The sequence below is a fragment of the Lucilia sericata genome, unplaced genomic scaffold (assembly GCF_015586225.1).
Source record: "Lucilia sericata isolate MDLA Ls3-8-SP2 unplaced genomic scaffold, ASM1558622v1 Contig000371F_arrow, whole genome shotgun sequence".
In the NCBI taxonomy this organism is placed as follows: domain Eukaryota; kingdom Metazoa; phylum Arthropoda; class Insecta; order Diptera; family Calliphoridae; genus Lucilia; species Lucilia sericata.
This window is the reverse complement of record NW_023994390.1, coordinates 142,501-255,000: the sequence shown is the minus strand read 5'-3', so window position 1 is coordinate 255,000 and position 112,500 is coordinate 142,501. Positions and strand designations below refer to the sequence as shown.

The 112,500-nt window shown below is 31.7% G+C and overlaps 5 protein-coding genes and 2 pseudogenes across 6 annotated transcripts in view; 1 reads left to right on the top strand and 6 right to left on the bottom strand.

Moving 5' to 3' along the window:
* Nucleotides 1-20,151: 20,151 nt before the first annotated feature.
* Nucleotides 20,152-32,356, top strand: LOC119604227 (cardioacceleratory peptide receptor). The gene is given in 5 exon segments (XM_037956711.1): nucleotides 20,152-20,273; nucleotides 26,827-27,024; nucleotides 30,066-30,085; nucleotides 30,087-30,613; nucleotides 30,716-32,356. Coding segments are annotated over 5 exon segments (1,044 nt in total). The 5' UTR covers nucleotides 20,152-20,209; the 3' UTR covers nucleotides 30,951-32,356.
* A 13,826-nt stretch (nucleotides 32,357-46,182) lies between these two features.
* Nucleotides 46,183-51,552, bottom strand: LOC119604221. Its single transcript, XM_037956705.1, has 2 exons — nucleotides 50,056-51,552; nucleotides 46,183-47,442 (listed from the first exon to the last, which is right to left on the bottom strand). Exons 1-2 carry the CDS (start codon nucleotides 51,353-51,355, stop codon nucleotides 46,295-46,297), a joined length of 2,448 nt encoding a protein of 815 aa, XP_037812633.1. The 5' UTR covers nucleotides 51,356-51,552; the 3' UTR covers nucleotides 46,183-46,294.
* LOC119604226 lies at nucleotides 51,132-85,158 on the bottom strand (annotated as a pseudogene).
* LOC119604222 (sodium-coupled monocarboxylate transporter 1-like) lies at nucleotides 61,055-89,591 on the bottom strand. 2 transcript variants are annotated; one of them, XM_037956706.1, is made up of 11 exons: nucleotides 89,454-89,591; nucleotides 85,105-85,917; nucleotides 77,518-77,678; nucleotides 64,108-64,173; nucleotides 63,081-63,132; nucleotides 62,922-62,989; nucleotides 62,699-62,853; nucleotides 62,390-62,639; nucleotides 61,955-62,335; nucleotides 61,740-61,900; nucleotides 61,113-61,670 (listed from the first exon to the last, which is right to left on the bottom strand). In XM_037956706.1, exons 4-11 carry the CDS (start codon nucleotides 64,162-64,164, stop codon nucleotides 61,364-61,366), a joined length of 1,431 nt encoding a protein of 476 aa, XP_037812634.1. In that variant the 5' UTR covers nucleotides 64,165-64,173; nucleotides 77,518-77,678; nucleotides 85,105-85,917; nucleotides 89,454-89,591; the 3' UTR covers nucleotides 61,113-61,363. The 2 variants fall into 2 exon arrangements, with proteins under 2 accessions (XP_037812635.1, XP_037812634.1); XM_037956707.1 differs by lacking the exons at nucleotides 85,105-85,917; nucleotides 89,454-89,591 and having other exon boundaries at nucleotides 61,055-61,670; nucleotides 77,518-77,586.
* On the bottom strand, nucleotides 64,354-70,710 carry LOC119604225 (sodium-coupled monocarboxylate transporter 2-like). The gene is made up of 13 exons (XM_037956709.1): nucleotides 70,654-70,710; nucleotides 68,959-69,113; nucleotides 68,639-68,888; nucleotides 68,189-68,572; nucleotides 67,933-68,120; nucleotides 67,657-67,873; nucleotides 66,110-66,175; nucleotides 65,923-66,042; nucleotides 65,707-65,861; nucleotides 65,402-65,651; nucleotides 64,970-65,344; nucleotides 64,742-64,911; nucleotides 64,354-64,683 (listed from the first exon to the last, which is right to left on the bottom strand). The coding sequence occupies exons 1-13, from the start codon at nucleotides 70,708-70,710 to the stop codon at nucleotides 64,392-64,394; spliced, it is 2,679 nt and encodes an 892-aa protein (XP_037812637.1). The 3' UTR covers nucleotides 64,354-64,391.
* A 15,801-nt stretch (nucleotides 89,592-105,392) lies between the features above and the next one.
* Nucleotides 105,393-106,814, bottom strand: LOC119604229 (annotated as a pseudogene).
* Nucleotides 106,815-109,756: 2,942 nt separating this feature from the next.
* Nucleotides 109,757-112,500, bottom strand: part of LOC119604224 (L-ascorbate oxidase) — a 4,482-nt gene continuing 1,738 nt past the window's right edge. Inside the window, exons 2-3 of the mRNA XM_037956708.1 lie at nucleotides 111,968-112,500; nucleotides 109,757-110,122 (exon numbers count right to left, since the gene is read on the bottom strand). The exon at nucleotides 111,968-112,500 is cut by the window's right edge and continues 1,124 nt beyond it. Of these exons, the coding sequence (XP_037812636.1) occupies nucleotides 109,880-110,122; nucleotides 111,968-112,500 (776 nt within the window). The 3' untranslated portion in view covers nucleotides 109,757-109,879. The remainder of the gene's footprint in view (nucleotides 110,123-111,967) is intronic.

Genomic DNA, 112,500 nt, shown 5'->3' with positions numbered 1-112,500 from the left:
TTAGTTAGTTAGTTAGTTAGTTAGTTAGTTAGTTAGTTAGTTAGTTAGTAGTAGTTAGTTAGTTAGTTAGTTAGTTAGTTAGTTAGTTAGTTAGTTAGTTAGTTAGTAGTTAGTTAGTTAGTTAGTCTAAATTTTGTTTTTGGTTTGTTTCTTTGTTTGTTCGCTTGATACCAACATTTCTACAAACCCATAATACCTTCGTAACTATAGTAGCGCACAATGGCATAAAACGCGAACACAATTGCTGTATCTAACTCTTAATACCCATATAATACAATAATTTAAATTCAAAAAAGAATTTGATCTTGTATTATGAAATAGATAATTTACATAACAAATAGGATTTGTTATAATGAACTTTGTTCTTTATTGATTTTTTGGTGTTATACTTTGGGGATTTGTAGGAAACGGAAATTAAAATGGTCTATGCTATATACTTAAATTTAATGTTGTTTACCAAATAAAAATGTTTTCCTTTTTTAGATTATAAATATTTGTACAATCTGATGAATTATTATTAAATTTTTCTTAGTAAAGTGAATACCAAGTGGACATATGTAATTGACAAGAATGACAAATTATGCCTTTGAAATGAAAAAAAAAAATATGTTCATGGGGCGTATACTTATTGGGCCTTTAAATAAATATCAAGTATACGCATGATGCTTAGTTGTCAATAATTGTCGTTAACTATTTTAGACATGGTAACGAAATTTCATAAATTGAAATTTTGATGTTGAACTCTTCGTTGAGATGTTTTTTTAATATTACATTGAAACGGTTTTGTCACAGTTATCATGTCTCTATTAAAAGTAGCATTTAATCTGCATTTGTTCACTTCATGTTTAAGCAACAAACTTCAAAAAGTACGTACAGATTATTGTGACATATGGTCGAAAGAAAGCTGAGGTGGGCAAATATGAAAAGAACCTCATGATAAAAACGTTTTTCCACTTATAATTTTATTACAAACACGATTAGCTAAGCATTTTAAATAAAAAATAAACACTAAATTATTGCAGCACGTAACACGCTAACAAAGACATGTCACACACAACATTTAACACTTAATCTTATGCGCTAAGGGCCTTTTATTGATCATTTCCGGTTGTTAAACCAAAACACATATGCATCTGTGTTTGAATATTTCGTCAAAAATGTATATTTTCTTCAACTACTTTATTTGTTGATTATGTGTGCTAAAAAAAACTACTATTTTTCTCTACCATTTCTCTCTCTTTCTAAACCCGTTTAAAATTACATATTCTACTCAGCACACACACACTCACTTTAACTATTATTAAAGTTGGAAATGATGGCGATGATGTTGTTTTTATTGGTATTTAAAATAATAACTATAACTGCACTATACACTATGTGTAAATGTGTGTGTATTTAGTATATTTTTAAAATGTGGCAATTACATTTGTGAATGTGTGAGTATTATGTCTCAACTCATGTGTATATTTCCACAATTCTAAACATGATTTTTTGTCGCATCTAGTTTTTTCTCTAACACTATATTTTTCATATAGTTTCGTAGTTTTGCTAAAAATTTTTGTCATACTTATATTTAGATTATTCTGCAATGAATACGAAAGCTGTTTGGTTTTTTTTTTCCTTGATCTTCATGGGTGCACAGTAAAAAAGGTCGTCATTTTATTTTTCAAACGTGACCTAAAAATTAAAAAAAAAAAATAACAAAAATACATTTTAAATTATTTCTTAATGTTGTGTGATTCATGACTTTTAAATGAGTGTTGAGTAATGACTTTTTATGTAAGATTTATTTTCTAAAAAATAAATAAAAAATCAAACACATTTATAAACACAAGAGCATTAAAATTACGTGATTTTTATAATATATTATTGAGGCTGGTCAATATAGGAAGAAATATAAATAGCAATATTATGCTAAGATGATCTTAAATTTAGAAGGTCAAGTTTTTAAAAACCCTATATCTGAAATGTTGTTATTGTCGAATTTTTAAAGCAAAATTTAATTTGGAAATATTTCAATCGTGATCTAATAAATTCGTCCCAAAACTGAACTAGAACTGAACTAGAACTGAACTAGAACTGAACTAGAACTGAACTAGAACTGAACTAGAACTGAACTAGAACTGAACTAGAACTGAACTAGAACTGAACTAGAACTGAACTAGAACTGAACTAGAACTGAACTAGAACTGAACTAGAACTGAACTAGAACTGAACTAGAACTGAACTAGAACTGAACTAGAACTGAACTAGAACTGAACTAGAACTGAACTAGAACTGAACTAGAACTGAACTAGAACTGAACTAGAACTGAACTAGAACTGAACTGAACTAGAAAGAACTAGAACTGAACTAGAACTGAACTAGAACTGAACTAGAACTGAACTAGAACTGAACTAGAACTGAACTAGAACTGAACTAGAACTGAACTAGAACTGAACTAGAACTGAACTAGAACTGAACTAGAACTGAACTAGAACTGAACTAGAACTGAACTAGAACTGAACTAGAACTGAACTAGAACTGAACTAGAAACTGAACTAGAACTGAACTAGAACTGAACTAGAACTGAACTAGAACTGAACTAGAACTGAACTAGAACTGAACTAGAACTGAACTAGAACTGAACTAGAACTGAACTAGAACTGAACTAGAACTGAACTAGAACTGAACTAGAACTGAACTAGAACTGAACTAGAACTGAACTAGAAAACTAGAACTGAACTAGAACTGAACTAGAACTGAACTAGAACTGAACTAGAACTGAACTAGAACTGAACTAGAACTGAACTAGAACTGAACTAGAACTGAACTAGAACTGAACTGAACTAGAACTGAACTAGAACTGAACTAGAACTGGAACTAGAACTGAACTAGAACTGAACTAGAACTGAACTAGAACTGAACTAGAACTGAAACTAGAACTGAAACTAGAACTGAACTAGACTGAACTAGAACTGAACTAGAACTGAACTAGAACTGAACTAGAACTGAACTAGAACTGAACTAGAACTGAACTAGAACTGCTGAACTAAAGAACTGAACTAGAACTGAACTAGAACTGAACTAGAAACTGAACTAGAACTGAACTAGAACTGAACTAGAACTGAACTAGAACTGAACTAGAACTGAACTAGAACTGAACTAGAACTGAACTAGAACTGAACTAGAACTGAACTAGAACTGAACTAGAACTGAACTAGAACTGAACTAGAACTGAACTAGAACTGAACTAGAACTGAACTAGAACTGAACTAGAACTGAACTAGAACTGAACTAGAACTGAACTAGAACTGAACTAGAACTGAACTAGAACTGAACTACTAGAACTGAACTAGAACTGAACTAGAACTGAACTAGAACTGAACTAGAACTGAACTAGAACTCAATTAGAACTGAACTTGAACTGAATTAGAACTGAATTAGAACTGAACTAGAACTGAACTAGAACTGAACTAGAACTGAACTAAAACTGAACTAAAACTGAACTAGAACTGAACTAGAACTGAACTAGAACTGAACTAGAACTGAACTAGAACTGAACTAGAAATGAACTAGAACTAAACTGGAACTGAACTAGAACTGAACTAGAACTGAACTAGAACTGAACTAGAACTCAATTAGAACTGAACTTGAACTGAATTAGAACTGAATTAGAACTGAACTAGAACTGAACTAGAACTGAACTAAAACTGAACTAAAACTGAACTAGAACTGAACTAGAACTGAACTAGAACTGAACTAGAACTGAACTAGAACTGAACTAGAACTGAATTAGAACTGGTCTAGAACTGAACTAGAATTGAACTAGAACTTAACTGGAACTGAACTGGAACTGAACTTGAACTAGAACTGAGATAGATCTAAATTACAACTGAACTAGAACTCCAATTGTATCCCTGACGTGCAATTGAAAAATTCTGAAATATAATTAGAAATTATATTGCTGGAAATGGTGTAGAACTTAACTTGAAATAGAAAAGAAATAAAATTAATAAAATTAAACTCGCCAAAGTAAATTTTATTTTTCAAGGGCCAGGCTAATAAATGAGTGATTTTTTTATTAAATAACAACATAAAGACCCTTGGAATTCCACACACTTCAGGGACTATGGTTTAATTGTGGTTGAAGTAATTTTAGATTTGTGTTGCTACATTAAACTGCCAATAAGTCTAAAATAAAACAAAAAACGTGTCCATTATAAATAATTCCCTCGGGAGTAGTAGTCTAAGGGGTAAATTAGTAAGTTTAACAATAAAGCAATAAAAAACTTTTATAAAAACAAATTTCTAACGCAAACAAAAAAACAAGATGCAATAAAAAATCTTGTAAAATTGTTAAGTTAGGTTAGGTTTTTACTTAAGTAAAAGTTACTTAACAAGTCATAAAACATTAATAGTTGGAAAATTAATTATTTTAAAGCCTTTTCATAGCAGTAAGAAAATATAATTCTATACTATTCATATAACATTTATGTAATTCAATATGACTTTCAAAATCATATAATATTATTGACTCCTGTTGCTTTGCCATATGATTATACATCAAACATTTTATGGAAATAAAAATAAATCGTGGAAAATCATTTTTGTCTTCGAGGCATTAAATAACAAATTATACAACAATTTTGATATTAACTGCAAAAAAAAAAAAAAAGAAATAAATAAGAAAATAAAATAAAAGTACATATTTATGTGATAAAATCAAGGCAAAAAAATAAACTCACATCAATAACAAATCAAATCAAAAGTAAAGTATTTATATATTGACTTGATAATTCTCAGAAAATGTGTGAAATTTTAAGCTTTAAAGTGTTTTGTTATATCAACGACAAAAATGTATATTGATTTTGTCATTTCGTTTGTAATAAAACAAGATATTGGTAGAAAAATAATCAGGATTGTTATAAAATTCTAACGTGATCTTGCTATATTCGTTTATCTATCCAATGCAACCAATATTTACATATTTATATTTTTGTTATAACTTTTGATAACAAAAAGCAATCCCTATTTTATTTTTCATATATCAATACAAACACCCAATATCAACTTAAAAATAATCCAAAGTTTTTACTAGATTTATGACAAAATAATAGAAAGTTTATACTAAACTATGGGAAAAAACTTTAACAACATATACATACATAAGTAAATTCCTTATAATGGTGAAAAAATCACACGCACGCACATGCAGACACAAGATAAATATTTAAACAGCTTTAAATTCAAATAATAGTTTCAAAATTTTTCTTTGTTTATTTTTCCCTCCAGAGGGTGTATGTAAATAAATATTTTTACATACACCCCCTAACTAAATACACACGTACTACTACTTGAAAAAGTATGAATTATTTTCATAATTCAAATAATTTAAATAACACCAAAACAAAAAAACAAACATCAAACAACAGCTGTCAAGTTGTTGGGTTTTGGGGGGGTTTATAAACGAACTACAACAAAAGTTTAAAATAATATGTTTCAAAAAAGTTATAAATCAGTAATAAAAAAAATAAATCAGGGAAAACACGGTAATACTGAAAAACAACAAATTGTTTTAGAATTAAAATTTATTTTTTCCATGTATTTTTTGTTTTACAATTTTAACAAAATTTTTTGTTACAACACAAAATGGAAAAAATAAAATGAATTAAACTTAAATCGGAAACATAAAGAGTGTGAAGGAAAAAACTTTTTTTCTTTTTTGAAATATTTAATAACTCAAGGACATTTTTAAATTTAAAGAAATTTTAGTCCAATTGCTAGATAGATAGATAGATAGATAGATAGATAGATAGATAGATAGATAGATAGATAGATAGATAGATAGATAGATAGATAGCTAGATAGATAGATAGATAGATAGATAGATAGATAGATAGATAGATAGATAGATAGATAGATAGATAGATAGATAGATAGATAGATAGATAGATAGATAGATAGATAGATAGATAGATAGATAGATAGATAGATAGATAGATAGATAGATAGATAGATAGATAGATAGATAGATAGATAGATAGATAGATAGATAGATAGATAGATAGATAGATAGATAGATAGATAGATAGATAGATAGATAGATAGATAGATAGATAGATAGATAGATAGATAGATAGATAGATAGATAGATAGATAGATAGATAGATAGATAGATAGATAGATAGATAGATAGATAGATAGATAGATAGATAGATAGATAGATAGATAGATAGATAGATAGATAGATAGATAGATAGATAGATAGATAGATAGATAGATAGATAGATAGATAGATAGATAGGATAGATAGATAGATAGATAGATAGATAGATAGATAGATAGATAGATAGATAGATAGATAGATAGATAGATAGATAGATAGATAGATAGATAGATAGATAGATAGATAGATAGATAGATAGATAGATAGATAGATAGATAGATAGATAGATAGATAGATAGATAGATAGATAGATAGATAGATAGATAGATAGATAGATAGATAGATAGATAGATAGATAGATAGATAGATAGATAGATAGATAGATAGATAGATAGATAGATAGATAGATAGATAGATAGATAGATAGATAGATAGATAGATAGATAGATAGATAGATAGATAGATAGATAGATAGATAGATAGATAGATAGATAGATAGATAGATAGATAGATAGATAGATAGATAGATAGATAGATAGATAGATAGATAGATAGATAGATAGATAGATAGATAGATAGATAGATAGATACACACAGAAAACAGATCAGTTGAAAATCGGTTTCAGCTATTAAAAATTAATAAGGTATATATGAATTAACTTTCTGTAACAAGAACTTAAATACCATAATTGGAATCGACTTGAGGTTCATTCTATTGAAAAATTTTTTTATGTTATCAATCTGTTTCTGTAGAAACTTTTTCAAATTGATTCGGTTATTATAGCAAACTTTAATTCATTTATTTTTAATTAAATTGCCAACTATTAGTGGCGGTTACTTCAAAATTCGGTTTTTATGATAAATTATCGAATTCGATGTTCTCAATCGATATATCAATTCCCATTTAAAACAGAAAATTGTGTAATGTCAAAACATTAAAAAAATTAAAATTTTACCAGTGAAACAAAAGCTTAAGAATCTTAAATATTATTCAAGGAATAAGGTAAGTCTTATATCTTACGTATTCAACGTCCGCAGCATTTATATGTATACACATGCATGTGGGCACATGTATGCATGTACATTGTACATATATGTACATACGTTCACATGTACACACATAAATATTATATTTCCTAATTTTTTCTTTTTCATGAAGAATACAACACAATTGATACCACCATCGATATCAGACATCACCCAATGTCGTCCATTCTGGCCAAAGTACAAAATCGAAATCCAGAAAAATACTGATCTGTGGTTATTCATGAATTGTCTTCAATGAAACGGAAATGTACGACTACATGTATGTATATCCCAATTTATTCCGTCATGTTGGAGCCCATTACGAAGGAGCATATCACATCTTAAAATCCTAATGGCGTTTAAGTAGATATTATTATACATATGTATGTATTGGTTTCTGTTAATTTTTCTTTTAGAATTTTATTTTCAATAAAAATAATAAAAAAAAAACGTCAAATTATATTGAAAATCATTCACAATAGTAGTATATATTTATTTGAATACAGTAACGCTAACCATATTTCTTCGTTTATTCCAAGCGAATTTTAGGATAGTTGTTAGAACCGACTAAATTCGATTGGAAACAAATTCGGTTGCGACAATGAATCTGTTTTCTCTGTGTAGATAGATAGATAGAACATATGATTAATAAATAGATAATAAGTTGCACAGTTAGTTTGCCACTAAACAGTCTAAACAGTTTACATTTGCTCCTTCAGAAATGTTAGAATAAATGTTCTCTAAACTTGGTACCTTCGCATTACTATTTCCAAATGTTTCTCCTTCGCACAGGATACCCGTTATATGCTTCCGTTCTATTAAAGCAAACATTTTTAAACACAACTTTGATTATTATCTTTTGACCCTTTTTAGACAATAAAAAAAAAACATCCTTTCTATATGCCCCCAATGAAAAACTCTGCACTTTACTACTTTTAGCTTTTAACCCACTATTTTAGTGACTAATATAATAATGCTGACGATGATGATGGTGATGATTATAAATGGTTTTATTACGTTTAATTTTTAGTTTCATTTACAATTTTCTTCCTCCATTACTTGCGATTTTTATTTACCATTTACTTTAGTATTTAACAATGCTTCTTTCGTCACTTTAGAAAATGTGTATGAAATTATAAATACAAAAAAAAATTAAATAAAATTGAAATATGTGAAGGCTAAAGTGGAAAACTGAAAACGTGCTTGCAATACAATTTCAAACATTTTATAATACTTATTTCCATTAAATATTTTCTTATTTGTTTTTTGTATTAGAAACGTTTTTTTTGATGCATACATACGTACATATGAATGTATGAATGTATTAGATTGTGACAGTGGGTTGGGTAGAGAGAGTTTTGGGTTGATGTTTGTAGCACCCAAAATTATGATTTTCGCAACTGCCTTAATGTTTACTAATTGTTCTAAAACCAATAAATTTTCAAAATTTTGTCATTAAAAAATCGATTTTTTATGAAAAAAGTTAATAACTGACCTTAAAATATTAAATAGCTAAATTGATAATAACTTAAATTAACTTCTCCCCAACAATCCATAACTATTTTTTTATTAACTAATATATGTGTATAAACACGTGTATTGTTTCCAAAAACAAAATTGCTGTCCTGTTATTTTCTTTAATAACAAAATATATCTCGCACTAAAATTTTTGTTTCATTACCATTATTATGATACTATCAATAGATAGAAATCAGTAACAATAACAAATACAAAAATTAAAAGAATATTCATCATTATATCGTTTTTCGTATAATAGACGTAAAACTGACTATTTAGCACACACATACATACATCCACCCACCCAGCAGTCTTTAAGGATAGGGGTAACATAGCTCATTTAGTAATCAGAGGTATCGCTAAATAATATTACAAATTAACAGTTTGAAACAACCATCCTAAACTGCAGGGCTCCTAAAAAAGACTCTCGTTTATACACAGAGCCAGGCCGACTCACGCACAAAATGCACGCACAGACAAAATTTTTATTTATATTTTATATTCTATTGTTGTTGGTGTTGCTTTCGCCCAGTTAGAAACACTAACTACTCATCTGATGGCAAATAATTTCATACTTCTTTCTTTCATACTTTGTATGTTTGCTCTTACCGAGTTTTCCAATTTCTTTTACACACACACACACGTGTGTAGTGTAAATACGTGAAAACTTTTATATTGCATACTTTGGGGCATAAATAAAGCACTTAACGAGTAAAACTCTCTAGAGGCGGATTATAATTTTTTGCGCATTTATCATTTTTGTTATTTTAATATTTTGTCTTAGAATACGTTTCTTTGCTTTTCTTCCAGCCAAATAAAATTGCTTCAAAAATCAGCGGCAATTGTAGCAAAGAGTGTGAAAGGGAAAAAAATTCCATTAAATTACTAATGTTAGTAGTATTAAGACGACAACAATGTTTTGTTATATACGAGTATTTAAATAAATATGTAGAAATGTGTATTAGATGCAGGTTGTTCGGAAATCTAGTGATCACCATATTAGTACAATTATTACACTTTACAGGGGCCCTTTGGGAAAATTAATATTTTACATAAAAAAAGTGTTGTCCGCAAATATTTATATAGAAAAAAACTGTTATCTTTTGATAGATAAAAACTGTTATACACAATTTTTTCTATAAACAAAGTTTTTTATACAAAAAGCTTTTATATACAAATTGTCTGTAGAAAAAACTATTATACACAGATTTTCTATAGAAAAAAATCTGTTATACATAAATTGTTATACAGTTTTATTCTAAACAGTTACACAGTTTTATTCTGAAGAAAATTTATTTATTATTTTTCTATAAACCAAACTTTTTATACCCAATTTTATTATAGAAAAAACTGTTATACAAAACTCTTTGTATAGAAAAAACTGTTATACAAATTTTTTCCATAAATAAATGTTATATACAAAGTTTTCTATACAAAAAAAATGTTATACACAAATTTTCTGTGGAATAAAATCTATACAAAATTGTTTCTATAGAAAAAAACTGTTATACATATGTACATTTTCTTCAGAATAAAACTGTTATATTATTATTTTTCTATAAATAAAACCCAAATTTTTTCATAGAAAAACTGTTATATATAATTTTCTCTATAGAAAAACTTTTGTACACATTTTTTTTTTATAGAAAACACAATTATACACAAAACTGTTATACACAAATTTCTCTATAGCAAGAACTTGTATACACTAAATTCTGTATAAAAAACAGTTATAAAATAATTTTACTATAAATTTTGTTCCATAAAAACTGTTATACAAACATGTTTCTATAGAAAAAAAAAACTATGATACACAAATAATTCTATAGAATAAATATCATTCCCAAATTTTTCTGTTTAAACATTGTTATACTCAATTGTTTTTTAAGAAAAACTGTTATACACAAAGTTTTCCTATAGAAAAAATTGTTATACACAAAGTTTTTCTATAGAAAAATTATATTTTTGTTTAAAAATTGTTATACACAAATTTTTCTATAACGATAACTGTTATACACAATTTTTTCTATAAAGAAAAACTGTTATAATAAATTTTATCTTTTAAAAATTGTTATGCAATAATTTGTCTATAGAAAAAACTGTTATACATAAATTTTTCTATAGAGAAAAACTGTTATGCAAAAAAATTTTCTATAGAAAAATCAAATTTTGTATATAAATTGTTATACTAAAATTTGTCTATAGCGAAAACTGTTATACACTAATTTTTTTATATAAATTTCTTCTACAAAAAACTGTTATACAAAAATGTTACTATAGAAAATCTGTTATACACAAATTTTTGACACAATAAAACTGTTATACTAAAATTTTTTCTATAGAAAATACTATTCTACTCATTTTTTCGATAAAAATAATATTTTTTGTAAAAAGAAAAATCAGATTTTTCTATAAAAATTTGTATACATAAATTTTTCTTTAGAGAAAAACTGTTATACACAAAATTTTTCTATAAAAATTGTTATACAAAGAAAAAACTGTTATATAATAATTTTTTATAGAAAAAACTGTTATATATAAATTTTCTATGAATAAAAACTGTTATACACGAAATTTTTCTATAGAATTATCATATTTTTTTATAAAAATTGTTATACATAAATTTTTTCTATAGAGAAAAACTGTTATACACAAAATTTTTCTATAGAAAAGTCAGATTTTTCTATAAAAATTATTGTACATAAATTTTTCTATAGCGAAAACTGTTATACACAAATTTTGCTGTAGAAAAAAACTATTATAATAATTTTTTTTCTAGAAAAAACTAGAAATATATTTTTCTATAGAAAATCTTTTATACACAAATTTTCGCCATAATTAAACTGTTATACCCAAACTTTTTCTGTAGATACCACTGTTATACTCACTTTTCTATAAAAATAAAATTTTTTGTAAAAAGAAAAATCTGATTTTTATACATAAATTTTTCTTTAGAGAAAAACTGTTATACACAAATTTTTCTTTAGATAAAAACTGTTATAATAATTTTTTTTTCTAGCAAAACTGTTATAAACATATCTATATAAAATCTGTTATACACACATTTTTGACATAACAAAACTGTTATACCCAAGTGTTTTCTATAAAAAAAAACTGCTATACACACTTCTTCTATAAAAAGAATATTTTTTGTAAAAAATTTAATTTAAAACATTTCTATATAGAACAGTTATACACAAAAGTTGTAATAGAGAAAAAACTGTTATATAAAATTGTTCCTATAAAAATCGACTATAACTGTTTAACAAAATTCTTTCTGTAGAAAAAAATTCTTTCAATAGACTTGTTCAAAAACTAAATAGACATTAGACAAGTCCATAGACTAGTCCTATCTAGTCAAGAGATTTGTCAATATAATAGTCAATAAATTTGTCAATAGACTAGGCATAAACTACTCAATAGAAAAGTATAGACTAATCTATTGACTAGTCAATAAGCTATAGATTAGTCAAGGAACTGGTCTTTATAGGATAGTCAAAAGAATATTCAATTGACTAATCAATAGACAAGTCCATAGATTAGTTCATAAGCTAGTTAAAAACTAGTTAATAGAATATTCAATATACTAGTCATTGGAAATGTTCATAGACTTGTCAATATATCGGTCTACAGTCTATTGGTAAGTCCATGGACTAATCAATAGACGAATTCTTAAACTAGCCAAATGGATATTATATAGACTAGTCAATGAACATGTTCACCGACTTGTTAATATATACATAGGTCTATAGTGTATTGACAAGTCTATAGACTAGTTCTTAAACTGATCAATCCATAGACAGACTTGTCAATATACTAAGTTCTAAACAAGTCGAAATCCGTCTGTTATACTGACATTTTTGTTAATATTTTTCTATAAGTAGTCCCCCTATTGTCTCATATACCCCTTTGAAAACTGCTGGAATGTGTGTTCATAGCTTTTTTCCCTGTCACACTGTCTGTTCGCTAAGTAGACTTCTGTTACGGTTAAAACAAATATTTTTTTTTATATTATTGGGTTTATGTTTGAGCTTTTTAAGCAGGAGTTAAAATAATAAATGGTTTTGTTTATAGGTAATTTTTTGCAATATTTGTTTAAAATATGAATTTTTAAGACGTCTGACTGTCTGGCATATTTTTTTGGTGTTAAAAAGGTTAAAAAAAAGCTCAAACCTAAATTAAACCAATTCAATATTGTTTTTTAAAAATATGTTTCTAAGGACGCTGTCATACGTATGAATGTAAATAAAACAAACATCTGGTGTAAAAATCGTTCATACAAAATGACTTATGTGCATTTCTTAAATTAATTAATTAATTAAATTAAATTTAGAGACAACTTCAGAATACTAAAAAAAAAGTATTAAAAATGAGACAATAAACTATTTTTCTCAAAATGTCACATAAGTCCTTTTTGCTTGTAACACAACAATATCTTAAAGCTGCTTAAAACTTTTGTGAGTTTTAAAGTTAACATTCTTTTTAATAACAAATAAAATATTGTTTAATTTCCTAAAAAAAAAAGTACAAAGTCAGCGCTTGTGGTCCCTTTATAAACAATACCGAACAAAAAAAAACAACTTAACCCTTTTTCCCTACATAACACAGACCATAAATGTAACCACTTTCATTGCTGGAAAATATATAATTACCTTCAAGATGGTCATTTTCCTTTTCTTGTGAACTGTCATTTTAACATTTATTTTGTCAGAAAGAAAAAAAAGGAAATTATTTTCATTAACATTTAATTGGAAATTTGTAAAAAGGAAATGAAAATAAAGAAAAACAAAATTCAATTTAATGTTAAGGCACAGAAATGTCAGTCTGTTTTTTGTAAATAAACAAACTAAAAAAAATGTTCGTCACAAATTACCCCGCTGACTTTTTTATTGATGCTAAAGTTAATAAACCATATTTAGTAAATTTAATTTATTTAAAAAAATCTATAAATTAATATTTGAATTTGAAATAAAAGCCATCTAAATGCCAGATCTAAATTGCTGTTATAAAAATTTTATAGAAATTCTCAAAAAAAATATTTTTACTTAAAACCAAAAAAGCCAAAAATCCCACACAATTAATTATGTAAATAATAATTAAAAATATGTGCACTTAATTAAAAAAAAAGCATTTAAAAATACAAATATTTGTTTTTTTTTTTCTTAAAATTTTCTTCAACACTTTTTATAGCTGTTTTGCACAGCTCAGTTGTTTAAGATTTTCCATTGCCTAAGGCCTCAGTCTGTATGATAAAAGCATGTTTATTTTAAAACCACATATTTAATTTATTTTTAAATATTAATTATAACTCAGACAAAGTGTTAATTGCAAATAATGTTTTTTTTTAATAATTTTGTTAAAATTTATGTGCAAAAATATTCATATGAAAAACAACATAAGCCAATGTTGGCATTCATGACTACTACTTGTCAAGAGACTAGTCTATTGACTACTGACAAGTATATTGACTATATAGTCTATGAACTAGTCTAATCTGTTTATTAAATATTCTATTAACTAGCTTGTTAACTAGTCTATTGGCCAGACCATTGACTATTCTATTTACTATTCGCTATTCTATTGACAAGTATACAGACTGTTGAATAGTCTACTGTTTAGTCTATTAACTGTTCTATTGACTAATCTATTGGCTTATCTATTGACTACTCTATTGACTTGTCTATAGCCTAGTCTATCGACTATTCTATTGGGTAGTCTATTCACTATTCTATTGACTAGTCTATTATTTACTCTATTGAGTTGTCTGTTGACTAGTCTATAGACTATTATATTGACTACTTTATTGACTAGTCTACCGACTACTCTAACCAGTATATTCAATAGTCTATTCACTAGCCTCTTAGCTAGTCTATTAACCAGTATACTGACCAGTCTATTAGCTAGTCCATTGACAACTCTATTGACTAGTATGATGGGCAGTGATTATTCTATTGACTAGTTCATTGACTACTCCATTGACTAGTCTATTGGCTATTCTAGTGGCTATTCTATTGACTAATCTATTTGTTATCTATGGACTATTCTATTGACTATTCTGTTTACTAGTCTATGGACTATTCTATTGACGAGTCTATTGGCTATTCTATTGACTAGTATATGAAGTATTCTATTATCTAGTCTAGTGACTGTTCTTTTGACTAATATGTTTGCTATCTATGGACTATTCTATTGACTATTCTGTTGACTAGTCTATGGACTATTGACTAGTAAATGAACTATTCTATAATCTAGTCTAGTGACTATTCTCTTGATCTATTTGCTATCTATGGACTATTCTATTAACTAGTCTATTGACTAATGTATTGACTATTTCATGGACTGCTCTGTTGACTATTCTATTGACTTGACTTTGGCTATTCTATTGAATAGTCTATGGACTATACTATTGACTAGCTCATTAACTGCTCTATTGACTATTCTATTGACCAGTCTATGGACTATTCTATTGACTAGTCTATTGACTTATCTGCGGACTATTGTATTGGTTATTCTATGGACTATTATATTGACTAGTCTATGGATTATTCTGAATATTCCATTGACTAGTCTATGGACTATCAATTGAATGCTCTATTAACTGCTCTATTATATTGACTATTTAATGATTAGTCTATTGACTAGCCAATTGACTGCTCTATTGACTATTTTATTGACTATGCTATAGACTATTCTATTGACTATGCTATAGACTATTCTATTGACTAGTCTATTGGCTATTTTATTGACTATGTTATAGACTATTCTATTGACTAGTCTATGGACTATTCTGTTCTAGTCTAGTGACTATTCTTTTGACTATTTTTTGGACTAATATATTTGCAATATATGGACTATTCTATTGGCTATTCTATTGACTAGTATATGAACTATTCTATTATCTAGTCTAATTACTATTCTTTTGACTAATCTTTTTGCTATCTATAGACTATTCTATTGACTAATCTATTAACTAGTACATGGACTGTTCTATTGACTATTCTGTTGACTTGTCTATTGGCTATTCTATTAACTTGTCTATTGGCTATTATATTGAATAGTCTAGGGACTATACTATTGACTAGTTTGTTAACTGCTCTATTGACGATTCTATGACTAGTCTATGGACGATTCTATTGACTAGTCCATTGACTGCTTTATTGACTATTGTATTGATTATTATGCTGACTATTCCAGTTTTAACTATCTTTTATATTGTAAATTAAGTTTTTTTACAAAAGTTTACTATCTGCTCTTTAACTGTAACTTTAATTTTATACCTTCCAAATGATTTCGTTTTTTCTACGAAATCAATTAATATAATAAAATCTTTAGACTCCACAATATTTCTTAAACGCGCTGGAAAAAATCCACTTTCTGCAGACATTTTTTCCAGCTGTTTTTTAATAAAAATTATAAAAAAAAACTTTTCATTTTCATAAAAATATTTCACATTATTAATAAATCGCCAAAAAGAAATATCAACATTTACAATATTAAAAAATGCGAAAATGTCACAAACTTAAACTTAACAAAATAAGCAAAAAAATACAACTTTAAAAAGAAAAATTTTATAAATAAAATTGCAATCTCTTGACAATGTCAGAAAAAAAAAGAAACAATAAAACAAATAAACTTTTACGCACGACTACTTATAACAAGACAACAGCAAAAAAGAAACTATTTATTCCGTTTCAATTTCCTTCCGCTTCCGTTGTTTGGACATTTTATCATTCTCCCGCCATTTTCTCTTTTGCTGCTTTCAATCTTGAGAGAAAATTGAGACACGCTGTTTAAGTAATTTGCTAATGTTATTTATTTAATTTTTTCTTCTTGCATTCTTTTTATTCTTGTTTTTCTTTGTTGCATTTATTAGAAGTTTTTGTGTCTGCTTGTGTGCAAAAAAAGATGATGAAAGAAAAAAAAAACTAAATTAGTTATAAAGCAACTATGTTTACAAGGGTGATAATATAAATTTTGTCTTAATTACAAAAATCTGTGGTTCATCTCATGCCAATATAGATTTTGGTAAAAAAAAAACTATGACAGAAAGAAATCTGGGCCACATTAAACTAGACATACAGTCTGGTGTATATTGTTGGAAAAAAGTTGTTTGTAATATACCCTACAGTACTACATTATAATGGTATTAATACTTGTAACAACAATTTTTATAGAAATATAATAAATAGCTTAGGTGTAATGCTATATAATCCGTCTTAAGAGCTCTCCATAACTGATCTAAGGTCACATAGGCCCACTGTATATATATCTTTAGGAAACAACCTATTAAAGTACGTAGCTTCCATCTTAGATCCTCATACTGGACCCCTCGATGTAAAGTATCAAAAGTTTGGACATGCCAAATTTAAGTTTCTTACTTGCTTTTTTTTCATTTTCAAAAACACTTGACAAATATTTACCAGCTTATAAATATGCAACAAGAATTGATACAAGTCTTTAGTAAAATAATGGAAATGTTTTTTATTGTTAAAATTTTACATTCAAGTACAATTTCTAGGAATTAAATCCTTGTCATGTGACAGCTTGGTATCTATGACATGGCACAGTAGGGGTTTTGATTTTTAAAGAAACATTCAAATATTTTATAACGTAAAAATAAATACAAAAGAAAATTTTTCTCCGTATTCGTTATCAGAGATGGATAATTTGGTAATAGACTAGCTTATAGGCTATTTAATAGTCTAGTCCATAGACAAATCCTTTAACTATTTGAAAGACTAGTCTATAAAGGAATCCATTGCTTAGTTTATTGACCAGTCTATAGACTAGTATATTGATTAGTCGTTGTACTAGTTCATAGAAGGAGTGTCTATAAGCTATTCAATAGACTAGTCCACAGACCACACAATAAACTAGTTCAACGACCAGTGAATAGATAAGTATCAGTCTGTAGACTTGTCCATATAAAGTAGTCTATTGGCTACTACTCCATAGAACAGTCAGTAGACAACTCAAAAAAAAACTAACAGACTACTCCATAGGCTACAACAAACACTTATCTATACACTAAACAATAACCTAGTCATTAGGCTTGTAAATAGACTAATTAATACACTGGTCAATGGACTAGTCCATAGACCGGTTAATAGACTATAAAATATGCTAATCCAATGACTATTCCGTAGACAAGTCCTAAAACTATTCCATAGACTAGTCAATTGCTAAGTATATGGACGAACCTGTAGATTAATCCACAAACTACTTTATAGACTAGCCAATGGAGAAGTTCTCAGACTAGTCAATAGACTAATTCATATATGTACTAGTTAGGTCAGGAATAGAGAAGTCCGTAGACAAGTCCTTTAACTATTCCATAAACGAGTCTGTTGTTAAGTCTATGGACTAGTCTATAGACTAATCCAGAAACTAATTCATAGACTAATCCAGAAACTAATTCACAGACTAGACAATACACCAGTCAGTAGAGAAATGAATGGTCTATTTCAGAGACAAGACAATAGTTCAATAGACTAGTGCTAGTCATATGCATAGTCCATAGACTAGTAAATAGTCTAGTCCATAGACTAGTTCATAAGCTAGTCCATAGACTAGTACATAGGCTAGTCCATAGACTAGTTCATAGGCTACTCTATTGACTAGTTCATAGGCTAGTCCATAAGCTAGTCCATAGGATAGACCATAGGCTAGTACGTAGACTAGTCCATAGGCTAGTCCATAGACTAGTTCATAGACCAGTCCGTTGACTAGTCCATAGACTAGTTCATAGACTAGTCCACAGAATAGTCCATAAGCTAGACTAGACTATAGACTGGTCCATAGACTAGTGCATAGACTAGTCCACAGACTAGATCATGGACTAGTCTATAGACTAGTCCATAAATTAGTCCATAGATTAGTTCATAGATTAGTCCATAGACTTGTACATAGGCTAGTCCATAGACTAGTTCATAGACGAGTCCACAGAATATTCCATAGGCTAGTTTATAGACTATTCCATAGACTAGTTTACTGAATAGTCCATAAGCTAGTCCATACGCTAGTCCATATGTATCCACAGACTACTCCATAGAATAGTCCATAAACTATACCATAGAATATTCCACAGAATAGCCGATAAGCTAGACTAGACTATAGACTGGTTCAGAGAATAGTTCATAGACTAGTCCATAGACTAGATCATAGACCTAGAGCCTATAGACTGGTCCATAAATTAGTCCATAGATTATTCCATAGACTAGTCCATAGGCTAGTCCATTGACTTGTACATAGGCTAGTCCATAGACTAGTTCATAGGCTAGTTCATAGATTAGTCCACAGAATAGTCCATAGGCTAGACCATTGACTAGTCCATAGACTAGTTCACTGAATAGTCCATAAGCTCGTCCGTAAGCTAGTCCATACGCTAGTCCATATGTTAGTTCATAGACTACTCGTAGACTACTCCATAGACTAGTACATAAACTAGTCCATAGGCTATACCATAGGCCAGGCCATAGACTTCTCCATACACTATCCCACAGACTACTTCATAGGTTACTCAATATAAACTATTGTAATTAATTGACTATTCCATAGACCCATTAATGGACCAGTCAAAAGATAAGTTTATAAACTAGTGCATATAAAGGCGAAATTCTATTCAACAATTTTCCTTTTTGAAAAATTTTGAACCCTATGTTTCGTGTAATATGCCACACAAATATAATTAAATAGTTCGTACACTTACTTTTGGCATTCGTTGTAAGTTCATCAAAATCACTGTTTCTAATTGGATTTTGTAGTTAAGTTAATGAACAAAAACGTAATTACTTAATACCAAGCGAATGTGAATGTATTGTTCAACACCTTAACGTATAAGGGGAATAAAGAAGAAGAATGTAAGACAAAAGGGAAATAATTTAAGCTTAATTAAATTTGGCAAAATGGGAGAAAAAAAAATTAAGAAATGTATTAAGATCAACACTTTAAATCAGACGGAATCATTCAGATTTTTTCGTTTGGACTTAATGAAGACAGACAGACAAGCAAATAAACTGTAAACAGGTGGACAGACAGACATAGGAAGACGTCGTGATTGTCTTAGAATCTAAAAACAGCTTGGAAATATTTCGTCTATTAAAAAAAATTTTATAAAAATTTTTTACACTACTTTTGAAAATCGATCACACTTAAAAGATCATGTGTTCGAAAATTTCTTTGTTGTAATTTTCTTTTGACATTCACTAAACTGTTAATTTACATAAGAAGAATAATAGAATATTTTATCTGTAATTTCCATATATTTATTTACATTATTATTCGATTACCTATAGAAACCAAAACCTGACACTTTCTCTTTAACATATTTGCTCAATTGAATAATAATATGAAATATTTTCTATGTTATTTATTTTTACACAAATTACGATAATAACGTGATTTTATGATACGATATTTATTTCAACTTCTTTTCTATTTATTTGCAGACGGAACAATTTGCTGTTTTGGATTCTATTCACAATAATTGTTTTGGGCAATTCAGCGGTATTGTTTGTAATGTTTTTGAATAAAAATCGAAAATCACGAATGAATTATTTTATTAAACAATTGGCATTGGCAGGTACGTGTTAATATTTATACATATAAATTTCACACATACTTAGATATTTATTTTGATTTCATTATATTTACATATGAAAATCAATACATACAAAAAAATAAATCTATGCTGAACTTGGTATAAAACTTTAAATGAATGGAAAATATATTTTTGGTTAAATTTCTTTTTGCTAAAAACAACTGTAAATTGTGCATTTAATTTGTAACAAATTAAATTAGGTATGAAAAATATTTTTAAAATGTCTATTTCTGTACTTTACAATATCATATCATATTGTTTTGCCTTTCTGTGTCTTTTGACCTTATAAAATAGTATTTTCTAGAGTTTCAAAATAAATTAAATTTAAATTTGTTTTATTTTTATCTTAAGAGGACTTCCCTATCCAACCTACAAGCCAAAGTAAAAAAAATCTGGAATTTTAACAAACAAATATAAATATATAAACAGCCATTCAGTTTGAGTCTTTACATACTATTTTGTCTGTGCATGTGTTTTTTATTATTTCATACTCTACACCAGGCATGAAAAACTCAGTGCTTAGTACTTTTTCCAGTACTTTTTGATATCGAAAAATATCGCGGCACCCCCACGACATTTTCGGTACTTTTTTTAACTTTTAAACTTTTGATAAGTAGTCTAGTCTATAGATTAGTATATCTAGTCTAGTCTAGTCTACAGTGCAGTCTATAGTCTATTCTATAGCGTAGTCTATAGTCTAGTCTATAGTCTAGTTTATAGTCTAGTCTATAGTCTAGTCTATAGTCTAGTCTATAGTCTAGTCTATAGTGTAGTCTATAGTCTAGCATATAATATAGTCCATAGTTTCGTCCATAGTCTAGTCTATAGTCTAGTCTAGTCCATAGTCTAGCCTATAGTCTAGTCTATAGTCTAGTCCATAGTCTCGTCCATAGTCTAGTCTGTAGTCTAGTCTATAGTCTAGTCTATAGTCTAGTCTATAGTCTAGTCTATAGTCTAGTCTATAGTCTAGTCTATAGTCTAGTCTATAGTCTAGTCTATAGTCTAGTCTATAGTCTAGTCTATAGTCTAGTCTATAGTCTAGTCTATAGTCTAGTCTATAGTCTAGTCTATAGTCTAGTCTATAGTCTAGTCTATAGTCTAGTCTATAGTCTAGTCTATAGTCTAGTCTATAGTCTAGTCTATAGTCTAGTCTATAGTCTAGTCTATAGTCTAGTCTATAGTCTAGTCTATAGTCTAGTCTATAGTCTAGTCTATAGTCTAGTCTATAGTCTAGTCTATAGTCTAGTCTATAGTCTAGTCTATAGTCTAGTCTATAGTCTAGTCTATAGGCTAGTCTATAGTCTAGTCTATAGTCTAGTCTATAGTCTAGTCTATAGTCTAGTCTATAGTCTAGTCTATAGTCTAGTCTATAGTCTAGTCTATAGTCTAGTCTATAGTCTAGTCTATAGTCTAGTCTATAGTCTAGTCTATAGTCTAGTCTATAGCCTAGTCTATAGTCTAGTCTATAGTCTAGTCTATAGTCTAGTCTATAGTCTAGTCTATAGTCTAGTCTATAGTCTAGTCTATAGTCTAGTCTTTAGTGTAGTCTATAGTCTAGTCTATAGTCTAGTCTATAGTCTAGTCTATAGTCTAGTCTATAGTCTAGTCTATAGTCTAGTCTATAGTCTAGTCTATAGTCTAGTCTATAGTCTAGTCTATAGTCTAGTCTATAGTCTAGTCTATAGTCTAGTCTATAGTCTAGTCTATAGTCTAGTCTATAGTCTAGTCTATAGTCTAGTCTATAGTCTAGTCTATAGTCTAGTCTATAGTCTAGTCTATAGTCTAGTCTATAGTCTAGTCTATAGTCTAGTCTATAGTCTAGTCTATAGTCTAGTCTATAGTCTAGTCTATAGTCTAGTCTATAGTCTAGTCTATAGTCTAGTCTATAGTCTAGTCTATAGTCTAGTCTATAGTCTAGTCTATAGTCTAGTCTTTAGTGTAGTCTATAGTCTAGTCTATAGTCTAGTCTATAGTCTAGTCTATAGTCTAGTCTATAGTCTAGTCTATAGTCTAGTCTAGTCTATAGTCTAGTCTAGTCTAGTCTAGTCTATAGTCTAGTCTATAGTCTAGTCTAGTCTACAGTCTAGTCTATAGTCTAGTCTATAGTCTAGTCTATAGTCTAGTCTATAGTCTAGTCTATAGTCTAGTCTATAGTCTAGTCTATGGTCTAGTCTATAGTCTAGTCTATAGTCTAGTCTATAGTCTAGTCTATAGTCTAGTCTATAGTCTAGTCTATAGTCTAGTCTATAGTCTAGTCTATAGTCTAGTCTATAGTCTAGTCTATAGTCTAGTCTATAGTCTAGTCTTTAGTGTAGTCTATAGTCTAGTCTATAGTCTAGTCTATAGTCTAGTCTATAGTCTAGTCTATAGTCTAGTCTTTAGTGTAGTCTATAGTCTAGTCTATAGTCTAGTCTATAGTCTAGTCTATAGTCTAGTCTATAGTCTAGTCTATAGTCTAGTCTATAGTCTAGTCTATAGTCTAGTCTATAGTCTAGTCTAGTCTATAGTCTAGTCTATAGTCTAGTCTATAGTCTAGTCTATAGTCTAGTCTATAGTCTAGTCTATAGTCTAGTCTATAGTCTAGTCTATAGTCTAGTCTATAGTCTAGTCTATAGTCTAGTCTATAGTCTAGCCTGTAGTCTAGTCTATAGTCTAGTCTATAGTCTAGTCTATAGTCTAGTCTATAGTCTAGTCTATAGTCAAGTCTATAGTCTAGTCTATAGTCTAGTCTATAGTCTAGTCTATAGTCTAGTCTATAGTCTAGTCCCTAGTCTAGTCTATAGTCTAGTCTATAGTCTAGTCTATAGTCTAGTCTATAGTCTAGTCCCTAGTCTAGTCTATAGTCTAGTCTATAGTCTAGTCTATAGTCTAGTCTATAGTCTAGTCCATAGTCTAGTCTATAGTCTAGTCCATAGTCTAGTCTATAGTCTAGTCTATAGTCTAGTCCATAGTCTAGTCTATAGTCTAGTCTATAGTCTAGTCCATAGTCTAGTCTATAGTCTAGTCCATAGTCTAGTCTATAGTCTAGTCCATAGTCTAGTCTATAGTCTAGTCTATAGTCTAGTCTATAGTCTAGTCTATATTCTAGTCTACAGTCTAGTCTATAGTCTAGTCTATAGTCTAGTCTATAGTCTAGTCTATAATCCAGTCTATAATCCAGTCTATAATCCAGTCTATAGTCTAGTCTATAGTCTAGTCTATAGTCTAGTCTATAGTCTAGTCTATAGTCTAGTCTATAGTCTAGTTTATAGTCTAGTCTATAGTCTAGTCTATGGTCTAGTCTATAGTCTAGTCTATAGTCTAGTCTATAGTATAGTCTATAGTCTAGTCCATAGTCTAATCTATAGTCTAGTCTATAGTCTAGTCCATAGTCTAGTCTATAGTCTAATCTATAGTCTACTCTATAGTTTAGTCTATAGTCTAGTCTATAGTCTAATCTATAATCTAGTCTATAATCTAGTCTATAGTCTAGTCTATAGTCTAGTCTATAGTCTAGTCCATAGTCTAGTCTATAGTCTAGTCCATAGTCTAGTCTATAGTCTAGTCTATAGTCTAGTCTATAGTCTAGTCCATAGTCTAGTCTATAGTCTAATCTATAGTCTAGTCTATAGTCTAGTTTATAGTCTAGTCTATAGTCTAGTCTATAGTCTAGTCTATAGTCTAGTCTATAGTCTAGTCTATAGTCTAATCTATAGTCTAGTCTATAGTTTAGTCTATAGTCTAATCTATAGTCTAGTCTATAGTCTAGTCTATAGTCTAGTCTATAGTCTAGTCTATAGTCTAGTCTATAGTCTAGTCTATAGTCTAATCTATAGTCTAGTCTATAGTCTAGTCTATAGTTTAGTCTATAGTCTAGTCTATAGTCTACTCTATAGTCTACTCTATAGTCTACTCTATAGTCTACTCTATAGTCTACTCTATAGTCTACTCTATAATTTAGTCTATAGTCTAGTCTATAGTCTAGTCTATAGTCTAGTCTATAGTCTAGTCTATAGTCTAGTCTATAGTCTAGTCTATAGTCTAGTCTATAGTCTAATCTATAGTCTAGTCTATAGTCTAGTCTATAGTCTAGTCTATAGTCTAGTCTATAGTCTAGTCTATAGTCTAATCTATAGTCTAGTCTATAGTCTAGTCTATAGTTTAGTCTATAGTCTAGTCTATAGTCTAGTCTATAGTCTACTCTATAGTCTACTCTATAGTCTACTCTATAGTCTACTCTATAGTTTAGTCTATAGTCTAGTCTATAGTCTAGTCTATAGTCTAGTCTATAGTCTAGTCTATAGTCTAGTCTATAGTCTAGTCTATAGTCTAGTCTATAGTCTAGTCTATAGTCTAGTCTATAGTCTAGTCTATAGTCTAGTCTATAGTCTAGTCTATAGTCTAGTCCATAGTCTAGTCCATAGTCTAGTCTATAGTCTAGTCCATAGTCTAGTCTAGTCTAATCTATAGTCTAGTCTATAGTCTAGTCTATAGTCTAGTCTATAGTCTAGTCTATAGTCTAGTCTATAGTCTAGTCTATAGTCTAGTCTATAGTCTAGTCTATAGTCTAGTCTATAGTCTAGTCTATAGTCTAGTCTATAGTCTAGTCTATAGTCTAGTCTATAGTCTAGTCTATAGTCTAGTCTATAGTCTAGTCTATAGTCTAGTCTATAGTCTAGTCTATAGTCTAGTCTATAGTCTAGTCTATAGTCTAGTCTATAGTCTAGTCCATAGTCTAGTCTATAGTCTAGTCTATAGTCTAGTCCATAGTCTAGTCTATAGTCTAGTCTATAGTCTAGTCTATAGTCTAGTCTATAGCCTAGTCTATAGTCTAGTCTATAGTCTAGTCTATAGTCTAGTCTTTAGTGTAGTCTATAGTCTAGTCTATAGTCTAGTCTATAGTCTATAGTCTAGTCTATAGTCTAGTCTATAGTCTAGTCTATAGTCTAGTCTATAGTCTAGTCTATAGTCTAGTCTATAGTCTAGTCTATAGTCTAGTCTATAGTCTAGTCTATAGTCTAGTCCATAGTCTAGTCTATAGTCTAGTCCATAGTCTAGTCCATAGTCTAGTCTATAGTCTAGTCCATAGTCTAGTCTATAGTCTAATCTATAGTCTAGTCTATAGTCTAGTCTATAGTCTAGTCTATAGTCTAGTCTATAGTCTAGTCTATAGTCTAGTCTATAGTCTAGTCTATAGTCTAGTCTATAGTCTAGTCTATAGTCTAGTCTATAGTCTAGTCTATAGTCTAGTCTATAGTCTAGTCTATAGTCTAGTCTATAGTCTAGTCTAGTCTAGTCTATAGTCTAGTCTATAGTCTAGTCTATAGTCTAGTCTATAGTCTAGTCTATAGTCTAGTCTATAGTCTAGTCCATAGTCTAGTCTATAGTCTAGTCTATAGTCTAGTCCATAGTCTAGTCTATAGTCTAGTCTATAGTCTAGTCTATAGTCTAGTCTATAGCCTAGTCTATAGTCTAGTCTATAGTCTAGTCTATAGTCTAGTCTTTAGTGTAGTCTATAGTCTAGTCTATAGTCTAGTCTATAGTCTATAGTCTAGTCTATAGTCTAGTCTATAGTCTAGTCTATAGTCTAGTCTATAGTCTAGTCTATAGTCTAGTCTATAGTCTAGTCTATAGTCTAGTCTATAGTCTAGTCTATAGTCTAGTCTATAGTCTAGTCTTTAGTGTAGTCTATAGTGTAGTCTATAGTCTAGTCTATAGTCTAGTCTATAGTCTAGTCTATAGTCTAGTCTATAGTCTAGTCTATAGTCTAGTCTATAGTCTAGTCTATAGTCTAGTCTTTAGTGTAGTCTATAGTCTAGTCTATAGTCTAGTCTATAGTCTAGTCTTTAGTCTAGTCTATAGTCTAGTCTAAAGTCTAGTCTATTGTCTAGTCTATAGTGTCGTCTATAGTCTAGTCTATGATATCGTCTATAGTCTAGACTTTAGTTTAGTCTATTGTCTAGTATCTATAGTCTAGTCTATAGTCAAGTCTAGACTATAGACTAAACTGATTTTTTTTTTACATTTTACCGAAATGCGGGGTCATTAACACTGTTGATCTTTAATTTGTTGCATTATTTACATCTTTACACATTGTTTACATAATGTCAACTAATAACTAGCACATGGACACTATGCTTTAGTTATTTAAATTTTTACACATTTAAAAACTTGTTCATTATTTACATGTGTCAGAGGCACCTACATGTTTCTTTGTGGTGACCATGGATCTTATCCTAAACCAATGTGTATATTTCTATTGGCAACATTTGTTCTTGTCGGTATGTGAAGAACATACACGTGCTAAGGTGTATGTCTACTTAACTTCCCATTTGTTTAGGTAACCCAAAGCAACCAAAATTATTTTCGTTCCTAAGGAAACTGCAAAACTTGTCTGTGAAACCCTGTTTATATTTATATAAGGATATTCAAAGATTTCTTTTGTATTTTTTTTTATATTAAAACACATACTTAAGGAAAAATATGATTTATATCACATTCTATCTTATACATACATAATAATATTTTATACATTGCTCTTTTGTATTGTCTTTAGATCTTTGTGTTGGTTTACTAAATGTTTTAACTGACATCATTTGGCGCATAACGATATCCTGGCGAGCCGGTAATGTGGCGTGTAAATTAATACGTTTCTCTCAAGTTTGTGTTACATATTCATCGACGTATGTTCTGGTAGCCATGAGCATTGATAGATATGATGCCATTACACATCCCATGAATTTTTCGAAATCATGTAAGTATATGAATAATAAAGGGACAATCAGAATTTAATTGTTATTTAAATAAGGGTATATGTTGGTTAGGTTGGTTTTTAAAAGCCGCACATATAAATGTTAATTATAAGCAATTTAATTTTAAAACGGAGTTTTTAAAATTTTATTAACATGATAATGGTTGGCAATTAAATAAATGTAATTTGCGGCAGGAGATAGAGAGAGATTTATTGTTTATGCTAATTGTTGGTAATAATTTAAAAAAAAGTCCCAAATAAATTTACATGTAAAACGTAATAGGATAAAGAGAATTTTTATTTGCTATAAATAATGTATACAAAATTATTTACACACACTTTACATGAAGTAAATTATAATGAAATGTTTGACTAAAGTCTATAAAATAGGAATAAAATACATTTATTTTTTACATTTTGTAAACAGTTGCAATTTTTCATTTTATCTAGATAAGAGATCATTATTAATATTTATCTTTAAATTTTTGTATTGTTTATATTCACATCCTGTAAATAAAGTGTAAATATTTACATGATGTCAACAATTCAAAATTATCATTTATAAAACTTATACCTAATAGCCTACATAATACTAACACGTTTATACCACATTTGAATTGTTTACATTCTTTACATGATATTTTACACTATGTAAACAATTGAAATTTTTCATTTTATTTAGATAACAAGTCATTATTAATATTTATCTTTAAATTGTTGGATTTTTGGAATTTTTTACATTCTTTACACATTATTTACATGATGTCAACAATTCTAAATGTCATTGCGTAAAACTGAAATTTAATAACTTATATTACACATTTACACCATATATGAATTGTTTACATTCTTTACATGATATTTTACATTATGTACATTATTGACATTTTTAAACGACTATGGGAAAACTTTTACATCATGTAAACAGTTGATATTCTTCATTTTACCTTGATAAAAACATTTATTTTTTAATTAGTATAATTTTTAGAGTTATTTACATTGTTACACATCATTTACATGATGTCAACAATTCCCATTGGTCATTTTTAAAACTTAAACCTAATAACTTATATAATACTAAAGCATTTACACCATATTTCAATTATTTACATTCTTTACATGATTTTTGACACCATGTAAACAATTGATTTTTTCATTTTACCTTTAATATTACAAATTTGTCATTTTACGTTTATTAAGCTAAAGCTTACTCAACCATTTAACTCTTACATATTTCATTGTTGACACTGTGTAAATATTACAGTATAGTTTTTACATGAATTTTACATCTAATGAAATTTTATTTCAATCTGAAGGTGTTGCTGGCCTAAAGCTTTATTCTTTTGTAATTTTCTAATTATTTACATTGATTACACAATTGCTAGTCTAGTCTATAGTCTAGTCTATAGTTTAGTCTATAGTCTAGTCTATAGTCTTGTCTATAGTCTAGTCTATAGTCTAGTCTATAGTCTAGTCTATAGTCTAGTCTATAGTCTAGTCTATACTCTAGTCTATAGTCTAGTCTATAGTCTAGTCTATAGTCTAGTCTATAGTCTAGTCTATAGTCTAGTCTATAGTCTAGTCTATAGTCTAGTCTATAGTCTAGTCTATAGTCTAGTCTATAGTCTAGTCTATAGTCTAGTCTATAGTCTAGTCTATAGTCTAGTCTATAGTCTAGTCTATAGTCTAGTCTATAGTCTAGTCTATAGTCTAGTCTATAGTCTAGTCTATAGTCTAGTCTATAGTCTAGTCCATAGTCTAGTCTATAGTCTAGTCCATAGTCTAGTCTATAGTTTAGTCTATAGTCTAGTCTATAGTCTAGTCTATAGTCTAGTCCATAGTCTAGTCTAGTTTAGTCTATAGTCTAGTCTATAGTCTAGTCTATAGTCTAGTCTATAGTCTAGTATATAGTCTACTATATAGTCTACTATATAGTCTAGTTTATAGTCTAGTCTATAGTCCAGTCCATATTTGAATTGTTTTACTTTCTTTACATAATATTTTTCACCATGTAAACAATTGATATTTTTCATTTTATCTTGATAAACATTTATATATTTCAATTTCAGAAGTGTTTATTAATTTATGGTTATATTATAGTCTATAGTCTAGTCTATAGTCTAGTCTATAGTCTAGTCTATAGTCTAGTCTATAGTCTAGTCTATAGTCTAGTCTATAGTCTAGTCTATAGTCTAGTCTATAGTCTAGTCTATAGTCTAGTCTATAGTCTAGTCTATAGTCTAGTCTATAGTCTAGTCTATAGTCTAGTCTCTAGTCTAGTCTATAGTTAGTCTCTAGTCTAGTCTCTAGTCTAGTCTATAGTCTAGTCTCTAGTCTAGTCTATAGTCTAGTCTATAGTCTAGTCTATAGTCTAGTCTATAGTCTAGTCTATAGTCTAGTCTAGTCTATAGTCTAGTCTAGTCTATAGTCTAGTCTATAGTCTAGTCTATAGTCTAGTCTATAGTCTAGTCTATAGTCTAGTCTATAGTCTAGTCTATAGTCTAGTCTATAGTCTAGTCTATAGTCTAGTCTATAGTCTAGTCTATAGTCTAGTCTATAGTCTAGTCTATAGTCTAGTCTCTAATCTAGTCTATAGTCTAGTCTATAGTCTAGTCTATAGTCTAGTCTATAGTCTAGTCTATAGTCTAGTCTATAGTCTAGTCTATAGTCTAGTCTATAGTCTAGTCTATAGTCTAGTCTATAGTCTAGTCTATAGTCTAGTCTATAGTCTAGTCTATAGTCTAGTCTATAGTCTAGTCTATAGTCTAGTCTATAGTCTAGTCTATAGTCTAGTCTATAGTCTAATCTATAGTCTAGCCTATAGTCTAGTCTAGCCTATAGTCTCGTCTATAGTCTAGTCTATAGTCTAGTCTATAGTCTAATCTATAGTCTAGCCTATAGTCTAGTCTAGCCTATAGTCTAGTCTATAGTCTACTCTATAGTCTAGTGTATAGTCTAGTCTATAGTCTAGAAAGAACCAAACCCAAAATTATATTAATTTGTTAAAAAAAAAAAATACAAAAATTTATATTTTTCTATTTAAGGGAAACGTGCCCGTCATCTGGGTGGCAGGAGCCTGGATAGTCTCCGCCCTATTTTCCCTACCCATACTGATGCTCTACGAAGAGAAACTTATACAGGGCCAGACACAATGTTGGATAGAATTGGGATCACCCTGGGCTTGGCAAGTCTATATGAGTCTAGTATCGGCCACACTCTTTGCCTTTCCCGCCCTTATTATTTCCGCCTGTTATGCCATTATAGTGAAAACAATATGGGCTAAAGGTTCAATATTTGTGCCGGCAGAAAGGGCGGGCTTTAGCAATGCCACCGCAAGAAGAGCCAGTTCGAGGGGTATAATACCAAGAGCTAAAGTGAAAAACTGTTAAAATGACTTTGTTATTGTAATAGTATTCATAGTGTGTTGGTCTCCCTACATTATATTCGATTTGTTGCAGGTGTTTGGTCATATACCACAAACACAAACTAATATAGCCATAGCTACTTTTATACAGAGTCTAGCGCCTCTCAACTCAGCAGCAAATCCTTTGATATATTGTCTATTTTCCTCAACTGTTTTTCGAACATTAAGGTAATTGTTAAAGTTAAAGTGTAAAACATTTAATTGACAATGACTTAGTTAAGGCTAAAAGATTTTGTTTTTCATTTAATTTTCTTCTCTCACACATTCTAGTCGATTTCCTCCCTTCAAGTGGTTTACCTGCTGTTGCAAATCCTATCGCCATAATTCCACCCAAAATCGTTGTAACACCGTAGGACGTCGCCTACACAATAGCTGTGATTCAATGCGCACTTTAACCACCTCCTTGACCGTGTCCAGACGTTCGAATAAGGGCACAACACGTGTGATTATTTGTGAAAGGCCTAAATCGAATTCCATCAACCATAATGCCATGTCAGAGGTATGATAGCAGCAGCATTGTGCGCGTTGTTCTAGTGTGATTTTATATCGTTCAACGCGTTTTACTCCGCTGGAATATGTGTAAGTTAATTAAGCTATTAATTGCTATTTAATTACAACAACAAAAGAAAAGAGAAGAAAAAATAAACCTCATTTTAAGCTAGTCAATCTCAATTGTTTGTCAACTTTAAGTGTAACCTGTCATTTGTAAATTAAGTCGACAAATACTTACTTATTCACACCCTAGATTCAATGTAAATCTCATTTTAATTTAAGACAATAAGGCTATTATTGAAAGAAATTCACGTAATATTTTTTGTTGTACATAAAACCAAACATTTGTGCTACTCACTATTGGTATTGTAGCGTTGTATGTCATAGGTTTTTTTTTAAAGGTTTGTTTTCGAAACAAAACAACCATAATATGTAAGACATACAACAATACAACGTTACAACCCATTTGTGAATTGGACAAATGTCTTGTATGTATTTTTGCTCTATTTAGACTGATCTTTAAAACCTAAAAAAATCTATTATACATTTTCACAAAAAAAAAAAAAAAAACAAAACAACTTGTACATTTTATATAATATTATTACAATAAAAAATGTAAAAATAATTTATTAATAGCATAAATAGTGTAATAATATATTAAATTTTCTCTCTCAGAGTTGTGCTTTTTTATGAATATAAGAATTATTTATTGGAAAAGAAAACGAATTTTAAAATATTATTAACTAATAAGTAAAAAAAGTGTAAAAACTAAAACGTTAAATAAAATAATTGTTAAATAAAAAAAAATAATTTTATATTAGCAACAAATGTCTATGCTAAGAATTGAAAATTTAAACTTTTTTAAAAGTTAGCTTAGAATGCAAATTGTCTAAGTCTATAACTTTATAATCGTAAAACTAAAACACACAATACAAAATAATAATAGAAAAAACACAATAACATTCTACTCAACTGACCAATATAACATAACTAATAGAACAAGTTTTGCAGCTAAATAAAAAAGCAGGATTAACATATTTGCTTTCTAAGCTAATTTGTTAATAATCATAAAAAAAAGATGAAAGGAGGATTTTGTCATCACGTTTATAACACATCGACATATTTATCATAGTTACATAAAAGTTTATATATTTCTGACCTTTTTAAGATTCTTAGACATAACCATCATAACCTTCTAACTGTCCACCTAACTGCTTGTTGAATAGGCTCCGAAGAACAGAACAAAACGGCTGACATTTTGCTCCAACATTCTCTATTTATTGATAAGGTTTGTTTAATATCGAAAACGATCCAAGACTTCACCTAACCTCCATACAATTGCCCTCGGAATAGTATTTAAATACGTATAAATATGTTAATTATAGTACCGTTGTAGTTTTGTTCTAGATCTGTTCTATTTTTGTTGTGGTTGCGATCTAGTTCTGTTGTAGTTCAGTTCTAGATCTGTTCTAGTTCTATTCTAGTTCTGCTCTAGTTCTGTTTTAGTTCTGTCCTAGTTCTGTTCCATTTCCGTTCCGGATCTGTTATACTTTTGTTCTAGTTCAGTTCTAGTTCAGTTCTAGTTCAGTTCTAGTTCAGTTCTAGTTCAGTTCAGTTCTAGTTCAGTTCTAGTTCAGTTCTAGTTCAGTTCTAGTTCATTTCTAGTTCAGTTCTAGTTCAGTTCTAGTTCAGTTCTAGTTTAGTTCTAGTTCAGTTCTAGTTCTGTTCTAGTTCTGTTCTAGTTCTGTTCTAGTTCTGTTCTAGTTCAGTTCTAGTTCAGTTCTAGTTCAGTTCTAGTTCAGTTCTAGTTCTGTTCTTGTTCAGTTCTAGTTCTGTTCTAGTTCAGTTCTAATTCTGTTCTAGTTCTGTTGTAGTTTAGTTCTAGTTCTGTTCTTGTTCGGTTATAGTTCTGTTCTATGTCTGTTCTATTCTAGTTCTGTTCTACTCCTTTGCTAGTTCCAGTTCCGGTTTAGTTCTGTTCTAATTCTGTTCTAGTTCTGTTCTAGTTCTCTTCTAGTTCTGTTCTAGTTCTGTTCTAGTTCTGTTCTAGTTCTGTTCTAGTTCTGTTCTAGTTCTGTTCTAGTTCTGTTCTAGTTCTGTTCTAGTTCTGTTCTAGTTCTGTTCTAGTTCTGTTCTAGTTCTGTTCTAGTTCTGTTCTAGTTCTGTTCTAGTTCTGTTCTAGTTCTGTTCTAGTTCTGTTCTAGTTCTGTTCTAGTTCTGTTCTAGTTCTGTTCTAGTTCTGTTCTAGTTCTGTTCTAGTTCTGTTCTAGTTCTGTTCTAGTTCTGTTCTAGTTCTGTTCTAGTTCTAGTTCTGTTCTAGTTCTGTTCTAGTTCTAGTTCTGTTCTGTTCTGTTCTAGTTCTGTTCTGTTCTGTTCTGTTCTAGTTCTGTTCTGTTCTGTTCTAGTTCTGTTCTGTTCTGTTCTAGTTCTGTTCTAGTTCTGGTCCTAGTTCTGTTCTAGTTCTGTTCTAGTTCTGTTCTAGTTCTGTTCTAGTTCTGTTCTAATTCTGTTTCTATTCTGTTCTAGTTCTGTTCTAGTTCTGTTCTGTTCTTTCTAGTTCTGTTCTAGTTCTGTTCTAGTTCTGTTCTAGTTCTGTTCTGTTCTAGTTCTGTTCTAGTTCTGTTCTAGTTCTGTTCTAGTTCTGTTCTAGTTCTGTTCTAGTTCAGTTCTAGTTCAGTTCTAGTTCAGTTCTAGTTCAGTTCTAGTTCAGTTCTAGTTCAGTTCTAGTTCAGTTCTAGTTCAGTTCTAGTTCAGTTCTAGTTCATTTCTAGTTCAGTTCTAGTTCAGTTCTAGTTCAGTTCTAGTTCAGTTCTAGTTTAGTTCCAGTTCAGTTCTAGTTCTGTTCTAGTTCTGTTCTAGTTCTGTTCTAGTTCTGTTCTAGTTCTTTTCTAGTTCAGTTCTAGTTCAGTTCTAGTTCTGTTCTTGTTCAGTTCTAGTTCTGCTGTAGTTCTGTTCTAGTTCAGTTCTAATTCTGTTCTATGTCTGTTCTATTCTAGTTCTGTTCTACTCCTTTGCTAGTTCCAGTTCCGGTTTAGTTCTGTTCTAATTCTGTTCTAGTTCTGTTCTAGTTCTGTTCTAGTTCTGTTCTAGTTCTGTTCTAGTTCTGTTCTAGTTCTGTTCTAGTTCTGTTCTAGTTCTGTTCTAGTTCTGTTCTAGTTCTGTTCTAGTTCTGTTCTAGTTCTGTTCTAGTTCTGTTCTAGTTCTGTTCTAGTTCTGTTCTAGTTCTGTTCTAGTTCTGTTCTAGTTCTGTTCTAGTTCTGTTCTAGTTCTGTTCTAGTTCTGTTCTAGTTCTGTTCTAGTTCTGTTCTAGTTCTGTTCTAGTTCTGTTCTAGTTCTGTTCTAGTTCTGTTCTAGTTCTGTTCTAGTTCTGTTCTGTTCTAGTTTCTAGTTCTGTTCTAGTTCTGTTCTAGTTCTGTTCTAGTTCTGTTCTAGTTCTGTCTGTTCTGTTCTGTTCTGTTCTGTTCTTCTGTTCTGTTCTGTTCTGTTCTAGTTCTAGTTCTATTAGTTCTAGTTCTAGTTCTAGTTCTGTTCTGTTCTAGTTCTGTTCTGTTCTAGTTCTGTTCTATTCTATTCTGTTCTGTTCTAGTTCTGTTCTAGTTCTGTCCTAGTTCTGTTCTAGTTCTGTTCTAGTTCTGTTCTAGTTCTGTTCTAGTTCTGTTCTAATTCTGTTCTAATTCTGTTCTAGTTCTGTTCTAGTTCTGTTCTGTTTCTGTTCTAGTTCTGTTCTAGTTTCTGTTCTAGTTCTGTTCTAGTTCTGTTCTAGTTCTGTTCTAGTTCTGTTCTAGTTCTGTTCTAGTTCTGTTCTAGTTCTGTTCTAGTTCTGTTCTAGTTCTGTTCTAGTTCTGTTCTAGTTCTGTTCTAGTTCTGTTCTAGTTCTGTTCTAGTTCTGTTCTAGTTCTGTTCTAGTTCTGTTCTAGTTCTGTTCTAGTTCAGTTCTAGTTCAGTTCTAGTTCTGTTCTTGTTCTGTTCTAGTTCTGTTCTAGTTCTGTTCTAGTTCTGTTCTAGTTCTGTTCTAGTTCTGTTCCAGTTCTGTTCAAGTTCTGTTCGAGTTCTGTTCTAGTTCTGTTCTAGTTCTGTTCCAGTTATGTTCTAGTTCTGTTCTAGTTATGTTCTAGTACTGTTCGAATTCTGTTCTAGTTTTGTTCTAGTTCTGTTCCAGTGCTCTTCTAGTTCTCTTCTAGTACTGTTCTAGTTCTGTTCTATTTCTGTTCCAGTTCTGTCTAGTTATTTTCTGTTCGATCCATAATTTGATCCAATTGTAGATGGAAGACCCTATTTTCTTTAAAATTTCGAATAATTGCTGGTGGTGCAATTGGTCTTAATCCCAATTTATGTCGATTTAGCTATGTCCATCCATCGGTCGGATCATGTAAGCGATATATCATGATTACAGGTTATTTGTCTTAATTAATTAGACGTATGTGGGTTCTACTACAGAATCTCACCTTTAAATAAACTTTACCTTAACAAGATCCAAAGACTCTTTTGATTGGCTTTATATTTTTATTACTATAGCTAGATGGCCCTCTTCTGCGCTCTTTCTGTTTAAAATATATTTATGTAAATGAAACCGTAGAAAAGATCAACTATTTTTGTATTGATTTTACTCATTTCAATGTAATCTTGTTTAATTTATTATCATTGCCTTAAAGTTGATTTAGAGAAAATGTGTAAACAGTACGTATACTTGATTTTAATTTTTCATTACAATTAATAGTTAAGTATACGCGTCAACTTATGTTAGGGGACAAAAGAAAGAAAATAAATGTAAAATTTTCAAACGATTGTAATAAATTTTCACATGCTTTTGTAAATACAAATAAATTGTTAATTAACCATAAACAAAACACTTTGTTAAGTACAGAAACAAAAGGAAATCAACAAAAAATTATTTATTAAAATCTATTATTTAAATCAATGAAATGTAACAAAATTAATGAATAAAACAAAAAAATAACATAAACAAAAGCCATAAATTAAGTTGTATTAAATTAAATGTCCCTCCAGTTTAGTATATAAGTTAAAACACTTGCTTACATACATATTTATTAATATTATTATTTATTGTTAAAAGAAACAGAGCAAGAACAAAAAAATAATAAAGAAAAACAAATTACACAAAATTACTTTGTATAAAACGTGAAAAAAGCTAAAAACCCCTGATAAAAGAAAAGAAGAATCCACAACAACAAAATGTAAAAAAGATAAAGCAGAAAAAAACAATAAAAATAACGCATACAAATATAAATAAATAAAAAAGAAAAAAACTCAAGAAAAAATGAAATATATTTGTTTGTTTTCTCTAGTACAAATGAAATAAAGAAAAAAATGTGTTACAAGGACACTTGTAAGTAATAAATGTGGTACATCATCGTCAACATCATCATCAAATACAACATTTTGCTTCATAAATATAATGACGATAAATGTTACACAAAAAATATGAAAGTGAAAGAAACAAGAGGCCCAACATTCGATACACTATTTTTTATATATATTTTTTTTTTTTTTTTTCGTTTTAACTTGCAGTATTAAAAAGACTTATAAATATTGATAGAAGACAAAAAAACATAGAGGAGGAAAAGAAAGCTTACGTGTACAAAATGGTTCAAACTTACTTCACTGAAAGAGGACAAGTTTATAGCAGTCTAAGTAGCTGAGTAATGTTTAAAAACAGCTTAAATATGCCACAATAGATAGAATATTTAAAGAATATTAAAATATTAATTTCGTTTGGTAATATACGACTTAAAAGTTATAATAAAATGTATTAAAATTACTTCCAATTACATACTTACACGGCCCTTGTACGGCCAACAGCACGTAATACGTTATTTTCTGATAATAAGAGGTAAGTATACGCAATGTTAGTTTACTGAAACTAAATGTAGATAGATAGATAGATAGATAGATAGATAGATAGATAGATATATATCGATAGATAGATAGATAGATAGATAGATAGATAGATAGATCGATAGATAGATAGATAGATAGATCGATAGATAGATAGATAGATGATAGATATAGATAGATAGATAGCTCGCTCGATAGCTCTAGATCGATCGATCGAGGATAGATCGATAGATCGCTCTAGACTCGATCTCGCTCGCTCGCTCGATCGCTAGCTCGCTAGCTCGCTCGATCGCTCGCTCGATAGCTCTATCGCTCGCTCGCTCGCTCGCTCGCTCTCTCGCTCGCTCGTCTCGCTCTCGCTCGTCTCGCTCGTCGCTCGCTCGCTCGCTCGCTCGCTCGCTCGCTCTCTCTCTCGCTCGCTCGCTCTCTCTCGCTCTCTCGCTCGCTCGCTCTCTCGCTCGCTCTCTCTCTCTCGTCTCGCTCGCTCGCTCTCTCGCTCGCTCGCTCGCTCTCTCGCTCGCTCTCTCTCGCTCGCTCTCGCTCGCTCTCTCTCGCTCGCTCGCTCGCCTCGCTCCTCGCTCGCTCGCTCGCTGCTCTCTCGCTCGCTCGCTCGCTCGCTCGCTCGCTCGCTCGCTCGCTCTCTCGCTCGCTCGCTCTCTCGCTCTCTTTGCCTCTGCCCTTTCCCCCCCCTCGTTTCCTCTGTTCTGTTTTCTGTCCCTGCCCTTTGCTTCCGGTTTGCCTTGGCTTCCCTCTTTTCTCTGGTTTCCTTTGTCTTTCTCCCTCCCTGTTCCTTTTTCCTTCCCCCCCCCTCCCCCTGTCTGGGTGTTCCTCTCCATCCCTTGCCTTCTCCTTTCTGCCCAAAATATTTATATACATATAACATCTAAAAAATTATGAACAAAATAGACATAAAACAACAAACCATAACAGAATTGTTTTCGAAAGATAAAGCTCCGTCCCGCACAACAATAAGAGGAAACAAAGTTAATATTATTGTATAATCATAATAATGATGGGCACAATGAAGGAGGCTATTATGCCTCTAAAATAATACAAAAAAGAGAAGAAAATAACAAATGTTTTCACAAAATATTCATATTGTAATATGATTTTTAATAACAGGCGAATGGAAAAATCACAGAAAAATATGAAATATGATAAAAGCAAAACAAATTTCAACTATAAATTACAAATGTCAAAGCAGCGTAGGAAAATCGAGAAGTTGAATAGATTTAGGGCAATTTGCTAAGTTATTTATTTAATGGCTCTTGAGAAAAAGTTATATTTAAGGAAATGTTTCTTTAAGTTACACATGTAGTCAGGCTAGTAGAGATTTCCTTTATTGTTAAACAGAGCTGCTGTTAAGTTCAGGAAATAAAATAATATTATTTACTAAATCATTTATTATATTTGAGGTTTCCTTATCTGGCATTATTTTTTAGTAATGGTCAGTTGTTGCAGACAAAAAAAAACCTAAAAACTAAATCAATCTTTATTATCAAAGACACCATTATTTTTAGTTTCCAATTACACTTATTTTTATCTACATTTTGTTTCACCTATTTCTTAAAATATCTGTTCATTTTATGCTTTAATTCTGCAAATAATACCTTAATGGCTTTTATGCTATTTTTTGGCTTAAACTTCTTAAACAAAAGGTATGTTGTCTTTTGTTCATTTAAGAACTTTATCTTTGAAAATAACTCCCTCAGTGTGGAGCTATGGGCTGCAAATAAACTTTTAGCCAAAGTATACTTAATCACACCTCGAATAGTTGGTAGACATTTAAAACTTTATATTAAAAAAGTGTAGAAAGAAATTTTCTACATCAGCACTTGTAGAAGTTTGCAATTATCATTTTGCACTGAAGTAAAAAATTTATTTTTTTCCTTTTTGTTATTAAATACCATCGAAGTTTGTTTGTTAGTTGTCTGTTTAATCTGTAAATATTTGTTTGTTTTATTCTTTCGTTTTCATCCGATATAATTGTAATATTAAACTCAATGTTGTGACCGCTTAGAAGCAAAAAAACTGCAAGGAAACTAAACTGTGCAAAATATAACTTTTATCTTTTTTAATACTTTTACTTAAATAACTTTTACTCCATTTATGCTGTCTTTCTAGATCAGTCATTTGCAATAGCAGCTTGGAATTTTAATGTCAGTTAAGCAAGTGGTATTAGATGTTAGTTTTCAATAATAAATTGGAGACTAAAAGTGAGGACGGTGGGTAGGAGATGGAAAATTAATAACATAACATATCTATCTATCTATCTATCTATCTATCTATCTATCTATCTATCTATCTATCTATCTATCTATCTATCTATCTATCTATCTATCTATCTATCTATCTATTTATTTATTTATCTATCTATCTACCTATCTATCTATCTATCTATCTATCTATCTATCTATCTATCTATCTATCTATCTATCTATCTATCTATCTATCTATCTATCTATCTATCTATCTATCTATCTATCTATCTATCTATCTATCTATCTATCTATCTATCTATCTATCTATCTATCTATTTATCTATCTATCTATCTATCTATCTATCTATCTATCTATCTATCTATCTATCTATCTATCTATCTATCTATCTATCTATCTATCTATCTATCTATCTATCTATCTATCTATCTATCTATCTATCTATCTATCTATCTATCTATTTATTATCTATCTATCTATCTATCTATCTATCTATCTATCTATCTATCTATCTATCTATCTATCTATCTATCTATCTATCTATCTATCTATCTATCTATCTATTATCTATCTATCTATCTATCTATCTATCTATCTATCTATCTATCTATCTATCTATCTATCTATCTATCTATCTATCTATCTATCTATCTATCTATCTATCTATCTATCTATCTATCTATCTATCTATCTATCTATCTATCTATCTATTTATTTATTTATTCATTTATTTATTTATTTATTATTTATTTATTATCTATCTATCTATCTATCTATCTATCTATCTATCTATCTATCTATCTATCTATCTATCTATCTATCTATCTATCTATCTATCTATCTATCTATCTATCTATCTATCTATCTATCTATCTATCTATCTATCTATCTATCTATCTATCTATCTATCTATCTATCTATCTATTATCTATCTATCTATCTATCTATCTATCTATCTATCTATCTATCTATCTATCTATCTATCTATCTATCTATTTATTTATTTATTTATTCATTTATTTATTTATTTATTTATCTATCTATCTATCTATCTATCTATCTATCTATCTATCTATCTATCTATCTATCTATCTATCTATCTATCTATCTATCTATCTATCTATCTATCTATCTATCTATCTATCTATCTATCTATCTATCTATTTATCTATCTATCTATCTATCTATCTATCTATCTATCTATCTATCTATCTATCTATCTATCTATCTATCTATCTATCTATCTATCTATCTATCTATCTATCTATCTATCTATCTATCTATCTATCTATCTATCTATCTATCTATCTATCTATCTATCTATCTATCTATCTATCTATCTATCTATCTATTTATCTATCTATCTATCTACTTTTACTTTCGGGAAACTAACGTTGCGTATACTTACTTTTTATTATCAGTAAATAACGTATACGTGCTGTTGGTCTTATAAAGGCCAAGTAAGTTTGCAATTGAAAGTAATTTTTATATAATTATATAAATTATATTTCAATAATCTCTATCTAATATAATATTATATTGTGGCATATTTTTAAACAAATTTTCAACATAACTCAGCTACTTAGGCTGTTAAAAGCTTGCCCTCTTTCAGAGAAGTAAGTTTGATCCGTTTCTAAACAGTTACTCCTCCTTCATTTATTGCTAAAATATTCAAACAATTTACAAACAAATCATACCAAACTATCCCCTAAATTTATTTTTATTCCAACCCACTGTGCTTCCCCAAAAAAACAAGATAAATCACTTGAAACTAATACGTTTCAGAAATAGCAAATGAAAATAGAAAAACACAAACAAATTCCACTTAAAAAACCTCAAGAACTCCACTTAAATTGTAGGGTCATTTAAAAAAGAATTCCCCAAAAAAAAAGAAATTAAAACAAATAAAGAACTTGAAATGTTTACGACTCAAATTTTAATGTTTAAACGTAAAGCTGACGCCAAATAAGTACAATAATTTTTTTTAGAAAAAAAAAAAATAAAAATAAAAACTTAATGTCTGCTTAAAGGACAAATATTTTATTATTTGTGTTGAGTTAATACAAATACTACTAGACGGAGTTTTTGTCCTTTAAAATCCTTTAAAGCTGTTCTGTTTGTAAACTCATCTAAATGTGCGTAGAATTTTACACTTCAATAAATAACAACCCTCAAGATACTTCTTCTTGAAGCTGGTTTTAATTAAAAATAAGTTTTTGTATATTTGTTGCTTTTTAAAAATTTTATTGGGACATTTTCTAAGCGCTACATCATTACAGAGGGAATAGTACTATACCTTCATCTAGAAGTCTATTTTACGAAACGGTCCTTCAGCCATATAAATAGGATTTCATGCAAAAATTACTGAAATGTTTGTAAAGGAGAGCTAACTTTAGTACCCACTTCACTCATATAGCATATCATATGGTCGATCATGCCCAACCATACTTGCTTACTTGTTCCTTTTTAATTTCTCTCTTAAGATGTTTCTGTTAATTTTGTCGTCTCATATTTTAACGAGAAATTAAACAAGTTTAAATTGTTTCATAATCATGAAGATTATAAATGCGGCCAGGGATGATGATAATGATGCTTGCAATAAATGAAAATGACGTTAAACAAAGTCAATAGGGGTGAGTTTTATGTTAAAGTATCAGATTCTTATAAGAGTTTCTTTCAGCTAAAAATAAAATAAATTCACTTCACTTACAAGGTTTAAAATAGTCTTTCTTCTTGGCAAAGCAAACAAACAAACAGCATTTTTAATAACACATGAGCGCAAACAATAAACTTTTTAAAAGTGTTTAAATATAATTTTCTTAACTTTTCTTAAAGAAAAAAATTAAGACAGCTAGCTCCCATAGCTGACACTGTTAAACATTAAACATTAAAAAAACATAAACACAACAAAATTATTTGTCTGGTTTTTCTTTTTCTAGAAAATTTATACTTTTTGGCAAATTTATTAATATTTAAGTAGAAAATTTTGCAAAATCCCTTTGGAAGTGTAGAAACAAGGTTTCTAGTCATTTGAGTAATTTTAGGATAAACAGCATAAGAAGAAAAAAACTTAATTTTATAGCATAATTAGCCAGACATTTAAAACATTTATAGGTAATGTAATGCTTTTTTTGAGGATAAATTTTGTGGGTAAAACAAATTTGATTAAAATTTTAATTTCTTGAAATGCAGACAAAAAAAACTACAACTTAACAAAATAAATATTTAATTTATTAAAAATATTAAATTATTTTATTACATATTTACAAATTACACAATTTCCAATTGTATTTCAGCACTTTCCAATTGATTTTCAGAAAATTATAAATCTATAGAAAAATGTTCATGCTAATTTTGATCTATAAACCTTTAATAAATTCTTATGAATATGAACAAATGACGTAAAACTGAACTAGAACTTGAACTGATCTGAACTAGAACTGAACTAGAACTGAACTAGAACTGAACTAGAACTGAACTAGAACTGAACTAGAACTGAACTAGAACTGAACTAGAACTGAACTAGAACTGAACTAGAACTGAACTAGAACTGAACTAGAACTGAACTAGAACTGAACTAGAACTGAACTAGAACTGAACTAGAACTGAACTAGAACTGAACTAGAACTGTACTAGAACTGAACTAGAACTGTACTAGAACTGAACTAGAACTGAACTAGAACTGAACTAGAACTAAACTAGAACTGAACTAGAACTGAACTAGAACTGAACTAGAACTGACCTCGAACTGAACTAGAACTGAACTAGAACTGAACTAGAACTGAACTAGAACTGAACTAGAACTGAACTAGAACTGAACTAGAACTGAACTAGAACTGAATTAGAACTGAACTAGAACTGAACTAGAACTGAACTAGAACTGAACTAGAACTGAACTAGAACTGAACTAGAACTGAACTAGAACTGAACTAGAACTGAACTAGAACTGAACTAGAACTGAACTAGAACTGAACTAGAACTAGAACTGAACTAGAACTGAACTAGAACTGAACTAGAACTGAACTAGAACTGAACTAGAACTGAACTAGAACTGAACTAGAACTAGAACTGAACTAGAACTGAACTAGAACTGAACTGAACTGAGCTAGAACTGAACTAGAACTGAACTAGAACTGAACTAGAACTGAACTAGAACTGAACTAGAACTGAACTAGAACTGAACTAGAACTGAACTAGAACTGAACTAGAACTGAACTAGAACTGAACTAGAACTGAACTAGAACTGAACTAGAACTGAACTAGAACTGAACTAGAACTGAACTAGAACTGAACTAGAACTGAACTAGAACTGAACTAGAACTGAACTAGAACTGAACTAGAACTGAACTAGAACTGAACTAGAACTGAACTAGAACTGAACTAGAACTGAACTAGAACTGAACTAGAACTGAACTAGAACTGAACTAGAACTGAACTAGAACTGAACTAGAACTGAACTAGAACTGAACTAGAACTGAACTAGAACTGAACTAGATCTGAACTAGAACTGAACTGGAACTGAACTAGAACTGAACTTAAACTGAACTAGCACCAAATTAAAATTAAACTAAATCTGAACAATTACTGAATTAGAACTGAACTAGAATAGCAAGTTAACATTTATTTCTGCGTATTTAAAAAAGCGTATTGTTTTGGTGGAAATGTTATGAAATTTCCTAAAAAATAATTTGAAAGTTTAAATGTTTTTAATAATTCTTATAAAATTTCAAATTTTACTTCCATATTAACGTCTGTCGTTAATTGAAACTATAATTAAATAATTTCCTAGAAATTTCACTACACTTTCTGTCAATAGTTATTTTGAATTTTCTGCTCAAATTTTCTTTGAAACTTACCAACACTTGCATATTTAATTGAAATATTTTTCGCAATTTTCAACAAACAAATAAACTTATTTTGCAGCAACATTAATTTCAGTACACTCAACAACACTGCAAAACAATTGTTTGAAAGCAGAGAAAAGCACTAAGTATTGTATATCAGAAAAAAACAAAATTTTTTTGTAATAAAATCCCTAAATTACTAACGAACGTAGGTACGTCTTTTATTAAAGTCATAAAATACTTAATTTACTAAAATTAAATTATTTGTCATATTACTTATTACAAACATAACGCCTTTATAGACCATCTGTTACAGGTGTTACCCTTAAGTTGTAATCAAATTTCCATTTCTAAAACAGAATTTTACTGCCAACCGTAAACGTTTATGGTTCCAAGTAAATTCTAATAGGGGTGTTTATTCTCTGCGGTTTCTGTGTTAATGTTTCTTTACCTTTAGATATTTTAAAATGTTAAATTATTTTTACTTTACTTTTTGCTGCGTTGAAATTTTCTTTCATTAATAAGTAGCATTTTGAGTTTAAAGATGACGTTGTTTTTTCTCATTGCAACTTTTTAGGTAATGGAATTTTAATTAAAGCTTTTTGACAACACTAAACATACTTCCTCTTATTCTATGCTCATTGTTTTCCCGCCTTCATGGTAGTTGTTTACGTGTTGATGGTAAAACTCCTTCAGTTGTTTAAAATTCGAAAACGTGTTAAAGAATTGTTTAACAAAGTTTCTAAGAGTTTTATTAAATTAAGTAAATACTGAAATATTCATTTTATTAAATAGATATTTTCTAACTACATTGTTGTGGGAATAGTTAAAGTTTTAACTAGATACAGAAATGAATACCAAAGCGGAGGATTCATCCATTAGGAAATTAAATTAATGTGAGTTTACATTGGAACGATGTTTAGCATTTTGTTTTAAAATTCGAAATTGTAAGTAAAACTTACAACTAAATCCGAAATTAGAACTGATCTGGAACTGAACTAGAACTGAACTAGAACTGAACTAGAACTGAACTAGAACTGAACTAGAACTGAACTAGAACTGAAGTAGAACTGAAGTAGAACTGAACTAGAACTGAACTAGAACTGAACTAGAACTGAACTAGAACTGAACTAGAACTGAACTAGAACTGAACTAGAACTGAACTAGAACTGAACTAGAACTGAACTAGAACTGAACTAGAACTGAGCTAGAACTGAACTAGAACTGAACTAGAACTGAACTAGAACTGAACTAGAACTGAACTAGAACTGAGCTAGAACTGAACTAGAACTGACCTAGAACTGAACTAGAACTGAACTAGAACTGAACTAGAACTGAACTAGAACTGAACTAGAACTGAACTAGAACTGAACTAGAACTGAACTAGAACTGAACTAGAACTGAACTAGAACTGAACTAGAACTGAACTAAAACTGAACTAGAACTGAACTGGAACTGAACTAGAACTGAACTAGAATTGAAGTAGAACTGAACTAGAATTGAACAAGAACTGAACTTGAACTAGAACTGAAGTAGAACTGAACTAGCACTAAACTAGAACTGAATTAGAACTGAACTAGAACTGAACTAGAACTGAACTAGAACTGAACTAGAACTGAACTAGAACTAAACTAGAACTGAACTAGAACTGAACTAGAACTGAACTAGAACTGAACTAGAACTGAACTAGAACTGAACTAGAACTGAACTAGAACTGAACTAGAACTGAACTAGAACTGAACTAGAACTGAACTAGAACTGAACTAGAACTGAACTAGAACTGAACTAGAACTGAACTAGAACTGAACTAGAACTGAACTAGAACTGAACTAGAACTGAACTAGAACTGAACTAGAACTGAACTAGAACTGAAGTAGAACTGAACTAGAAATGAACTAGAACGGAACTAGAACTGAACTAGAACTGAACTAGAACTGAACTAGAACTGAACTAGAACTGAACTGAAACTGAAATAGAATTGAAGTAGAATTGAAGTAGAACTGAAGTAGAACTGAACTAGAACTGATCTGGAACTGAACTAGAACTGAACAAGAACTGAACTAGAACTGAACAAGAACTGAACTAGAACTGAACTTGAACTAGAACTTGAACTAGAACTGAAGTAGAACTGAACTAGCACTAAACTAGAACTGAATTAGAACTGAACTAGTACTGAACTAGAACTGAACTAGAACTGAACTAGAACTGAACTAGAACTGAACTAGAACTAAACTAGAACTGAAGTATAACTGGGCAAGTCGTATGTAAATAGAATGTAACTCTTTATATTCCAAGAAAAATCAATACGGACTGATTCTATTTTCGTTATAATTTTTATTAAGAAAATTCTTTATATTCCAAATAAATGATATATTCAATACTCAAGATTCCATTTAGGCAGTTAATAATTGTTCGAACTCATGATATCAAACCATAATCACAAACGCGATAATCTTGTTGGTGAGGGATTACAAGAATTAGTTTTACTCAATCTTTTACCGATGTGACTGCCGCGCATCTCGTTGCCATAATCATAGCCACTACCAGAATTTCCCATATCCATAGTTTGAGAACTGCAATGTTGTTTCGAGGCCTTCTTTTGCAATTTCTTACGAGCACTATTGCAATTGGTTGTACTATCATTATTATCCTCTGGTTCGGTGGCATAACCACTGGTATCGTAGTTATCGTAAAGATTTCTGCAAATTGGCTTAAGTTCCATATTTGTATCGTTGGAGATTTTACAAGCACAAATCTGTTTATTTTCATTATTATCATATCCCATAGCAGAACAGTTGCAATTGAAAATAGTCTTTCCCGTAGGTGTTAAACAAAAAGTTGTATATTTTGGAAGACTTGTGTCCCTTTCAGTAGTACCCGATACATGCTGAGATGTTAATGTTCCAGAAGTGCTAGGTGAAGTTAATTCAGGTGCTGGAAATTTTAAAGGTACCGCCATAGATGTTTCATTATATTTCGTATTTAAACTGTGATTATTTACAGCTGGGTTTTCGGATGTATTTACGTCTTTACTTGGTAAACCCATAATTTTCAAATCCTCTTCTACAACTGAGCTTCTGGATAAAATTACTTCAGGTATTTTATTTATGGGCACTTTCACCAATTGTATATTTTCTTTTTTACATTTTTCACAATTTGAACAACCACCTGCAGATCTGGTGGTCAAGTGTGTCTTAGGCAAAGCAGGAGTGTCAATGGTTTCGGATTCTGATGTTTTACTGGGATACGTTTTATCTGGATCTAATAGCGGAGTCAAATATGCATCATTACAATGGCAACAATTACACCATTTTGATTTAATATCATTTGCGTTTTCCTCCTTACGAATATCCTCATTTGCACTTTTTACGACAGATTTTATGTTTTTTTCCATACTTTTATCCTCATTATTTATATTTTTTCCTCTATCAGCATTTTCTTCCTCAACCAAGAACTCGCACTGACATTCTTTATCTTGACAATTGTTCCTTGTCATGGCATATTGATTGGCTGTTCGATTTTCCACTAGATTTTGTACAAGTGCGCAGATTTGTTCGAAATTATTTTTATTTTGCTCAGTCATTTCTAAAATGTGAAAACAGCAGAAATATTAAAGAATTATTTTCAAATGATTTAATAATCATAGAAAACAAAAAATAAGACAAAGGAGGGGTGCTGTAAGAGAAGGAGGGGGGAATGATAAACATAATTTAAAGAATTAGTCGTTATGAATTGTGTATAAAGTAAAGAACTCAAGTGGAAAGTTTTGATGATTATAATTAGGAAATATAAATTCAATTACGTTAAAAAGGTACTTGTGCTTACATTTTTATTTGGGACAAGGAATTGATTTGGAACTGAACAAGAAGTGGACTACAACTGAACTAGCACAGAGCTAGAACAGAACTAAAACAGAACTAGAACAGAACTAGAACAGAACTAGAACAGAACTAGAACAGAACTAGAACTAGAACAGAACTAGAACAGAACTAGAACAGAACTAGAACGGAACTAGAACAGAACTAGAACAGAACTAGAACAGAACTAGAAAGAACTAGAACAGAACTAGAACAGAACTAGAACAGAACTAGAACAGAACTAGAACAGAACTAGAACAGAACTAGAACAGAACTAGAACAGAACTAGAACAGAACTAGAACTGAACTAGAACAGAACTAGAACAGAACTAGAACAGAACTAGAACAGAACTAGAACAGAACTAGAACAGAACTAGAACAGAACTAGAACAGAACTAGAACAGAACTAGAACAGAACTAGAACAGAACTAGAACAGAACTAGAACAGAACTAGAACAGAACTAGAACAGAACTAGAACAGAACTAGAACAGAACTAGAACAGAACTAGAACAGAACTAGAACAGAACTAGAACAGAACTAGAACAGAACTAGAACAGAACTAGAACAGAACTAGAACAGAACTAGAACAGAACTAGAACAGAACTAGAACTAGAACTAGAACTAGAACTAGAACTAGAACTAGAACTAGAACTGAACTAGACTGAACTAGAACTGAACTAGAACTGAACTAGAACTGAACTAGAACTGAACCTGAACTAGAACTGAACTAGAACTGAACTAGAACTGAACTAGAACTGAACTAGAACTGAACTAGAACTGAACTAGAACTGAACTAGAACTGAACTAGAACTGAACTAGAACTGAACTAGAACTGAACTAGAACTGAACTAGAACTGAACTAGAACTGAACTAGAACTGAACTAGAACTGAACTAGAACTGAACTAGAACTGAACTAGAACTGAACTAGAACTGAACTAGAACTGAACTAGAACTGAACTAGAACTGAACTAGAACTGAACTAGAACTGAACTAGAACTGAACTAGAACTGAACTAGAACTGAACTAGAACTGAACTAGAACTGAACTAGAACTGAACTAGAACGAACTAGAACTGAACTAGAACTGAACTAGAACTGAACTAGAACTGAACTAGAACTGAACTAGAACTGAACTAGAACTGAACTAGAACTGAACTAGAACTGAACTAGAACTGAACTAGAACTGAACTAGAACTGACTAGACTGAACTAGAACTGAACTAGAACTGAACTAGAACTGAACTAGAACTGAACTGAACTGAACTAGAACTGACTTAGACCTGAACTAGAACTGAACTAGAACTGAACTAGAACTGAACTAGAACTGAACTAGAACTGAACTAGAACTGAACTAGAACTGAACTAGAACTGAACTAGAACTGAACTAGAACTGAACTAGAACTGAACTAGAATTGAACTAGAACTGAACTAGAACTGAACTAGAACTGAACTAGAACTGAACTAGAACTGAACTAGAACTGAACTAGAACTGAACTAGAACTGAACTAGAACTGAACTAGAACTGAACTAGAACTGAACTAGAACTGAACTAGAACTGAACTAGAACTGAACTAGAACTGAACTAGAACTGAACTAGAACTGAACTAGAACTGAACTAGAACTGAACTAGAACTGAACTAGAACTGAACTAGAACTGAACTAGAACTGAACTAGAACTGAACTAGAACTGAACTAGAACTGAACTAGAACTGAACTAGAACTGAACTAGAACTGAACTAGAACTGAACTAGAACTGAACTGAACTAGAACTGAACTAGAACTGAACTAGAACTGAACTAGAACTGAACTAGAAACTGAACTAGAACTGAACTAGAACTGAACTAGAACTGAACTAGAACTGAACTAGAACTGAACTAGAACTGAACTAGAACTGAACTAGAACTGAACTAGAACTGAACTAGAACTGAACTAGAACTGAACTAGAACTGACTAGAACTGAACTAGAACTGAACTAGAACTGAACTAGAACTGAACTAGAACTGAACTAGACTGAACTAGAACTGAACTAGAACTGAACTAGAACTGAACTAGAACTGAACTAGAACTGAACTAGAAACGAACTAGAACTGAACTAGAACTACTGAACTAGAACTAGAACGAATGAACTAGAACTGAACTAGAACTGAACTAGAACTGATCTAGAACTGAACTAGAACTGAACTAGAACTGAACTAGAACTAGAACTGAACTAGAACTGAACTAGAGCTGAAGTAGAACTGAACTAGAACTGAAGTAGAACTGAACTAGAACAGAACTAAAATTGAACAGAAATGTACTGGAACTGCACTAGAAGTTAACAAAAACTTAATATAACACTTACTTTCCAATATATCCCAGCACACACCTTTCACAGCAGACTCGCTCTTTTCAACTTTTCGACCCAGACTCTCAAAATTTTCTTTAACATTGCCGCAATATTCCTTCAACTTATGATCAACAGATTTTTGCACGGATTCCAAAATATTATCACAAACAATATTTAAGAAATCTGCACAAGAATCTTCTAAAGATTTTTGCATTTTTAACGGACCTGATGATGTTGCTTTTGGTTGAGTTTCAGGCTTTGTTTGAATATCTCTTGAAACGGTCCTCACAGGAATACTTTTATTACTACTCAAATTTGTATGATCTTCATTTTCAGGTTCTTCTTCTTTAATGATATCCAGTTGCGGACAACTTTTAGAGGATGAAAAAGAATGTCTTGCCGATCTTAAGGGACTGGTTCTAGTTGGTGAGGCTTTACGGCAAAGATTGCAGTTACAATGACAAGACTGGTGTTGTGTTGATTTTGGAACACAAGCTGTTTTAGTAAAATCTATGTGCTGACATTCCATACAAGATTTACAATCTGATTTTGTAGAAATATTTGGTTTTATTTGAGAAGTATATGAATTAGGAGAGTCATACGAAACCCTCCTATTAATACTAGCTTCAGATGAGTATGAATTTCTGGATTCATATGAGGGAGTTTGGCTGCTTGTTGGGGATTTTACATTTACCAAATTATTGTAGTAATACTCATTATTCACTTTTGTGTAATTTCTACGCCCTGGATGGGTCTGCTTAATGGGTACGTTATTTCGAGCGACGAGATTAAAATTAATTTCTGGTTTCCCTTGGCATCCATTCAAAGGTCTACAATGACATTGGTAGTTACAATATGAGTCAGAATATTTAATGCTATTATGACTTCCAACACCAGATCTACTTCCCACTACACTTTCAGAATGTGTTAAACGCACATTATTGCCGACATTAAAGGGGTATCTGGAATACTCAATACTTGAGATTGAATTACTGGCTTTACTGTCTTCTAATGAAATTTCATCGGCAACATACTGTGTATTCTGTTTGGTATTTTTACTGCCTTTTTTGGATTTCAAATTTCTTTTTTTCAATTTTGCACTTTTTTTCGTTGATGATGTTTCGCTTGATGAATTCAGTTTTGGTGGCATTGCGGAAAGTTTGCGATATGTTCGAGGGCAAATTCGAAAGGTTTGAAAGCAAATTGATTGGCAAGGACAGCAGGAAATGTAGCAAAAAATAGGCTGGATTTGACAGCAATGAACTCTTCTATAATATTCGATACAATAACAATTTTCTTGAAAATTCCTATACATTTATTTATTGTCGAAAGATTTGGAATTCGAATTTGTTGCAATTATTGTAGTTTGTATAAAATCTGTATCAAATAAAAAAATTTTAAATTTTATATGTTTAGTTAAAGGAACGCGAAAATATGTGAAAAATATAGAGATTTGTCTATTTGATTTATTTCGAGACTATGAAAATTGAAGAAAATTAAAAAATGATAAAACTGAAAAAATTGACAGTTGACTTTTTATAATTTTTTGTTTAGTCATATTAGACGTTCTGAGCAATACATTTTAAACTTGGATATTGAAAACAGTGGAACTAAAACTTAACTATAATCGAACTTAAACTGAACTAGAACTGAACTAGAACTGAACTAGAACTGAACTAGAACTGAACTAGAACTGAACTAGATCTGAACTAGAACTGAACTAGAACTGAACTAGAACTGAACTAGAACTGAACTAGAACTGAACTAGAACTGAACTAGAACTGAACTAGAACTGAACTAGAACTGAACTAGAACTGAACTAGAACTGAACTAGAACTGAACTAGAACTGAACTAGAACTGAACTAGAACTGAACTAGAACTGAACTAGAACTGAACTAGAATGAACTAGAACTGAACTAGAACTGAACTAGAACTGAACTAGAACTGAACTAGAACTGAACTAGAACTGAACTAGAACTGAACTAGAACTGAACTAGAACTGAACTAGAACTGAACTAGAACTGAACTAGAACTGAACTAGAACTGAACTAGAACTGAACTAGAACTGAACTAGAACTGAACTAGAACTGAACTAGAACTGAACTAGAACTGAACTAGAACTGAACTAGAACTGAACTAGAACTGAACTAGAACTGAACTAGAACTGAACTAGAACTGAACTAGAACTGAACTAGAACTGAACTAGAACTGAACTAGAACTGAACTAGAACTGAACTAGAACTGAACTAGAACTGAACTAGAACTGAACTAGAACTGAACTAGAAGAACTAGAACTAGAACTGAACTAGAACTGAACTAGAACTGAACTAGAACTGAACTAGAACTGAACTAGAACTGAACTAGAACTGAACTAGAACTGACTAGAACTGAACTAGAACTGAACTAGAACTGAACTAGAACTGAACTAGAACTGAACTAGAACTGAACTAGAACGAACTTGAACTGAACTAGAACTGAACTAGAACTGAACTAGATCTGAACTAGAACTGAACTAGAACTGAACTAGAACTGAACTAGAACTGAACTGAGCTTGAACCGAACCAGAGCCGAACAGAACCTCAACCACACCAACCTGAAATATTATCTCACCTTCTTTTGACATCATTATCTCCCTTCTAGCTACTTTTCTTCCGCGTTTTCGTTCTTCTCGCTTTTATCCTTTTTCTTAGCATTTGATTTACAATATTCGCAAAAGTTCCGGTGAATGGGAGGACGACATTTGCACCAATATGATGAATTGAGTTCTTGGCAGAGAAAAGGTTTTTCACATTCTCTTTGATTGCTACAAGTTGGTTGGCAAATTTGACATTGATGTTGCGGCTGCGTGTTGGCTTTACTAGGGGAGCAGTTACGAGAGCGCTTACTTCGACAATCGGGAAACATGTTGCAGTAGTGTTAAAAGTTTTTATAGAAATCTTAGAGTATGTTGTTAATTGTCCAAATGTACTTTAAATTTTGTTGTTTCACGGCCTAAAGTCTAATTTTGTGAGTTCGTTTTTATTGATTTTTTAATTTTATGCTTTTTTGTGATTTTCAAACTATTGATTTACAGTTAAGAGGAAAACTTTAGTTTTATTATTTTATTGTACTGATTAATTTTGTTTCTTTTTTTAATATTATTAATATTTGCCAATTTTAGTTGAATACTTTTGGTTATTAGATATCTTCGTCTTTCTTATTTTGATCCTTATTGGAATTTTCCTCTTCAGTTTCCTTTAGCTCCACCTCTGAATATTTATATTTCTTTAAAAATCTAGCAACCCATGGAGCCAATACTTTCTCATCCACCTTGTGAACATCCGTAAAGCCAAAATACAAAGCCGCTATATTGGAAGCAATTAAGACAATGCAAGCACCCAAGCCGGTATATAACAGAAAGGAAACATGATAAATAGCAGTGCCCTGACTGGGAAGACTGGAATTTTCGCCAAGAGAAATAATTAACAAAATATTATAAATGTATAATAATACCCAATAAACTTACTATTCCGATGTGGAGTTTAAATATTTGGTCTTATCGAACTCATAGTCACAACCCTCGATAGATATGGGCAATTTGGGATGACGAAAAGTACCAGTAATATTTGCTATCTGAGCATTTATGCAAATCCAAGCCATACTTAGAAAGGCTACTATGCTGCCAGTTAAAACGCTCTGAAATTTAAGTTATATGTATCTATTACAAAATTATAAGACTCTGACCTACCTTTTCATTTATCCAGGGCATTAACATGCCAACGGTGAATATACCCAACATGGGCCCATAGACTATAGATTGCAAAGTGGCGGATAATTGTAAAACCATGCCCAATTTCTCCACCACATACACCAGACAAATGGAACTTAAGCCAAAAACTATTACCACTGAACGTAATATTATAGCAGTGGCACGTTCACTTAACTCCTTTTTCCAATACGGTTTAATCAAATCTTCCAGTGTAACAGCTGCCAAAGAGTTTAAATAGGTCGACAAAGAACTTAGGGCAGCACTAAAAACACCCGCCACAAATAGACCCGGCATACCGGGAAATTTACCCAAAACATCCATGACCAATAAAGGTACCAATTGATCTCTAGCAGGAGCCAACTAAACTTAATATAAAGAAAATAAAATCTTACAAATATTCTTAACAAATTAACAACTTACCCCCGTTGCCATGGGATCGCAGTCGTAATAGGTGGCAAATGCCAATAGACCCACATAAATACACACCATATAGAGGAGAGTCAGACCTATGGAAAATGTATATAAAGTCTGCTTTATCTTTTGTATATTGGGCAGTGACATAAATCTTTGTATAGTGGGCTGATTGATGGAGGTATTTTGGAGTTTAAAAAAGTACCACCCACAAAAACCGATAAAACACTCATGCGAACAGTGGGATCCAGAGTAATTCTAATTGGGTTTTAAAGACATGTTACAACTATAAAGATTTTCTTGTTGACATCATTCATAGTTTTAAACTTACTCTGGGAAATTAAGACGTCCTCCTTCTAAGTTACGCTGCCATAATACTTGTAAACCACCCAAATCTATAGTACCCTTGATCATGAGTACAATCATGGAGGCAAACATTATAATACTTTGTATAACATCAGTCCAGACAACACCTTTAATACCGCCCTGAAGAGAAAATTTTTATGAAAATATTTTAACAGCAATTCATTCAGAAATTATAACCAAAAAACTAGGGAATCACAATGAAATGATCTTAATCTAAGGATCTGTTAGCAGAATATGAAAACTTACCACACATGTATAGAATGTACAAATCACAATAACCATGGGCGCAATAGTGTGTATATCGATCCCACTAACTATAATAAAAAAAAATAAAAAATGTTCATAACAAAAACACTAAATTTTTCCCAAATCCAATAACTTACCTTGACTAAAAGTTAATGCCGGTACATAGACAGCAATTGGAAGCCATAAAACCTTTTTTCGTTGATAAACCACAATTAAAATGTTACTAACAAATTAATCCATAATCTTAGAACCCGCAAAAGAGGAAAATACTTACAGTTTTCAGATTGAAGAGAGCGGCACCGAATAGACGCATGCGGCGACTAAAACGTTTCTCAAAGTACTAGGACATAGAAAAGAAATTAAATGATATTGAAAATTATTTGAGAATCTTCATAGTTAACTTAAGAAAATAATTTCGATTATAGATAGATACATATACTTTTGGAGGTTGCGTTTTGAAACTTTTGATTTGGAAAAATTTTAAGAGAAAAATTTAAGAATACATGAGCTACGAACTCGGGAAATTTGGATAAAAGGAAAGTAATTCCAGGTCTAGAATTGAACTAGAACTGAACTGAACTGAACTAGAACTGAACTAGAACTGAACTAGAACTGAACTAGAACTGAACTGGAACTGAACTAGAACTGAACTAGAATTGAACTAGAACTGAACAGAACTGAACTGAACTAGAACTGAACTAGATCTGAACTAGAACTGAACTAGAACTGAACTAGAACTGAACTAGAACTGTACTAGAACTGAACTAGAACTGAACTGAAGAACTGAACTGAACTAGAACTGAACTAGAACTAGAACTGAACTAGAACTGAACTAGAACTGAATTAGAACTGAACTAGAACTGAACTAGAACTGAACTAAAACTGAACTAAAACTTAACTGAAACTGAACAAGAACTGAACTAGAACTGAACTAGAACTGAACTAGAACTGAACTAGAACTGAACTAGAACTGAACTAGAACTGAACTAGAACTGAACTAGAACTGAACTAGAACTGAACTAGAACTGAACTAGAACTGAACTAGAACTGAACTAGAACTGAACTAGAACTGAACTAGAACTGAACTAGAACTGAACTAGAACTGACCTAGAACTGAACTAGAACTGAACTAGAACTGAACTAGAACTGAACTAGAACTGAACTAGAACTGAACTAGAACTGAACTAGAACTGAACTAGAACTGAACTGAAACTGAACTAGAACTGAACTAGAACTGAACTAGAACTGAACTAGAACTGAACTAGAACTGAACTAGAACTGAACTAGAAACTGAACTAGAACTGAACTAGAACTGAACTAGAACTGAACTAGAACTGAACTAGAACTGAACTAGAACTGAACTAGAACTGAACTAGAACTGAACTAGAACTGAACTAGAACTGAACTAGAACTGAACTAGAACTGAACTAGAACTGAACTAGAACTGAACTAGAACTGAACTAGAAACTGAACTAGAACTGAACTAGAACTGAACTAGAACTGAACTAGAACTGAACTAGAACTGAACTAGAACTGAACTAGAACTGAACTAGAACTGAACTAGAACTGAACTAGAACTGAACTAGAACTGAACTAGAACTGAACTAGAACTGAACTAGAACTGAACTAGAACTGAACTAGAACTGAACTAGAACTGAACTAGAACTGAACTAGAACTGAACTAGAACTGAACTAGAACTGAACTAGAACTGAACTAGAACTGAACTAGAACTGAACTAGAACTGAACTAGAACTGAACTAGAACTGAACTAGAACTGAACTAGAACTGAACTAGAACTGAACTAGAACTGAACTAGAACTGAACTAGAACTGAACGAACTGAACTAGAACTGAACTAGAACTGAACTAGAACTGAACTAGAACTGAACTAGAACTGAACTAGAACTGAACTAGAACTGAACTAGAACTGAACTAGAACTGAACTAGAACTGAACTAGAACTGAACTAGAACTGAACTAGAACTGAACTAGAACTGAACTAGAACTGACTGAAAGAGAAACTGAACTAGAACTGAACTAGAACTGAACTAGAACTGAACTAGAACTGAACTAGAACTGAACTAGAACTGAACTAGAACTGAACTAGAACTGAACTAGAACTGAACTAGAACTGAACTAGAACTGAACTAGAACTGAACTAGAACTGAACTAGAACTGAACTAGAAACTGAACTAGACTGAACTAGAACTGAACTAGAACTGAACTAGAACTGAACTAGAACTGAACTAGAACTGAACTAGAACTGAACTAGAACTGAACTAGAACTGAACTAGAACTGAACTAGAACTGAACTAGAACTGAACTAGAACTGAACTAGAACTGAACTAGAACTGAACTAGAACTGAACTAGAACTGAACTAGAACTGAACTAGAACTGAACTAGAACTGAACTAGAACTGAACTAGAACTGAACTAGAACTGAACTAGAACTGAACTAGAACTGAACTAGAACTGAACTAGAACTGAACTAGAACTGAACTAGAACTGAACTAGAACTGAACTAGAACTGAACTAGAACTGAACTAGAACTGAACTAGAACTGAACTAGAACTCAACTAGAACTCAACTAGAACTCAACTAGAACTGAACTAGAACTGAACTAGAACTGAACTAGAACTGAACTAGAACTGAACTAGAACTGAACTAGAACTGAACTAGAACTATAATTAGAACTCAGCTAATCTAAACAAAATACTTCATATGTATGTATGATATTTGTTAAAATAACGATTTAAATCTTTTGACAAGTTAGTTTAAATCATTTGACAAATTAAAAAATTAAACCGAAATAAAACTACAAGAATTGTTAAATATTTTTTTTTTTCAAATTTAATACCAAAAACCTTTATTAAAACCCCTTAAAATCAAAAATACAAAATTTGTATTACAAAATTTTTCTAAAATATAACACTATTTATAAGTAAAATTTTCTATTATAAAATATACGAGCTGAAATTAAAAATTAAAAAGTTCTTCTAATAAGCCTCATTTTTCTTATTTTAAAACTGATCCTCCCTGCAACCATTTTGTAAAGGTTTCTCTAAGTCCGCTTGAACATCATTCATATTCATGGCCACACTGCTGTATTTATATTTGTTCATGTATTTCCTCAAAACCGGAGTAATTAATTTAGGATCAACTTCACTAGAGTCCTGACGGCCATAAAACAGAGTAGACAAAAGAGACACTGTAATGGTAATTACGGCTCCAATAGCGCTGTACCACAAGAAGGAAACGTGATGTAATGGGGCGCTTTCCGAAGAAGGTTCTGGGGTACTGCGAATGAAATATACGAAAAAGTTATAAAATTTATTAAATTATATTTTTTATAAATATATACATACCTTAAGATAGTTTTATTTAAAGCCTCAAATTCATATGTACAACCTTCTATCGACACCGGTTTAGTGGGAAATTTCAAAACACCCGTAGCGCTATCAATTTGCGAACGTATGGCTATATAACCCATAAATAAGGCTGAGGTAATGCAACCGGTTAAGACACTCTGTAAGAAGGATAAAATTGCATATCAGTTTTCCTCTTTAAATCCTTAAAAACCCACCTTGGCTTTGACAAACGGCATGGTCATTCCAACGGTAAATATGCCCAATATAGGTCCTATGGAGATTGAGTTAACTGTAGCCGACAATTGCATAACCATGCCCAATTTCTCTACAATCTTTACCAAACCCATGGCTGAGACACCGAATACCAAAACCACCGCTCTTAAGAAAATAGCCGTTTGTCTTTCGGTAAAAGGTTGACTGCGATAAGGTTCCACAAAATCTTTTAACACAACACCCGATAAAGAATTCAAACAAGTGGATAAGGAACTAAGAGCAGCACTGAATACACCCGATACAAAGAGTCCAGCTACACCCGGAAATGAGCCAGCAATTTGCATAACATACAGGGAACAATTTGATCTTTGGCACGAACCAACTACAAGTTAGACATTTGATATTTAATAAGACGAACTGATTTGTTCAAAAAAGATAAGGTCATACCCCTGTTGAAATGGGATCACAATCGTAATAAGAAGCAAACGCCAACAGACCCAAATAAATACAAAGACCCAATAGACAGACTAAGCCAATTATAAAAGCATATAGAGACTTCTTAACATCCGCCATACTGCCAAGAGATAAAAAGCGTTGCACGGCGGGTTGATTAATGCAAGTACCCTGCAGTTTTAATAAGGTGCCTCCAACGAAAACAGCGAAGAATCCCATGCGTACGGTGGGATCAAAAGTCCATCTTAATAAATACATTAACAAAATTCACTTTTTTATACATGAAAGATAACTTACTCTGGTGCCACCAATCTGCCACTTTCCATATTTCTTTCATACACTGTACCCAAACCACCCACATCTATGGTACCTTTGATGGACACAAATGCCAAGGAACCCACCATAATGAAACCCTGTAAAACATCTGTCCATATTACACCCTTAATGCCTCCCTAAAACAAAAACAAAATGGGCATCAGTTTAATTTTCAATTTAGTTTTCTCCTCCTTTACTTACTATGCAGGTATAAATTGTGCAGACCAAACATACTACCGGTATATGGTATACAAATTGATGCCAGAACTAAAATTTTAAAAGCATATGTATAATTAGTATGATTTGTTAGTTCTAGTAGAGTTTATTTTGTACAAAATTACCTTGATTGAAAGTTAAAGCGGGTACATAAATCGAAATGGGCAACCATAACATCTAGAGTAAAATTTCAGAAAAATTTTAAGAATTAAAATAATATATTCGAAAAAACTTTTCCCAAAGGAAAGTACAGTCTATTGACACCAATTTAACAGAACAGTTGTTAATTGTAGCAAAACTAAACTAGAACTGAATTACAACTGAACAAGAACGAACTGAACAAGAAGCGAAACTAGAACTGAACTAGAACTAAACTAGAACTGAACTAGAACTGAACTAGAACTGAACTAGAACTGAACTAGAACTGACTGAACTGAACTAGAACTGAACTAGAACTGAACTAGAACTGAACTAGAACTGAACTAGAACTGAACTAGAACTGAAACTAGAACTGAACTAGAACTGAACTAGACTGAACTAGAACTAGAACTGAACTAGAACTGAACTAGAACTGAACTAGAACTGAACTAGAACTGACTAGAACTGAACTAGAACTGAACTAGAAACTGAACTAACTGACTAGAACTGAACTAGAACTGAACTAGAACTGAACTAGAAACTGAACTAGAACTGAACTAGAACTGAACTAGAACTGAACTAGACTGAACTGAATGAACTAGAACTGAACTAGAACTGAACTAGAACTTGAACTAGAAGACTAGAACTGAACTAGAACTGAACTAGAACTACATCTGAATTACAACTGTACTGCAACTGAACTACAACTGAACTAGAACTGAATTAGATCTGAACTACAACTGAATTACAACTGTACTACAACTGAACTACAACTGAACTACAACTGAACTACAACTGAACTACAACTGAACTAGAACTGAAATTACATCTGAACTACAACAGAATTAGAACCTGAATTACATCTGAACTACAACTGCACTACAACTGAAATACAATTGAACTACAACTGAACTACAACTGAGCTAAAACTGAACTACAACTGAATTAGAACTGAATTACATCTGAACTACAACTGCACTACAACTGAAATACAATTGAACTACAACTGAACTACAACTGAACTTCAACTGAACTACAACTGAACTACAGATGAACTACAACTGAACTTGAACTGAATTACGTCTTAACTACAACTGCACTATAATTGAACTACAACTGAACTACAACAGAATTAGAACTGAATTACATCTGAACTACAACTGCACTACAACTGAAATACAATTGAACTTGAACTGAATTACAACTGACTTAAAACTGAACTACGACTGAACTACAACTGAACTAGAACTAAACTAGAGCTGAACTAAAACTGGAACTGAATTAAAACTTAAACTAGAACTACACTAGAACTAGAACAAGCAATTTTCTTAACAGAATACTTACCGCTCCAAGCAAAAACATTACAGAACCAAATAGACGTAGTCTGCGATCAAATCGCATTTCCAAATACTAAAAATAATCAAAATATACAGATATCGTAAATGTATTAAAAGGGGTCTTTTAAAATAAGGCAATAAAACCACAAACAATTAGAAGTCATACCAACACCTCACAAACGAACACAAGATAAAACGGAATTTCTAAAAGATTTCTTTTAATTTCACTTAAATGGGACATTATAAACCACACACCTTAATGAAATGATAACTGTAAAAATAAAATTGATTATTTACTTAGTAAAGGTTACGTATGAGTTATATTTAATACATTATATATAACAAATATAACTAATACGCATCATAGTTCGTTACATTAGTATAAAATATATAAAAAGCTGAATAATAAATATTTTGTAACAATTTGTATTTTATTAGATTTAAAATTTTTCTAAATTTATAAAGAAATTGTAAAGAGCAAGATGGTTGCAGTAACACATTTTATAAATCCGCTAGTTGATTCCATTTTTCTCAACTTTAAGTTCCTGCGATTCCTCCAAGCAATTATTTTCTACAGTTTCCTGTAATACTGTTTCCAGTTCATTCATATTCATGGCCACACTGCTGTATTTATATTTGTTCATATATTTTCTTAGAATGGGAGTAATTAACTTGGGATCAACCTCTGCGGAGTCTTGTTTACCAAAGTACAAAGTTGCCAAAAGAGCCACCACAATAGTGATACCAGCTCCCAAGCCAGTATACCATAAAAAGGATAAATGATGGAAGGCACTGCCAGAAGTTTCCGGTATTGGAGTGCTAAGAATAAAATTAACAACAGATTTAAATTGTTATTATTTTATTATAAATTATATATTAGAAACTCACCTTAAAATAGTTTTATTTAAAGCCTCAAACTCATAAGTACAACCCTCTACGGAAACAGGTTTAGTGGGGAATTTCAAAACCCCCGTAGCACTGTCAATTTGGGAACGTATGGCTACATAAGCCATGGTCAGTGCAGCAGTAGTGCAACCGGTTAAAACGCTCTAAATATAAAAATGTTAATATAAGAGAATAATGTGAAATACTTTATTAACTACCTCCGTTTTAACAAAAGGCATGGTCATGCCTACAGTGAAAACACCCAACATGGGTCCCGTGGATATAGAATTAACAGTAGCCGACAATTGCATAACCATACCCAATTTCTCCACCACCTTAACCAAGGCCATGGCTGATACACCAAAGAACAATACCACTACTCTTAAAATAATAGCAGTTTGTCTTTCTGTAAAGGGTTTCTTGCGATAAGGTTCCACAAAATCTTTCAAAACCACACCAGATAAAGAATTTAGAACCGTCGACAAAGAACTCAAGGCGGCGCTAAATACACCCGAAACAAAAAGCCCACCAACACCGGGGAAAGAGCCAGCAATTTGCATAACATATAAGGGGACAATTTGGTCTTTGGCGCGAACCAGCTGAAATAAAAAACTCAAAATAAACTTTACTTTTCTAACAATCTATAACCATACCCCTGTCGATATGGGATCACAGTCATAGTACGAGGCAAAAGCTAAAAGACCCAAATAAATACACAAACTCAGCAGACACACCAGACCGATAATAAAGGCATATAAAGATTTCTTAACTGCCACCATATTGGGTAACGACAAAAAGCGTTGCACAGCTGGTTGTAGAATACAAGTACCCTGCAACTTTAATAAAGTACCTCCCACAAATACTGCGAAGAAACCCATGCGCACTGTAGGATCAAAGGTCCACCTTAAATATAAATATTTAAAAAAACAAAATTTAGTCTCTTTATATTTCATCAAACTTACTCTGGTGCCACTAGTCTGCCTGATTCTTTATTTCTGTCATAAACCTCACCCACACCACCCACATCCATGGTGCCCTTAATGGCCACAAATACCAATGAGCCCACCATTACAAAACCCTGCAATACATCTGTCCATATAACACCCTTGATGCCGCCCTACAATTTATATCATCACAACTACAATTATCTCACAATAACCGTTTACATTTTCATTGTCTACTTACAATGCAGGTGTAAATGGTACAAACCACACACACAATTGGTATAATTGTATATAAATTGATGCCAGTCACTAAAATGTTAAGCACATAATTAGTTCAATTATAAGTTTAGTTTAAATAGTTAGTTAGTATTGTTTGTTATTTGGACAATTATTAAATTACCTTGATTAAATGTTAAAGCCGGTACATAAATGGATATTGGCAGCCATAATACCTAAATAATAATCAAGTGTAAAAGAAATGAATTAATACTTAACAACACCTTAGGACGTCTGGATAAATAAATAAAATTTTAAGAGCAGTTTCTTAACAGAAAATAAGAACTGAACCAGGATTGAACTAACTAGAACTAAACTTGAATTGAACTAGAACTAAACTAGAAACTGAACTAGAACTGACTAACTAGACTACTAGAACTGAACTAGAAACTAGAACTGAACTAGAACTGAACTAGAACTGAACTAGAACTGAACTAGAACTGAACTAGAACTGAACTAGAACTGAACTAGAACTGAACTAGAACTGAACTAGAACTGAACTAGAACTGAACTAGAACTGAACTAGAACTGAACTAGAACTGAACTAGAACTGAACTAGAACTGAACTAGAACTGAACTAGAACTGAACTAGAACTGAACTAGAACTGAACTAGAACTGAAATAGAACTGAACTAGAACTGAACTAGAACTGAACTAGAACTGAACTAGAACTGAACTAGAACTGAACTAGAACTGAACTAGAACTGAACAAGAACTGAACTAAAACTGAACTAGAACTGAACTAGAACTGAACTAGAACTGAACTAGAACTGAACTAGAACTGAACTAGAACTGAACTAGAACTGAACTAGAACTGAACTAGAACTGAACTAGAACTGAACTAGAACTGAACTAGAACTGAACTAGAACTGAACTAGAACTGAACTAAGAACTGACTACTAGAACTGAACTAGAACTGAACTAGAAACTGAACTAGAACTGAACTAGAACTGAACTAGAACTGAACTAGAATGAACTAGACTGACCTCGAATGAACTAGAACACTGAATCTGAATATGAACTATAATTAAACTAGAACTGAACCATAAACAGAACTAATGATTACCTTAATTATAGAAGACTCTGTCAATTATTAACAGAAATTTCCTAACCTGAAACTGATAGAAAAATATGGATTGACTTTTACTTACCATTCCAACTAAAAACATTATTGAACCAAATAGACGTAGTCTGCGATCAAAACGCATTTCCAAATACTAGAAATATGCAAAACATATAGAATTTCGAAAGGGTTTAAAAAAGCCAATTTGTATTAAACTAATAACATACTTTGAGTGAGTTATAAGGAAAACCAACCAGCACCAGATATGTATATATACATCGACATATATACAGACACCACACCACTTTAAAACATAACAAGAAAAAAAATGATATTTTAAGATTTTTCATTAAGTTCATTTCGCTTTATTTATTATTCTACTTTATCTAAAGAATGTTTTCTAACAGCGATATCTTGTTCGAAATCTACACTATATAGAGGCTCTTTTTCTTTCAAATCCTGTACATCAGTCATAACAATAGTTTCTTTGGGAATTTCAGGGAAATATTTACGTATCACAGGCGATATGAGATCATGATTAATATCTTCAGCTTTGGAGCGACCAAAAAATAAACACGCTATATTAGATACCACACAACCAATAATGCCACCCATACCGGTATACCACATAAAGGATAGATGGTAAATATTGCGTTCAGAGGGTCTAAAATGAAGAAATATATTAAAAAATGTGTATGTATTTAAGGTTATAGAAAACTTACGTATAATTGTGGCGCTCCCAATAGGTGGCATTATCATAGCCATAAGTACAGCCTTCTACAGAAATGGGCAATTTGGGATGTCTTATCTCACCACTCATTTGACCCATTTGGGCCTGTATACAAATCCAGCCAAGGGTTATAAAGGAGACTAGGCCACCCAGTAAACAGCTCTAGTAGATTAAAGGGAAACAGTTATAAACTAATTTTTTTTTTTTTTTTCTAATTTACCTTTTGATTAATCCAGGGCATACAAATGCCGGTAGTATAAAAGCCTAATATAGGGCCCATGGTCACAGCACCCATCATGGTGGCCAGCTGCAAAACGGTGCCCATCTTTTCCACCAACAAGACCATGGGTATACAGCTTAAACCAAAAAATGCCACTATAAATCTTAAGAGAAAAGCATTTTGTTTTTCACTTAAGTTAACAAAAGGTTTCACCAAATCCTCGGAAATAACACAGGCCATGGAATTTAAACCAGTAGACAAAGAGCTCAAAGCAGCACTAAAGACACCGGCTACAAAAAGTCCTGGCAAACCGGGTATCGAACCCAATATACGCATTACCAATATGGTGGGCAATTGATCATCAGCTTTGGCCAACTATTAAAGGAGAGAATGGTAATTTTAAAATCGAGAGAGTGTAATTATTGGTCTTACCTTGGTGCTTAAAGGATCACAATCATAATAGGTGGCATAGGTCAATAGGCCCATATAACAGCAACAAAACAATAAAAACATCAGTAAAATGGTGAATAAAATCAAACACTGCTTTACTTTACCCGTATCGGGTAAAGACATGAAACGTTGTAAAGACATTTGATTAACATCATTCGATTGGATCTTATGTAAAACACTGCCTATTAAAATGGCGGACCAGGACAAACGCACAGTAGGATCCCAGGAAGCTCTATAAATTAAACGTAATAAAGTAAAAGTATCACTTTAATAGAACACTTTCTTACGTGGGAAATATCAAACGTCCTCCCTCTAAGTTTCTATCTACAACTTCCACCAAACCACCCAAATCCAAAGTACCTTTAATGCAAATCGTCAAAATAGTACCATACATAACAAAACTTTGTACAGCATCGGTCCAAACCACAGCTTTCAAGCCACCCTTTAAACATAAATACAAATTTTATTCCATATATGCAGATCCATTCTGTTCTAAAACTCACCACACAGGTGTAAAATGTACACACTATACACACCACAGGTGTAATGGTGTGCACTCCCAGACCACTAACTTGACTAAAAGTCAAAGCAGGCACATACATGGCTACCGGTAGATATAAGATCTTTTGAAAAAGTTAAAAAAAAATATTTTAGATTAAATTTTATATTTTAACATATATTTCTACTTACCGTTCCCACTGTGAAGAGTATGGAACAAAAGTAACGTATAGACTTGCCAAAACGCATTTCAAAATACTTAAAATTGAAAAAATAAAATTTATAAAATTAATATATTTATTTAAGATATGAAATGTTGTTGTAATTACAATACATACGTGCTGTTGGCAGGCTTTTAGTGTAAAAAATATTAAACTGCAATAATTTCATTTCAAAACGTGCTTTTTTTGTGGATTTTTTTTTTCCTTAAACAAATTATAAAATTTTGTGGCCAAATCGTCATGCACTGCCACAGGCACTTAAAGGGTTAATATAATAATATAACATTTGTAATTATAGATCAAGTTCACTTTGTACCAAAAATAGGTTCCAGAGTTATAAATAACACCCCATTATCAATTTTAATATTCCAAATTAAAAAAATTTTTCTCCCCCTTCCCGGTTTAATTTCCTACACGCAATTTTCCATCTTTGATTTTGACACTAACAAAACAATAACAATACACAGAGCTTCATACGTAACATTTTGTTCTGTTTTGTTGTCTCGGTTTTATGCTCATATCCTCATTATTTATGGACCGATTTAGCTGATTTTATATAGCGATCTTCTCGAAAGCTTGTCTGACAAAATTATTGAAGATATGGATCATGAAGATATCGTTGGGTCTTCAGAAAATGGATTTCCACAAACATAAAGATGGACAGACGGACATAGTTTAATCTTATCCGTTATCTATAAGGATCCAAAATATATATAGAATCGAAAAATTATATTGTAGATATATCCTTCTCACGAAGGTGATAAAACGAGTCAGGGATAGAAGATTAAGTATGATGTAAAATGGGACTTCTGTTGGGATTTCTGAAAATGGAAAGACGGACAGACAGACATAGTTTAAACTAATCCACTATCTATAAGAATTCAGAATATATATAGAGTCGGAAAATGATGTTGAAGAAACTACAAACGGAATGATAAACTTCTATTTTCCCTTCTCACGAAGGTGAAGGGTATAAAACGAGTCAGGGATGGAAGATTGAGTATAACGTAAAATCACGAAAATATTGTGGGCCTTCAGAAAATGGATTTCAACAAACATACAGACGGACCGACAGACAGAAAGAAGGATTTAGTTTAATCAAATCCGCTATCTATAAGGATTCAGAATATATATACAGTCCGAAAATTATATAGAAGAAATTGCAAACGGAATGATAAACCCTTCTCACAAAGGTGAAGGGTATAAAACGAGTCAGGGATGGAAGATTAAGTATGATGTAAAATTAAAAAAAATAATAATTTTAAAAACATAAATTCATAAAAAATTTAAAAAAATAATTAAAAATAAATTTAATATCTCCCACTTTCTCACAACTCCCGAAACTTTTAAAAAAAATTGCATTTATATATACTAATAACAAAAACATTTATTACTCTCCCCAAAAGAGAGTAGAATTCTAACATAAATAAAACAATAATTAAAGAATAAAATATTCATTCTAACAAATCAATCATTATAATCTTTTGAAGATTTTAAGTCACTTTTCAAGTCGAATACAATCACAGGCTTTTCTTCTTTTTCGACAGTTTCATATTCTTTCGATTTGATGAAACGACGTATGCAGGGAGCAAACAGTTTACGATTCATTTTAGACACATCATTGTGTCCATAGATAAAGATGGCCAAATGGGCAAAGATCATGGAGACGGCACAACCAACAGCGGTATAATAGGTGAAAGACATGGTGTAAATGTACTGGGCAAATGTTTTTGTACTGAAACAAAAAAATGCTATAAAATAAGAAAAAAAGTTCAGAATAACTTAATAATTTACCTAGTTTCTACTGTATCTGTAATGGTTTTATTGGCTAAAGTATACAAAGGTTCAAAATCATAAGTACATCCCTCAGTGGAGACAGGTTTTTCAGCATAAACTAATTCTCCCGTAGCCAAGGCCACTTGACCTCTTACACAGATCCAGCTCATGACAGCGAAGGAAATTACACAACCAGAAATGGCAGTCTAGATAGAATATTAAAAGTAAATATATAAACTAATTTGTATTTATGCAAATCGATCGAACTTAATACCCTTGAATTAATCCAGGGCATTAAAAGACCCATTAAGAATAAACTTAGCAAGGGACCACCGGTCACCGAAGACAAAGTGGCTGATAACTGTAGAACAGCATGACCTAAATATTCCACCACAAACACCAAAGCCACACTCAACACACCCACAAACACTACGATCAAACGCATTATAATGGCGGTTTGACTTTCAGTCAAGGCCGTCTTGCGATAAGGTTTAATATAATCCTCCAAGAATACAGCAGCCAATGAGTTAAGACCAGTTGATAGAGAACTAAGAGCCGCACTAAAGACACCAGCCACAAATAGGCCAGCCATACCGGGTAAAAATTCCAAGGTTTTCATAACCATCAAAGGCACCAATTGATCCTTGGCTTTAGCTAACTGTTAAAGTGAAAAACTATATCAATAACAAAATTTTTAAGTAACAAACAAAACATTCAAACTTACTTGTGTAGTCACAGGATCACAATCATAATAATTGGCAAATATCAAGAGACCATTATAGAAAGTGAACACATGCACCAATATTACACCCAAAGTATAAATTATACAGGCCTGTTTGGCCTCTTTTACGGAGGGTACCGACAAATAACGCTGCACAATCACCTGATTACCGCAACTAACCTGGGTAAACCACAAAGTAGTGCCCAACAGCATGGACAATATGGAGGTACGAGCTGTGGGATCCCAAGTCATTCTAAATGAAAACAAAGGGATTTATATGCAATAATTCTTCTTAAAGTTAATTCATTTAAAAATAAACTTACTCTGGTAATTCAATACGTCCAGTATTCCAATTCCTCTCAAATACAACATCAAAACCACCAACATCAATGGTTCCCTTAATTATGACAAAGACAATAGAACCGATCATAATCACTGTTTGAATGACATCGGTCCAAATGACAGCTTTAAGGCCACCCTGTAAAGAATAATGTGTCTTAAAAACTGAACTATAAATGAACTGAAACTGAACTAGAAATGAAATACAACTGAACTAGAACTGAACTAGAACTGAACTAGAACTGAACTAGAACTGAACTAGAACTGAACTAGAACTGAACTAGAACTGAACTAGAACTGAACTAGAACTGAACTAGAACTGAACTAGAACTGAAACTAGAACTGAAACTAGAACTGAACTAGAACTAACTAGAACTGAACTAGAACTGAACTAGAACTGAACTAACTAGAACTGAACTAGAACTAGAACTAGAACTGAACTAGAACTGAACTAGAACTGAACTAGAACTGAACTAGAACTGAACTAGAACTGAACTAGAAACTGAACTAGAACTGAAACTAGAACTGAACTAGAACTGAACTAGAACTGAACTAGAACTGAACTAGAACTGAACTAGAACTGAACTAGAACTGAACTAGAACTGAACTAGAACTGAACTAGAACTGAACTAGAACTGAACTAGAACTGAACTAGAACTGAACTAGAACTGAACTAGAACTGAACTAGAACTGAACTAGAACTGAACTAGAAACTGAACTAGAACTGAACTAGAACTGACACTAGAACTGAACTAGAACTGAACTAGAACTGAACTAGAACTGAACTAGAACTGAACTAGAACTGAACTGAACTAGAACTGAACTAGAACTGAACTAGAACTGAACTAGAACTGAACTAGACTGAACTAGAACTGAACTAGAACTGAACTAGAACTGACACTAGAAACTGAACTAGAACTGAACTAGAACTGAACTAGAAACTGAACTAGAACTGAACTAGAACTGAACTAGAACTGAACTAGAACTGAACTAGGAACTGAACTGAACTAGAACTGAACTAGAACTGAACTAGAAACTGAACTAGAACTGAACTAGAACTGAACTAGAACTGAACTAGAACTGAACTAGAACTGACTAGAAACTGAACTACAATCTGAACTAAAACCTGAACTACAACTGAACTACAAACTGAACTACAACTGAACTAGAACTAGGCTAGGATAAAACATGGTAAACAAGTTCAACGTACCACACATGTATAGAACATGCACACCAAACATATACCGGTGTTATAATATGAATATTGACGCCAGTTACTGAAAACAAAACCAAAAGGAAATGACCATTAAAAAAAATAACTCAAAGAAAAATTCTTTTAAAATGATAAAACAGAAATGCTTTACTTTACCTTGATTGAACGCCAATGCTGGTACATAAATCACTATGGGCAACCAAATAAGCTGAACGAATGTAAACCAGTCAGCCCATTACAACACCCACACATACATCCACCATCATAAAAAGTAAAATACCATTGAATAGTTAAGGTTTCGTACCGTTTCATACATTCCGCCGGATATGGAATTGTTAGCAGTTGTTTTCGATAAAGAATTTTAGTAAAAAGTAGAAAAGAGAGAAAAAGAAAAAAAGGAGAAACAAACAATTAAATAGCTTTATTCACAATAAGCAATAGAAAAGTTCAATTGAAAATTACTCACCGTGCCGATGGAGAAAAGTATGGAGCCCATTAAACGTATTGTTTTACCGAAACGCATTTCGAAGTACTGTAAAATATTATGTATGTTTTGTGTTACAATTATTTCTCAAACATATTTCTTTGTTTTCTTTTTTTTTAGAACAACTTAAATTAAAAGGAACAAATAGAAGGAAATTGCACTTAAACCGAAGTTAAACGTTATTTTTTTTTTTTTAAACATTGTTTAAAAGTTATTTCAAAACGTTAGAGAAGGAAATCGAGTGTTTTATATTTATTCAACAAATATAAATTACAAAGTTTATGTTATACAACTGAATAGTAACTGAACTTGAAACGAACTAGATCTTATCAGGAACTGAACTAGAATTGAGTAATAATTGACTAAAAAACTTTAATAGAACTGAACTAGAACTGAACTAGAACTGACTAGACTGAACTAACTGAACTAGAACTGAACTAGAACTGAACTAGAACTGAACTAGAACTGAACTAGAACTGAACTAGAACTGAACTAGAACTGAACTAGAACTGAACTAGAACTGAACTAGAACTGAACTGAACTAGAACTGAACTAGAACTGAGACTGAACTAGAACTGAACTAGAACTGAACTAGAACTGAACTAGAACTGAACTAGAACTGAACTAGAACTGAACTAGAACTGAACTAGAACTGAACTAGAACTGAACTAGAACTGAACTAGAACTGAACTAGAACTGAACTAGAACTGAACTAGAACTGAACTAGAACTGAACTAGAACTGAACTAGAACTGAACTAGAACTGAACTAGAACTGAACTAGAACTGAACTAGAACTGAACTAGAACTGAACTAGAACTGAACTAGAACTGAACTAGAACTGAACTAGAACTGAACTAGAACTGAACTAGAACTGAACTAGAACTGAACTAGAACTGAACTAGAACTGAACTAGAACTGAACTAGAACTGAACTAGAACTGAACTAGAACTGAATTTAAACTTAACTAGGACTGAGCTAGAACTGAACTAGAACTGAACTAGAACTGAACTAGAACTGAACTAGAATGAACTAGAACTGAACTAGAACTGAACTAGAACTGAAAGAACTGAACTAGAACTGAACTAGAACTGAACTAGAACTGAACTAACTAGAACTGAACTAGAACTGAACTAGAAACTGAACTAGAACTGAACTAGAACTGAACTAGAACTGAACTAGAACTGAACTAGAACTGAACTAGAACTGAACTAGAAACTGAACTAGAACTGAACTAGAACTGAACTAGAACTGAACTAGAACTGAACTAGACTGACTAGACTGAACTAAACTTAACTAGGAACTGAGCTAGAACTGAACTAGAACTGAGCTAGAACTGAACTAGAACTGAACTAGAACTGAACTAGAACTGAACTAGAAACTGAACTGAAACTGAACTAGAACTGAACTAGAACTGAACTAGAACTAGAACTGAACTAGAACTGAACTAGAACTGAACTAGAACCTGAACTAGAACTGAACTAGAACTGAACTAGAACTGAACTAGAACTGAACTAGAACTGAACTAGAAACTGAACTAACTAGAACTGACTAGAACTGAACTAGAACTGAACTAGAACTGAACTAGAACTGAACTAGAACTGAACTAGAACTGAACTAGAACTGAACTAGAACTGAACCTGAACTAGAACTGAACTAGAACTGAACTAGAACTGAACTAGAACTGAACTAGAACTGAACTAGAACTGAACTAGAACTGAACTAGAACTGAACTAGAACTGAACTAGAACTGAACTAGAACTGAACTAGAACTGAACTAGAACTGAACTAGAACTGACTAGAACTGAACTAGAACTGACTAGAACTGAACTAGAACTGAACTAGAACTGAACTAGAACTAAACTAGAACTGAACTAGAACTGAACTAGAACTGAACTAGAACTGAACTAGAACTGAACTAGAACTGAACTAGAACTGAACTAGAACTGAACTAGAACTAGAACTGAACTAGAACTGAACTAGAACTGAACTAGAACTAAACTAGAACTGAACTAGAACTGAACTAGAACTGAACTAGAACTGAAACTAGAACTGAACTAGAAACTGAACTAGAACTGAACCAGAACTGAACTAGAACTGAACTAGAACTGAACTAGAACTGAACTAGAACTGAACTAAAACTGAACTAGAACTGAACTAGAACTGAATTTAAACTTAACTAGGACTGAACTAGAACTGAACTAGAACTGAACTAGAACTGAACTAGAACTGAACTAGAACTGAACTAGAACTGAACTAGAACTGAACTAGAACTAAACTAGAACTGAACTAAAACTTAACTAGGACTGAAGTAGAACTGATCTAGAATTTAACTAGAATTGAATTAGATCTTAAATGGAACTCAAGAAGAGAGTTATTTCAATATTTAATTAAATAATGATTAAAACGCTACAAGAACAAATACAAATTGAAAAGAAGCCAAAATTGTGTACATTTTGCACATACATACATACTTTAGATTCTATTTAATCGTGTTTTAAGTTGAATTTGCATTAAATATATTAATCAATTATTGAAAAAAAAATTAAATAGAAGACACAAAAAATCCCACAAAATAAACATTAATTTTACTCTAGGGAATACTTGGTTGTTTTTTCTCCGCTACTAAGAGTATATAAATCTAATATACAACGTTCTAATAAAAATAAATCAAATAGAAAATATACAGTATAAAAAATCGTTTAAAATAATTTCAATTCCCTATACTACACATCACTTGACGATGTTGATGATAATGAAGAAAGTCATGTTTTCAATGGTGGAGCTGTTGAATTAGATGATAATAATGTACAACGATGACGAAGAATGATGATAATGATTCTCAAAAAGAATCTCAAAGTTCATCGTCAAGTTCATGTCAATGTACTGCTGCCTGCGCCAGCCGCAGCCAACAAATCGACAGCTGATAATAAAAGCAGACGTTTAGGGGTAAAGAAACAACAATATTTTTTTGTTTTCAAAAAGAAATCACAAGAAATATTGTATAAATATAAAAAAAATTTATAAATTAAATATAAACAAATACCACTCAAAGGTTTTACATTTAAAGCTGTTATATACAAATATAAATAAAAAATGTGCAAAAAAAAGCATAATAAAATAATAAAGAAAATATAATTATTTAAATAATATCATATTTTTTTAAATACAATTAGCTATTGGAAGCGTTTTTCAAAGTGCCACATGTATGTCTTTAAGAAAAAAGTGTATGTAAATATATACAGATATGCAAAAAAAAAAAAATCAAAAAAGCAAATATACAAGCCAATTATTTTTTAAAGCCAATTAAACAAATATGAAGCAAAATTTAAAGTCGTGTATGAACGACTTTTGTATACTCTAACACCAAATTACGATCTGAAGCTTCTTTTTTATTACTTATTTAAGGAACTACAAAAAGCTCTGAACTGAAACTGATCGTGAAATGATACAAAAACTTAAACTGAACTAGAACTGAACTAGAACTAGAACTGAACTAGAACTGTACAAGAACTGGACTAGAACTGATCTGGAACTGAACTAGAACTGAACTAGAACTGAACTAGAACTGAACTACGAACTAGACTAGAACTGAACTAGAACTGAACTAGAACTGAACTAGAACTGAACTAGAACTGAACTAGAACTGAACTAGAACTGAACTAGAACTGAACTAGAACTGAACTAGAACTGAACTAGAACTGAACTAGAACTGAACTAGAACTGAACTAGAACTGAACTAGAACTGAACTAGAACTGAACTAGAACTGAACTAGAACTGAAACTAGAACTGAACTAGAACTGAACTAGAACTAGAACTGAACTAGAACTGAACTAGAACTGAACTAGAACTGAACTAAAACTGAACTAGAATCTGAACTAGAACTGAACTAGAACTGAACTAGAACTGAACTAGAACTGAACTAGAACTGAACTAGAACTGAACTAGAAACTGAACTAGAACTGAACTAGAACTGAACTAGAACTGAACTAGAACTGAACTAGAACTGAACTAAAAACTGAACTAGAACTGAACTAGAACTGAACTAGAAGTGAACTAGAACTGAACTATAACTAGAACTAGAACGACTGAACTAGAACTGACTAGAACTGAACGAGAACTGAACTAGAACTGAACTAGAACTGAACTAGAACTGAACTAGAACTGAACTAGAACTGAACTAGAACTGAACTAGAAACTGAACTAGAACTGAACTAGAACTGAACTAGAACTGAACTAGAACTAGAACTGAACTAGAACTGAACTAGAACTGAACTAGAACTGAACTAGAACTGAACTAGAACTGAACTAGAACTGAACTAGAACTGAACTAGAACTGAACTAGAACTGAACTAGAACTGAACTAGAACTGAACTAGAACTGAACTAGAACTGAACTAGAACTGAACTAGAACTGAACTAGAACTGAACTAGAACTGAACTAGAAGTGAACTAGAACTGAACTAGAACTGAACTAGACTGAACTAGAACTGAACTAGAACTGAACTAGAACTGAACTAGAACTGAACTAGAACTGAACTAGAACTGAACTAGAACTGAACTAGAACTGAACTAGAACTGAACTAGAACTGAACTAGAACTGAACTAGAACTGAACTAGAACTGAACTAGAACTGAACTAGAACTGAACTAGAACTGAACTAGAACTGAACTAGAACTGAACTAGAACTGAACGAACTGAACTAGAACTGAACTAGAACTGAACTAGAACTGAACTAGAACTGAACTAGAACTGAACTAGAACTGAACTAGAACTGAACTAGAACTGAACTAGAACTGACTAGAACTGAACTAGAACTGAACTAGAACTGAACTAGAACTAGAACTGAACTAGAACTGAACTAGAACTGAACTAGAACTGAACTAGAACTGAACTAGAACTGAACTAGAACTGAACTAGAACTGAACTAGAACTGAACTAGAACTGAACTAGAACTGAACTAGAACTGAACTAGAACTGAACTAGAACTGAACTAGAACTGAACTAGAACTGAACTAGAACTGAACTAGAACTGAACTAGAACTGAACTAACTGAACTAGAACTGAACTAGAACTGAACTAGAACTGAATTTAAACTTAACTAGGACTGAACTAGAACTGAACTAGAACTGAACTAGAACTGAACTAGAACTGAACTAGAACTGAACTAGAACTGAACTAGAACTGAACTAGAACTGAACTAGAACTGAACTAGAAACTGAACTAGAACTGAACTAGAACTGAACTAGAACTGAACTAGAAGTGAACTAGAACTGAACTAGAACTGAACTAGAGCTGAACTAGAACTGAACTAGAACTGAACTAGAACTGAACTAGAACTGAACTGAACTAGAACTGAACTAGAACTGAACTAGAACTGAACTAGAACTGAACTAGAAGTGAACTAGAAGTGAACTAGAACTGAACTAGAACTGAACTAGAACTGAACTAGAACTGAACTAGAACTGAACTAGAACTGAACTAGAACTGAACTAGAACTGAACTAGAACTGAAACTAGAACTGAACTAGAACTGAACTAGAACTGAACTAGAACTGAACTAGAACTGAACTAGAACTGAACTAGAACTGAACTAGAACTGAACTAGAACTGAACTAGAATGAACTAGAACTGAACTAGAACTGAACTAGAACTGAACTAGAACTGAACTAGAACTGAACTAGAACTGAACTAGAACTGAACTAGAACTGAACTAGAACTGAACTAGAACTGAACTAGAACTGAACTAGAACTGAACTAGAACTAGAACTGAACTAGAACTGAACTAGGACTGAACTAGAACTGAACTAGAACTGAACTAGAACTGAACTAGAACTGAACTAGAACTGAACTAGAACTGAACTAGAAACTGAACTAGAACTGAACTAGAACTGAACTAGAACTGAACTAGAACTGAACTAGAACTGAACTAGAACTGAACTAGAACTGAACTAGAACTGAACTAGAACTGAACTAGAACTAGAACTGAACTAGAACTGAATTTAAACTTAACTAGGACTGAACTAGAACTGAACTAGAACTGAACTAGAACTGAACTAGAACTGAACTAGAACTGAACTAGAACTGAACTGGAACTGAACTAGAACTGAACTAGAACTGAACTAGAACTGAATTTAAACTTAACTAGGACTGAACTAGAACTGAACTAGAACTGAACTGAACTGAACTAGAACTGAATTTAAACTTAACTAGGACTGAACTAGAACTGAACTAGAACTGAACTAGAACTGAACTAGAACTGAACTAGAACTGAACTAGAACTGAACTAGAACTGAACTAGAACTGAACTAGAACTGAACTAGAACTGAACTAGAACTAAACTAGAACTGAACTAGAACTGAACTAAACTAGAACTGAACTAGAACTGAACTAGAACTGAACTAGAACTGAACTAGAACTGAACTAGAACTGAACTAGAACTGAACTAGAACTGAACTAGAACTGAACTAGAACTGAACTAGAACTGAACTAGAACTGAACTAGAACTGAACTATAACTAAACTAGAACTAAACTAAACTAAACTAAACTACAACTGAATTAGTCCTGAACTAGAACTGAGCTTAACTGTAGCTGAATTTAAGGAACCCTTAAATTACAGTTTTGTAATTACGTCACAAATTATACAGAACAACTGGACAGATTTGATTAAATTAAGATCATAAGATTTGTTATATACTGCTTTTTTAGTGTTTCAAAATCTTCAGTTTTGGTGTAGGGTAGGGTATATAAATTTAAATATAGCAAGCAAAAAAACTACAACAATATAAACAATTAAAATGAGCATTTCTTTTCGCTGAATTTATAAAAAGAAATTGTGCTTCACTTACCTCATACGTCGATGTCAATTGTAAATTACAGAAAAACGGGCAAGAAGATGTACCACGAAATGACGCCAGACAATGCCAATGTCACTAAGATGAAAGCATATTGGGTACCATAAACATAAATCTCGGTGGATGTACCCAACAGGGAGATGCCAGAAACGAAACTGGAATAAAAGAAAATTATAGATAATTAAGGGATTTCTTTTAGCGGTATTTTTATAGAATGAGATAAAAGTAATGAAATGTTAGTCTAAGAATGTTAGCTAAAGTTATTAAACTGAGTGGAATAATTGCGAAAAAATCAAAACAAATTCCATGGAAATCAGGTGTTAAGGGAAGGAGAGTTTTTTAGATGTTACCTTTATGAAGAAAACAATTTTCTTTTAAAATATTTTTAAATATAATTAAAAAAAAACATAATTTTTTAGTACATAAACGAATTAGTTGAAAAAAAAAAGCCATCACAGTATGTAATTCTTTATTTCCTTGAATTGTTTAGAAAAATGTTCATAAAACTATTTAATTTTGTCACGTTTTCAAAATAGCATTTGAAATAATTTCAAGAAAAATAGAATAATAACATATTTGCATAGCATGATATCTCGCATTATTCTTTCTATTTTTATACACCATCATTCGACTCCCAATAGAACAAACTCACTCTACAAATGCAATAAAAACCAAGAAAATCCTTGGGCAAATTCTACAAAATTTTAGGCACCAAAAAAGTATGAAAACAAAAAAACATTAAAGCAAAATTTACAAACGTTTAAAAAAACTGCTCAACAGTAATTAGAATTCCAAACACGTTAGTTGAATTTCAAAAAATATTTTCTTTATTTATATATAGAAATATATATTTCTTTATTCCTCTTGTAAACCTTTTTTAAATTGTGTTGAGATTTTAAATATTTCTATTTGTTTTTTAGACCCTTAAAGACGTCTTTGTTTCTCTTCGAAAGGTCATTCGAAGTTATTTAATGAATGAAAGTAATAATGAACGTTTAAAGCAATAAAATGAATAAAGACCAAATTTTTAAAAGAATGAGAAAACAGACTTAATAAAGGTGAAAAATAATTATGTGTATAAAACAATACTGTATTTTATCTTTCCCCACAAAAAATACCATAGATCCTGAAACGGAACACTTTAGTTAACTCATTTAACACTGATGTCAGAAATACAACTGATCAAAAGCTGGAACATCTAGAACAGAACTGAACTAGAACTGAACTAGAACTGAACTAGAACTGAACTAGAACTGAACTAGAACTGAACTAGAACTGAACTAGAACGAACTAGAACTGAACTAGAACTGAACTAGAACTGAACTAGAACTGAACTAGAACTGAACTAGAACTGAACTAGAACTGAACTAGAACTGAACTAGAACTGAACTAGAACTGAACTAGAACTGAACTAAACTGAACTAGAACTGAACTAGAACTGAACTAGAACTGAACTAGAACTGAACTAGAACTGAACTAGAACTGACTAGAACTGAACTAGAACTGAACTAGAACTGAACTAGAACTGAACTAGAACTGAACTAGAACTGAACTAGAACTGAACTAGAACTGAACTAGAACTGAACTAGAACTGAACTAGAACTGAACTAGAACTGAACTAGAACTGAACTAGAACTGAACTAGAACTGAACTAGAACTGAACTAGAACTGAACTAGAACTGAACTAGAAACTGAACTAGAACTGAACTAGAACTGAACTAGAACTGACTAGAACTGAACTAGAACTGAACTAGAACTAGAACTGAACTAGAACTGAACTAGAACTGAACTAGAACTGAACTAAAACTGAACTAGAACTGAACTGAACTGAACTAGAACTGAACTAGAACTGAACTAGAACTGAACTAGAACTGAACTAGAACTGAACTAGAACTGAACTAGAACTGAACTAGAACTGAACTAGAACTGAACTAGAACTGAACTAAAACTGAACTAGAACTGAACTAGAACTGAACTAGAAGTGAACTAGAACTGAACTAGAACTGAACTAGAACTGAACTAGAACTGAACTAGAACTGAACTAGAACTGAACTAGAACTGAACTAGAACTGAACTAGAACTGAACTAGAACTGAACTAGAACTGAACTAGAACTGAACTAGAACTGAACTAGAACTGAACTAGAACTGAACTAGAACTGAACTAGAACTGAACTAGAACTGAACTAGAACTGAACCAGAACTGAACTAGAACTGAACTAGAACTGAACTAGAACTGAACTAGAACTGAACTAGAACTGAACTAGACTGAACTAGAACTGAACTAGAACTGAACTAGAACTGAACTAGAACTGAACTAGAACTGAACTAGAAACTGAACTAGAACTGAACTAGAACTGAACTAGAACTGAACTAGAACTGAACTAGAACTGAACTAGAACTGAACTAGAACTGAACTAGAACTGAACTAGAACTGAACTAGAACTGAACTAGAACTGAACTAAAACTGAACTAGAACTGAACTAGAACTGAACTAGAACTGAACTAGAACTGAACTAGAACTGAATTAGAACTGAACTAGAACTAAACTAGAACTGAACTAGAATGAACTAGAACTGAACTAGAACTGAACTAGAACTGAACTAGAACTGAACTAAAACTGAACTAGAACTGAACTGGTAATAAACTTGGAGTAAACTAGAACTTAACTACAGCTGAGCTAGAACTGAAATAGGATAAATCGATTTGACTAAAATATTCGGCTTCGGTTTTATATATTACTAATTTGTCCCGTATTCTTTGAAATTCTTCAATATGTTTAAGTTAATAAAAAATATTTAACACTTGTACAATTTCAATTCCAAATTATTAACACAAATTGAAAAAGATTTTTTCCTTAAGTAGGTATTGTATGACATTCACGTACCAAACACAATGAAGTTAAATCAAATTGCCTAAACCAAGGTACAATGACCCCTTTTACAGAATAGCTGTTGTGAGGTTTATATTAATATACATTTGAATTAAAAATTTCTTCTACCACATAGACCTGTCTATAGTTCTTTTTTTCCAGCCTTTAGGTCATTAAAGTTATTTGCACATTATATTTGGGTTTTTCTAGTTTTTTTGCAGTATTTTTTTTCAAAAATATTAACAACAATTTACATTTGTTATAGAAGAAAATGTTTGCTGTTTGTTTGATTATGCCCGTAATTTGGTGTGTAAACGAAAAGTTTTTTATTTTATGTGTGTTTAGTAGGTCCTTTTCCTATACCCTTAGTTAATAATTTTATTTCGTAGAAATCTGTTTGTGGGATTTCGGTTTGAGGTTTTGTTTTGCTAATAAAAATAATATAATAAACTTGACCCTGACCATGAAATCTGTTTGAGAGAGCAAAACAAACAAAAAAAGAACACGACACTTAACCAGACTTATTTATAAAAAGTCCTGACCATTATTGGCCCTAATAAATTACCTCCATACATACAAATAAATTGCAAAAAAAATGGACAAACAAAACAAACTTGCATAAAATTTAACACTTAGTAAATTTATTTTAACTTAAGGCAAAATAAATTTGTTTGTTTATTTATAAGCGTATAATGAAAAACCACAGCACAGGGCAACAAAGATATTTGGGCCTAAAAGTGAATTCATTGAAAATTTGCTCCGAATGAAGGACGTTTATTTTAGTTTGAACTATTGTTGAGTTCTAGTTCAATTCTAGTTCAGTTCTAGTTCAGTTCTAGTTCAGTTCTAGTTCAGTTCTAGTTCAGTTTCTAGTTCAGTTTCTAGTTCAGTTCTAGTTCAGTTCTAGTTCAGTTCTAGTTCAGTTCTAGTTCAGTTCTTTAGTCAGTTCTAGTTCAGTTCTAGTTCAGTTCTAGTTCAGTTCTAGTTCAGTTCTAGTTCAGTTCTAGTTCAGTTCTAGTTCAGTTCTAGTTCAGTTCTAGTTCAGTTCTAGTTCAGTTCTAGTTCAGTTCTAGTTCAGTTCTAGTTCAGTTCTAGTTCAGTTCTAATTCAGTTCTAGTTCAGTTCTAGTTCAGTTCTAGTTCAGTTCTAGTTCAGTTCTAGTTCAGTTCTAGTTAAGTTCTAGTTCAGTTCTAGTTCAGTTCTAGTTCAGTTCTAGTTCAGTTCTAGTTCAGTTCTAGTTCAGTTCTAGTTCAGTTCTAGTTCAGTTCTAGTTCAGTTCTAGTTCAGTTCTAGTTCAGTTCTAGTTCAGTTCTAGTTCAGTTCTAGTTCGGTTCTAGTTCAGTTCTAGTTCAGTTCTAGTTCTAGTTCAGTTCTAGTTCAGTTCTAGTTCAGTTCTAGTTCAGTTCTAGTTCAGTTCTAGTGCAGTTCTAGTTCAGTTCTAGTTTAGTTCTAGTTCAGTTCTAGTTCAGTTCTAGTTCAGTTCTAGTTCAGTTCTAGTTCAGTTCTAGTTCAGTTCTAGTTCAGTTCTAGTTCAGTTCTAGTTCAGTTCTAGTTCAGTTCTAGTTCAGTTCTAGTTCAGTTCTAGTTCAGTTCTAGTTCAGTTCTAGTTCAGTTCTAGTTCAGTTCTAGTTCAGTTCTAGTTCAGTTCTAGTTCAGTTCTAGTTCAGTTCTAGTTCAGTTCTAGTTCAGTTCTAGTTCAGTTCTAGTTCAGTTCTAGTTCAGTTCTAGTTCAGTTCTAGTTCAGTTCTAGTTCAGTTCTAGTTCAGTTCTAGTTCAGTTCTAGTTCAGTTCTAGTTCAGTTTAGTTCAGTTCTAGTTCAGTTCTAGTTCAGTTCTAGTTCAGTTCTAGTTCAGTTCTAGTTCAGTTCTAGTTCAGTTCTAGTTCAGTTCTAGTTCAGTTCTAGTTCAGTTCTAGTTCAGTTCTAGTTCAGTTCTAGTTCAGTTCTAGTTCAGTTCTAGTTCAGATCTAGTTCAGTTCTAGTTCAGTTCTAGTTCAGTTCTAGTTCAGTTCTAGTTCAGTTCTAGTTCAGTTCTAGTTCAGTTCTAGTTCAGTTCTAGTTCAGTTCTAGTTCAGTTCTAGTTCAGTTCTAGTTCAGTTCTAGTTCAGTTCTAGTTCAGTTCTAGTTCAGTTCTAGTTCAGTTCTAGTTCAGTTCCAGTTCAGTTCTAGTTCAGTTCTAGTTCAGTTCTAGTTCAGTCTAGTTCAGTTCTAGTGCAGTTCTAGTTCAGTTCTAGTTCAGTTCTAGTTCAGTTCTAGTGCAGTTCTAGTTCAGTTCTAGTTCAGTTCTAGTGCAGTTCTAGTTCAGTTCTAGTTCAGTTCTAGTTCAGTTCTATCTACTCCAAAGCTTGTTTAGTTCCAATTAAATGTTACACTGTGTACACAACATCATCATCATTATTTACTTTGTCCAGAGCCATTCCAATAAATATTTTCTCAGTGATTTTCACACTCTTAAATGTGTAAATTATTATGTGTGGCTGTCGGTATTATGCAGGTCTCTGGAGCAATTTGCTGGCCAGTCTCATCGACTTGACTGACTTATTATGGTTTTGATGTTTGGTCTGTTTTTTATTTATATTCTTCATCTTATTATGACGACGATGATGGTGATAATGATGCTGTTGTCATTTTATAAATTAACATTTGTCAAAAAGTCCACATAATTTTTTTTTTACAAAAATTTTATTAAAAACGCAATATGGGCGCTAGTAAATTTGCACAATGGGAATATAAAGTTTTTTCGTTTAATTTTCTTTTCTTTTGTAAATGAGTTTTAAATTGTCATTTAATGGAATTTTTCATTACTTTTACAACTTATGCAGCGGCATAGGTATATAATTGAAATTTTTTATTGACAGTGTTGAGGAAAAAAGTTTTATTATACAGAATATGTAAGAGAAAGATGTATTTGTGTTACAAAAAGAAAGTAATTTTTAATAAGAAAGAAATTTGTTAAAAAAAACTAAATATAAAATCCGATTGACAATTCCTTGGAGTAAATATTTAGACGATTTACAATGCAGCTAATTTAACTACATGTGTCATTTCAATGAGAGATAATAAATCCAATGTAAGTGATTTATGAATAAAATACTTTAGGGAATAAAACTTTTAGCTTAATGAAGGAAATGTAGGTCCAGGTTTTTAATAAAAATTAAACTAGAACTGAACTGCAACTTAACTAGAATGAAACTTGACTGACTTAGAACTAAAATAGAACTGAACTAGAACTAAACTAAAACTGAACTAGAATTGAACTAGAACTGAACTAGAACTGAACTAGAACTGAACTAGAACTGAACTAGAACTGAACTAGAACTGAACTAGAACTGAACTAGAACTGAACTAGAACTGAACTGAACTAGAACTGAACTAGAACTGAACTAGAACTGAACTAGAACTGAACTAGAACTGAACTAGAACTGAACTAGAACTGAACTAGAACTGAACTAGAACTGAACTAGAACTGAACTAGAACTGAACTAGAACTGAACTAGAACTGAACTAGAACTGAACTAGAACTGAACTAGAACTGAACTAGAACTGAACTAGAACTGAACTAGAACTGAACTAGAACTGAACTAGAACTGAACTAGAACTGAACTGAACTGAACTAGAACTGAACTAGAACTGAACTAGAACTGAACTAGAACTGAACTAGAACTGAACTAGAACTGAACTAGAACTGAACTAGAACTGAACTAGAACTGAACTAGAACTGAACTAGAACTGAACTAGAACTGAACTAGAACTGAACTAGAACTGAACTAGAACTGAACTAGAACTGAACTAGAACTGAACTAGAACTGAACTAGAACTGAATAGAACTGAACGAACTGAACTAGAACTGAACTAGAACTGAACTAGAACTGAACTAGAACTGAACTAGAACTGAACTAGAACTGAACTAGAACTGAACTAGAACTGAACTAGAATGAACTAGAACTGAACTAGAACTGAACTAGAACTGAACTAGAACTGAACTAGAACTGAACTAGAACTGAACTAGAACTGAACTAGAACTGAACTAGAACTGAACTAGAACTGAACTAGAACTGAACTAGAACTGAACTAGAACTGAACTAGAACTGAACTAGAACTGAACTAGAACTGAACTAGAACTGAACTAGAACTGAACTAGAACTGAACTAGAACTGAACTAGAACTGAACTAGAACTGAACTAGAACTGAACTAGAACTGAACTAGAACTGAACTAGAACTGAACTAGAACTGAACTAGAACTGAACTAGAACTGAACTAGAACTGAACTAGAACTGAACTAGAACTGAACTAGAACTGAACTAGAACTGAACTAGAACTGAACTAGAACTGAACTAGAACTGAACTAGAACTGAACTAGAACTGAACTAGAACTGAACTAGAACTGAACTAAACTGAACTAGAACTGAACTACTGAACTAGAACTGAACTAGAACTGAACTAGAAACTGACTAGAACTGAACTAGAACTGAACTAGAACTGAACTAGAACTGAACTAGAACTGAACTGGAACAGGATCTGAACTAAAACAAAACTAGAACTGAAATTTTTCCCATTCAAACTGCACCAACCTAATGTAATATGTATGTATATATAAATTATTAATAAGAGCTGATAAATCAACACTTTATTAAGCAGACCAAAGTAATGTAACAAATTAAAATGTCGTTAAAGCAAGAAAGAAAAACAAATTGATTGAAAGAAAAACGTACCTGGCTACCAAAGATAAAGATACTGGAAACACTTTCATCTTACGACCACCTACCAAGTAATCCAATGCCTCTGAGCACGACGTTTTTCCATATTTGGTTGTTTCTTTTTCTTCTTTTCGATAAAAACCAAAATAGAAAACCAATACCGGCACAAACGATTAACATCAAAACAAAAACACAATAGTCCATCACACGAAATGTTGCAGGGATGTACTTAAGTCAGAAACATTAAGGATTTTCTCTCCGTCTTCATGATGAGAAGTGGGGAGAGGAAACGGATGGCATTGCTGATGACGATGATGATGATGATGTTGGGCTTGAAGTGCTGATATATTTTTGATGTTGTGGTGGAATCAATTTTTGTTGCTTGTGTCGTAGTGGTGGTAATTAAGTTTACATTGTTTCCTTTATATTGACATAGTTGTTGCAACTAGTTTTTCAGTCAGTTGTTGTACTGCTGCTCATTTTACTTTCTCGAAATGTTGTTGTAAGTTTATTAAATTCAATTTGTTTCTTTTCAGTGAACTTCTTCGAGGAGGTTGTTCTACTTGGCGTTTCTTTCTATGGCTGTAGATGTAAAGTGCTGTTTCCTGCTGTGTCTGTTGACATTTATGTCGGTCTCCCCTTTATCTTCCCTTGATTTTACTTAATTAAGTTTTGTTGAATATTGAGTTTTCTTTTGCTGTTTTTATTCACATTTAAAATCGGTTTTTATTTCTACATATCTAAACAAATTCACTGGACTTTTCTTTTTTGTTGTTGCTGTATTTGTATTAATTCTATATTGTGATTTTCTCTTTTTTCTATTAAGATCTGTATCGATTTTTATTGAATTATTTTTTTTTTAATTTTTTTTCTTGTTTTTTTGTTTGTATTAAATTAGAGGCTTTGTAGCCCTTAATTTAATTGTATTTCACTTGAATTAATTTAATTTGGAATTTTATTATATATTTATATTAATGAAAATGGCACAATATAAAATTTTTATTAAAATTTGATTTTTTTGGGGAGACATTAAATTAATTTAAAATCATTTTAAAAGGAAATTTAATAAAATACAAAGGGGGTCTTTATAACAAAATTAGCATTTTTATTGAAAATAATTTCTAATTTATTAGTTTTACCAACTCCAAAGGAAGATACAATTGGTGGTATTAAAAAGTATAGAATTTGGAAAGAAGATTTTAAAACTGAACTAGAACTGAACTAGAACAGAACTAGAACTGAACTAGAACTGAACTAGAACTGAACTAGAACAGAACTAGAACAGAACTAGAACAGAACTAGAACTGCACTAGAACTGAACTAGAACTGAACTAGAACTGAACTAGATCTGAACTAGAACAGAACTAGAACAGAACTAGAACAGAACTAGAACTGAACTAGAACTGAACTAGAACTGCACTAGAACTGAACTAGAACTGAACTAGAACTGAACTAGAACTGAACTTGAACTGAAGTAGAACTGAACTAGAACTGAACTAGAACTGAACTAGAACTGAACTAGAACTGAACTAGAACTGAACTAGAACTGAACTAGAACTGAACTAGAACTGAACTAGAACTGAACTAGAACTGAACTAGAACTGAACTAGAACTGAACTAGAACTGAACTAGAACTGAACTAGAACTGAACTAGAACTGAACTAGAACTGAACTAGAACTGAACTAGAACTGAACTAGAACTGAACTAGAACTGAACTAGAACTGAACTAGAACTGAACTAGAACTGAACTAGAACTGAACTAGAACTGAACTAGAACTGAACTAGAACTGAACTAGAACTGAACTAGAACTGAACTAGAACTGAACTAGAACTGAACTAGAACTGAACTAGAACTGAACTAGAACTGAACTAAACTGAACTAGAACTGAACTAGAACTAGAACTGAACTAGAACTAGAACTGAACTAGAACTAGAACTAGAACTGAACTAGAACTGAACTAGAACTGAACTAGAACTGAACTAGAACTGAACTAGAACTGCACTAGAACTGAACTAGAACTGAACTAGAACTGAACTAGAACTGAACTAGAACTGAACTAGAACTGAACTAGAACTGAACTAGAACTGAACTAGAACTGAACTAGAACTGAACTAGAACTGAACTAGAACTGAACTAGAACTGAACTAGAACTGAACTAGAACTGAACTAGAACTGAACTAGAACTGAACTAGAACTGAACTAGAACTGAACTAGAACTGAACTAGAACTGAACTAGAACTGAACTAGAACTGAACTAGAACTGAACTAGAACTGAACTAGAACTGAACTAGAACTGAACTAGAACTGAACTAGAACTGAACTAGAACTGAACTAGAACTGAACTAGAACTGAACTAGAACTGAACTAGAACTGAACTAGAACTGAACTAGAACTGAACTAGAACTGAACTAGAACTGAACTAGAACTGAACTAGAACTGAACTAGAACTGAACTAGAACTGAACTAGAACTGAACTAGAACTGAACTAGAACTGAACTAGAACTGAACTAGAACTGAACTAGAACTGAACTAGAACTGAACTAGAACTGAACTAGAACTGAACTAGAACTGAACTAGAACTGAACTAGAACTGAACTAGAACTGAACTAGAACTGAACTAGAACTGACTAGAACTGAACTAGAACTGAACTAGAACTGAACTAGAACTGAACTAGAACTGAACTAGAACTGAACTAGAACTGAACTAGAACTGAACTAGAACTGTACTAGAACTGAACTAGAACTGAACTAGAACTGAACTAGATCTGAACTAGAACTGAACTAGAACTGAACTAGAACTAAACTAGAACTGAACTAGAACTGAACTAGAACTGAACTAGAACTGAACTAGAACTGAACTAGAACTGAACTAGAACTGAACTAGAACTGAACTAGAACTGAACTAGAACTGAACTAGAACTGAACTAGAACTGAACTAGAACTGAACTAGAACTGAACTAGAACTGAACTAGAACTGAACTAGAACTGAACTAGAACTGAACTAGAACTGAACTAGAACTGAACTAGAACTGAACTAGAACTGAACTAGAACTGAACTAGAACTGAACTAGAACTGAACTAGAACTGAACTAGAACTGAACTAGAACTGAACTAGAACTGAACTAGAACTGAACTAGAACTGAACTAGAACTGAACTAGAACTGAACTAGAACTGAACTAGAACTGAACTAGAACTGAACTAGAACTGAACTAGAACTGAACTAGAACTGAACTAGAACTGAACTAGAACTGAACTAGAACTGAACTAGAACTGAACTAGAACTGAACTAGAACTGAACTAGAACTGAACTAGAACTGAACTAGAACTGAACTAGAACTGAACTAGAACTGAACTAGAACTGAACTAGAACTGAACTAGAACTGAACTACTGAACTAGAACTGAACTAGAACTGAACTAGAACTGAACTAGAACTGAACTAGAACTGAACTAGAACTGAACTAGAACTGAACTAGAACTGAACTAGAACTGAACTAGAACTGAACTAGAACTGAACTAGAACTGAACTAGAACTGAACTAGAACTGAACTAGAACTGAACTAGAACTGAACTAGAACTGAACTAGAACTGAACTAGAACTAGAACTAGAACTGAACTAGAACTAGAACTGAACTAGAACTGAACTAGAACTGAACTAGAACTGAACTAGAACTGAACTAGAACTGAACTAGAACTGAACTAGAACTGAACTAGAACTGAACTAGAACTGAACTAGAACTGAACTAGAACTGAACTAGAACTGAACTAGAACTGAACTAGAACTGAACTAGAACTGAACTAGACTGAACTAGAACTGAACTAGAACTGAACTAGAACTGAACTAGAACTGAACTAGAACTGAACTAGAACTGAACTAGAACTGAACTAGAACTGAACTAGAACTGAACTAGAACTGAACTAGAACTGAACTAGAACTGAACTAGAACTGAACTAGAACTGAACTAGAACTGAACTACAACTGAACTAGAACTGAACTAGAACTGAACTAGAACTGAACTAGAACTGAACTAGAACTAGAACTGAACTAGAACTAGAACTGAACTAGAACTGGAACTAAACTAGAACTGATCTAATAATGAATATAAAAAAAAGGTATAAAATTCGAATCGTTTGCAGTATTTACAAAATGTCTATAAGATCTCCCTTAAATTAATTCAAGTTACAACAATTATTCGAATAATTAAAATAATTTGTTTGTTTAATTTTATATAAAAATTTTCTTATTATTTTCTAGATTTCATTTCGTTTTATTTTAAAAACAATAACTTCACTAAAGGATTTTCACAGGATAATAATTTTTTAAATATTTTTTTTTTATTTTTTAAAAAACAATAACACCAACCCGTCAAGAATGGAGAAAAAACACGACGTTTAGTGGACACGAACTTTACATAGAAATTTTCGACCAACACTCTTTAACCGCATCCGCACTTCACAAGTTCATGTCATGAACCAACGATCGGTCGTAAGTAACTGAAATTCTTTCTAATTTGCAACAAAGACAAAATGAAGATAGAATTCAGAAAAATGTTTTTTTTTCAAAAAACACACATCAAATAAATCTTTAGAACATTATTATTTCTTTATGCTTTATTACAACAAGTACAGTTAAAAAATGCTACAGATCGACAGACATACAAAAAAGCAGATAGATAGAGAGTCGTCAGACAGATAAATCTGATCGTCATGTCAAATAAAAGAAAAGTCTTAACACAGAGATGTGATGACTGTAAAGGAAAATGTTCGTATCATTTAGATGATGCTGAATACAAATTTAAGAATTTAAACGCGTAAGGTTTAATCAGTGTCAGAGTCAGTAGTTATATTATTTTATTATATTTATTATCTTTTTTTATTTTATTTACTTTTGACAATTGTATAATTAATCTACATTCTTAGGAATGTATATTAACAGCTACAACAACAATCACATTAGAATATTTAAAAATTAATTTTATACACATCAAAATAAAAATGACAACTAGATAAAGCGTACCTACTACCTACATATGTACCTACTTTATGTATATTGAGTTGTTGTTTTCTTTTGATTCTTAGGATTGTACTAAAACCGAATAGCGCCACCTTTTAATAGTGTTTTGGTAGCTGAATATAATTTTATAAAAAATGATCATTATCGTAATAGTTTTAAAAAATTTCCTTTAAAATTTTTATTATATTTTTCAAAAAAATTCTTGAAATGCATCTTTAATTGTATCAATTAAAGTTTGTTTAAAAGAATTACAAACATTGTTATCACCAAAAATGAATGGCCTTGACCTTTTTATATGGTTTACTTTTTTCTAAAGGTGAGTCTTAAATAACTATATGCATAACTAAATAAACTTAATTTAGCTTTACTCTTTTAATTTAAAAAACACACCCACAAAAAACAACAATAATATAAAACGTATGTAGGCGTAGCACTCTTTCCATAAATTGACCATTATCTTTAATGAAAACGAACTTTATATACCCTGCACAGTAACAAAATCTTCTACAAGAGCCTTATGTTCTAGTTCAGATCTAGTACAGTTCTAGTTAGTTCTAGTTCAGTTCTAGTTCAGTTCTAGTTCAGTTCTAGTTCAGTTCTAGTTCAGTTCTAGTTCAGTTCTAGTTCAGTTCTAGTTCAGTTCTAGTTCAGTTCTAGTTCAGTTCTAGTTCTCTAGTTCAGTTCTAGTTCAGTTCTAGTTCAGTTCTAGTTCGTTCTAGTTCAGTTCTAGTTCAGTTCTAGTTCAGTTCTAGTTCAGTTCTAGTTCAGTTCTAGTTCAGTTCTAGTTCAGTTCTAGTTCAGTTCTAGTTCAGTTCTAGTTCAGTTCTAGTTCAGTTCTAGTTCAGTTCTAGTTCAGTTCTAGTTCAGTTCTAGTTCAGTTCTAGTTCAGTTCTAGTTCAGTTCTAGTTCAGTTCTAGTTCAGTTCTAGTTCAGTTCTAGTTCAGTTCTAGTTCAGTTCTAGTTCAGTTCTAGTTCAGTTCTAGTTCAGTTCTAGTCAGTTCTAGTTCAGTTCTAGTTTCAGTTCTAGTTCAGTTCTAGTTCAGTTCTAGTTCAGTTCTAGTTCAGTTCTAGTTCAGTTCTAGTTCAGTTCTAGTTCAGTTCTAGTTCAGTTCTAGTTCAGTTCTAGTTCAGTTCTAGTTCAGTTCTAGTTCAGTTCTAGTTCAGTTCTAGTTCAGTTCTAGTTCAGTTCTAGTTCAGTTCTAGTTCAGTTCTAGTTCAGTTCTAGTTCAGTTCTAGTTCAGTTCTAGTTCAGTTCTAGTTCAGTTCTAGTTCAGTTCTAGTTCAGTTCTAGTTCAGTTCTAGTTCAGTTCTAGTTCAGTTCTAGTTCAGTTCTAGTTTCAGTTCTAGTTCAGTTCAGTTCTAGTTCAGTTCTTTCAGTTCTAGTTCAGTTCTAGTTCAGTTCTAGTCAGTTCTAGTTCAGTTCTAGTTCAGTTCTAGTTCAGTTCTAGTTCAGTTCTAGTTCAGTTCTAGTTCAGTTCTAGTTCAGTTCTAGTTCAGTTCTAGTTTCAGTTCTAGTTCAGTTCTAGTTCAGTTCTAGTTCAGTTCGTTCAGTTCTAGTTCAGTTCTAGTTCAGTTCTAGTTCAGTTCTAGTTCAGTTCTAGTTCAGTTCTCTATAGTTCAGTTCTAGTTCAGTTCTAGTTCAGTTCTAGTTCAGTTCTAGTTCAGTTCTAGTTCAGTTCTAGTTCAGTTCTAGTTCAGTTCTAGTTCAGTTCTAGTTCAGTTCTAGTTCAGTTCTAGTTCAGTTCTAGTTCAGTTCTCAGTTTCTAGTTCAGTTCTAGTTCAGTTCTAGTTCAGTTCTAGTTCAGTTCTAGTTCAGTTCTAGTTCAGTTCTAGTTCAGTTCTAGTTCAGTTCTAGTTCAGTTCTAGTTCAGTTCTAGTTCAGTTCTAGTTCAGTTCTAGTTCAGTTCTAGTTCAGTTCTAGTTCAGTTCTAGTTCAGTTCTAGTTCAGTTCTAGTTCAGTTCTAGTTCAGTTCTAGTTCAGTTCTAGTTCAGTTCTAGTTCAGTTCTAGTTCAGTTCTAGTTCAGTTCTAGTTCAGTTTCTAGTTCAGTTCTAGTTCAGTTCTAGTTCAGTTCTAGTTCAGTTCTAGTTCAGTTCTAGTTCAGTTCTAGTTCAGTTCTATTTGAGTTCTAGTTTTTCTAGTCGAGTTCTAGTTTAGTTCTAGTTCAGTTCTACTTCAGTTCTAGTTCAGGTCTAATTCAGCTCTAGTTCAGTTTCAAGGCTCTTCAGTTCTCACAATTTACCATAATGTATGTATGTCTTAAAATTTTCCACAAGCGCATTGTTGCTTAACAACTCTTTACATCCCAATTCCCCAAATAAATTAACCTGCTTATTATATTTCTAATGATGTAAAATTTTCCAGATCTAACTTGTTCTTCCTATTGCGAAATTCCTGTAAGCCAAATGATTTTCTTGTCGTATTTCAATGAAATTTCCTTATCATTACAAATACAGTCTAATGACGTCAAACGAACAATAGAAATATTAGAAAAGAACATTAGATAAAAAAGGGAAACGACTGGAGAAGCAGTTAATTTATAAATGGAAATCTTTCCTTTTTTTCGACACCAACTACGTTGACATTTTTATGATAAATTCATTAACAAGACTAATAATCTTTGCTAGATTAGGTGTGAAACCCCAAAAGAAGAAAAATGTGGAATTATACTTTTTTTAGAAGATAATACGAAAATCTCAAACCTTCATCAGTTATTTAATAAGTAACTAAAATTAAATCTAGTTAAGATATTTATTCTCTTTAGTATTTCATTCAAAACTTGCATTTAAAAACAAGGTTAGTCAGTGCTTTTATTATTCAAAACTTTAAAAGATTTTCTTTTAAATTTTCTTTGCTTAAGTACATGTTAGAATTTACATACATTAAAGAATGTAGAGCAAATTTGTCTTTGGTCTTTTATTTATTTAAAGTTTTTCTGTATGACCCAGTAAGTTTTATCTTAAATTCTATAAGAATTACACACTACATGTGACTTTGTATTTAGTAACTCAATATAAAATACAACAATTGCAACAACAATAAAAAATAATAGATAGTTAGTTTAACATCTTAGCTTAAGGCAATATAGATGAGTAAAATGTATGAAAAAAAATGAAATCTTTACATGACATTATTTAATTCTTTACTTTTTTTCTGCAGCTAACTTCCTATATGGATGTGAAACATATTTGTGTGATTACACACACATATCCCAACAGTTTTCGGAAGATCAATGTACCTTTTTAAAGATACTTTCTTAACAAATGTCTAACTATTGCATTGACTCGAGACTAAATATCATTCGTCATTGTTTTCAATATAAAGAGAAGGGGCCTCTAAGTAATCTAATTTTAAGTCCATCGTCACTCTAATATCTAAGTATGTATTTATTATATAACTACCAAAGTTAATCTCTTATCGAGTCGATACTAGGAACTAGGTATAACAAAATGTTAAGTAAAAACCCTAGTCTAGGACTATCACTTCGAACTACAGGGTATAGAAACACATATGTGAGTTTTTCTCAATATGTTAAAATAACTTTTGTTTATATATTTGAAGGTTAGAACGAACTTCTCTTTTATCTTAAGAATCCCATAAACTACTTTTAACTTTGTACTTTAGCGCAATTTCCAAAACTTTACATCTAATATCTAGCAACCATTAGATACACTATGTATCGTCAAGTTCAATTCTAATTCAGTTCAAGTTCTAGTTCTGTTCTAGTTTCTGTTTCTAGCTCTGTTATAGTTTTGTTCTAGTTTTTTTCTAGTTTTGTTCTAGTTGTTCCAGTTCTGTTCTAGTTTGTTCTAGTTTGTTCTAGTTCTGTTCAGTTCTGTTCTAGTTCTGTTCTAGTTCTGTTCTAGTTCTGTTCTAGTTCTGTTCTAGTTCTGTTCTAGTTCTGTTCTAGTTCTGTTCTAGTTCTGTTCTAGTTCTGTTCTAGTTCTGTTCTAGTTCTGTTCTAGTTCTGTTCTAGTTCTGTTCTAGTTCTGTTCTAGTTCTGTTCTAGTTCTGTTCTAGTTCTGTTCTAGTTCTGTTCTAGTTCTGTTCTAGTTCTGTTCTAGTTCTGTTCTAGTTCTGTTCTAGTTCTGTTCTAGTTCTGTTCTAGTTCTGTTCTAGTTCTGTTCTAGTTCTGTTCTAGTTCTGTTCAGTTCTGTTCTAGTTCTGTTCAGTTCTGTTCTAGTTCTGTTCTAGTTCTGTTCTAGTTCAGTTCTAGTTCTGTTCTAGTTCTGTTCTAGTTCTGTTCTAGTTCTGTTCTAGTTCTGTTCTAGTTCTGTTCTAGTTCTGTTCAGTTCAGTTCTGTTCTAGTTCTGTTCTAGTTCTGTTCTAGTTCTGTTCTAGTTCTGTTCTAGTTCTGTTCTAGTTCTGTTCTAGTTCTGTTCTAGTTCTGTTCTAGTTCTGTTCTAGTTCTGTTCTAGTTCTGTTCTAGTTCTGTTCTAGTTCTGTTCTAGTTCTGTTCTAGTTCTGTTCTAGTTCTGTTCAGTTCTGTTCTAGTTCTGTTCTAGTTCTGTTCTAGTTCTGTTCTAGTTCTGTTCTAGTTCTGTTCTAGTTCTGTTCAGTTCAGTTCTGTTCTAGTTCTGTTCTAGTTCTGCTCTAGTTCTGTTCTAGTTCTGTTCTAGTTCTGTTCTAGTTCTGTTCTAGTTCTGTTCTAGTTCTGTTCTAGTTCTGTTCTAGTTCTGTTCTAGTTCTGTTCTAGTTCTGTTCTAGTTCTGTTCTAGTTCTGTTCTAGTTCTGTTCTAGTTCTGTTCTAGTTCTGTTCTAGTTCTGTTCTGTTCTAGTTCTGTTCTGTTCTGTTCTAGTTCTGTTCTAGATCTGTTCTAATTCTGTTCTAGTTCTGTTCTAGTTCTGTTCTAGTTCTGATCTAGTTCTGTTCTAGTTCTGTTCTAGTTCTGTTCTAGTTCTGTTCTAGTTCTGTTCTAGTTCTGTTCTAGTTCTGTCTAGTTCTGTTCTAGTTCTGTTCTAGTTCTGTTCTAGTTCTGTTCTAGTTCTGTTCTAGTTCTGTCTAGTTCTGTTCTAGTTCTGTTCTAGTTCTGTTCTAGTTCGGTTCTAGTTCTGTTCTAGTTCTGTTCTAGGTCTGTTCTAGTTATGTTCTAGTTCTGTTCTAGTTCTTTTGTAATTCTGTTCTAGTTATGTTCTTTTCTATTTCAGTTGACAAAATTCTGTGGGACGGACGTATTATCGTCAATTGTAGTAGCGAAGTATATCGGGTTTTAAATGGTTTGTTAATAAATGTGATATGCCATAGTATTGTAATAATACAGACCAATAAATATCATGTCATTTTGCTTTATCACTCTAACCCAGCAAACAATTTGATTTAAGGCTCACTGAAATCATTTTATATATCCCGGTAAGATGTATTAGATTCAAATTAAAAATTTGTTAAGGAACTAAGAGATTAAATATTTCAGCTAATTGTTTGCTGGGAGACGACGTTCTTGTGCAATTTATTAGAATTTTTATTGTACTTTTTTATCTTGACTCTTGTAACTGTGAGAAACTCTACAAGCAGGCGGTGTTAGGCATGTCAAGTGCATTTTTAAGTTATTTTTATACATATTCTACATGAAGTTTATTTTTTTTCATTCATACTTTTTAACTGACAAATTGTTGGGTGTTTTCTTATGGGATGGTGGAGAAGACCGAGAAAAGAGTTAAATCAATAAATCTTTTGTCAATTGTTGTTTATGCATTTAAGTAAAATTTTTTTTAATAGTAATAAATTTAACATTATCCACTAATATTTAAAACTTTAATCCTTTAAATAAGTAGTAGAATATCTATTAATAATGTTAAAGTTATAGTTGTAATCTAGACTACAAGCATTTTTTCCTCTCTTAACTAAACCTTTGGAAATTTAACTAAAGTTTTTTTCTAAAAAAAAGTTTTCATTGCAAAACGGTTCACTTTAAGCATTTTGTCTAACAGAAATTTAATTTCCAAGAATTTTTTTAATTTGCACATCATTTTTATTTTATATTTCTAAGAACTTACCGGGATACATATAGTATTTCTTTTGGGTGCAAAAGTGAAAACAATAGAATAAAGTAGAATTTATTGACTTGAAAACATAAAATTAAAGTTCTGCAGAAAAGTGTCTATTAAATGGAAAAGGTACAAAACAATAATTGTGAAAAAATACTACAATATTAAACATTGATAAGGACAAATAAAAGGTGTCCACAACAAAACTGAATTGACAAGAGAGAAAATAAGATTTTTTTAGTTCTAGTTCAGTTCTAGTTCAGTTCTAGTTCAGTTCTAGTTCAGTTCTAGTTCAGTTCTAGTTCAGTTCTAGTTCAGTTCTAGTTCAGTTCTAGTTCAGTTCTAGTTCAGTTCTAGTTCAGTTCTAGTTCAGCTCTAGTTCAGTTCTAGTTCAGTTCTAGTTCAGTTCTAGTTTAGTTCTAGTTTAGTTCTATTTCAGTTCTAGTTCAGTTCTAGTTCAGTTCTAGTTCAGTTCTAGTTCAGTTCTAGTTCAGTTCTAGTTCAGTTCTAGTTCAGTTCTAGTTCTAGTTCAGTTCTAGTTCAGTTCTAGTTCTAGTTCAGTTCTAGTTCAGTTCTAGTTCAGTTCTAGTTCAGTTCTAGTTCAGTTCTAGTTCAGTTCTAGTTCAGTTCTAGTTCAGTTCTAGTTCAGTTCTAGTTCAGTTCTAGTTCAGTTCTAGTTCAGTTCTAGTTCAGTTCTAGTTCAGTTCTAGTTCAGTTCTAGTTCAGTTCTAGTTCAGTTCTAGTTCAGTTCTAGTTCAGTTCTAGTTCAGTTCTAGTTCAGTTCTAGTTCAGTTCTAGTTCAGTTCTAGTTCAGTTCTAGTTCAGTTCTAGTTCAGTTCTAGTTCAGTTCTAGTTCAGTTTCTAGTTCAGTTCTAGTTCATTTCTAGTTCAGTTCTAGTTCAGTTCTAGTTCAGTTCTAGTTCAGTTCTAGTTCATTTCTAGTTCAGTTCTAGTTCAGTTCTAGTTCAGTTCTAGTTCAGTTCTAGTTCAGTTCTAGTTCAGTTCTAGTTCAGTTCTAGTTCAGTTCTAGTTCAGTTCTAGTTCAATTCTAGTTCAGTTCTAGTTCAGTTCTAGTTCAGTTCTAGTTCAGTTCTAGTTCAGTTCTAGTTCAGTTCTAGTTCAGTTCTAGTTCAGTTCTAGTTCAGTTCTAGTTCAGTTCTAGTTCAGTTCTAGTTCAGTTCTAGTTCAGTTCTAGTTCAGTTCTAGTTCAGTTCTAGTTCAGTTCTAGTTCAGTTCTAGTTCAGTTCTAGTTCAGTTCTAGTTCAGTTCTAGTTCAGTTCTAGTTCAGTTCTAGTTCAGTTCTAGTTCAGTTCTAGTTCAATTCTAGTTCAGTTCTAGTTCAGTTATAGTTCAGTTCTAGTTCAGTTCTAGTTCAGTTCTAGTTCAGTTCTAGTTCAGTTCTAGTTCAGTTCTAGTTCAGTTCTAGTTCAGTTCTAGTTCAGTTCTAGTTCAGTTCTAGTTCAGTTCTAGTTCAGTTCTAGTTCAGTTCTAGTTCAGTTCTAGTTTCAGTCTAAGTTCAGTTTCGTAGTTTAGTTCAGTTCTAGTTCAGTTCTAGTTCAGTTCTAGTCAGTTCTAGTTCAGTTCTAGTTTCAGTTCTAGTTCAGTTCTAGTTCAGTTCTAGTTCAGTTCTAGTTCAGTTCTAGTTCAGTTCTAGTTCAGTTCTAGTTCAGTTCTAGTTCAGTTCTAGTTCAGTTCTGTTCGTTCTAGTTCAGTTCTAGTTCAGTTCTAGTTCAGTTCTAGTTCAGTTCTAGTTCAGTTCTAGTTCAGTTCTAGTTCAACAAACTGAAATATTTTCTAATATTGCACTTTTGTCGTGATTTAGCAAAACAGGAATTTTATCATATCAAAAAAATACACTTATTTTTAAATTTAAAATCTATCATAAAAAGTATTATCTTTAATAATCTACGTTTAAAATTAGTAACTGTTAGATCCCTCATTCTAAATACTTGTACTCACGTACATACATACAAAGTATTTCAGATTAATTTATAGCAGGTCGTTAACGCTTCACGCGTTAATTGTGGTTTAGCATATTGCATAAAACACAATTATTATATTTTGTATAAAAAAGGGAAAATTCCCAAAAGTATTAGCAAATTTTGGTTTTTTTAAAAATAAATCACTCCTAAGGAAAAAAAATTAAAAAGGTAGATTTTAAACTAAAAATAGATTTTAATTTTCAATATTTCCCCTTAGAGTAAGTATGTGTCACACTAATCAAAGAATATTTTTTTATACAATATTTCATTATTTCTATATTATTTAATAAATTGTAAAAGAAAGTTAAAAATGATTCCATTAACAACCTTTTTGTAACAGCATCTCTCTCAATCATCTTGTTAATCTGTTTCTGACATTTTTTAGTTTTATTTCTTCGTACACATTTTTATCTCGATTTTTTTTTAAATTTTTGTAGTATTTTAGCTTCTATGTATGTATGTACTTCATTTGGTGATTTTTTCGTTAAAAAAATTTTCTGTTTTTTTTAAGATTTTTATCTGTGAAGGTGTCATTTGCTGTCGCCAACATTAGTCTTTAGTATATTTAATTAAATGTTTTTACGAGAATTATCTTTTATGTAACTCAAATAAGTTTTTTAGATAATATGTTTTCGTAAATTTAACACATGTCTTTAAGAGTGTCAAAATTATCGCCTAATCTGTCAAATAACTAGAATATGTTTTCCTACATTTCCACGGATATGGTTTATGTTTATCGTATCGTTTGCTAACTGCACCATAGACCAGACTAGAGCATAGACTATATTATATACTAGACTATAGACTAGACTAGACTGTAGACGAGACTATAGACTAGACTATAAACTACACTATAGACTAGACTATAGACTAGATATAGACTAGACTATAGACTAGACTATAGACTAGACTATAGACTAGACTATAGACTAGACTATAGACTAGACTATAGACTAGACTATAGACTAGACTATAGACTAACTATAGACTAGACTATAGACTAGACTATAGAGACTATAGACTAGACTATAGACTAGACTATAGACTAGACTATAGACTAGACTATAGACTAGACTATAGACTAGACTATAGACTAGACTATAGACTAGACTATAGACTAGACTATAGACTAGACTATAGACTAGACTATAGACTAGACTATAGACTAGACTATAGACTAGACTATAGACTAGACTATAGACTAGACTATAGACTAGACTATAGACTAGACTATAGACTAGAGATAGACTAGACTATAGACTAGACTATAGACTAGACTATAGACTAGACTATAGACTAGACTATAGACTAGACTATAGACTAGACTATAGACTAGACTATAGACTAGACTATAGACTAGACTATAGACTAGACTATAGACTAGACTATAGACTAGACTATAGACTAGACTATAGACTAGACTATAGACTAGACTATAGACTAGACTATAGACTAGACTATAGACTAGACTATAGACTAGACTATAGACTAGACTATAGACTAGACTATAGACTAGACTATAGACTAGACTATAGACTAGACTATAGACTAGACTATAGACTAGACTATAGACTAGACTATAGACTAGACTATAGACTAGACTATAGACTAGACTATAGACTAAACTATAGACTAGACTATAGACTAGACTATAGACTAGACTATAGACTAGACTATAGACTAGACTATAGACTAGACTATAGACTAGACTATAGACTAGACTATAGACTAGACTATAGACTAGACTATAGACTAGACTATAGACTAGACTATAGACTAGACTATAGACTAGACTATAGACTAGATAACTATAGACTAGACTAGACTAGACTATAGACTAGACTATAGACTAGACTATAGACTAGACTATAGACTAGACTATAGACTAGACTATAGACTAGACTATAGACTAGACTATAGACTAGACTATAGACTAGACTATAGACTAGACTATAGACTAGACTATAGACTAGACTATAGACTAGACTATAGACTAGATAGACTAGACTATAGACTAGACTATAGACTAGACTATAGACTAGATAGACTATAGACTAGACTATAACTAGACTATAGACTAGACTATAGACTAGACTATAGACTAGACTATAGACTAGACTATAGACTAGACTATAGACTAGACTATAGACTAGACTATAGACTAGACTATAGACTAGACTATAGACTAGACTATAGACTAGACTATAGACTAGACTATAGACTAGACTATAGACTAGAACTATAGACTAGACTATAGACTAGACTATAGACTAGACTATAGACTAGACTATAGACTAGACTATAGACTAGACTATAGACTAGACTATAGACTAGACTATAGACTAGACTATAGACTAGACTATCGACTAGACTATAGAGAGACTATAGACTAGACTATAGACTAGACTATAGACTAGACTATAGACTAGACTATAGACTAGACTATAGACTAGACTATAGACTAGACTATAGACTAGACTATAGACTAGACTATAGACTAGACTATAGACTAGACTATAGACTAGACTATAGACTAGACTAGACTATAGACTAGAATAGATAGACTATAGACTAGACTATAGACTAGACTATAGACTAGACTATAGACTAGACTATAGACTAGACTATAGACTAGACTATAGACTAGACTATGACTAGACTATAGACTAGATATAGACTAGACTATAGACTAGACTATAGACTAGACTATAGACTAGACTATAGACTAGACTATAGACTAGACTATAGACTAGACTATAGACTAGACTATAGACTAGACTATAGACTAGACTACAGACTAGACTATAGACTAGACTATAGACTAGACTATAGACTAGACTATAGACTAGACTATAGACTAGACTATAGACTAGACTATAGACTAGATTATAGACTAGACTATAGACTAGACTATAGACTAGACTATAGACTAGACTATAGACTAGGCTATAGACTAGGCTATAGACTAGACTATAGGCTAGACTATAGGCTAGACTATAGACTAGACTATAGCCAAGACTATATACTAGACTGTGTTTATCCTGTTGCTCAGTAAATAATATATTAAATATGAGAGTCCTATCAGAAAAAAAAATAGGCAAATATATTCATGTCTAGTGTAGGGTATCTTCCAGTCGTTCATAGCTTACTAAGCTTCCTTACTTATTTCACTCATTTTTATTAAACTAACATGATTTTAACAGATTTTATTTGTTTATTTTGTTTGGCTTATATTTCGTGCTTTTCACACACACATACATACATACACAGATGTTAGATAAGCAAATGGTTTTTATTTTAGACACATAATTAATCCTTTTAAATTTATTGCATGTCAAGGCTAATTTCAGGGTGTTCGTTTCCAGTAGGAAAAAACTAACAAACATTTACTTACGAACAAACTTTTGTTCTTGAATAACCGCTAAACTTAAGCAAATATTTACTAAATTACTAGGCATTTTTAACAATAGTTTTAATTAAATTTTAAAAGAATTTATTTTAACTGTTTTAAACTATATTTCCTCCACCTTTGAAAACAAACTTTCCCTTAACAACTTGATGACATAATATTTAAATTTCAAATCTAAATCAAGAGGAAAATAAGCTATTTCTGTTTGAGTTTTCACAACTTCCTTTTTTCAGTCAACAATTTATAGCTGTCATAATTAGCTTGACGTTTACACAACCTTTTCTTATTTATTTATAATTTCATCTTTTATTAACTCGTAGATAAGTTTTTGATTAGGTTATTCTGGGAATATTGCACAATAAATAAATGTAATTATAATGCTAAAGAATATAAAACAGATTATAGTCAAAATTTCACACTAGTCTAGTCTATAGCCTAGTCTATAGTCTAGTCTATAGTCTAGTCTATAGTCTAGTCTATAGTCTAGTCTATAGTCTAGTCTATAGTCTAGTCTATAGTCTAGTCTATAGTCTAGTCTATAGTCTAGTCTATAGTCTAGTCTATAGTCTAGTCTATAGTCTAGTCTATAGTCTAGTCTATAGTCTAGTCTATAGTCTAGTCTATAGTCTAGTCTATAGTCTAGTCTATAGTCTAGTCTATAGTCTAGTCTAGTCTATAGTCTAGTCTATAGTCTAGTCTATAGTCTAGTCTATAGTCTAGTCTATAGTCTAGTCTATAGTCTAGTCTATAGTCTAGTCTATAGTCTAGTCTATAGTCTAGTCTATAGTCTAGTCTATAGTCTAGTCTCTAGTCTAGTCTATAGTCTAGTCTATAGTCTAGTCTATAGTCTAGTCTATAGTCTAGTCTATAGTCTAGTCTATAGTCTAGTCTATAGTCTAGTCTATAGTCTAGTCTATAGTCTAGTCTATAGTCTAGTCTATAGTCTAGTCTCTAGTCTAGTCTATGTCTATATAGTCTAGTCTATAGTCTAGTCTATAGTCTAGTCTATAGTCTAGTCTATAGTCTAGTCTATAGTCTAGTCTATAGTCTAGTCATAGTCTAGTCTATAGTCTAGTCTATAGTCTAGTCTATAGTCTAGTCTATAGTCTAGTCTATAGTATAGTCTATAGTCTAGTCTATAGTCTAGTCTATAGTCTAGTCTATAGTCTAGTCTATAGTCTAGTCTATAGTCTAGTCTATAGTCTAGTCTATAGTCTAGTCTATAGTCTAGTCTATAGTCTAGTCTAGTCTATAGTCTAGTCTAGTCTAGTATAGTCTAGTCTATAGTCTAGTCTATAGTCTAGACTATAGACTAGACTATAGACTAGACTATAGACTAGACTATAGACTAGACTATAGACTAGACTATAGACTAGACTATAGACTAGACTATAGACTAGACTATAGACTAGACTATAGACTAGACTATAGACTAGACTATAGACTAGACTATAGACTAGACTATAGACTATAGTCTATAGACTATAGTCTATAGACTAGTCTATAGTCTAGTCTATAGTCTAGTCTATAGTCTAGTCTATAGTCTAGTCTATAGTCTAGTCTATAGTCTAGTCTATAGTCTAGTCTATAGTCTAGTCTATAGTCTAGTCTATAGTCTAGTCTATAGTCTAGTCTATAGTCTAGTCTATAGTCTAGTCTATAGTCTAGTCTATAGTCTAGTCTATAGTCTAGTCTATAGTCTAGTCTATAGTCTAGTCTATAGTCTAGTCTATAGTCTAGTCTATAGTCTAGTCTATAGTCTAGTCTATAGTCTAGTCTATAGTCTAGTCTATAGTCTAGTCTATAGTCTAGTCTATAGTCTAGTCTATAGTCTAGTCTATAGTCTAGTCTATAGTCTAGTCTATAGTCTAGTCTATAGTCTAGTCTATAGTCTAGTCTATAGTCTAGTCTATAGTCTAGTCTATAGTCTAGTCTATAGTCTAGTCTAGTAGTCTATAGTCTAGTCTATAGTCTAGTCTATAGTCTAGTCTATAGTCTAGTCTATAGTCTAGTCTCTAGTCTAGTCTATAGTCTAGTCTATAGTCTAGTCTATAGTCTAGTCTATAGTCTAGTCTATAGTCTAGTCTATAGTCTAGTCTATAGTCTAGTCTATAGTCTAGTCTATAGTCTAGTCTATAGTCTAGTCTATAGTCTAGTCTATAGTCTAGTCTATAGTCTAGTCTATAGTCTAGTCTATAGTCTAGTCTATAGTCTAGTCTATAGTCTAGTCTATAGTCTAGTCTATAGTCTAGTCTATAGTCTAGTCTATAGTCTAGTCTATAGTCTAGTCTATAGTCTAGTCTATAGTCTAGTCTATAGTCTAGTCTATAGTCTAGTCTATAGTCTAGTCTATAGTCTAGTCTATAGTCTAGTCTATAGTCTAGTCTATAGTCTAGTCTATAGTCTAGTCTATAGTCTAGTCTATAGTCTAGTCTATAGTCTAGTCTATAGTCTAGTCTATAGTCTAGTCTATAGTCTAGTCTATAGTCTAGTCTATAGTCTAGTCTATAGTCTAGTCTATAGTCTAGTCTATAGTCTAGTCTATAGTCTAGTCTATAGTCTAGTCTATAGTCTAGTCTATAGTCTAGTCTATAGTCTAGTCTATAGTCTAGTCTATAGTCTTGTCTATAGCCTAGTCTATAGTCTAGTCTATAGTCTAGTTCTATAGTCTAGTCTATAGTCTAGTCTATAGTCTAGTCTATAGTCTAGTCTATAGTCTAGTCTATAGTCTAGTCTATAGTCTAGTCTATAGTCTAGTCTATAGTCTAGTCTATAGTCTAGTCTATAGTCTAGTCTATAGTCTAGTCTATAGTCTAGTCTATAGTCTAGTCTATAGTCTAGTCTATAGTCTAGTCTATAGTCTAGTCTATAGTCTAGTCTATAGTCTAGTCTATAGTCTAGTCTATAGTCTAGACTATAGTCTAGTCTATAGTCTAGTCTATAGTCTAGTCTATAGTCTAGTCTATAGTCTAGTCTATAGTCTAGTCTATAGTCTAGTCTATAGTCTAGTCTATAGTCTAGTCTATAGTCTAGTCTATAGTCTAGTCTATAGTCTAGACTATAGTCTAGTCTATAGTCTAGTCTATAGTCTAGTCTATAGTCTAGTCTATAGTCTAGTCTATAGTCTAGTCTATAGTCTCTATAGTCTAGTCTATAGTCTAGTCTATAGTCTAGTCTATAGTCTAGTCTATAGTCTAGTCATAGTCTAGTCTATAGTCTAGTCTATAGTCTAGTCTATAGTCTAGTCTATAGTCTAGTCTATAGTCTAGTCTATAGTCTAGTCTATAGTCTAGTCTATAGTCTAGTCTATAGTCTAGTCTATAGTCTAGTCTATAGTCTAGTCTATAGTCTAGTCTATAGTCTAGTCTATAGTCTAGTCTATAGTCTAGTCTATAGTCTAGTCTATAGTCTAGTCTATAGTCTAGTCTATAGTCTAGTCTATAGTCTAGTCTATAGTCTAGTCTATAGTCTAGTCTATAGTCTAGTCTATAGTCTAGTCTATAGTCTAGTCTATAGTCTAGTCTATAGTCAGTCTATAGTCTAGTCTATAGTCTAGTCTATAGTCTAGTCCTATAGTCTAGTCTATAGTCTAGTCTATAGTCTAGTCTATAGTCTAGTCTATAGTCTAGTCTATAGTCTAGTCTATAGTCCTAGTCTATAGTCTAGTCTATAGTCTAGTCTATAGTCTAGTCTATAGTCTAGTCTATATTCTAGTCTATAGTCTAGTCGATAGTTAGTTCTATAGTCTAAATACTCGGTTATAACGAAGCCTATAGTAGCGACTATAGTCTTGGCTTCCTTGGTACGTAGTCTCCTTATACATATAGCAGAACTTGCTTGGAACATTCTAAATTTTTTTACAATTCTCACTGGACTCGGAATAGTCCATTTTAATCAATTAACACAAAATTTCATCACCAACTTGTTTCAAAAAATCTTATTAACTTTTATTGTGATTAACATTTACCTTTTCTTCATACTTCTGCATTATTTCGATCAAGGGCTCATTAAGATATTTTCGCACTTCCATGTGGGTATTAAAATCACCATGATTCCAGGTGGGATCTGCCATATGATGCATTATACGATTGGGTAAAAGAGCAGCCAAACGTTCAACATCCACCACAGCAGCCATTTCATCATTATCACTATACCATAAATGTAGTTCCGCGGAAATTAGGTGTACAGGATAATCGGGAGGAGTAGGTTGACCATAGAGTTGCATATTTTTACCAGACCATGATCATATTGACAAAAACAGGCGGATTGTTGTTCCTGCATGTAGTGGCAAATTTGATTGGTAGAACAACCAGCCGGATGAGTTTGGGCGGTGATGATAAAGGCGGTCTGAAAATAGGGGTTTTAATGGGTTTTAGGCAAATTTTAAATAGTTAACCTACCGCATTTGAGTTACTCTCTTCCCCCTGTACTAAATAGGCCATGGAATTGCATAAATGTTGATATTTTGAGTCGGGATTACAGGCATTATAACCTAATTTTACAAACAAATCATTGTAGGGCAAAAACTCCTGACTATCAAAGAGGGCAGCATATTTATTGGGATGACCCAAATAGGGAGCCAATGTTCGCACCAATAAATCTTCCATATTATTCATAAAAGCCACCGGGGCCAACATATGAGCAGTTTTTATCTTTTCATTATATTCTGGACGTGTGGAGAGTAAAACAAAAATGCTGTCGTACCCTGAGAATGACCCACATAATGTATGGCTTTTTGACCTTGGCCATTGGTTGCCAAGGCATAATCCACCATGGCGGCTAAATCATAATGACCTATTTCATGCCAACTAAAACGCCAGAAATAGGGATGATTAGTCGAACGTGAGGTATGATTACGAGAATAAGTATTGCCTCTGGCATTGCCCAGCCAAACATCGAAACCAGCATCGGCTAAAAGGAAAGCTATACCATCATTGGGTCCATTAAACATCCAAGCATCCGAACAACTAAATAAACCATGTTGTATTAACACTATGGGCCGATATTGATTGGCATTTTGCAATTTATGCGAATAGGGTATGCGAAACATGGTGATAATGTAACCATCTTCTGTAATAGTGCGATGTGTTTCAGCCGGATAACCATGGCCGGCAATACGATCCGCCTAAGAGCGAGTAAAAACTAATAAATATTTCAAGTTAATCATATACAATATTCTTTACCGTTGTTAGTCTGGGCTTTAACTTGATTTGTGCTTCTGGATTTTGAAAATATTTCAATATAGAAACATCGTGAGCTTTAACATTAAAAGCTGTTAAAACAAAAGCTAAAATAATTAGCAAATTTCTGCCGGACTTCATGTTCTTACTATCACTGCACAACTAAATTTAAATTTATTTCTTCAATTTGCCCAATAAACACTTTTAATGACCCCTTGTTTTGTCATAACAATTATCAATCAATTGGTATCATGTTTCCGACCAAAGCCAAATGCTAGATAATCTTCATCGATAAGCAATGTTTTGTTCTAGATAATACCTTTTTATAGACCTCGTAAAGTGTTTTAATTACTTAATAAATATAGTAAGCTGTTAATTTAAATATGAATGGGGCATTGATTAGGAAAAAAGCTTAATCTAAAATAAAGTTTTTGTTGAATCAATAAAATATATTTTTCATTAAAATAACTTCTTTAATTTCATCGACAAGAGCTTTTTTTAATAAAAATGGCTTTTTTCACAGTAAATCCCTTCTTACCTCATTTCCTCAATGAGAAAATTAAAAAAAGTTTTTACCAGCGAAAACAATTTTACAAAGAAATATTTTAACGAAAAAGCTTTTTCATCAAAAAAATATTTTCGACAAAAAAAAAACTTATTCCACCCAAAATATTGTTTTCAACTCTTTTATTAAAAAAAATTTGTTTCGATTTTTCCAAAAAAAAAGTTATTTTTCATTCGAAAATTTTTATTCATAAAAAAGCTTTTTTCGTCAAAAACATAAATAAATTTTTTCGAAAAAAAAAATTTTTTCCAAAAAAAAAAATTTCACAAAAAATTTAAGATAAAGCTTTTTTACAAAAAAAACTTTCATCAAGGAAGCTTTTTAATTTCAGAAAAAAGCTTATCCCAAGTTTTTTTTTCAACACAAAATATTCTTTTAGGAATAGAAAAATAGAAAATAAAATAAAATAAAATAAAAAAAGTTCTTCGCTGACACTTTTTTCGTGTAAAAGCTTTTGCTCTATACAGAAAATGCCATTTCATAAACAAAACTTTTTGGCTTTTTTATTTAAAAAAGCTTTTTTTGTCAATAAATTATTTCATAAAAATAAATTTTATAAAAAAATAAATTAAGCAAATTTAGAAGTTGCTTTTTCACAAAATATTAAAGAAAAAGCTTTAAAAAAACTTATTAAAAAAAATATTTTGGCTTTTTATATAAAAAATCTTCCTTATAGAAACATAATTCAAAAAAATTTAAGAAAAAGCTTTTTTCACAAGAAAAAGTTTTACCAAGAAAGCTTTTCCTTTTTAATTTCAAAGAAAAAGCTTTTTAATAAATTAACACTTTTAGGGAAAAAGCTTTTTTTACAAAAAACTAACTTCCAGAAGAAAGCTTTTTCTCTTAAAAGAAAATTTTGCACTAAGGAATAGAAAAAGCTTTTCATAAAAAAATAAAAAAAACTTTCATCAAGAAAGCTTTTCCTTTTTAATTTCAGAGAAAAGGATTTTTAATAATTTAACTCTTTTAGGGAAAAAGATTTTTTTGCAAAAAATATTCTTCCAGAAGAAAGCTTTTTCACTTAAAAGAAAAATGTTCACTAAGGAACAGAAAAAGCTTTTCATAAAATAATTTTTAAGATTCTTTTTTATTTAAAAAAAAAAAATAATTTTTACTCAATAATTTATTTTCGAAAAAAAGCTTTTATAGAACAATAACTTTTTCAAAAAATTATTTACAAATAGCACTTTTATAAAAAATTAAAGTCAAAGCTTTTTTCACAAAAAAACGTTTATGAAGGTAGCCTTTTCGTTTTTAATTTCGGACGAAAAGCTTTTTTTACTAAATTAGCTTTTTTCACAAAAAACGTTTATCAAAGGTAGCCTTTTCCTTATTAATTTCGGACGAAAAGCTTTTTTTTACTAAATTAGCTTTTTGAGAGTTCATCCTTCCAGAAAAAATCACTAAAAATCACTGTTAAAAGAAAATGTTTCACTAAAGGAAAAGAGTTGCAGAGAAAAAGTTTTTTTCTAAAGAATTTTTTTACTGAAAAAAGCTTTTAAAAAAACAACATTTCTCATAGTGGTAAATCAACCAAAAATTTTTTGATAACAAGAATTATAAAAAATATTTCCTACAAAAATCATATCGAAAGCTCTTGGAAAAGCTCTTAAAGCTAATTCGGTCTATTTTGCTTAAATCGGTTAAAAATAAAACAAACTCTTTTACTTATTTTTTCATTAAAATTAACTTTATCAGAAAAAGCTTTTTTCTCTCGAAAGGAAGTGCAAAATTTATCACTTTCTGATATGATTTTAATCAAATGTGTTTCACTATCTAAAATATTATTTCCTTTTTTGTGTTCCATTTTACTTTGGCGAATAATTTTATCAATTTTATTTAAATTTTTCAAGTGTTTTTATTAACAGGGGGTACGTTTAATCACTAGATAATGAACTGTAATTATTAGTGTCTAAACCATTAATAAACTCAGAAATCAAGTGGTATTATTTCTTATCAACATTTAAATTTTACTGATAAATATAGCGCAAAACAAATATTTAGTTTTAAAATAATATTTCAAATAAAATTGGCAAAAATCAGAATGCTACAAACTAATCCAATATAAGATCTTGGAGATACAAACTCCCAAAATAGTTTTTTAACTTCAATTTATGAAAAACACAGATATTTGTTTAATAATTTTAAGTTATTTTTTTAATACATTTTAATAAATACATAAATATTCCTTAAATCTAACCTATAATTACCCAGCAAAAAAAGTGTGGAAAAAGATGTAGAATTTTCATCACAACTAGTAACCCGAAGTGCTTCAAATTCGGGTGTAAAACCTATGAATTTTACATTAGCGTGTCATTGGAGGGATGTTGTTCATTTTTGGCAGCTTTGAACTACATCTGATCTTATTTTTAGAAGCAGTAAAAATCCGATATTTGGATGTCAAAAATAAAACACATTCTCTTAATGACACGCTTATGTAAATTTCACTACTCTTTCACCAAATCTTGATGTACTTCAAATATGTTATTTGTAATGACTTTTCCACATCTCTTTCCTCACTTTTAACTGGGGTTTCATTTGTAAGGAAATATTTGGTTTATAAAAGTAAAAAATATGAAATCGCATATTAAGATGTGATTAAGATGTGGTTTGTAAAGTATGACATCAATTATTTTTTGCTGGGTATCTTCAAAACTAACACCTCAACTTGGGTGGTAATTTCTTAATTTGTTGATTTTCTCCCACTTTCAGCACCGCAGACATGCCCATTAAAGTATGACGTTCGAGGTGACAGTGATACATCCAAAAACCTGGATTATCACTGATAAAACGTAAAATAATATAACCCAAACCGGGTATTTGTATAGAGTCCTTTTCAACGGCTGGGAAATCATTGGGGGTACGCTGCAAGAGGCCACGACGATCGAGGTCTTGAATCTGGAAAACAAAAAGAATTATATATGAGTTTATATAAAAAGTGGGAAAGACAGTTTGGAGATCATGGTCGATCAGATGATTTCCTCTATTAGTTATCATTAGCTGGAACTACATATATAGTGACTTGGGTCAGTTAAGAACCATTCTTTTCCAAATTTAGTGCAACGATGTTATATCATTACTATTTTTTAAAAGATTTTTGAGTATTGCATTGACCTAGTATGGAAGATAGTTGATATAACGGGCATATTCCCAGGTAGCTTCCTTGAATGAAGAATATTGTTGAACATTTTTTATATTTATAATAAAATGTATCAGTATTAGTATGATTTTAAGGAAATCGTCCTATAAAGGGGCTTAGTTGAATTCTAAACTGATCTATACAGAATTTAATAAAGTAATTCATTAGAATGAATCATTTATAATGAAACCTAAAAGTTTCTTATGATCGATTTGAACCGATGTTCACAACATTTGTTAGAGGTAAAGAAGAAATCAAAATGTATCGTTATAATGTTGAACCATAGTTGAGCAACTACTCATATGTAGGTTTAAAAAAGACTAGGAGGTTCTTGATACCACCGAACCCTCCGTCTCCCTCTCCAATAGCAACATATTGATAATTTAACATTCTAGTTGACTACGTTTTGTAATAGCCCTGTGCCGAAGTTGCACTCATAAAACTATCGACCGAAGTCGCAGTTTCTAAACAAACAACCAAAGGGGTGCCGAAACTATCGATCGAAGTCGCACTGTCTAAACAAACAACCAAAGTTGCTGTGACGAAACTAACGACCGAAGTCGCAGTATGCGAAACTATCAACCAAAGTCACAGTGCTAGATGACGCTCGAACCAATTCTGAACATTAGGAGCTGTTACCGCTTAAAACCGTCTAGAAATTATATCTGAAGTATTTGGCAAATTTTTGTCCTAGTTGAACCCCATGTCGATTTCAATCGCTTACACTCTAACACCTTCATCTCACTTGATCTTTATAGCTTTATATTAGATCGGATTAGAGGGCCTTTTGAGATTTTTCATTTAACTTTTTTGGACTTACTTTGATCTCGATATATGAGGAAGAATTGATAAAGTTCTACACTGATTCTGATCTATGTTTATCCGATTTGGATTGATCTCATTACTTCCCTTTCCCTGTTACCTATGGACGCTGGATTTCTTGCGTTGATCGAGCTATTATTGATAACGAAAATAACGTCTATAGCCTACTAGTCTCTTTCGTTCTGTTTTACATTTCAGTATATATAACAGAATCGAAAAAGTTTTATATATACCGGTTGGCTTGACCTCTGCAATATTGAATATTTTCTAATCATTCTTTCTATATCACTGGTAGCTAAGAACGCGGCTTCTCCAGTGTTCAACGATCTAATATTTATAACGAAAAGAGCACCAGTAGTTTGCCAGTATCTTTCATATCGGTTCTATATTTCTACGTCCCATGACTTCTTTTGCAAAGTCAAAGATTTTCGAAGTGTTTTCGATGTCTTGGAGGTTACTATGAAAAAAAACCTATTCTTCGACCTCATAAAGATATAAGAAAGAGGTTATAAAGTTAATCTGAGAAGCAACTTATGCTCCTCCGGGATCAGGCAGATGTGGGGACAGATACTGAGGGGGTGATATGGGAACTCGGTATTAGCAAGATAACTGTATAATTCAAGGACTAGTTCCAACATACTTGAGATAACAACCGAGATTATTATAAAGGCAAAACACAGCCGAGTAAGGCATGATTAGGAGGTCGCTGTAATATGTCCGATAATCCCTCCAAAATGGTGTATTTTTAGGAGATTTGGAAAATTTAAAAAAGTCTTACTTACCCTTCTCAAATCGTTAACATTTCCCAAGACTGCTTGACCCACAAGACGATAAGTATAACCATGTGTATGGAATGGCAGAGTTGTATCCAAATAATTCGCTACAACCAATTCAATTGGCCTATAAGCGGGTATTCTCAAAACATTCGTGCATTGACAATTATTATACTGGCAATTGCGACCAGCCTGTTGGAAAGCCGTACGATTACAATAAAAATTATCCTCATAATAGAGATTACGTCCCTGCAGCAGAGACACCTGAGGTGAAGCAAAAGTTATATCATCTATTTGGAAGAGATCTTCACCATTAGCACCACGACGCATGCCAAAACTAGAGTAGAATGTTTGAAATTTGGTATAAGCGGGCCAGGGTAAAGGATTTAAAGATCTTAGGCCAGCAGTGGGTATTTCATTGGCTTTTAAGTAGTAGGAATCTTTGGTATCGACAGAGTAAAATTCTGCCAAGGTATTAACATGTACTTGTCCTTCGGCAGGACCTTGACGTCCATACGTGGCTTCCGACATTTGTAGCAAAG

Coding starts and splice junctions, on each gene's coding strand:
- LOC119604221 (XM_037956705.1), bottom strand. CDS start 51,355: ATGTATAGGAATTTTCAAGAAAATTGTTATTGTATCGAATATTATAGA. Junction 47,443..50,055: donor GTGCTGGGATATATTGGAAA/GTAAGTGTTATA, acceptor TTCACATTTTAG/AAATGACTGAGCAAAATAAA.
- LOC119604222 (XM_037956706.1), bottom strand. CDS start 64,164: ATGCGTTTTGATCGCAGACTACGTCTATTTGGTTCAATAATGTTTTTA. Junction 62,640..62,698: donor GGCAGACTAGTGGCACCAGA/GTAAGTTTGATG, acceptor TTTATATTTAAG/GTGGACCTTTGATCCTACAG. Junction 61,901..61,954: donor TGCCTTTTGTTAAAACGGAG/GTAGTTAATAAA, acceptor TTTTATATTTAG/AGCGTTTTAACCGGTTGCAC.
- LOC119604225 (XM_037956709.1), bottom strand. CDS start 70,710: ATGCGTTTCGGTAAAACAATACGTTTAATGGGCTCCATACTTTTCTCC. Junction 66,176..67,656: donor AAGAAGAAAAGCCTGTGATT/GTATTCGACTTG, acceptor TTCAATTTTAAG/TATTTTGAAATGCGTTTTGG. Junction 66,043..66,109: donor TACTCTTCACAGTGGGAACG/GTAAGTAGAAAT, acceptor CTTTTTCAAAAG/ATCTTATATCTACCGGTAGC.